Raw genomic sequence first — 103,709 nt, 5'->3', positions numbered from 1 at the left:
TCCACCAACCATGACACAAGCCCGGATCAGTCTGATTCTTAAAAAGATCCAAGCGAGTGTAAGAGTTACCATCCAATTTCCCTGATCCAACTAGATGTTAAAATATTGTCAAAAATTCTGGCTAACCGATTAAGTAAAGTTATTACATATCTTATACATATAAATCAGGTGGGCGTTCGGTCGCTGCCATCTCACTTGACGCCAAAAAGGCGTTTGATATGGTAGAATGGGATTATCTTTTTAAGATTTTAGAATAAATATGGGTTCGGGAATACTTTTATTGGATGGATTAAGTTACTTTATAGACACCCAGTAGTGGCAGTACAAACGAATGGATTAATTTCAGATTATTTTACTCTGGATAGGGGCACCCGGCAGGGTTGCCCTCTTTCCCCATTATTGTTCTGTCTTGCCCTGGAGCCATTAGCAGCTGCGATAAGAAAGGAAGATGATTTTCCAGGGGTGATGGCGGGAGGTCTGGCGCATAAGCTTTTGCTCTACGCAGATGATATTTTATTATTAGTCTCCGACCCCACTAGATCTATGCCTTGCCTTCACAGAATTATCAATTCCTTTTCTAAATTCTCGGGATACAGAGTTAATTGGTCTAAATCCGAAGCTTTGGCTCTGACAACGTACTGCCCGGTAACGGTTTTTCAGCCGGGCACCTTTCGGTGGCCCAAACAGGGCATTAAGTATTTGGGTATTTTATTCCCAGCAAATTTATATGATTTAGTCAAAGTTAATTTTGACCCTTTAATAAAAAAGTTTTCGAGTGATGTGGTCAGGTGGGCTTCATTACATTTATCTGTGATTAGGAAGGTTAATGTTATAAAAATGAATTGTATTCCAAAATTTTACTACCTATTACAGTCTCTCCCCATTGAAGTTCCCCTCTTTTATTTTAAACAATTTGATATTATAGCTAAATCCTTTACCTGGAATGGATATGTTTATGTTCCTGTTCACGGTTTTTGGATTTCACGTTTATGAATATGAACGGCACTCGGGTTCTTCACATCACCATCATCTTTGTCTGCCTGTCATTGCCAGCACTCATTACAAGTACACAGCCCCCTAAAGCTGCAGACACTCTTGAGATGGTGCTTGCGGCTTTTGGAAAGGGTCATGCTTCAGCTTATTATTCCTGGCTAATTCAGAGTCTAGGGGACAAGGTTTTGACATCTCTTAAGAAGTTATGGGAGAGAGACTTGAATTTAGTACTAGAGGATGAAAAATGGGGTAGGATTTTTAAAAATGTCAAGTCTATGTCTAGGGATGCAAGGGTGCACCTAATTCAATTTAAGATTCTGCATAGTTTTTACTGGACTCTAGATTGCATAGGCTTGGTCTTAAAGACACACCCACCTGCTGGCGATGCCAATCAGATGATGGGGACATAGCCCATGTTTTTTGGTATTGTCCTAAGATTCAAGAGTTTTGGTCGAGGGTTCAGAGTTATTTCTGTGAGATCCTGAGCACTCAGATTTCACTCTGCCCTCAGACCAGTATTTTGGGTAATGGGGCGGTGTTAACATAGGGAATAAACACATAAAAAACTGGGTCCTTACCAGTGTGATGATCGGCAGGAAAGTGATTCTTGGGGGATGGAAGTCGGCTGGTGCACCACTCGAATTGGGAAGAGTTGCAGCCTTTGAAAAGATGACACATAGACGGCTGGACAGCTTGGGTGCCTTTGACGAGAAATGGGGCACTTATTTGGCCTTCTTAGAGGGTTGCCAGGGAGGAACAGTGGAGAGGAACAGTTTAAATGGTGTGTATGTAATTGATTGATGTGTGGAACCCTTTTTCTTTTTTTGCTGGGCAATTCTTAGTTTTTTTATGTCAGTGAGTATTTTCTTTGGACTGTCTGCTTGTATGTGTGTCTGTTATTATTCGGTGTCTGACCACTGGGATGTGTGTTGGGGGGCATATTTTGATGAAAGTTGATTCCGTGTTTTCATGTACTGTTTGTGTTGATTTGAGTTTGGAATCAATAAAAACTGCTAATGACCAAAAAATAAAATAAAGTATTATCACTGTATTTAGAAACCCAGTGAGCAAGCCAAAGGTGACTGTGGCAAGGAACACAAAACTCCATAAGATGTTGGTTAATGGAGAAAAATTACCTTGGAAGAAACCAGGCTCACTGTGGAGGCCAGTTCCCTTCTGGCTAATAACATGAATATAATGCCAATATTACTTATTTATGTGCAGTGCAAGTCATGGTTTAAAATGATTAAACTAAGTAAGTGTCAAGGGCCAGTGTTTAAACAAAGATTTTGTATGAACTATAAGATTAATGTCTAATGTCTTTAAAGTTCATCCTGGATTAACTGCAGAAGTTCATATAGATGCATTGTCCTTTGTTAGTTGGCTGATGAAGTTTTTTGTTGGCAATTTATTGATAGTCTATGTATTCCATTTTAAGAGTGTTGTCCATCATTAGACCAAGGTAATTCAGGCCAAGATCAGTGAGGTGCTTCACAGTTCAACCAGCCGGTAATTTCGGTGAGGTCTATCCTAAGTCCAAGGTTCAGGCAATGGCATATGAAATATCCCATGTCTTATGGTTGGAGTTGGCATCAGTTCATCCTCTGAGGTCCATCGTAATAGACTGAAGTGTTGTCTGGCTGGCACCGGCTGCATTTTGTCATCATCACTCAGTGACATGTAGCAGTGGAGTCCGATACCAAGTAGGAATGGAGCTGGATCCAGCCGGTTCTGGTGACCTCAGAATAGGAGTCCTGAGGTTGAGACATGGAAACAAATAGAATAATATTAGTGCAGATGCCATTACATTTTTTGCAGAGTTATAGATCATGATCAATGTTTCAGGTTCTGGCAGATCAAACTAAAGCAGCCTAATTGTGTGGTGAAGGATAAATTAGGTGAATGCCTGGCTAAATAGATGGCTAAATAGATCCGCAAAGCCGTGGGCCCAGACGGCATTCCGGGCCGCGTCATCAGAGCGTGCGCGAACCAGCTGGCTGGTGTTTTTACGGACATTTTCAACCTTTCCCTCTCTTTGTCTGTAGTCCCCACATGCTTTAAAACATCCACCATTGTGCCTGTTCCAAAACAATCAAAAATAACTTGTTTAAATGACTGGCGTCCTGTTGCTCTGACCCCCATCATCAGCAAATGCTTTGAGAGACTAATCAGAGATTACATCTGCTCTGTATTGCCACTCTCTCTTGACCCGCTGCAGTTTGCTTACCGCAACAACCGCTCCACTGATGATGCCATTGCATCTACAATACACACTGCTCTCTCCCACCTGGAAAAAAGGAACACTTATGTGAGAATGCTGTTTGTAGACTACAGCTCAGCATTCAACACCATAGTGCCCTCCAAGCTAGATGAGAAACTCTGGGCTCTGGGCTTAAACAGCTCGCTGTGCAGCTGGATCCTGGACTTCCTGTCAAGCAGACGCCAGGTGGTTAGAATAGGCAACAAAATCTCCTCATCACTGACCCTCAACACTGGAGCCCCACAGGGCTGTGTTCTCAGCCCACTACTGTATTCCTTGTACACACATGACTGTGTGGCAACACATAGCTCCAATGCCATCATTAAGTTTGCTGATGATACGACGGTGGTAGGTCTGATCACTGACAATGATGAAACAGCCTACAGAGAGGAGGTGCACACTCTGACACACTGGTGTCAGGAGCACAACCTCTCCCTCAACGTCAGTAAGACAAAGGAGCTTGTGGTGGACTTCAGAAGAAAAGACAGAGAACACAGTCCCATCACCATCAATGGCGCACCAGTGGAGAGAGTCAGCAGCTTCAAGGTCCTGGGTGTCCACATCACTGAGGAACTCACATGGTCCATCCACACTGAAGTTGTTGTGAAGAAGGCTCATCAGCGCCTCTTCTTCCTGAGACGGCTGAGGAAGTTTGGAATGAACCGCCACATCCTCACACGGTTCTACACCTGCACTGTAGAGAGCATCCTGACTGGCTGCATCTCCGCCTGGTACGGCAATAGCACCGCCCACAACCACAAAGCACTGCAAAGGGTGGTGGAAACTGCCAGACACATCATCGGAGGTGAGCTTCCCTCCCTCCAGGAAATATATACCAGGCGGTGTGTGAAAAAAGCTCGGAGGATCATCAGAGACTCCAGCCACCCGAGCCATGGGCTGTTCTCACTGCTACCATCAGGTAGGCGGTATCGCAGCATCAGGACCCGCACCAGCCGACTCCATGATAGCTTCTTCCCCCAAGCAATCAGACTTTTGAACTCTTGATCTCCCATGATCAAAATACATCAGCACTGCACTTTATTACCCTTACTCTTATATCTCACACCGGACTGTCATAAATTATATTATTATTATATTATGTTCTCTCTTAACAACTGACTATCAACCGACAGCCTGAATGTCAATACAGTACAATACTGTACATTCTATATATATATATATATATATACTTTTTTATATATTTTTATTTTTTATTTGTATTGAATAATGTGTATCTATATAGTGCGTATTATATACTGTACAGTGTATGTTATTATTTGTATACTGTTGAGTGTAATTATGTGTATAACAGATGTTTAAATTGTGTTGTGTTAATTTGATGTTATTGTAAATTGGTATATGTCTCATCACTGTCACGACTGCTATGTTGATCGGAACTGCACCCAAATAGTGTGGTAGAAGGTCACTTAAGTATTGTGGAGCTAGACCATCTTTGTATGTAGTTAACAGAATTTAAAAACTAATACAAAATTTAACAGATAGCCAATGTAACGACAATAAAAAGGGACTAATATGATCATATTTCTTGGTTCTAATCAGCACTCTGGCTGCTGCATTTTGAACCAATTGAAGTTTATTAATTGAACTTGCTGGACATCCTCCTAGTGATGCATTACAATAAACTAGTCTTGAAGTCATGAACGCATGAATTAGTTTTTCGGCATCAGCAACAAAGAGCATGTGTTGTAACTTAGCACTATTTCTTAGGTGGAAGAATGCTGTTCTACAAACACTGGAAATTTGATTTTCAAATGACATTGGTATCGAAAATAACACCTAAGTACTTCGCTGTTGAAGACGATGTAACAGTAGTTGTGAGTAGTTGTGTGTCAAACAGTTCAAGTTGTCAATAAAAATGGTTTGACATGAGTGTTAAAAATGTTCAGTTCAGGCCGGGACGAGGATGTCCACCACCATTAACCTTCTCTGGTTCAATTGAGCACATTGCCAGCATAATATGTGAAACTTCTCGGGTAGGGCCTAAATCATGATGGTAACAGTGAAATACTTGCAACAAGAAGAATCTTCAGAGAAATTAATAGAATGCGTGAAGAAGATCTTTGACCAAAACACTGTAAGATATTACAGTTTTGCATGCTATATGACAGTGTGCAGGCTTTTTCAATTTTTTTCCCATTGTATTGTGTACGCACCTGCCCGCGATGTGTTTATTTATGGTTTAACAGCATTAGCACTGACCATAAGTTATCAACTGAATGCGATGTACTGATACCTATACTAAATTATGAAACCTAAATTATAGAGCTCATATTAAAAAACAAAACAAAAACAAAAAACGGTCCAACCAGTCATGTTAGAAGGTATTAATTTCTTCGAGAAAATCAATCACTTCTGCTGGAAAAACGAGAAACAGAGTTATACTTTGAAAAAATAAATTCAAGCAGTAAAGAAACACTTCTAAATAAGTAGGCCTATAGGCTATGGTTTAAAAAGTAAACAAAGCTTTTTGTCTTCTTCTTTTTTTAGTTATTTTTTTTTCATTACTTATTTAATTTCACTTCTATCAAAATGTACTCATGACAGTTTACCTGAACACAATTGGATGTCTTACACATGATTTATACGTGGTCGGGAGCAGGTTTAAATTTCACTGGTACCAACTAACATTTTGAAAATACAAAAATGCTCATGAATCTGAGAACATAAATCAGAGCGATTTATACAAAAACAATTTCTGCTCATGTTTCATGAATGAGGCCCACTGTTTAAAAGGTTAACAGAACATTTGTATTTCTGAACCTTCGACCAGAATTTCTGGATCTCGACACACCACCAAAAACATGGGCATGTCTCCATCCTCCGACTGGCATCTCCAGCAGGTGGGTGTGTCTTTAAGACCAAGCCTATACAGTCTAGAGGGGGTCCAATAAAATCTACGCAAAATTTTGAATTGTATAAGATGCACCCTTGCATCTCTAGATGCAGACTTAACGTTTTTAAGAATCTTAGCCCACACTCCTTCCTCCAATGCCAAGTTGAAATCTTTCTCCCATACTCTCTTGAAAGAAGTTAAGGCTCCATCCCCCAGACTCTGAATTAACAGGGAGTAGTACACTGATGCCTCATGACCTTTTCCAAAAGCTGTAATCACCTCTCCCAAAGCACCTGCCTCCTTAGGGGGGTGTGTGCTACTCCCAAAAATAGTACAAAGCAGGTGGCGCAGTTGTAAATACCTATAAAACTGAGGTCTGGGGATCCCAAAATGTTGGACCAAGTTTTCTCAACACTCCACTTTCATATAGGTCACCGAGTGTAGCACCCCCCCCCCCCCAATGGGTTCTGCCATATGCTCGAGGCAACATTTAAATAAGTGTCCAATTTAAACAATCTGGACACTTTAGTCCATACTGAGTGTAAATGCGAAATACCGGGGTGTAACTTAACTTTTCCGATTAGTTTGATAGAGATGCGTTGTAATGGCAAAATAGGGGCAAGAACTGCCAGTTCAATAACAAACCAGGGAGGGGTTCTCTCAGGTGGAAGTGACCAATGAGCCAAATGTCTGAGACTGAACGCATAGTAATAAAAAAAATTCTTGGGTAGGCCTAGCCCACCTTTGTCTGTCGGCCTATGTAACTTATTAAAATGCAATCTGGGACATTTACCATTCCAAATGAAGGATTTCGCTATGCTATCAAATTGCTTGAAATAAGAGAGGGGGACATCTACAGGGAGAGACTGTAGCAGGTAGTTAATTTTGGAATACAATTCATTTTAATAACATTAACCTTCCCAATCATCGATAAATGTAATGAAGCCCACCAGCCCACATCGCTCGAAAACCTTTTATTAAAGTGTCAAAATTAACACTAACTAAATCAGACAAATATGCTGGGAATAAAATCCCCAAATACTTAATGCCCTGTTTGGGCCACTGGAAGGCGCCCGGCTGGAAAGCTGTTACTGAACAGTACGCTGTCAGTGCCAAAGCTTCGGAGTTAGACCAATTGACTTTGTATCCTGAGAATTTGGAAAAGGAATTAATAATTCTGTGGAGGCAAGGCATAGATCTAGTAGGTTCAGAGACAAATAATAAAATATCATCTGTGTAAAGCAGAAGCTTATATGCCACACCTCCTGCCACCACCCCTGGAAAATCATCCTCCTTTCTTATCGCAGCTGCTAATGGTTCCAGGGCAAGACAGAACAATAATGGGGAAAGAGGGCAACCCTACCGAGTGCCCCTATCCAGAGTAAAATAATCTGAAATTAATCCATTTGTTTGTACCGCTGCTACAGGGTGTCTATAAAGTACCTTAATCCAACCAATAAATGTACTCCCGAACCCATATATTTCCAAAATCTTAAAAAGATAATCCCATTCTACCATATCAAACGCCTTTTCGGCGTCAAGTGAGATGGCAGCGGCCAGAGACTGATCATTCGCTACTGACCACATGATATTGATGAGACGCCTGATGTTATCAGAAGAGCTGCGGCCCCGAATAAACCCCACCTGATCTATATGTATAAGAGATGTCATAACCTTACTTAATCGGTTAGCCAAAATTTTTGACCAAATGTTTTACATCTAGTTGGATCAGGGAGATTGGACGGTAACTTTTACACTCGCTTGGATCTTTGTCCTTTTTAAGAATCAGACTGATCCGGGATTGTGTCATGGTTGGAGGAAGCTTTCCATTCTTTAATGATTCAGTATAAACTTCTAACAAAAGTGGAGCCAGTTCTGTAGCATAGGATCTAAAAAATTCTGCGGCAAAACCATCTGGCCCCGGAGCCTTGCCAGTAGGTAGGGACTTAATTACCTCGTCAAGCTCCTCCAAGGTTATCTCAGAATCAAGAGAGTTTTTTTGCTCAGTCTTCAGTTTAGGAAGATCTAATGGTTCCACAAAGTTTCTAATATCTTCATCAGTAGATGAAGATGTGGAACTATAAAGATCAACATAGAACTCTTTAAAGGCATTATTAATATCAATGGCTGAGGTAAAAATTTCACCACCAGAAGATTTCACTGAGGGAATGATAGAAAGAGACTCTCTCTGCTTTATATATCTAGCCAAAAGCTTCCCTGCTTTGTCCCCTGACTCAAAGTATGACTGTCTTGCCCTGAATAACCAAAACTCCACTTTCTGCAACAAAATAGTATTATATCTATATTTCAATCGGGTCAATTCTCTGAGGCCATCAGATGACATACGGCACTTCAGCTCTGCCTCTGCATTTTTAATATTTCCTTCCAACTCTACGAGTTCTCGTGCTTTGGATTTTTTGATGAATGAGGCATATTGTATGATCCGACCCCTAAGAACCGCCTTAAGTGCCTACCAAGCCACGCCCACAGAAGATACCGAGGACCAGTTGGTCTCCATATAAACATTGATTTCAGTCTTTAACATTTGTTGGAAATCAGGATTTTGCAAAAGTGATACATTAAGGCAGCAACTATAAGATTTCTTTTTCTCTATATGTGGCAACACCTCTAAACTCACAAGGGTGTGATCCGAGACTAAGATATTTCCAATTGAGCAATCAACATCAGATGAAATGAGGGATTTGGATATCAAAAAAATCTATTCGAGAATAAATCTTATGGACTGATGAAAAAAATGTATAGTCTCTACCAGATGGGTTCAAAAGTCTCCAAATATCTGTAAGACCAAGATTTTTACACATCCTGTGAAGCATCAGTGTTGCTCTAGGGGGCTTACACACTTTTGCTTCACTATGATTAAGGATCGAGTCCATCAAAAGATTAAAGTCTCCCCCCAAAATTATATCATGAGGGGTGCCAGCGGCTTGCAACATCCCTTCAAGATCTATAAAAAAGCCCTGATCATCAGCGTTAGGTGCGTAAATATTAGCCAAAATCAGATTTGCCCCGAATTTCTGCTAAAACAATAATGACTCTTCCTAATTTATCATTAAACTGTTTGAGACATTTGAATTGTAAATGTTTATTTACTAATATAATGACTCCCTTGCTCTTACTTGAGCCAACACTAAAGAAAACATGTCCACCCCATATCTTCCCAAATTTTTCAGCTTCCTGCGGGGAAAGATGTGTTTCTTGAAGAAACATTATATCATATTTCTTACGTTTAAGAAAATAAATAACTTCCTTCTTTTTATGGGGTGCCTCAACCCATTCACATTCCATGTGGAGATAGATAGTACACTCATATTAACATTTTTGTGTGCCAAAGACAAAATTATGAAGACCACATTTCAACATTAATGCAACAATAAAACCCCAAACTTCCCCCCGAACAAAACAAACAGAAAAAAGAAAAATGTGCGCATTAACCCTGCACGAAAGCGCCAATCTCTTTAAACTCAAAGAGTCCATGTACGCCTACGAGAGCCCCCGCGACAACTTTGCTATCAGATTGCTCAATTTTGCTTCACAAATTTGTAAGGCAAATTTACATAACATTAAATATTTGGTAAAACAAACCCCAGCCAATAGGCAGAATAAACACAAAGAACGTGTAGACTCATTCACAGGACTGTCTCAAAGGTGTGATCTTCCACAAAACAAATTCCAGCCAATATAAAGCCGTTCAGATTCCTCGGACAGACAAACGAATCTTCAGTGAGCCAGCTGATGAGTGCAGCAGGTGACATAATCATTCCAATGTCCCACGAAAATACTCCACAAATCATACTCCAGCCAACAGGAGGCATAAGCACAAGGAACTGACAGATTCATCCATAACTGTCCCGAAGTAGTGTTATTTAACAAAACAAGCTCCAACCGCTAGGTGGGACCAGCACAAAAGGAAACGAAACACACATCCCGGTTCCACGATTAGTCAAGAGTCAATTCACTCGGAGGCCACATAAAAGTATACCCCATGATTTACACAGTCCGCCAACTTTATAAAAGACATCATTTGTGTGGGCATGTAGATATTTTGCGGTCATCCGTAGTGTCTATTCTCAATTTGCCCGGGAACTTCATTGTAAAAGTGATCTTCCGTCAATGCAAAAGTTTCTTTAAGGAAAAGTGTTAATCCACAAAACAAAACAAACTCCAACCACTCGGCGGAGCCAACGCAAAAAGAAACAAAAATGGCGCCCAGCTTCCTCCGAAAGCCAGAGTATGTACAGTGAGTCAATCCACTCACAAGAAAAACACCCAGTGGTTACTCACCCATTGTTTCAATAAAAGACATTGCCTGATTGGGACATGTAAATACTTTGCTGCCGTCCTTGGTGTTTATTCTCAGTCTGACCGGAAACATCAGAGCAAAAGTGATCTTCTGCTGATGTAAGAATTTCTTGCATTCCTTAAACCAATCGCGTTTCTCTCTTGTCGAGTTCGCAAAGTCCAGGAACAAGAAAATATTGTAATTCTTCCAAGAAAGCTTTCCTTTGCTCCTCGCCTGGTGCAACACGAGATCTTTATCGGATGATTTCAAAAATTTGGCCTTAATCGATCAGGGCCTGTCTCCCTCAGCAGATCTGCGAGCCGGAACTCTGTGAGCTCGCTTGATTTCCAGCTTTTGGCCTGTTATGTCGAGCAGACTCGGGAAAAGCTCGTCTAGGAATTTCACCATATCTCTGCCCTCCTCATGCTCAGGAATTCCAACAATTCGAATGTTATTCCTGCGGCTTCTGTTCTCAAGATCTTCAAACTTTTCAAGAACACGTTCCAAATCAACTTTGGTCGCGGGCAGATCAGCGGCTAATTCCCTCACTGATACCTCCAAATAATCGATTAGTTTTTCAACATCTGTCACTCTTGTGACTAGCTCAGATCAATTTTTTTCCATCGCCGTAATCGATCGATGTATTACAGCGAGATCTGTAATACTGTAATAAAGATCTGTATTATACCTTCGTCAACATCACCGACATGTTGGACAGTTGACGCTGGATTCCTTCTCCCGCCGCGCCATCCAAATTGAGTCCCCAGTCCACAGGCCTGTCTGAGCTTTCATCTTGAACCCGTAAGTATCTTTTAATGTCTCCAGAGCCTGAGGATTTTGACTTCTTTGCCATGTTTACCTCATACAGTAAATGTGTAACTGGGTGTATCGAATTTCACCGGATTATATCATGAAAATAATAAAAAAAAATTAGCAAAGTGTGCAGAGCTGTCTCTCACACGTCTGCCCTTCTCATGGCATCACGTGGCTCCCGAACATTTGTATTTCTAATGAATAACACTGAACTGGACTGCCATAACAACACACGAGTGTTAAAGAAATTCATACACATCTGGGATGCCAGGAGGGTGAGTAAATCATGAGAGAATTTTCATTTTTGGGTGAACTATAACTTTTAAGAAATGCTTTTTAAATTCATATTTATAGCCTTATTGTAAAATCGTTTTTATGAAATACATTTACATAACATGAAAACCAATTTTTACATCAGCAGACGTTGTATAATTCATAATGTAAAGTATGTGCTCTCTTTAACTAATCATCTGTAATCGTGATTTATGTTTAATGCATCCACTTGTAGCTGTGCTGCTGTTCTTCTGCATTGATGTCTTATATGAGACCAAGAACAGCTTCTGACACTGAATCCTGAGAAATTATTTAACAGTATAATAAGAGATGGTCTGCATACTGAAAATATTTTTAAAAGAGTCTTTCATTATTTAGCAGGAAGGGATTTAAAAACAAGCCGTCCTCAATGTGTCAACTCGCATCTTATTTGGTGTTCTTATAGGTAACCTGTGAGTGTTATCGGGCGTCCATAATTAACTGATCAGTCTTCTCTTATTTTTGTGATAGTTCCTTGACCTCTGCACCTGTTTGGATACAACGTTAAGAACTTTCCTTGTGCTTTGACAACACAAACAGATTCGTGAAATATTCTTAAGAACAAAATTCTTCTGAACTACCATTTTCTTCTTAAGAATGTTTCGTGAATCTGGCACTTGTTTGTTGTAGATTGACACTGCTGTAGGACCTTTGTGCAACTGGTAAGGCATAACAAGGCTTCATGGCAACAAACTTGTTTCATTGTGTAACATTTTAAACAGGTTTTGTGTAGTTATTAATTATTTTAAATGTATTCGTCCAGATTGCTCTTGCCCTGGCTAGAGGTATCTATCGGTCCCAGACAGCTGACATGACACCATGCAGTAGCAATGAGGAAGTGTAACCTCAATTAAAATGCCACAGAGCTGTGACGTTCTATTCCATTGTTTGTGTGTACAGTATATAAAATGTGTAGAAAAAAGGGAGAAAAATAATGGCACACTATTGACATTCCAATTTAATGAAATTATTTTGACCCAAACAGAACAAACAAAATGTTTCATTTTGTTTGACCTGATGAAGACCCATTCAGTGCCGAAATGTTGTCAGTAAACTGTAAAATCAGTATGCAAGTATTTTTCTCCCCTTTTCTATGGATTTTAATTTGTAGATGTACACATGCATTTATTAGCTGTGTGTAAACTATCCTTCAGTGTTTTTTTTTTTTTAAATTGTACCCAAATTTGGTTGTTTTGTAGTAACATAAATTGCTATTTGAAACCTAGATTATCGTCCCTTATTTTTCCCCTAAAGATGTACCACATTCCTTAGTTGCACTATGAAATTATGTAAAAGACATATGTTAATTAACACTCTCCTTCTGTTCAAGAGATCCGTCTGTCCCATGTCTCCGCATCTACGCTACAAGACTGTTTTGATCACGGGGACTGGGACATGTTCCGGTCCGCCTCTGATGACGATTTTTCATCAGAAAGTGTGTAGAGGACATTGTTCCGACCAGAACAATACGGATCTACCCGAACCAGAACCCTTGGATTAATAGCGATGTTCGCGCAGCACTTGATGTGTGGACCTCCGCTTTTAATTCCGGGAATTCAGAACAGCAAAACTGGTTCCGGGAAATCAGAACAGCAAAACATCAGTACAGGAACATGATTGAAGGACAGTTCAACACCACCAACTCTAGAAGCATGTGGCAGGGAATTAATATCATCACGGACTTTAAAGGGAATAAAAACTCCGCCGTTAACACCGTTGCCTCTCTCCCGGATGAGCTAAATACTTTTTATGCTCGTTTCGAGGGAAATAACACCGCCCACAAGGAGAGAGCTCTCGCGGCCGAAGCTACAGAGGTTAGTTCACTCTCCGTCTCTGTAGCGGATGTAACCCGATCCTTCCAACGGGTGAATATCCGCAAAGTCCAGACGGCATTCCGGGCCGCTTCATCAAAGCATGCGCGAACCAACTGGCTGGTGTTTTTACGGACATTTTCAACCTTTCCCTCTCTTTGTCTGTAGTCCCCACATGCTTAAAACATCCACCATTGTGCCTGTTCCAAAGCAATCCAAAATCACTTGCTTAAATGACTGGCGTCCTGTTGCTCTGACCCCCGTAATCAGCAAATGCTTTGAGAGACTAATCAGAGATTACATCTGCTCTGTGCTGCCTCCATTACTAGACCCATTGTAGTTTGCTTACCGCAACAACCGCTCCACTGATGATGCCATTGCATCTACAATACACACTGCTCTCTCCCACCTGGAAAAAAAGAACACTTATGTGAGAATGTTGTTTGTAGACTACAGCTCAGCATTCAACACCATAGTGCCCTCCAAGCTTGATGTGAAACTCCAGGCTCTGGGCTTAAACAGCTCACTGTGCAGCTGGATCCTGGACTTCCTGTCAAGCAGAAGCCAGGTGGTTAGAATGGGCAGCAACATCTCCTCATCACTGACCCTCAACACTGGAGCCCCACAGGGCTGTGTTCTCAGCCCACTCCTGTATTCCCTGTACACACGTGACTGTGTGGCAACACACAGCTCCAATGCCATCATTAAGTTTGCTGATGATACGACGGTGGTAGGTTTGATCACTGACAATGATGAAACAGCCTACAGAGAGGAGGTGCACACTCTGACACACTGGTGTCAGGAGCACAACCTCTCCCTCAGTGTCAGTAAGACAAAGGAGCTTGTGGTGGACTTCAGGAGAAGAGATAGAGAACACAGTCCCATCACCATCAATGGAGCACCAGTGGAGAGAGTCAGCAGCTTCAAGTTCCTCGGTGTCCACATCACTGAGGAACTCACATGGTCCATCCACACTGAAGCCATTGTGAAGAAGGCTCATCAGCGCCTCTTGTTCCTGAGACGGCTGAGGAAGTTTGGAATGAACCGCCACATCCTCACACGGTTCTACACCAACACTGTAGAGAGCATCCTGACTGGCTGCATCTCCGCCTGGTACGGCAATAGCACCACCCACAACCACAAAGCCCTGCAAAGGGTGGTGCAAACTGCCAGACACATCATCGGAGGTGAGCTTCCCTCCCTCCAGGACATATATACCAGGCGGTGTGTGAAAAAAGCTCGGAGGATCATCAGAGACTCCAGCCACCCGAACCATGGGCTGTTCTCACTGCTACCATCAGGCAGGCGGTATTGCAGCATCAGGACCCGCACCAGCCGACTTCATGACAGCTTCTTCCCCCAAGCAATCAGACTTTTGAACTCTTGATCTCCCACGATAAAAATACATCTGCACTGCACTGTATTACTCTTATATCTCACACCGGACTGTCATAAATTATATTATTATTATATTATATTCTCTCTTAACAACACACTGGCAACTTACTATCAACCGACAGCCTGAATGTCAATACAGTACAATACAACCTACTGTACATTTTATATATACTATATATACTTTTTTATTGTATAATGTGTATTCTAAATTGTGTGTATTGTATACTGTACATTGTATGTTATTATTTGTATATTGTGTTATGTGTAATTATGTGTATATTAGATTTTAAATTGTGTTGTGTTAATCTGAAGTTTATTGTAAATTGGTATATGTCTCATCAATGTCACGACTGCTATGTTGCTCGGAACTGCACCCAAGAATTTCACACACTATTGCACTTGTGTATATGGTTGTGTGACAATAAAAATGATTTAATTTGATTTGATATGATAAACAATGGGGAAGCGCGTAATCGCACTGCCAACAAGATGAGCCATAATAGCAAATGTAACCGTGATTATTTTTAAACATAATATGATATTATCCATGGTTATACACTATATGGCTAAAAGTTTGTGGACACCCCTTTCTAATTAACGAATGTGGTTACTCCATTAAATCCAGTAAAGAAAAACATTAATGGTTCTTTATGTAATGGCTTGGGCTTTGTGTGCTTCCAAATTTGTGGCAACTGTTTGGGGATAGCCCTTTTCTGTTCCATTATGACAATACCCCTGTGAACAAAGTGAGGTCCATAAAGAAATGGTTTACTGTGTCTGGTGTGGAAGAAATTGACTGGCCTGCACAAAGCCCAGACCTGAACCCAAATTATCACTTTTGGGGTGAACTGGAACAGCAACTGTAAGTCAGGCCCCATCGACCAACATCAGTTCCTGACCTCACTGATAGCCTTGTGTCTGAATGAGAGCAAATCCCTGCAGCCATGTTACTACATACAGTATAGTGGAAAGCCTTCCCAAAAGAGTGGAAGCTGTTATTACAGCAAAGAGGGAAATTGATGCCTAAGGTTTTGAAATCAAAAGTTCATCAAGCACATATGGTGTCCACAAACTTTTGGCCATATAGTGTATATGAGAGAAATTAAGACAAACCTCTGATCCTTTCTGCTGATGTCAGCCTCTATTTGCTTGAAGTGTGGAGCACTTGCTCACTGACCATGTGAATAAACCACACCCCACCTTGTGGTATTCCTGTAAAATGAGACTGCCATCTAGTGGTAGCTTCTTTGCTCACACAAAGTTACGTGTGGATAGTGCAAGGCAAAACCAGCGGCAAGAAAGTCTCAAATTCAAATGAATCAAAGGGAATCAACACAAATAGATGTCAATGAATGTGTTTGTATCTCTTGTTCCACAAATGCACATTCAATGCTTCACAAGAACATGTGTTTGTGTTTGTACAAAAAGGAACACTTTCACAGATACAAGTTGAAATGCATTTTTTTGATGGTTGAAATACACATTTAAGTTTTTTTCAAATTAATGGGTAGATATGCACACATTTATGAATAAATGTAGGACTTATCAATTGGTAGTCATTTGTGTGTGATTCGGTCATGGTAAAAACAGTGAAACAAAAGTCTCAAAATTCAAATGAATCAAACAGGTTCAACACAAATAGACATCAATGAATGCATGCGTGTCACTTGATCCACAAATGTACATTCAATACTTCACAAGACCATTTTGTGTTTGATTTGGAACATCTTATGTTGGTTGCACACACAAATTGTGATACATTTATACAAAAGGGAACATTTGTGTTCACAAATATGTCTCTATTTGTACAAATCCCAGCACATTCATTTAATTTTGAATTTCGCAGACACAAGTTAAAAGGCATATAGTACATTTAGATTGTAAGATACATTTGCAACATTTATCAAATTGAAGTATGCACGCATTTGTTAATCATTTTGAGTCTAATTCCATCCCATACAGCAACCACAAAATACTGTCACCAAGAGGCAAAAATGCAGTGTTTCTTGTCTTTTCAAACATATTATTACTGCTATTAAAGGTGCACTCAGTAATATTTTTCCCATGTCGTCTTGGACTTAAGAGCGTTGATGCAAAATCATTTAAATGCAAAAGTTTTCAGTAACCAATGCCATTAAACTGATCAAAGAAATTCACTATTCATATTCAGCAATGATTGATTAATCCATGTGTAAAAGCATCTAATAACAAGGCAGTTACTGATATTAAGCAAGTAGTATTCGGCTGGTCATGTGATCGTAACATGGCAGCCCCCATGTGGGGACCCACTCCATGTAAAATATATCAGCATTTAAGGTTACTGATATGACTGGAGTCTTCATCTCATGTGAGTGCTCATGATTTTATACACATGTTTCAAAATTACAATTTATTTCTTAAGGAGTTCAACTTTTTTAAATGAGGGACAAAATACTGAGTGCACCTTTAAAATATTATTTATTTATTTAACGAGATGGTGCTCACGGTCAGATAATGCTTTCAAGATTGGACTACAAACAAATTGTAATTTCGCAAATAAATACATGGTCAACAATTGAAAACAGTACATTTTAAAAAGTATTTGTTCAGGAAACATGCAGGATATCTAAGTGAATACTTTAAATGGGCCATCACATGAGGAATACATTTTTTCTTGATCTTTTAACATATAAGTGGTCATTGTAAAAACATACTGTAAGTTTCAGAACTAAAAACTCACTGCAAAAAGAGCATTTGTTGAAATCATGCTGCCAAAACGACTCGTTCATTACTTCCTCCACATTTTGATGTCACACTGTGGTACACACTTGCATCTGATCGCATCCACAACAACACATCAGTGCCTACTTTACCTTATCACTTCTGTAGCCTGCCCAGTACTGTTGAGCAGTGAGATGTTAATGAGAGAGCAGATCAGTCAAAAGCAGAGCCAATCATAACAGTGGGCGTTTACTGTCAAGCCTTAAAGGAGAAGCAGCACCAAAATGAAGTGTTGCTGACAAAGGGTCAGAATGAGGGTGGAAAATCTTATTTTTACAAATTAACAGCATGATTGTTTTTGTGAAAAAAAAAAACAACAAAAAAAACTTAAGATTATAAGTGAACCTCAAGGAACATATTAAAATAATAAAAAAGTTATGTCATGACCCCTTTAAGCAGGTTCTATCATCTTTACAAAAAATATTGTGGCAGTAACATGGTACAGTGATGATAACAGAAGGTATAACATGGTATTTTGGTATTTAATATATTTCATATCATATTTATATGGAACTCCAAGATACTTTAAAGAATACCGTCTGTGATGCTATACATATATACAGGTGCATCTCAATAAATTAGAATGGCGTGGAAAAGTTAATTTATTTCAGTAATTCATCTCAGATTGTGAAACTCGTGTATTAAATAAATTCAATGCACACAGACTGAAGTAGTTTAAGTCTTTGGTTCTTTTAATTGTGATGATTTTGGCTCACATTTAACAAAAACCCACCAATTCACTATCTCAACAAATTAGAATACATCATAAGACCAATAAAAAAAACATTTTTAGTGAATTGTTGGCCTTCTGGAAAGTATGTTCATTTACTGTATATGTACTCAATACTTGGTAGGGGCTCCTTTTGCTTTAATTACTGCCTCAATTCGGCGTGGCATGGAGGTGATCAGTTTGTGGAACTGCTGAGGTGGTATGGAAGCCCAGGTTTCTTTGACAGTGGCCTTCAGCTCATCTGCATTTTTTGGTCTCTTGTTTCTCATTTTCCTCTTGACAATACCCCATAGATTCTCTATGGGGTTCAGGTCTGGTGAGTTTGTTGGCCAGTCAAGCACACCAACACCATGGTCATTTAACCAACTTTTGGTGCTTTTGGCAGTGTGGGCAGGTGCCAAATCCTGCTGGAAAATGAAATCAGCATCTTTCAGCAGAAGGAAGCATGAAGTGCTCCAAAATTTCTTGGTAAACGAGTGCAGTGACTTTGGTTTTCAAAAAACACAATGGACCAACACCAGCAGATGACATTGAACCCCAAATCATCACAGACTGTGGAAACTTAACACTGGACTTCAAGCAACTTGGGCTATGAGCTTCTCCACCCTTCCTCCAGACTCTAGGACCTTGGTTTCCAAATGAAATACAAAACTTGCTCTCATCTGAAAAGAGGACTTTGGACCACTGGGCAACAGTCCAGTTCTTCTTCTCCTTAGCCCAGGTAAGACGCCTCTGACGTTGTCTGAGGTTCAGGAGTGGCTTAACAAGAGGAATACGACAACTGTAGCCAAATTCCTTGACACGTCTGTGTGTGGTGGCTCTTGATGCCTTGACCCCAGCCTCAGTCCATTCCTTGTGAAGTTCACCCAAATTCTTGAATCGATTTTGCTTGACAATCCTCATAAGGCTGCAGTTCTCTCGGTTGGTTGTGCATCTTTTTCTTCCACACTTTTTCCTTCCACTCAACTTTCTGTTAACATGCTTGGATACAGCACTCTGTGAACAGCCAGCTTCTTTGGCAATGAATGTTTGTGGCTTACCCTCCTTGTGAAGGGTGTCAATGATTATCTTCTGGACAACTGTCAGATCAGCAGTCTTCCCCATAATTGTGTAGCCTAGTGAACCAAACTGAGAGACCATTTTGAAGGCTCAGGAAACTTTGCAGGTGTTTTGAGTTGATTAGCTGATTGGCATGTCACCATATTCTAATTTTTTGAGATAGTGAATTGGTGGGTTTTTGTTAATTGTGAGCCAAAATCATCACAATTAAAAGAACCAAAGACTTAAACTACTTCAGTCTGTGTGCATTGAATTTATTTAATACACGAGTTTCACAATCTGAGTTGAATTACTGAAATAAATGAACTTTTCCACGACATTCTAATTTATTGAGATGCACCTGTATACATATACCCAAAAACTTGGGACACTATTGTTTGTATAGCTGCTGTTAGAATAAAAGCTTATGTCTTGTTTATGACAAAGTCATAAATTTTTTGCTTTTAGTGCAGTATATACACCACATTTTATACCTAAAACAGCTTCAAATTTTCAAAACTTTATTTATTACAAATTCATGAATAAATGTAATTATAACAACTGTATAATGATACCAATAAAAGCTAACTGCTAATGCAGTTAGCAGCAATGACATACAGCCTTGAAAATGACTTTTGCTAATTCTAATTTCCCATCTAATTCTCTTGTTAGATTTGTATCACACATCACAAAGACAAATTTTGAGATGCAGTTCTCTCCACTGGAGCAAAATTGTTGTATTCACTGTATGCAATGTCACAATTTTAAAAGCTGGGTACTGATCATAGCAGTGACTGTCTTCAGAAAATGTAAATAGTTTTTGTGTTCTCAGTGTTTCCTGTTTGATAAACCAAATGAAAGAACATTTTTTTAATCATTTGAAGAATTTAATAAAAACACAATTGATGGGCACATTGAACAGTCCAGCACAACTGTAGTATGGAAAACTTTCAGGGCATACCAAAGGTATACATATAAACCTCTGGCACCCATTCGTTTATAATCCAACATCTTAATTTAAACTTCTTCAGTGAATATATTTTCACACATAAACCACACAATAAAATCACTTTAATAATACACACAAAGTATGCAAGTCCTTGGAGGTAAAGCAGTGAAGACCATTCAGTACACCGCACCACTACGGAGTTCCTGAGAGCAGTCCCATTAACGTACGCACCAAGACATGGTACTATCGAGTTGCCTTCCACTTTAACATAGTACTTTATAGTCCAAACTCAACATGTCTTTTTGTAGGTCTTAGGCCTGGGTGCCTCTTTCCTGTCGCCGTTGTTTGTAAGCATTGTAAATATCAAGAAACATGTTCCGGCAAGAAATGCGGGCCTTTAGCTTGGAACATATGAGGAATGAGCCAGCCATTTTGCGGTGTAAAGAGTAAGACTCCTCTGGAGGGGGGGTAAGACGGTGTTGAAGCATAACGGGGATCAGGCTCTGGATGCGCTGTGTTGTACTCTGAGTGCCAAAGTCAAACGCATCGGCTGAAGCAAATGCTTCGCCAAGGATCATAACCGCCTCCACATGTGCATCTTCGAATGCCTGAAAAGAATATAACGCTTGTTAAAAGGGAACAGTGATGAAGAAAATAAGTTTTGATTCTGGAGGGAAATCACAAATAGTGGATAGAAAGTATGCAGACAGAAAAACTGTGGGGGATAAATATTATACAGTACACCATGCAAAGCCTCAAACCTTGGCTTCAAAACCAGTAAGGAACTTCAGGTCCTTAGATTTCTGCAGGACAGTAGCTCTGTCTCCAACTGAGGCTGCATGAACCACCTTGAATGACAAAAAAACACATTTCATTACACTGTTTTATTTACATTTACAGAAACAGAAATTTGTCCAACAAAAGTCAACAAAATCTGCAGTATCGCACTGCCAAGTTTCTAGAGTAGTATAGAAGCTAGCACAGAAGAAAGAGACAGACAAAGAAAGTTTTATTTTTATTAAATAAATAATAGATAGGAAGTGCCATTAGTGACGGAAGAGAGTCCACACCTGAAGTTTATGGTTCCATCCAGAATTTTACTAAACTATCTATATACAGTGCTGTGACAATGTATTTGCCCCCATCCTGATTTCTTCTATTTCTGTGTATTTTTCATACTAAATTGTTTAGATCTTCAAACGAGATATAATATAAAACAAAGGCAACTTGAGTAAACACAAAATATTTTATATATATATATATATATATATATATATATATTTATTTATTTTATTTTTTATTGAAGCAAAAAAGTTATTCAACACCTATATCACCCATATGAAAAACGAACTGCCCCCTTAAACTTAATAGCTGGTTGTACCACCTTTAGCAGCAACAACTGCAACCAAACGCTTCCAATAACTGGAGATCAGTCTTTCACAACACTGTGGTGGAATTTTGGCAGAACTGCTTTAGTTCAGCCACACTGGAGAGTTTGAGCATTAACTGCCCGTTTAAGGTCCTGCCACAGCATCTCAATCGGGTTCATGTCAGGACAAGGCCACTCCAAAACTTTAATTTTGCTTCTTTTGAGCCATTCAGAGGTGAACTTACTCCTATGCTTTGGATCATTGTCTTGCTGCATAATCCAGTTGCGCTTGAGCTTCAACTCACGGACTGATGACCAGATGTTCTCCTTTAGGATTTTCTGGTAGAGAGTAGGATTCATGTTTCCCTCAATTATTGCCAGTTGTCCTGGCACTGAAGCAGCAAAGCATTCCCACACCTTCACACTACCACCACCATGCTTGACCGCAGGTATGATGTTTTTTTTTTTTATTCTGTGTTTGATTTACACCAGCTGTAACAGGACCCCAGTCTTCCAAACAGTTCCAATTTCGACTCATCAGTCCACAGAACATTCTCACAAAGAGTTTGAGGATCATCAAGGTGTTTTTGCAAAATTCAGACGAGCCTTAATGTTCTTCTGGGTAAGCAGTGGTTTTCCCCTCACCACTCTTCCATGGATGGCATTTTTGACCAGTGTCTTTCTGATAGTGGGGTCATGAACAGTGACCTTTATTGATGAGAGAGAGAGGCCTGCAGTTCCATAGATGTTGTCCTTGGCTTTTTTGTGACTTCCTGGATAAGTCGTCGCTGTGCTCTTGAGAAAATTTTTGGAAGGTCGGCCACTTCTGGGAAGGTTCTCTACTGTGCCAAGTTTTCTCCATTTGGAGATAATGGCTCTCACTGTGGTTATTTGGAGTCCCAGAGTGTTTGAAATAGCTTTGTAACCCTTCCCAGGCTGATGTATTTCAATCACCTTTTTCCTCATCATATCTGGAACTTCTTTCGACCTTGGCATAGTGTGCTACTGGGTGAGACCTTTTAGCCAATGTTTTGATTGAACAGGGCTGGCAGTAATCAGGCCTGGGTGTGCTTCATAGATTTGGGGATTTAGTAACTAAGGGGGCAAATACTTTTTCAAACAGGCCCAGTTGGTACTGGATAACTTTTTTGCTTCAATAAATAACATTATCATTTAAAAAGTGCATTTTGTGTTTACTCAGACTGCCTTTGTTTTATTTTAGATTTTATTTGAATTTTTGAAGCAATTTAGTATGAGATATACACATAAACAGAAGAAATCAGAAAAAAACTTTCACAGCACTGTAGTTATACTGTACCCATATACCCATATACTGTATTTGCCAATCAAATTTTCCTTTACAGATAGGAATAGAGAGTATAACATAAATAGCAAAACTCTAAAGGCTATTTTTCTCCTTTTCTCTCTTTACTACCCACTACTATAAGGTATAATGCAAAAACAAATATTACGCACCTCTATATAGTCATCTGTGAATGACTCTGGATAATCTCGACAGGCTCCAAAGTCCAACAGAAATATCTGGTATAATGAAGAACAAATGACAAAGGTGTGTAATTTGTCTGGATCCACCAGACTACAGGTATTTATACCTGGGTTCAAATAAACACTCCGATAAGGAAAGGTGAAAAAATCTGTTCAAATACATCAGAATCTACATTTTCAACACACAAAAGAATAATAAGATTCACGTATTTCAATTTCATAACAAAATTCCATCACACTCAATTGAGTAATCTTATAAAATAAAATACATTTAATTTTGTTAAACATTACAAAATTCAATTTGACAGAATTTTGCTACAAAATTGAAATGTGTACATCTTAATAAAAGGCAAAAATATTTTGAGTGAAACGTCTGTTATCATTGGCTTGGTGGTTGCTCACCTTGTTCTGTTCACTATTATAGAAGAAGTTGGCCCAGTTAGGATCTGTCTGCATGAAACGGAACTCAAACAGCTCTCTCAGGCACAACTGCAGGATGTTATAACATATCTAAAGAATGAAGGGGAGGAAGAACAAATTATTGAGAATTGTAATTGTCCTGTAATCAAAATGAAAGATAAATAAATGCCTATACACTTCCAAGCCAGGAAAAATACTATAGAGAGTGGCCCAAAAAAAAAAAAAACCGGAGCCACTGTGTTTGATTGCTCATATCTTAAAAATGCATAAAGGCGTTTCCCTGATTTTTGGCATATTTCTACGACTTTTTGTAAACAAAATGACATCTCTGTGACGTCATTGTGAGCAACAACTTGCTACAAATAAATAAATAAGTAAATTGTTTGTATTGAATGGACCTAAAGAGTTGAAATATTCTTCTAAAAATCTTTGTGTTCTGCAAAAAATTAATTAATTAATTTTATTTATCACACATTATACATTTGCACATATACAGTGAAATTCTTTTTTTCACATATCCCAGCTAAGCTGGGGTCAGCCATGTTATGGCGCCCCTGGAGCAGATAGGGTCAAGGGCCTTGCTCAAGGGCCCAACAGTGTCATCTTGGTGGTGCTGGGCTTGAACCCCTGACCTTCTGATCAGTAACCCAGAGCCTTAACCGCTGAGCCACCACTGCCCCCAAATATGAATCAGATGTGAAATTAGCAAGTCAAACACATCTGGGATGGCATAAGGGTAAGTAAATGATGAGAGAGTTTTCATTTTTGGGTGAACTATCCCTTTAATAAGTCAACTATTAGGTACCACAGTAAGCCAACCACAAAATAATGAGATGTGTATATATAAAAGTAATTTTTCACATTCTAGGTGCAAAATAACTACACAAAACGGTCATGGATTGAACAAACATAACACAAACATGTCTAGCACTTGACTGTTCAACCCACCTCATTTCTAGTTTCCTCATCCAAATCAACACAGCGGTCCAATGGAACTCCATTAACTAGTTCCATGGAAATCACCCGACGACACGACAGCTCATCAAAGACCTCAGGGACTTCAAACACTGGATCTCCTTTAAGCATGTTCCTATAAAAGACAATCAATACCTTATGGTGCACGATTCAAAAGTTAACAGGACAGTTCACCCAAAAATGAAAATGCTGTCATAATTTATGTTGTTTCAAACCCAAATGACCTTTTTTTTTCTGTGGTAAACAAAAGGAGACTTTAGATAGAATATTAACGTCTCTCACCATTCACTTTCATAACATGGAAAAAAAGGTGCAACAAAAGTGAATGAGGCTAACATTCGGTCTAACATCTCCTCTTGTGTAATGACACAAGGGTCAGTAAATGACAGAATTTTAATTTGGGGGAATTCTTTGCAATATCTTTTTTAATTTCAGTTTAATAAATTTTTAATATCAAAACATGCTGTCATTTACAGTATTTACATTTGAACAGTCAACCAATAAAACTGACTAGATTAAATTTGATACGTTCAAGTAACATACCAGTCAAAACTTTCACTAACTGCATGTACCTAAAGCGTTTTGCACACTCTGCCTCTCTCTTGTAGTCACACTCCCATGCAAGCTCCCTCTGCAGAACCTCGAGACTACTGTCAGCAAATAAACCTGTTAAAAAAAACAGAAAAAACAGCAACTACTGACATTCCAAATATCCCAATTAATGTGCATGATTGAAATAAATATGCATACTTATGCATTTTGTGCTTTTTAAACTCCCATATCAAAATGCTCACCATCAGGTAGCATAACACTCATCTTCAGAACAGACATGAGATTGTTGATGTCACTATGAATGCTTTCAGCAACACCAGGATACTATGAGAGACAATAACCAAAAAAGACTAAATAATTGTCATTTTGTTGAAACACATCAAAAAGACATTAATTAGCCACTGGCAAAGCAGGTGCCTGCCACCTGATCCTGAACCAAGATTTTATTAACATTAAATAATCTCTTCCTTAATTAAAAAGATCACTTGAATACCTGTATCTTCATAGCAATTTCCCTTCCATCCAGCAGAACTCCATGATGCACTTGGCCAATGGAGGCAGCAGCAAAAGGCTTCTCCTCAAATGATGAGAGCTTCTCATTCCATCCAGATCCTAACTCCTCCTCAAGGACTTTCTGCACAAGAGCCATCAAGACAGATATCATCCACTGAGATATCAAAGTGAACACCATCTGGTAACTTCCAGTTATAGTGTGGCTGTCTGACAATTTAGCAGCTGTATGCAGCACACTGGTGCCCCATTGTGGCTCAAAGACGAAACAGTCCATGATCATTTCTCTCTTTTATCTTTCAAGCTCATTGCAGAATGGCTCTTATAAAAATTGAAATAGCTTGTTAGCAAAAGGAAACTTTCAGCATGGTGCTCATTTGTCAAGATAGTTAAGGCCATTTTATTAGTTCAGTAAATCAACATTTTAGTTACAGTTTGCTAAAAAATCAAGTAAGAAAATGCTCTTCATAGACAATCAGTGTTAATCTTGTCAACGAAATTAGTGACAAATGTTCGCTGATTAAGTTTTTTTTTTTTGTCAAAGATAACGAGAACAAGAAAATAAATATGCATCATGACAATAATGAAAAGGTTTTAATTAAAACGAACAGTTGCCAAAATTATGACGAGTAAAAATAATACTGCAAGATATTAACAATGCACTAACACTCTCTTTCTTTCTTTAATTTATAAGAAAGAAAAATCAAGAAACAAATTATTCAAATAATCCAGTTGAATGCCTGTACAATGGACTTTACTACAGGGTTAATTACCTAATTCAAACACAACAGATTGCAGATTTAAGTTGCAATTTTATGTTTATGTTGTAGATGTAGCTGATTAATCTCATTTATGGGTTGTGTTTGAATTAGGTAATTAACCCTGTAGTAAAGTCCATTGTACAGGCATTCAACTGGATTATTTGAATAATTTGTTTCTTGATTTTTCTTTCTTATAAATTAAAGAAAGAAAGAGAGTGTTAGTGCATTGTTAATATCTTGCAGTATTATTTTTACTCGTCATAATTTTGGCAACTGTTCGTTTTAATTAAAACCTTTTCATTATTGTCATGATGCATATTTATTTTCTTGTTCTCGTTATCTTTGACAAAAAAAAAAAACTTAATCAGCGAACATTTGTCACTAATTTCGTTGACAAGATTAACACTGATTGTTGTCTATGAAGAGCATTTTCTTACTTGATTTTTTAGCAAACTGTAACTAAAATGTTGATTTACTGAACTAATAAAATGGCCTTAACTATCTTGACAAATGAGCACCATGCTGAAAGTTTCCTTTGACATTGACAATGAAGCGAATGAACAAGTGAGCTTGAACTAAGTTACGTGCTAGTCAGAATACGCAACTTGCATTATGAATACACCTTTTCCTTAAATACTCCCTACAAGTAACGGAGTATCCTAAACTGTCTAAATATGAGAAATTCACAGAGGAAGTTCTAAAAAGTAGCCAATACTTCAGTATATATTCATTACTACAATTTCAGGAGCTCGGGTTTTCAGGACAGTTTTCTCATGTTATTTAGACTTACATAATAATCTTTCATGTTTGAAACATGTTTAAATAATTGTAGGTAGTTTATACAATTTCAAAATATTTGAGTATTTAGTTAAAGTTTGGTCTGTTACAGTTTGATACATGTTTTTGACTGTGACGAGGAGGAGGGCGTGGCCGGGCCGTGATGGAGCACGGCCGGCGCTGAATCAGCTGATCAGCGGGAGAGCAAGATAAGGGGCAGCTGGAGATGCCGGTTTGAGAGAGACGCACACGGCCGCATTGCATGTGTTTGTTTATGTTTGTTTTGAGTTCATTTATATCATAGTTTATGTTGACTGTTCAGCCGGTTCCCGCCTCATCCTTGCCCATCCTTTATCTGTTTCATTGACATTTTGCACATTATTGTGAACTAAATATGTTATTTTTGTCAACTAAAATGATATGCCATTTTAGTCAGAATAAAACAGATTAAAATGAATGAATATGACATGATGAAATATTGACTAAATTTAAAAGGTCAAAAGACAAACATTATGACTTAAGTAAAAAGAAGCAAGCATAGTAACTTACATGCATTTGCCAGGCTGGCATGAAGTCTGCACTTTGTCGAACCCTCTCAAATATTTTCTGCAGTTGTGGGCTAATGAAGCTATTATCTATAATGGACATAAGACACATTACGTAATTAGCAACATTACAGATTTTCCTACTCAATCTTTTGCCTTAAAAATACTCTAAATAATAGTGTGTGTCACATACAAAAAGTCAGGGAACATCTGGTTAGCCCTGAATGAATTATTATTAAAAAAAAAATTGAATTCTGTACCCTGAATACTTAGCATCTGTCCAATCTTGAGAGCCGCTCCTCTAACCTTACACAAGGTGTTCACTATTCTCTCTGCATTGGCCTCAGACAGGAGGGGAGAGTCTAAAAGAGCCCCCATATCTGAAAGAGAAAAAGAGCAGAACTTTGACTAACAGAGTATGCTCAGAGAGAGAATGGCCTAATAGCTATTCATTTTGGGTACGACAAAAAGTGGGTTCAGATGTACCACACATTACCTGAGCGTTTTCCTCCAAAAGACTGTTTTGCCACTTCAGCAATGGCTCCAATGCCAAGTCCAACAGCTAATCCTACAAAAGAATACAGCAGTGTTATTACAGTTATGGAAATTCAAAACATTATTATGTTGTACAGCAGCAGTCCTAAAACATTTGCAGTAAAGAGAAACGATGCAATTCAAAAACTGACCTAAAATTGAAGCTGAAAATCACTGACCTCCAAAACTGACAAGTCGACTAATCCGTGTAGCGGGAACCTTCTGTTCTTTGGCTCTCTCGCTAAGCTGCAAAAAATCAATATCATACTCATCATGAAAATGAAAAAGAACTGCTAAGATTCTATTTCCACAGGAGGCCTTAGAGGACAGGTAGGGAATTTATTTTCCGAAACAGGTTTGCACTCTCTCACAAAATGTTTTACATTCCCTTGAAATAAGTTTTACGTTCCCTCGCAATACCTTTATTCATACTTTACTAAAATTAACCATGGTTTTCCTACAGTAACCATAGTTGAACTATGGTTAAAATAATAAAACCAAAGTAATAATACAGGAACCAAAACTATGTTAGAAAATAAAAATAATTAATTCATCATTACAGTGCATCCGGAAAGTATTCACAGCGCTTCACTTTTTCCACATTTTGTTATGTTACAGCCATATTCCAAAATGAATTAAATTCATTAAATTCATTTAAAAAAAATGAAAAAAAAATGAAAAAAAAAAAAAAAAATCACATGTACATAAGTATTCACAGCCTTTGCTCAATACTTTGTTGAAGCACCTTTGGCACGAATTACAGCCTCAAGTCTTTTTGAGTATGATGCTACAAGCTTGGCACACCTATTTTTGGGCAGTTTCTCCCATTCTTCTTTGCAGGACCTCTCAAGCTCCATCAGGTTGGATGGGGAGCGTCGGTGCACAGACATTTTCAGATCTCTCCAGAGATGTTCAATCGGGTTCAAGTCTGGGCTCTGAGTGTGCCACTCAAGGACATTCACAGAGCTGTCCCAGAGCCACTCCTTTGTTATCTTGGCTGTGTGCTTAGGGTCGTTGTCCTGTTGGAAGATGAATCTTTGCCTCATTCTGAGGTCCAGAGCGCTCTGGAGCAGGTTTTCATCAAGGATGTCTCTGTACATTGCTGCATTCATCTTTCCCTCGATCCTGACAAGTCTCCCAGTTCCTGCCGCTGAAAAACATCCCCACAGCATGTTGCTGCCACCACCATGCTTCACTGTTGGGATGGTATTGGCCAGGTGATGAGCGGTGCCTGGTTTCCTCCAGACATGACGCTTGCCATTCAGGCCAAAGAGTTCAATCTTTGTTTCATCAGACCAGAGAATTTTGTTTCACATGGTCTGAGAGTCCTTCAGGTGCCTTTTGGCAAACTCCAGGTGGGCTGTCATGTGCCTTTTACTGAGGAGTGGCTTCCGTCTGGCCACTCTACCATACAGGCCTGATTTGTAGAGTGCTGCAGAGATGGTTGTTCTTCTGGAAGTTTCTCCTCTCTCCACAGAGAAACGCTGGAGCTCTGTCAGAGTGACCATCGGGTTCTTGGTCACCTCCCTGACTAAGGCCCTTCTCCCCCGATTGCTCAGTTTGGCCGGGTGGCCAGCTCTAGGAAGAGTCCTGGTGGTTCCAAACTTCTTCCATTTACGGATGATGGAGGCCACTGTGCTCATTGGGACCTTCAATGCTGCAGAAATGTTTCTGTACCCTTCCCCAGATCTGTGCCTCAATACAATCCTGTCTCGGAGGTCTACAGACAATTCCTTGGACTTCATGGCTTGGTTTGTGCTCTGACATGCACTGTTAACTGTGGGACCTTATATAGACAGGTGTGTGCCTTTCCAAATCATGTCCAATCAACTGAATTTACCACAGGTGGACTCCAATCAAGTTGTAGAAACATCTCAAGGATGATCAGTGGAAACAGGATGCACCTGAGCTCAATTTTGAGTGTCATGTCAAAGGCTGTGAATACTTATGTACATGTTGAATACTTATGTACATGTGTACATGTGATTTTTTTCGTTTTTTATTTTTAATAAATTTGCAAAGATTTCAAACAAACTTCCTTCACATTGTCATTATGGGGTATTGTTTGTAGAATTTTGAGGAAAATAATGAATTTAATCCATTTTGAAAATAAGGCTGTAACATAACAAAATGTGGAAAAAGTGAAGCGCTGTGAATACTTTCCGGATGCACTGTATATACATATATATATATATATATATATATATATATATTAAATGGTTAGTTTTATTGAAGTACTAGTATAGTGCTTGTCTTTATTCTTTGTATGCCTTTTATAATAACATGCTTGTCTTTTGTCATAAAACACCTTAAGGAGCTACATTTAAAGGCACTATAAAAAAAAATATATAATGTTTATTATTATTATTATATTATTATTTAATAATTTATTATTATTATAGTTTATTATTATTATACACCATTGTTAATTTGTGGTTTTTAAAACCATCGTTCTTACCACAACATTTCTTTTACATGGTTACTGTAGGTTTACTATAGTGAAAACATAGTTCATGTACCACAAATTAGCCATGGTGTTACTATCATAATACTGAAGTTACCATGTGTTTTAGGCAGAATGATTACGAATTTTTTTTACCATAGATTTGGTTTAACTCTATGATTACTATGCTTTTACTACAATATCATGGTTAAAGTTTGGTTACTGTAGTAAAACCATGGTTAATTTTCATACGGGATGGATAAAGGCGTTGCGAGGGAATGCAAAACTTATTGCGAGGGAATAGGGCTGGGTACTGATACAGATTTCCCAATTCGATTCGATTCTGATTAACATGCTCTCGATTCGATTCCGATTTTGATTAAATTAAATTCAATATCGATTTATATGGGTATATTTCAGTTATAATGTCCCTTTTGTTTACATATGAAAGAAATTATGTCCTAGCTAATGCTGTTAGTTATGCAGGGGACTCTCTACCTAGGTACATTACAAAAATATTTTATTTTACTAATAATGTTTTATTCGTTTTTCATATTAGTTTTTGTTACATGTTTATTGCTTAAATTGCTAAATTTTTACTATTTACAAGTATTTACACTGATTTGTTGGACATGTTATAGAAACCGGTACTGTCTCTTTAAGAAAACCGGCATTTCTGTAAAGAGTACCTGTAAATGAGCGCATGTTAACGAGAGAGACTCGAACGGCTTTTTCTCATCTATTCTATGCAAGATTAGAATTAAATGTTTATTTTTTATTGTTTTTGATCAACAACTGACTGTAGAGAACAGAAAGGTTATTAAAAGAGACAGTATTCAATGACAAATTGGTTGCATGGATCTCGTCTTGGACACACATTACACAAAACAACTTTTACTCTCAACACGCAGCGAAGGGATCTTGCTGCTTAAGACTTCACCACTAAACTACACCATCACCTGTGAGTGAAATCTGAACATTTACCAGCTAATTGCCACATATATACATTTTTGTCACATAGCATGAATTTTGGTTGCAAACGCGAGTGATTTCCTATCATTGTAGTGGAGGATTGCGCATAGGTTAAAAGATTGATCTTGGGATTTAAGAATGGATATCAAGATCGTTCAAATGAAGATCGCGATGAATTGGAAAATAGATATTTTTACCCAACATCTTATTAATCGTTATTTATGTAATTCTTTTATGTTAAAATATTTACTCATTTTCTGGTTTAATATGTAGAAAAGCAGATTAACAGTTATACAAATTAAATCGACAAATACATTTCATAATGCCAGTAGAGATTTTTCTGAACATATATTATCTGTCAAAATTGCTATAATACACAAACAAAATTATCTGTTGAAGTAAGTCTCTCTATCATTAACATACTTTAATTCACCTCACCTTCTGTCGAACAGGTCTGGCAATGATCTGTTTCGCCTCCCTTGCCTTTTTAATGTCCTCGGGACTTAGCCTTGCCACCACAGAATCATGAACAAGCCTATTGTTGTGAAAAGGGACTGATACATGCAAAAATCGAGTGCTTTGACCAGGCCATCCTGCTCTTTTAACCGTGCCATTAGATGCACCAGCAGGCGTCTCTGACATCCCTGCAACATTATTGCCATCAGTGCTGGAAATGTCTGGGGGAAGTTCAGAGCCCACTGCCCACTTTGCTGCTTCATCCGATTCCATCTCCTCCCATTTCTCAATGTCAGGAAACTCCTCAGTCTTGGGTATCTGATAATGTCAATTCAAATAAAACATAATTAGTAAAGTAAATACACTACATGGCCAACACAAAGGGGACACCCCTTTCTTTTTTGTGATTAACATTTTATTAATTTTCAAAACAAAGAAAAACAAAACATATATACAGTGAATCGACATTAACACCCACTACTTCCCCTCCCCAATCAAGAACCCCACCCCAAACGAACATCCCAGTGGTCTTACATAAGTACACACATTTACAGAGAATAAAATAATAAATAAATATATACATGTGTATATATATATATATATATATATATATATATACACACACACACACACACACACACACACACATACATAAACATACACACACACATATATATATATATACACACACACACACATATATATATATATATATATATATACATATATATATATATATATATATATATATATATATATATATATATATATATATATATATACACACACACACACACACATACACACACACACACACATACATACACCTATAATAAACATACAACTCTAAACTATACCTCTCTCTCCACAGACCCACTGCGAGAACCCCCCAAAAATGTCAAATATCTACCCCATTTCCCAATAAAAGAATCCCATATCCCCAGCCTTCTACATGATACCTCTTCGAAGGCTGACACCCTTCCCATCTCTTCGCACCACTCCTGAATTGAGGGTGCTCCCACCGACTTCCAACCCCTTAAAACAATCTGCCTGCCTAGCATCGTACTAGTGAGGATCCAATTGTTTATGTATTTATCACCTACGTCAATGACCGCCCCATCACCCAAAACACAGAGTCTGGGGCAAAACGAAATCCGAATGCCCAACACGTCACACAGAACACTCTATACCTTCAACCAAAATTCCTGAATCTCAGCGCACCACCAAAAAACATGGGCCATGTCTCCTTCCTCTGATTGGCATCGCCAGCAGGTGGGTGTGTCTTTAAGACCAAGCCTATACAATTTAGAGGGGGTCCAATAGAACCGATGTAAAATCTTGAATTGTATAAGGCGCACCCTTGCATCTCTCGATGCAGTTTTTATGTTTTTTAAAATCCTAGCCCATTCTCTCTCCTCCAATTCCAGTTTAAATCTTTCTCCCATAATCTCTTGAGAGTGGTTGAGACTCCGTCCCCCAGACTCTGAATTAATAAGGAGTAATACACTGATGCCTCATGGCCCTTTCCAAAAGCAGAAATCACCACTCCTAGAGTATCTGCTGCTTTAGGGGGGTGTATGCTACTCCCAAAAATAGTACAGAGCAAATGGCGTAATTGAATATACCTAAAAAACTGAGATCTGGGGATCCTAAAATATTGAACCAGATTTTCAAAGGATCTCATCACACCGCTCTCGTAAAGATCACAGAGTGAATTAACCCCCCTCGCAATCCACTCTGACCAACAAAAAGGGGACTTATTAATGCATAGTTTGGGGTTTAGCCATAGGCTCGAGGCAACATTTAGATAAATATCTGAATTAAACACTCTGGACACTTTTGTCCATACTGAGTGTAAATGTGAAATAATGGGGTGTGATTTAACTTCTCTATTTAGTTTTATGGAAAGGCTGTGCAATGGCAAAATAGGGGCAAGGAGTTCTTGTTCAATGCAGAACCAGGGAGGGGCTCTTTCAGGTGGAAGCGACCAATGAGCCAAATGTCTGAGACCGAATGCATAATAATAAAACAAAATCTTGGGTAGGCCTAGCCCACCTTTGTCAATCGGCCTATGTAATTTATTGAAATGTAGTCTGGGGCACTTACCACTCCAAATGAAAGACTTCGCTATGCTATCAAATTGCTTGAAATAAGAGAGGGGGACATCTACAGGGAGAGACTGTAGCAAGTAGTTACATTTTGGAATACAGTTCATTTTAATAACATTAACCTTCCCAATCTTCGATAAATGTAATGAAGCCCACCTGCTCACATCGCTCGAAAACCTTTTTATTAAAGGGTCAAAATTAACTCGGACTAAATCAGACAAATTTGTTGGGAATAAAATGCCCAAATACTTAATGCCCTGTTTGGGCCACTAGAAGGCGCCTGGCTGGAAGGCCGTTACTGGACAGTATGCTGTCAAAGCCAAAGCTTCGGATTTAGACCAGTTGATTTTGTATCCTGAGAACTTGGAAAAGGAATTAATAATTCTGTGGAGGCAAGGCATAGATCTAGTAAGGTCGGAGACGAATAATAAAATATCATCTGCATAAAGCAGAAGCTTATGCGCCATACCTCCCTCCATCACCCCTGGAAAATTATCATCTTTTCTTATCGCGGCTGCTAATGGTTCCAGGGCAAGACAGAACAATAATGGGGAAAGAGGGCAACCCTGACGGGTGCCCCTATCCAGAGTAAAATAATATGAAATTAATCCATTTGTTTGTACTGCTGCTACAGGGTGTTTACAAAGTAACTTAATCCAACCAATAAACGTACTCCCGAACCCATATATTTCCAAAATCTTAAAAAGATAATCCCATTCTACCATATCAAATGCCTTTTCGGCGTCAAGTGAGATGGCAGCGACCGGAGTCTGATCATTCGCCACTGACCACATGATGTTGATGAGACACCTAATGTTGTCAGAAGAGCTGCAGCCCCGAATAAACCCCACCTGATCTATATGTATAAGAGATGTCATAACCTTACTTAATCGGTTAGCCAAAATTTTAGCCAGAATTTTTACATCTAGCTGGATCAGGGAAATTGGATGGTAACTTTTACACTCGTTTGGATCTTTGTCTTTTTTAAGAATCAGACTGATCCGGGCTTGTGTCATGGTTGGTGGAAGCTTTCCATTCTTTAATGATTCAGTATAAACTTCTAACAAAAGTGGAGCCAGTTCTGTAGCATAAGATCTAAAAAATTCAGCGGCAAAACCATCTGGCCCCGGAGCCTTACCAGTAGGTAGGGACTTGATTACCTCGTCAAGTTCCTCCAAGGTTATCTCAGAATCAAGAGAGTTTTTTTGCTCATTCGTCAGTTTAGAAAGATATAATGGTTCCACAAAGTTTCTAATATCTTCATCAGTAGACGAAGACGTGGAACTATAGAGATCAAGATAGAATTCTTTAAAAGCATTAAAGATTGAGAGCCACCAGCAAATTTCATCACCAGCAGATTTCACTGAGGGAATAGTAGAAAAAAACTCTCTCTGCTTAATATATCTAGCCAAAAGCTTCCCTGCTTTGTCCCCTGACTCAAAGTATGACTGTCTTGCCCTGAACAACCAAAACTCCACTTTCTGAGACAAAATAGTATTATATCTATATTTCAATCGGGTCAATTCTCTGAGGCCATCAGATGACATACAGCGCTTCAGCTCTGCCCCGGCACTTTTAATATTTCCTTCCAACTCCACAAGTTCTCGTGCTTTGGATTTTTTAATGAATGAGGCATACTGTATGATCCGACCCCTAAGAACTGCCTTAAGTGCCTACCAAGCCACGCCCACAGAGGATACTGAGGACCAGTTGGTCTCCATATAAACACTGATTTCAGTCTTTAACATTTGTTGGAAATCAGGATTTTGCAAAAGGGACACATTAAGGCGCCAACTATATGATTTCTTTTTCTCTGTATATGGCAACACCTTTAAACTCACCAGAGCATGATCTGAGACTAAGATATTTCCAATTGAGCAAACAACAACAGATGAAATGAGGGATTTGGATATAAAAAAAAAAATCTATTCTAGAATAAATCTTATGGACTGATGAAAAACCTTTGAAATCAACCTTTGCCCCTGAATTTCAGCTAAAACAATAATGACTCTTCCTAATTTATCCTTAATCTGTTTGAGACATTTGAATTGTAGATGTTTATTTACCAATATAATGACTCCCTTGCTCTTACTTGAGCCAGCACTAGAAAAAACATGTCCACCCCATATCTTCCCAAATTTTTCAGCTTCCTGCAGGGAGAGATGCGTTTCTTGAAGAAACACTATATCATATTTCTTACGTTTAAGAAAAGTAATAACCTTCCTTCTTTTTATGGGGTGCCCCAACCCATTCACATTCCATGTGGAGAGAGAAAGTACACTCATATTAACATTTGACATTTTGATATAGTAGAAAAAATAAATTGTGTCAAAAACAAAATTATACAGACCACATTCTCCATTAGTGAAACAATCAAACCCTGAACTTCCCCCGAACTTCCCCCGAACAAAACAAACATAAAAAAGAAAAACGTGCGCTTCAACCCCACGCACGACAGTGCCAACCGGCGACAATCCCTCTAAACTCAAAAGGTCCATGAACGCCCATGAGTCCCCATGACAACTTTGCCATCGGGTTACTCAATTTTGCCTTACAAATTTGTGAGGCACAATTACATAACAGAAAATACTTTGTAAAATAAGCCCAGTCAATAGGAAAAATGAACACAAAGAATGTGTAGATTCATTCACAGAACTGTCTCAAAGGTGTGATCTTCCACAAAACAAATTCTTGCTGATATAAAACTGTTCAGATTCCTCGGACAGACAAACGAATGTTCAGTGAGCCGGCTGTTATGAGTTCAATGGATGAAGTAATCATTCCATTGTCTCGTAAAAATACTCAACAAAACAAACCACAGCCAGCAGAAGGAATAAGCACAAAGAACGAACAGATTAATCCACAGCTGTTCCAAATGAGTGTTATTCAATAAAACAAGCTCCAGCCGCTAGGCGGAACCAACACAAAAAGAAACAAAACCGGCATCCCGGTTCCCCGGATGGTTGAGTCAATTCACTCAGAGGCCGCATAAAAGTATATACCATGATTACACAATCCGTCAACTCCATAAAAGACATCCTTTGTGTGAGCATGTAGATATTTTGCGGTCATCCGCAGTGTCCACCCCCAAACCGGCCTGGAACTTCAATGCAAAAGTAATCTTTCATCAATGCAAAAGTCTCTTCAAGGAAAAGTGTTACTCACAAAACAAGCTCCAGTCGCTTGGTGGAGCCAACGCAGTTTACTCAGCCAATGATTCAATAAAAGACATTGCCTGATTTGGAAATGTAAATACTTTGCGACCGACCTTCGTTTCTATTCTCAATTTGGCCGGGAACATCAGAGCAAACGAGATATTTTTCTGGAACCGATCGCGTTTCTCTCTTGTCGAGTTCGCAAAGTCCGGGAACAAGAAAATATTATGGTTCTTCCAAGAAAGCTTCCCTTTGCTCCTCGCCCGGCGCAACACCAGATCTTTATCAGATGATCTCAGAAATCTGGCCAGAATCGATCGGGGCCTGTCTCCCTCAGCAGATCTGTGAGCAGGGACTCTGTGAGCTCGCTCGATTTCCAGCTTGTGGCCTGTTATGTCGAGCAGACTCAGGAAAAGCTCGTCTAGGAATTTCACCATATCTCTGCCCTCCTCATGCTCAGGAATTCCAACAATTCGAACATTATTCCTGCGGCTTCTATTCTCAAGATCTTCAAGCTTTTCAAGAATACGTTCCAGATCAACTTTGGTCGCGGGTGGATTAGCGGTTAATTCCCTCTCCGAAGATTCCAGAAAATCGATTCGTTTCTCAGCATCCAACACTCTAGTAACTATCTCAGAGAATTTTATTTCCATCGCCGTAATCGATCAATGTATTACAACGAGATCCTCCAAGTCAGCAAGAACCTTCATCAACATCACGGACATGTTGGACAACTGACGCTGGATCTCCTCTCCTGCCGCGCCATCCAAATCGAGTCCCCTGTTGGGGCTTTCATCCTGAACACGTAAGTGTCTTTTAATGTCTCCAGAGCCCGAGGATTTTGACTTCTTTGCCATGTTTTGCCTCAAAGAGCAAATGTGTAACTGGGTGTATCAAATTTCACCAAATTATAACATGAAAATAATAAAACATTTTGGAAAGTGCGCAGAGCTCGTCGCTAACACGTCTGCTTCTTGCATGGTGTCACGTGACCCTCATGAAATTGCATTTTTAATTATTTTACAAGCTGTTGTCACTGTTTGAAATTTCATACACATTTTTAACAAAATATTCACAAGGTTTGAACCCAGTAATGAAAATTAGGGCTGTCACGATTATGAACTTTTTCTGACGATTAACTGTCAAACAAATAATTGCGCTAATGACGATTATTTGTCTGTTTTAGGGTTATGACGAATAATTGTCATACAAACTGTCACTACGTGTGCTTCTTGCACACAAAGCCATTTATACAAACTTAGCTTGTGTCATATGATAAAATAAGGGTATAAGATCTCTTTTTCAGGCTTCAAAAATGTATGAATGTCAATCAAATATAAAATATAAAGGTAAACATTTAAAAAATTAATTATATTTTAAGTATCAAAATATTTCTTAACTCAAATATATCTCTCTTTTTTGTCAGATTTAGTCTTCGTCCATTTTTTGTTTTCACAATTTTTTATTTTTTTTTGGAACCCAGCCAAACTGAATAGCTATCATATAATATAATATTATATTATGCAATAGTAAAATACAGTATTTCTGCCTTAAATTCTTCATACTTTTACACATTATTTTAAGGCTCTCTGATTAAATCACAAGCCCTCTTATGAAGGAGGACTTTGAGATTCTTTTTCTTGCATTTTATCATCTTCACAGAAATAAAGTGGGCATCTCCTCCTCTGTGTCACTGTGTGTCATTAACACTGCATGAATGAACCCACAATTACAAGGAATATTTGCCATTACACGGTAGTTATATTGAAGTGAAACTGGAGCGCTCTGCGTTCACTATTAAATTAATATGTTTATACCTCGTTAACATTTTCGCAGTTTGGCACGAGCCTCTGTAGACGGTGCGCACATCAGATTGCTCGAGAAGCGGTTCATCTTTACGTGCTCTCAAGAGAGCTGCTCGTGTCGTCCGTGGTGTGGTTTCACGAGATGCACGGACTCCAACTGAATGAGACACAAATGCGTTTTCCTGAACGCTCTTGAGACACAGCATCCAGGGAAAGACGAGGCTGAGGCCTTGTTTGGTCCTCAGATTTAACAAAAGTATAATTACTGCGTTGTACCTTTGCAGGTCAGTATAAATGTACAGTGTAGTAAATCTTTCAGGGTTTACTTACCACGTCTCCTCCCATCACAGTGCCCATCACACCCTCGACTGTCTCCTGGGCGGCTTTGACCCCTGCACCAAAGGTCGAGTTGCAGGCCATCAATCTGAGCTGTTCACCCTGAGTGGTGGCAAAAGCAGTGCCCACCTTGCCAGCCCCCCTCAACACCTGGAGTACTTCTGCCAATGTCACTGAAAATCACAGGAGCAGAGGTCAATACAAACCATCACATCATTACATTACTGCAAAAAATAAAAACGACAACACAGCCAGCTCAACTGACAAATTTCAATTATATAACTGGATTTAGACATTTATCTAATTTTCATTTTGCTTCCCATTATGAGTTTACACTTTACATTACAATTTTTCTAGGACAGGATGTCCAATTAGTTTTGGTGTACACACAGTTAAAGGAATAGTTCACTCTAAAATGAAAATTCTCATCATTTACTCACCCTCGTGCCATCCCAGATGTGTATGACCTTCTTTCTTCTGCAGAACACAAATAAAGATTTTTATAAGAATATCTGAGCTCTGTAGATCCACATAATGCCAGTGAATGGTGACCAAATCTGTGAAGCTCCAAAAAGCACATAAAAGGAGCATAAAAGTAATCCATACGATTCCAGTGGTTTAAACCATTTCCTATGAAGCGATCTGATCGTTTTTGGGTGGGAACAGACCAAAATATACCTCTTTTTCGTATAAATCTTGACATCAGCATTCTCCTTGGCAATCGTGATTTCAAGCTTGATTACACTTCCTAGCGACATCTAGTGCTCTGTGCAGGTGTCATGCACTAGGAAGTAATCAATCTTGAATCATGATCCTGCCTAGAGACTGCAAAGGCAAGATGTACAGTCAAAAAGGAGTTATATTTTGGTCTGTTCTCACCCAAAACATATTAGATTGCAGTAGACATAGATTAAAACACTGGAGTCGTATGGATTACTTTTATGCTCCTTGTATGTGCTTTTTGGAGCTTCAAAATTTTGGTCACCGTTCACTTACTTTGTATGGACCAACAGAGCCGACACATTCTTCTAAAAATCTTTGTTTGTGTTCAGCAAAACAAAGAAAGTCATACACATCTGGGATGGCATGAGGGTGAGTAAACGATGAGAGAATTTTCATTTTTGAGTGTTTCCTCAGTCCCATTTTATTGACATGATAAGTATTAATGGATCATTCTCATATTAAAAACTCTATCATGTTGGTCAGATCGACATGATATAACTCATTATGATAATACACTTGTGTTATAAGCATATCGATGTTTCATTCAACTGCACTGTTAATAATACAAATAATAATAATAATAATAATAATAACAGCTACTTCTAGCTTGTCTTTAAGAATGCGTTCAGCAGTTTTTATCCTCGGTGTATCTAATAGCAATATACTTACTCGTGTTGAGAGATTGGATCCTTCTGAGCGTTTGTGCGTTACTGTCCTTTCCACCCTACACAACACCACTAACTGTTTTGCAACCACTACCGGACACGGAAAGGCTCCGGTGATTGACAACCCCCACAGCCAACCAAATTCACAAATAACAAAACCAGGTGGGCCGCATCTGCTTACAACCAATCATGAACGGATACCAAACACGTTTAACCTGGTAGCCATAGTATCAGTTTGACAGACACAGAATCTTTTCCATTCAGGTCAGTCAGGGGGCGTGTCTGATGTAGCTCATTGGCCAATCAGCAAGAGGAAGGTAACGCTGTACTGGCATGGTTTTAAAACCACATGCTTATGCAAGGTTATAAAACGAGAATGCTGAGTGTTTTGACCGAAGCACAGCTACTGCTACAGGCAGAACAAAGTGACTTTTATTTGACATTACAGATAGATTAGTAGCCTAGTATCAAAAGACTTCAAAGTATATGGGTGATTCCTTATCGATGAACTTTTCTGTCCCTGATGATTTTAAAGAGAATTTGTGTCTTTCTTTCTTTCTTTCTTTTTTTTTCTGATTGGATAGATTTTATGCTTTTGTCTTATTCAGACTTTTTTATTTATTTAGGAAATATTTTTGTATTATCCTCTATAATAGTCCCCCTAAAGTCTTAAATGATTGATTATAATAACTTTGAAACTTTAACTGTGTCTAGTTATTTTACCTGTAAAGTAAAATATTTACCTAAAGTATTTACCTATTTACTTTTGTGTAAAAGTTTGTCTATTTAGGGCTTGACCCCAACCCAGACTTTATCATTTAGCCAGTTTATTTAATTATTTATTTCTAATCCTCCATTATACATTTATAAAATGTAAAAATCACAAAGAAATTTGTACTCTGCACTTTTTTCTTTAGAAACTAAGAAATTATATTTTAAATATGTTTGGCAGCCTTTATTGTACAATTACCAAATACTGAAATCCAACTGAAGATTAATAAAGGTCCAGATCAGAACTTTATTTCAGGACATTTTGAAGTTGACCCTCTAATTGAAGAATCACCCACATACACAGAAGTATCTTTAGTTAAAGAGATAACTTCGTAATTAACAAACCATGTGTAACACAGATCATTAATTCTGTGTCCTATATAGGCTATATGATTGAAGATGATTGAAAATATATGAATCAATATGTACATTAAATGATCTGCAATTCATTAAATAATGCAATAATGTTTATTAAAGTTGTTAATGACAGTTTTATAAAAATGTTACCCACTGTTCATTAACTCACACTGTCTTTTTATCAATTTTATTTCACAGTTCCCCTCTTCACCTATGACATTTTTCATACACATACAAACAGCCAATGTCAACATTAGAGGGCTTGTACTGTATTCTATTCATTCTACATATTTTACTGTAATAACTAGTTGAGTGGTTATTGCAATTTAATTACAATGTAATTTAAGAGTACCAACTACCAAATGTGTGTTGGTTCCTTATGATGAAGATGGCTGCAATTATTTTCCTGTACCTGAACAAGCTGTGATGCATTAAAAATTCTCTGGAAAGAACAAGCTTTCGCATCTCTTTCAGTATATGTCAATCAATTGCACTACACCTAATCTAAATGGAACCTTACAATAAGACAATACTACTTCATTTCATAAATGGGCTCTGCATTTTCAACCATTTCAATTTTAAATATTCCTTCTATTTTTCCTTTTACTATTATTCTTTCTTTCTACTGTATTTTTACTCTACCCTTATAAATATGTTTAAAACTTGTCTAAAAACACACTTGTTCTCTGCAGCCTTTGCAACCTCATAACGGTCACTGTGTGCTGTACAGACCCTATTATGAGTTTCTCTTTTGAGTTCTTATGTGTTTTAAGTATATATAAAAAAATGTCTTGTAAGTTTGCTTTTAATGTACAACACTTTGGTCTACTGTAGTTTTTAAAGTGCTTTATAAATACATTTTAATGGAATTTATTTAATTGAATATTTATTTATTTATTTTTTGGCAGTCTAAAATAATTTTCCAGATTATTCTTGAGAAACCGTAACAAGGCTTATGCTTTTTCAAGCACTGTCTCTGCCATCCAAAAGTTTGTTAAACCATTAAGCTTCAAAGACTCACATCACAAATCTTTTCCATGACTTATAATGCATTTCTGTCAAACATGAGCATTTTTCAGTATGGTGTGGAATCTGTGGATAGTAATACAGGATGTGGTACTCAACTTCCCAGCAACGCACCGTCCGGAGCATTAATAAATGTTGTGAATATTGAGGTCTATTTGTCTGTAAACAACATAAATGATGAATTCAATTAATAGTGCCTGCTTTCACATTGTGATGCATCAACATTAATCAGCATTTATTTAAGAGTAGATCCAAACTGATTATGACTCATTGTGCTGTTCGATTCATGTCAAGAGGAAGATATATGTATTCACGTAGAACCGTTTCTGTCTGATGTGTTTATGGAAATTTTAAGTGTACATTTTAAGGCTTTCACATGTCACTGGTAATCTCATATAAATGACAACATAAGCAAATAATTTTAATGGTGTATTAGTATTAATTGTAATTGTTTTATTATTAATGGACCACAGAGGTTTAGTGCAGATAATTGAGGATCAAAGATGAAAGAAATGTAACATTTTACAGCAAATATGGACAACACAGTTTAGAGTTAAACACATTTAATGTGCAAAGTAGAAAATCAAAATGAGTAAAAGAAATAACTTTTACCATATTTTTCACACAATGTAACACTGAAAAAATGTGTTTAGAATTACACAATACTAACTGCACTTAACCAGTTGTGTAGTTTTAAATGAAAAGGTGTGTACAGTAGCCTACAGCCACTCCCTATATGCCAACCCGTTCTCATTCCCTGCAGAAGCCATCCGCGTCTGCATAATGACGCCAAATATGCCCCGGCGTCCTCTCATTGAAGCGGTGAGAAACTCTGTTGTTTTCAACGAGAGTTGAATATTATTTTGTGTGCTTAACCTCAATGTTTTATAATACTAATAAATATATTAGTGTGATATTACATTATACAACCATATATAATATTTTAGATCCCTAACCCAACCCCATTTCTAAACCTAACCGATAATCAACAATATAAAATGTGAAAGAGACACTTAGATATTCATAATTTGATATACATTACACTATTTATAGATATTTATAAGCACCCAACCACACATTTATGCCTAAACTCATCCAGTTCTCAGCAACAGAGAAGACGTAACAAGCAGATAAAATTACAATCACGATCACTATAATAATATTCCAAACCATACGATGGCATTGTGTGTGTAGCAGAGTGAAACTGAAGGTTTTAATCGGTAAAAATATTCCCCTTCCGTGAAGGCATCCTGATCCTGTGTCATCCTGATTCTACCGGCTCGTCTCATTAAAATAATTCAAGTACAACCGAACTTGAGGTCGTTGTAATCGATCAGAGCCAATGGTCAATACTTGAGCTCGTGACAAACGGTCACAAGATGCACGAGAGCCAATGGTATAATCAATGAGTCTCTGATGTCAAACCTGTGTCATTATGCTTGAGGCAGCAAACTTTGAATGTGTTATAATGAAACTTGTGCAGGATGTGTACAGAGAGATTAAACAGACAGATAAACAACAGATCAAATATTAACCACTGTGAATACATGTTGCTGATTTCAAATTAAATGAAAATCATACCCCCAATATATCACGATGACAAAGTTGAACCCCAAAGTATAATTAAACGATGCTAAAATTCTGGTGCCCATTGCGTCGGTCAGTTGACGTCAAAGGTCTCTCGTTGAAAAGAACCCACTTGCTGGATGATTTGTAAAACTGACGCCAGAGGGCGCTTTTGGCGTCTGTGGATTGACGTGCTGGGCTCTTGCACAAGCATCAGTCTTTGACACCTTGGGTGAGAACATGTTGTATATGCATATTACACAGTGTGCATAGGGCACAACTTCCTAGGGGACCACCATCTTAACCTAGGGGGACACCAGAAACTCCACCGGCTGCTCTTACTCACAAGTTATATGTTATTCAAGGCCTTGCGCTCGCACTTTCACCTTGCGCTTGCACCGCGCCTCACAACTTTTGCACCTCGCCTTGCACCCCCCCAGTGCCCCCCAAAGAATAATCTCTAATATTCTGGGTGGGCCTGGGTCTACTTTGGGTGGGCCCAGGCCCACAGCCCACCTTTGGCTACACCACTGCTACCAACAATAATCTTCTAAGAACAACAACAAAAACCGCACGTGTTTTATGGGACAGAACAGGCCCAATGTCCCCTGATGAGTGGTGATGAGATGGAGGAGACAGGACATTCCTGACAAGCAAAGAGGGGTAACTGCATGAGGCAGTCAGTAACAATAAATTAGCACATATATAGCATACAATACATACATACATACATACATATATATATATATATATATATATATATATATATATATATATATATATATATATATATATATAATAACTTAAAACAAATATCTGAAGTGTTATGGTCAAAATATTTATCCAATAATTTTGTAATGTTGTACTGTATGGCATGTGAACAAAACACCCATCCATCCAAGATATATGACTTCTAGCATGTGAGGAGGCTATATTTTCCTGGGCAGACTGTCGGATGGGAGAAAAGTTATTTAAACAATGAAGCAACTGCGCAAAACTGTTTTTCATCAGTTTAAACATTTAAATGCATCCCAACACAAGGAATCTAATTTAATATCATGTTTCATATCTGTTTCATTCATTTGTTCATTTATTTATTTCCCCTCAAAAATTTCACTTTCTAAATGTCACAAAATGTTTTCATCAATGTACACCGATCAGCCACAACATTAAAACCACCTGCCTAATATTATGTAGGTCTCCCTCGTGCCACCAAAACAGCGTCAACCCGCATCTCATAATAGCATTCTGAGATGATATTCTTCTCACCACAATTGTACAGAGCGGTTATCTGAGTTACCATAGACTTTATCAGTTCGAACCAGTCTGGTCATTCTCCGTTGACCTTTCTCATCAACAAGGCATTTCCGTCCACAGAACTGCCGCTCACTGGATGTTTTTTGTTTTTGGCACCATTCTGAGAAAATTCTAGAGACTGTTGTGTGTGAAAATCCCAGGAGATCAGCAGTTACAGAAATACTCAAACCAGCCCATCTGGCACCAACAATCATCCATGTGATTATCTAATCAGCCAATCATGTGGCTGCAGTGCATAAAATCATGCAGATACGGGTCAGGAGCTTCAGTTAATGTTCACATCAACCATCAGAATGGGGAAAGAATGTGATCTCAGTGATTTGGACCGTGGTATGATTGTTGGTGCCAGATGGGCTGGTTTGAGTATTTCTGTAACTGCTGATCTCCTGGGATTTTCACACACTGTCTCTAGAATTTACTCCGAATGGTGGTGGTACGAGGGGGACCTACACAATATTAGGCAGGTGGTTTTAATGTTGTGGCTGATCGGTGTATAGCAGTAATTATTTGCTGTATGTGCATTAACTGTTTTATGTTTATCTGTAAATCTCTTTACAAGTATGTGCATTATTAGACTTTAAAATTCTAATGTAAGCAGGGTCTATTTTCTGTGCATAAGAGTAAACAGGACCTAATTCTACATCTAAAATAACACCGCATCAACATGCATTGGGTTCATATAGACCTAATGAAAACAAAACGCAGTCCCACCATGATTTATGTCTACTGCTCAGATTTGACTTTTATGGGTGTAGAGACAGAGGGGGAGTCTGAACATCCATATATGGGCATACCATCAACTTTTGCTCCCCATTGGCTACAAGCGTTTTGCAGCTGCTTGTCAACAAAATGGCCTTCCTCAATTGCTATTCGAGGAACTATCAACTATTTTTATTGTGATGAAATGGCATTGAAACTCTAGTTAAAGAATAGGGACGACAATGTTAGCATAGTATTTATCAACATACCAGTGTTGATAAAGCAAGACGAATATTGGGATTTTTTGCTCCAATCTCGAGTTAGCTGACAAATGCTAGCAGCCTACCTGCAAAACCTCTGCGACCTCAGCTTTCATTTCTGTTTTTAAAGACACACAAAGACATCTGGAGGATTGTTTGTTTAAATTCAACTATATAACCACATATTGGATATAACAGTAAAGCTGTCGGAACGAAATCAGCGGAGTTCTTGTCCCAAAAGGAGGTAAGAGAAGACATAAATCTAGCAGTCCAGTTAGTGTTGTAGCTTGGCTAATTAGTTATTGTTGATGATCACAACAAGTTGTAAGGTTTGAAAACATTTATTACAGTCGAGTTACTGGAAACTTGTAGTGTGTGATTAAAATCATATGAACGTCAGCAAGCTGAGCTTTACATTTAATGTAGACAGCTTAGCTAAACAACATGTAACAACATGAGCGTTCAATACTGTAACTTTAGTGCAAAATATAACAGTATAAATGATCTCACTACCGATCATTAGGGCTGACAGGATTGTTAATTGAAACTGAAGCAGAGAAGTTAGTTAATTTCAGCTGTTAAAGCTGACTAGTAGCTAGCTGCTAATCAGTACTGTCAGATTAACTGCACTAAGTCAAACAAACCCAAAGGCGCTTTTTTTTTTTTTTTGTCTCTTTGGTGTTTTAAGATAACGATTTAATTTAAGTCATCAAAGTAAAACACTAACGATGTCTTTGTGTTTGCGAGTAGACAGGTCATGGTTCAACTCGACGAGCAGCAGGCCAAATGAACCGGACGAGAGCTGGAAAAAAAACAAACACTTTTTACAGATGCTATACATTTCAAAATAATTCACTTTTTATGTTTATTTTTGTTTTTTCTCTTTTCTTTTATGGTTCTGAAATGTAAAAATAGAACCATTTATAGGATCTGACTTTCTGGATATTTGCTGCAGTAGGGTTAATGAGACCTGTATCACCCATAGTGGGAAGATGTGCTACACTTTTATTCTGTTATTTGCTGTTTCTGAACGTTGGATCCGGTTTTAATTGCACCATTTTTTTTTCTTCCCAAAATGAACTGAATAATGTATTGTCATATTGACATTAAACATTGGCATAGTAATAGAAAACTAATAATTTATCTGTTTTGTCATTTATTAAAACTGCTATTCCGAAAATATTGGATATAGTCACGAGTGAATCATCTCTTCGACTTGCTTGTTCTGATTAGCTTTAGGTGTTGTCCAGTCCAGGGTCAGAAATTAAGGGGTGCTTGTGGCATAAATGCCCCAGAAATTCAAAATGTGGGGGCAAAAAAAAAAAAAAAAGCCCCAGTTTCTGATTTTTTATTTATTTATTCATAACATCTCATATATTTCTTAATATACTATTCTAAGCCTAGTTCTACACATTATCACATAAAATATGATTTGATGTTGATTTATCCAGTTTTATGGGTATGAGGTACTTCAGATTGAGAATTTATGTATGAATGAAATAAATTGATTAAAGTATTTGAATGAAAGTACAGAATATTATTTAATATGTTTAGAAAGAAATGCCCTTGTAAATGTAAACAGTCCCCCTGAAAATTAAATCCATGGGGAAATTATTGCCCCTTTATCGAAAAGGTCATTTCTGACACTAGTCCAGTCATCAAATCTTTGTATACTAAATACATTTTTGCCCATTGCCACGAAAATAACATTATCCTTGTTCGGCATAGGATTTTTTTCTTTATAGTACTTATAATGAACCAGTTTAATGTGTCATCAATTAAAGGAAATTTATTGAAAACCGCTCACGTCCTTGATATATTATTCTGGAAGTTTACTGTTATTACTGTTTTTTTTTTCTTCTTGTTTTATCAAATTACTTTCTGTTTCTCTATGCATCGGTTATATATGTTGTGTCATCTTTCAAAAAAAAAAAAAAAAAAAGCTTTTAGAATGTTGTGGGCTTAAAATAGCAACTTGAATTTTAAAAAGCATTGCCCATTGGAAACACTGGAACATTGAAACACTTGATGTAAGGAGCTAGTTTGTATTTTTTACCTCTGATTATCAGTAGAGAGGAAAGAGCAGTGTGCAGGTGTTATTTGATTATGGTAAAGGCTTGAAAGCTCATTTGCTTCAGATGTGAAATAAAGTCAACTGTACTTACCATATGTGTTGCATGCAATGGGATTTGCCAGATGTGGTGTTTTACATAACCACATTCAACAAAGGCTAAGATAACACTTGTGGAGAAGATTACAGCTTTGCCAGCACCTAGTTACATGCTCACGTCTGTTCATATTAGCTGGAATAATTAGTCAATTTAGTGGACTATTAAAATCCATTGACATTTCAGTCATTTCATTAATATAATTGATTGTAGCCTGTCAGCGCAACCTTATGCTTTGTCTTCCTGGCCCTGTGCCAAAGTGCAGTAGAACGGCAATATTGTTTCTGATGAGTCTTCAGATCTGTAAAAAATGGCTTGAATCTTCAAGTAGCAGTTCTGTACATGAAACGTATGCACATATTTTAAAGTTAGCAAACAATTCTGTACAACACTTTTTGGAGTGTGAGTTGGAGCTGGCATGCTATATAAACTATTTCAACAACATTTGAAATCTGAAGTTGGTGTTTTTTACCCTCTTAAATTAGCTTTTTTAATTTTTACATTTAACTTAAACCTTTGAATTCTTCTTTTCATTAACATATTCTAATCTGAAGCAATGTGCTGGTTGTAAAATTCTGTGGCACAGAAACACTACATACAGGAAAAAGCTACATATACGTTACTAAGAGACATCCTTTTCATCGACAGACCCTTGTATCTTAATATAATTACCTACATTTTTTTAAATAAATATCAAGCTGAACAGGTATAATATAATATGAATTATTTATTCTGAATTCTCTCTCTCTTTTTTTTTAGTCCTCAGATGGAGTGATATGTCCAGCTGGAACCTGCAGACCTAAACCGAGAGAATGAGTGGTGAAGTGCAAAGTAGCTGCCCAGCATAAAGGCAGGTATGCTCCCTGTGGGCTTACAATGAACCGTGACACCTTTTCCCACATCCGGCTGTGGTGCCCACGCCCCTTTGGCACCTACTCCCAGAATAAGCCATACAGCAATGGTACAATCCACAGCGGAACAACTACCACCCACTGCAAGGCAGACGATGCTGGGTTCACAACCATAGAGGCCAGTGGAGTCAGTGATGAGCAAGATGAGGATGTTGGCACTGAAAACACCCCACCAGCTTCATCTTCTACCCTGCTGGCTCCACCACTACCTGCATCCCCATCTCCCAGTGCACAGATGGAGGATGGCAGGGTACTGCTTGATACCTGGTATGTCATCAAACCAGGTAACACCAAGGAAAAAATTGCCTTCTTTGTAGCTCACCAGTGTAATGGGGCTGGAATTCCCAGGCCTAATGCCATGAAAGTGAAGGGAAACTGGGCTACGGATTGTACCAAGGCCAAGCGCCGTCGTCGCTGTTCCTCATATGACCCTCCCATTAGAGCTCAAAATGTTGCTATTGATGTACCTGCAGAATCCAACTTGGCAGAAGATGGTGTTGGAGTTAGTGAAACAGATCTGCTCTCTGTGGCTGAAATGGTGGCCCTTGTAGAACAGCGTACAGCTTTGGCTCTACAAGGTATGGTAGCTCATGGACAGACAAGTCCTTATACAGTCCATCAAAAACCGGTGGTAATACTCTCAGAACCCCATTCATCTGCACCAACTTCTCAGAGTGACTTTAATCAGCAGCAGCAGCAACAGCAGGAATCCAGACGGGTTGCTCAGGCTGTAGCACAGTTTGAGTCTCGGCAGCAAAATCTCGACAGTACAACTCTGCGGCCTGAGCTTAATGGTTCAGGAAGAGAACACATTCACACTGGAGAGTCTGTGGGTGGTGCTCCAAGCCATGGACGAGGGGAAGTACGGATTGCTTTTCGGGTGTCGAGTCTGGACCCTCGCACCCAATCTGAGCCTGTTGGCCGCCCCAAATGCATGTTTATGAGTTGTGGGGTCAGAGGGGGGCAAGCAGGAGCCAGGGGAAAAGAAAAGATCACTTGTGACCTCTACCAGCTGGTTAGTCCTTCATCTCGAGATCCAGGTGCCCTGCTGGCTGGCTCACCAAAGGCTGATCCCCTTGGTGAAGGCAACAGCGACAGGCCTCCCACCACAACGTCAGATCCTAACCAAGACCCTGCCATAGGAGAGAAGGCAGCAGGGGCTCGAGAACGGGTGACCGGCTTCCATGTCGAGGTTGTGGTCACCGGTGCTGTGGACCAATGTGTCTTCTATGGGAAAGACAGCACAGAGAATGTTCAAGAAGAGACTGTATGTTTTGCTTTGCCCAGTGGGGCCAATTCAACCGATGCCTCAGAGGACCCGCCACCTGGCCAGCTGTTCTTTCTACAGTCACCAGCTACTGAAGATGAAAGTTGCTCAGGGGTAAATAGTGGGATGCGGTCTTTAGACTGTGCAAACAACAACGGGCCTTTGGGGTCTACAGTTGAGAGGCCGGACTCTCCACTGGCTATTGTGGATGATTGTTCTGATCCTCCGTTGTGCCGCCTCTACCGTCATGTCTCCCATGACTTCCTTGAGATTCGCTTTCAGATCCAGCGGCTTCTGGAACCAAGGCAATATATGCTTTTGCTTCCAGACCACATAATGGTCAATATCTTCAGCTGCTTGCCCACCCGATCGCTAGCAGCTCTCAAGTGCACCTGCCATGATTTCAAGACCCTGATTGAGACCTATGGTGTACGCGCTACTGACTCTCGCTGGAACCAGGACCCGCTGTACCGTGATGACCCCTGCAAGCAGTGCAAGCGGCAGTATGAGAGGGGAGATGTGTCGCTTTGCCGCTGGCACCCTAAACCTTACCACCATGACTTGCCTTATGGACGCTCCTATTGGATGTGTTGTCGGCGCACAGACAAGGACACGCCTGGCTGTCGAGTTGGACTACATGATAACAACTGGGTACAGCCATGTGAGCTGGTTCAAGCCCGTGCCAAAAGAGACGATGGGAAGTAAAGGATTGAGTCGGGGGATTCTCATTTCTCTCCCTGCTCTCACTCTACTGAAACCTCAAGCCACTGTACTATTTATGGTTGAGCTCGCCTCTTCTATCTTAGCTTGTTAACCTTGCTATTATTGTCAGTATCAGTTTTTATCAGTGCACCATCCTTAATTCTCAGTACAACCTTGTGCAGACCAGTGTTCTCAAATATGAAAACGTGCTGGTTAAATGAGGTAGTCTGCTGCATGGGACTGATCTTTACATATACTTGTGAATTGGGTAGAAATTCGTATGGCTTGGCAATCTTCCAAGACCAGCTCTAAAGCTGACCCCAACCTTGCAAAGAAACTGCAGGCTAGACAGGAATTGTTGTGAGTATAATTTCAGGGGTTCTTGTCGTTTAATTTGCTGTCCCTTTGGTTGAAAGCATGCAAAATGATGTCACTTTACAAATACCTGATGTCACTTTGTAATCAACAGTTTGACTGCTTGTTAGTTTTTTGTGTGTGTGTGTGTGTGTGTGTGTGTGTGTGAGAATGTGAGTGAATAATATTTTTTTTTGTTTGACAACATTTTTTCCTCTCCCTCAAAATGATTTATGAAATCAACATTTATTTCTTGACCAAACATTTTCTCTTACCTATCTCTTTGCCTGCCAGGCTGTCTGTGTGCTTGTTGGTGGAGGCAGCCTTTGCCAAAGCAGTAATTAGCTTCATTTGGCTGTGAGATCAACAAGGAACAGGACAACTCAACACCTGATTCTAGCCTTAACCCTGTTTGTTCTGCTCATTCCATCAATCTGTGAAATCTTTCAAACAAAAACTTTGATGCTGATCCTTCTAATTTGGGAGACCGTTATAGGTTTCACTGTCAATCTGCTATTGGGAATCTTTGCCTCTAAAGTAAATAAAAGTTATTTAAAACTGGCATCTGTGTCTTCCCCATTTAAGTATTCAGAGTATTTCAAATCAACAGTCAAACATTTTTAATTAGATTTATTTTCATGAGTAATCCTGTTAAAACTTTTGTATTGAACAAAATCTACTTTGTGTATAGAGAAATGTACTTGAAATAGATGTCCTGGCTTTTAGCAAATTTGTATTTCCAGTGAGCCACTAAACACTCACATGTGGATAATAGGGATATGATTGGATAAAAAGATTCTGTAGTAGGCAGTATGTGAAGATTTCAAGGAGTTTACAAAGATATTATATGATACAGACACTGGATTCTCTCATGCATAGAAACCCCAACAATAAACCACTACAGACATCATTATTAGAGCATTAGCATTGACTAAGTTCTTCCACACTGTGTGTTTACTTATGTCAGGCAATTGTTTTGATGCCTCAGTCACTTCCTCTGTAGGCTCTGGAGCTTGAGTGTCATTTATGCCACAAAACCAGCCAATAATCTTCATAGTTATGGATTTGTCACCATGTTCATCTTGGGCAGAAAGCAAAGTATCAAATTATTTATCAGTTTGAGTATCTCAGAATACACTGAGAAAAAAGGTACTGTTTAAGGTAAAAGGGCCATCACTATGGTGGTACCTCTAGTTAAAATATATAACTTGTTTTGGGTACATACATTTGTGCTCAAAGGTTTGCATACCCTTGCAGAAATTGTGAAATTTTGGCATTGATTTTGAAAATATGACTGATCAAAACAAAACTGTCTTTTATGTAAGGATAGTGATCATATGAAGCCATTTATCATCACATAGTTGTTTGGCTCCTTTTTAAATCATAATGATAACAGAAATCACCCAAATGGCCCTGATCAAAAGTTTACATACCCTTGAATGTTTGGCCCACACACAGGTTTAAATGGCAATTAAAGGTTAATTTCCCACACCTGTGGCTTTTTAAATTGCAATTAGTGTCTGTTTATAAATAGTCAATGAGTTTGTTAGCGTTCACGTGGATGCACTGAGCAGGCTAGATACTGAGCCATGGGGAGCAGAAAAGAACTGTCAAAAGACCTGCGTAACAAGGTAATGGAACTTTATAAAGATGGAAAAGGATATAAAAAGATATCCAAAGCCTTGAAAATGCCAGTCAGTACTGTTCAATCACTTATTAAGAAGTGGAAAATTCGGGGATCTCTTGATACCAAGCCAAGGTCAGGTAGACCAAGAAAGATTTCAGCCACAACTGCCAGAAGAATTGTTCGGGATACAAAGAAAAACCCACAGGTAACCTCAGGAGAAATACAGGCTGCTCTGGAAAAAGACGGTGTGGTTGTTTCAAGAAGCACAATATGATGATACTTGAACAAAAATGAGCTACATGGTTGAGTTGCCAGACAGAAGCCTTTACTGCGCCAATGCCACAAAAAAGCGCGGTTACAATATGCCCGACAACACCTTGACACGCCTCACAACTTCTGGCACACTGTAATTTGGAGTGACGCGACCGAAATAGAGCTTTATGGTCACAACCATAAGCGCTATGTTTGGAGAGGGGTCAACAAGGCCTATAGTGAAAAGAATACATCCCCACTGTGAAGCATGGTGGTGGCTCACTGATGTTTTGGGGGTGTATGAGCTCTAAAATTGATGGCAAGATGAATGCAGCATGTTATCAGAAAATACTGGCAGACAATTTGCATTCTTCTGCATGAAAGCTGCACATGGGACGCTCTTGGACTTTCCAGTACGACAATGACCCTAAGCACAAGGCCAAGTTGACCCTCCAGTGGTTAAAGCAGAAAAAGGTGAAGGTTCTGGAGTGGCCATCACAGTCTCCTGACCTTAATATCATCGAGCCACTCTGGGGAGATCTCAAACGTGCGATTCATGCAAGACGACCAAAGACTTTGCATGACCTGGAGGCATTTTGCCAAGACGAATGGGCAGATATACCACCTGCAAGAATTTCGGGCCTCATAGACAACTATTACAAAAGATGCACTCTGTCATTTATCTAAAGGGGTTAATAAACAGTATTAAAAACTAAGGGTATGCAGACTTTTGAACAGGGGTCATTTAATTTTTTTCTTTGTTGCCATGTTTTGTTTTATGATTGTGCCATTCTGTTATAACCTACAGTTGAATCTGAATCCCATAAGAAATAAAAGAAATGTGTTTTGCCTGCTCACTCATGTTTTCTTTAAAAAGGGTACATATATTACTAATTCTCCAAGGGTGTGCAAACTTTTGAGCACAACTGTAATTGTACCTTAAAGGTGCTGTAAGTGATTTTATTCATGGAAAGGTATGCAAAAAAATTTGCCTAGTTTCTGAGAGATATTAATGATATAAGCATCCTGAGCTATCTCACCGTTCTCTGTGACAGCTCTAGACTCTCTAAACAGCAAACAAAAAAGTGTCCGCAGGCCCTGACGATTTCTGCCTGTCAATCATTTTGCGCATTCTCATAGTGTTGTAGTTGTAGTGAAATATTGAGGCTTCATGCCATTTTTATGCCATGTTTTTCATAACTGTTGTCAGTCGAGGGTGCCATTTTGCTTCTGTTGTGTTTGACAACCCTGGGGTGACGCTTTTTTGTTTGCTGTTGGTGACAACGATGTCTTTGATGTGAGGGGTTTTGGAGAGAGTGGGGGCATGGCTAATTCAACGGCACAGCTCATGAAAGTTCCAGAATGGCAGAAAACAGTTACAGCACCTTTAAGGACCTATTGAGTACCTTTAAAGTTAGATATGTATGTTTTGTTCCTCTGTCTCCTTAAAGGTGCTGTAAGCGATTTTAGCATTCTGAAGCATTCATGTGACTGTTTAATTAGCCATGCCCCCTCATTCCAAAACCCCACACTCCAAAGATAATTTTGAGAGCAAAAGAGCAGCATTGTTTGTTCCTATGGCTGTCAAATTCAACAGTGGCACAATAGCGCCCTCAACTGACAAACATTGTGAATCATGGCATCAATGATCCACTTCAAATACAACACCATGAGCACAAGCAAAATGATTGTCAATGTCCCTGGTCACATTTTTGTTTGCTGTTTACAAAGTCTACAGCCATCACAGCTGTGAGATATCGCAGGACACTTATTTCATTTATATCTTTAAGGGAGTTGGAACTTTTTTTGCATACTTTTCCATGAAAAAATCGTTTATAGTACCTTAAAAGATCACAAATACTGTATGTACCCAAAACAAGGGTACCACCCCAGTGATGACCTTGTACCTTAAACTGTACCTTTTATGAGTGTATCAGTAAAAAAAATAAAAAATTTGCCCAAAAATATCCTTTTTATTTACTGATTATATTATTGGCATCCAGAAATGTTACTCTCAAAAGTACACTTTCATACAGAAGATAATTTCCTGCAATAAAGGATAATTGAGCATGATATCTTACTTTCATCCTCATATATTACGACCTTTTCTTTTTCATCTGCCTCTCTTTGAGCTTGTCTTCCTCGTTCTTGCTCTTCCCAGTCCAGATCGATCCTTCTTTTGAATAGCATAAGCTGAAGACAAGGCGATGAAGCTTGACAAAGAGAATGAGGTGAATGTAATTAGTAAAGAGGGGGCCTCATAAGCAGTTTTTGCAGCTGTTAAAAAAACTTACGTGTTTGTCTTCTATGGGTGGAATGTTGTAGCTTATGATTAGCACCAGAATAGCAGTGCAGAAGAAGAGCAGCACTGCAAAGTAAAGGTAATGAACTCCACAAGTTTTGGGCAGTTGGAGGGAAAGAGGCAGCTTCCCGAGCATATGCAACTCTGGTACCATGTGACACAGACCCATAACGAGTCCTCCCATTAGGTCCCAGAAAGCCCCCTGAGGAACAAAAGTGAGGATGAAGGATCTTAACTCTTAATTCAAGGAACATAACAATATGACCTCTTATTAAAGGCAATTCTATGTAGAACAAAATTAAATGTTCTCAACTGAGATGACGGTTGGAGATGTGGTGGCTAATGTATGTGTTCATGTGTTTTTTATTTTTATTTTTTTATACCTGTGACAGTATAGAGTGCTGTTATGCAAAGCAAGGCAATCACTGCAACATAGATGTTCCATCCAAGAGCTTGCTGTATAAAAACGGCTCCTGAGAACATATTAACTTAAATTCAGTAAAAAGGAGAACATATACAGAGGGTGTATGTAGGTACATTTTCTTTTGTAGAGTACAAAATCAGCACATTACAATTCTTCAGTAAGGTTCATAGTGATGTTTTTGATATGGATATGTGTTTATACTTACAGAAATCTTTGTAAAGGAAAAGTGAAATGACAGAGAGGTACAAACTAATTCTAGTACCTCCAGATCTTTTTTTGAGGTACTGTGGCATTGTAATCACCTTTCGGGAAAACAGAGATAGGGAATTATAAATAATAATTCTCCTTTCAAACACATACAGTAAAAGCCTTACTATTCAAACAAACTTTCATCGAACATTATGGTAATGAACATACCCCTGCTGTTAAATAAGCAGGGACAAACATGCAGCCCAACAGCAGAACAATAAATAAGGCCTGTAAATCAGAGCAGGTGTTAAGAACATCAGCATCCATAAATGACTTGGATCAAGATCTCACTGAAATGACACAATGATGAAGGATATATTTTATACGATTATTCAAGGTCTTGTCCGAGAGCATGATCCGGCTTACATTCCATTCAAACCTGCCAACAGCAATTCCACTTGCAGCTGCTGTAACGGCAAGGCCAACAAATGGCCACTGCCAATGTTGCTCGCAAAAAGAGATGGTCCCACCTGTGTGTGTAGTGTGGGTGAAATATGAAAGTTAGCAGATATTATACTATTTTTTTAATAGTATTACAAAATAAGACAATGACCATTCAAATCTTTATATCATGTTGATAAAATTGACTCTTTCCCAGTTTAAGGAAGGAACAAATATGACCAAGCAAGATATATGAAGGGTATTGGGTGACCCTACACTGTAAAAAAAAAAAAATAAATCTGTTAAATTTATGGTAAAATATCGGCAGTTGTGTTTGCCAGAAATTTACGGTAAAAATACCGTGACATTGTTTCATGCTTTACGGGATGTAATTTTGATATATTTTACTGTTTACTACCGCTTATATTATTTAATAATACGTATACTAACCTTCTTGAACTATGAAATCTGCTTTTCACATGATGACAAAGTTCATCAAGAGTGACCCTTTCAGGAGCAATAATTAATACACATGTAGAGACAGTATTACTCAAGCAAACACAAAACACCATCAGGATAGTGACACTAAAATAATGCAATTAACATTAACTAAACTACATAAATAACACAAAACATCCAAATGCACATAAATGATATTAAATATAAGAAATATAACTAGCACCATAAAATAAATTGAAATGAGATGGGTCAAGCAGGGACTTCTGGAAACACCCGTTTGTTGTTTTTCACCGTAACAATAGTTTAGCATAAAAAGTACACATATTCTCTTCTTAAACATAATATACTTTTTTTTTTTTACTGTTAATTATACTGTAAAATCTTACTTTGAATTCCTAAAAAAACATTTTTACTGTTAAATTACATGTATTGTCTTGTTAAATATATTGCCTTTTTTTTTTTTTTTTTTTACTATATATGTTAAGGTAACTCCCCGTTAGCCAATTCATGTTTTTTTTTTTTTTCTGTAGCATTTTTACATTCTTTTACCATTAAAATTATGGTAATTTTTACAGTGTATACAGTATTTAAAGAGATAGTTCACCCAAAATGGAAATTCTGTCATTTACTTAAAGTGATTTGGAAAATCATGAGTGACTTACTTTCTTCCGTGGAACAAAAGGTGATATTTGGCAGAATGATAGCCTTGTTGCCATTCATTGTCATTACATATTTTTTTCCATACAATAAAATTGCCTGACATCTCTTTTCATGTTCCACAGAAGAAAGGAAGGTTTGCAACAATGTGAAAATGAGTTAATGATGCAGAATTTCCATTTTGGAGTGAACTATCCCTTTAAATGACAAACAAACCTAAAAAAAAAAACAGAATGAAAAATTCAAGACTCACAGGCCACCACAACATGGTCCGACCTGCAAGGAAGTAACCCACTGTGCCACGATTTGTCCTAAACGTTGACTAAGACAAAGTGAAAAGATGTAAAGCTTCTATTGAAATTGAAATCAGTTTTACCATTGTCAGCATCCAAATTTTGTTTTACATTCATTAAACCATTCATAAACAGCTATACATCACTTCAATAGAGACACAAAAACATTTTCACTAACCCAAATTCCTACTGCAATAACCACCACAAAATAGCAAACGATCACACTGATGTCAGCTGGATTGTTGGTTACATGTCTCTCTGTAGAGTTTTCCATTTTTCAAGACAGGCTGACACAATGCTGATTGTGACAGGACTTGTTTGCAACACCAGGGCTGAAGAACTTTTGGAGGATATTTTTCTCCTTACAGGACTTGAGGGTAAAATCCTTGATCTTTGCCGATATGAAAAAAGGCTGATGAAGGACAATTACTAACAACAATAATTAACTTATTACTTATAACTTATTGCCATTCAAGGAAGACTTTAACAATTTGATCATTAAATGTCATAATTTATCATTTACTCTCATATAGTTCCACAACTGTATAACTTACTTTTTGACCTGTTTGACTGATTTTACAAAACGAGATGTTAGGCAGAATGTACCATTTACATTCATTTTATGGAAAAAAAAGATGCAATAAAAGTTAAGATGCTAACAGGTGCTAACATTTTGCCAAACATCCCCACAGAAGACAGAAAATCATATGGGTTTGTAATGATATGAGGGTGCTGTTATGCTGTACTTGATAAAAGAATGGTCATTTTTGGGTGACCCATCCCTTTAAATGAGCTTGATAGGTTTGTGTTTGCCACCAATGTTGAAAATTGAAAAGCATGTTTAGTATTTATGGGTACAAAATATATAATTCATAAAGAGTCCTTGCTTTTACTTATCCCTGTAGCACAAAAAAGTTCAAAGTAGTTCAGTTCTAACCTTGTATAAAAAGTCACAATTGAAATGGAAAAACTAAAAAGAGGAGGAATAAACTCTACTATGGATGATCAGGTCATGAATGCATGGGTGAATTAAAGAGGCCAGTTGAGTCCCTAAGTTCTGGGTAATAATTTTGCATGGGTATGTAACAGTATCACTACTTTTAATGTAAAAGTATCTTACAAAAACAAACAAACATCAAACTTCTGCTTGCAATTTATTGTAATGCAAACCAGAGCACAGATCATTTTCCATTCAAATAGCTTTCAATATTTGACAATTTTAGGTCTTTTAAAACAAACAGACCTGTTTGACCTCGGATGAAAATTCGAGAGTCCTTTTGTCTCTGAGAAAATCATTTTGCTGTATGATAGAAATACAATAATTTAGAGAAAAAAAAAAAAACAAAACAATGAAAGCATACAAAAAGCAGTCATTTGGTTTCTTTTATAATCATTTGTTAAAAACTTTCAGATGAGATGACCAGCAAAAGTAAGATGTCATTAAACCACTACAGATATATTTACTGACCAGTATCACTGAGGGCAGGCTGAACAAGGCGTGTTATAGGGATGACTGCAGATAAATCATCAATAACTATGTTAGGAAACATAACCTGACCCTACAACAGGTAAATGCAAGCCACACAATACTGCTGTGGTCACTACTACCTTAAGGCAAGGCTATTGCTCCTGGATGGCCACCGTCCGATGGCCAACAAAAGTCTGCAGTGGACCTCCTGGAGTTGAGCTGAAGGAATATTCTGACCGTCACACTTGGAGTACCTTTGAGATATGCTGGATCACACAATCTAATGACCTTCTGTCTCCAAGTGGCCAGCAACTTTGTTGGGCCCTTCTGCATGAATTAATAACATCCCACAACTAAAGATTCAGAGCCAAAAATTAAAATAGATGCTCCGAAAGCATCCAACGGTGGACACTACAAAATGCAGTCATACAAAACAAGGATTGCAGCATAAGTTATTTGTAGCTATTATGTTGTTTGTATTCATTTATTTTTTCATTGTTAGTTCAGAAATTAAGGCTGAAATTTCAGTCCAAGAGCAAGTGTTGTAAGTCCTGTTTTGAACAGTATATATTTATATCTATAAAAAACAATGTGTGAGTGAGATATTCCAGCATCAAATTAGGGTGGTATTGTAATTGTGTTTCATAATTAGTTCATCTTGTTAACAAGAGTTCCGAAAATTTCGGGTTACAGAAGAGTTTGCAACATAGTATATCTGATCAGAAATCATCCAAATGACCCACATGATAACTGCTGTTAAGCAACATTATAAGAACATGGTAAGATGTTACCAAGGTAGCCATGGTTTCCACAAAAAAACAAAAACAAAAACAAAAAAACCACTTTACAGTGCTATTACAATAATACTGTGGTAACTTCCATTTTTAATTAAAATGGCAGAGAGATTCTGAAATCTGAATCTGAATTTATTATGATTATAAAGAAGTAACACTGTAGTAACTATAGTATTTTGGTGGGAACTATGGTTTCCATGGTAAATTTTTGTAAGTAGCATTCTATATCTACAGTTGAAGTCGGAAATGTACATACAGTTAGGTTGAAGTCATTAAAACTCATTTTTTAACCACTCCACAGATTTAATGATAGCAAACTATAGATTTGGCAAGTAGTTTAGGACATCTACTTTGTGCATGACATCAGTAATCTTTCCAACAATTGTTTACAGACAGACTGTTTCACTTTTAATTGACTATATCACAATTCCAGTGGGTCAGAAGTTTACATACACTAAGTTAACTGTGCCTTTAAGCAGCTTGGAAAATTCCAGAAAATGATGTCAAGCCTTTAGACAATTAGCTTCTGATAGGAGGTGTACTGAACTGGAGGTGTACCTGTGGATGTATTTTAAGGCCTACCTTCAAACTCAGTGCCTCTTTGCTTGAAATCATGGGAAAATCAAAAGAAATCAGCCAAGACCACATAAAAAAAATTGTGGCCCACTACAAGTCTGGTTCATCCTTGGGAGCAATTTCCAAATGCCTGAAGGTGCCACGTTCATCTGTACAAACAATAGTACGCAAGTATAAACACCATGGGACCACGCAGCCATCATACCGCTCAGGAAGGAGATGCATTCTGTCTCCTAGAGATGAACGTAGTTTGGTGCAAAAAGTGCAAATCAATCCCAGAACAATGGCAAAGGACCTTGTGAAGATGCTGGAGGAAACAGGTAGACAAGTATCTATATCCACAGTAAAACAAGTTTAATATCGACATAACCTGAAAGGCTGCTCAGCAAGGAAGAAGCCAATGCTCCAAAACCACCATAAAAAAGCCAGACAACAGTTTGCAAGTGCTCATGGGGACAAAGATCTTACTTTTTGGAGAAATGTCCTCTGGTCTAATGAAACAATATTTTTACTGTTTGGCCATAATGACCATCGTTATGTTTGGAGGTAAAAGGGTGAGGCTTGCAAGCCGAAGAACACCATCCCAACCGTGAACGATGGGGGTGGCAGCATCATGTTGTGGGGGTGCTTTGCTGCATGAGGGACTGGTGCACTTCACAAAATAGATGGCATCATTAGGAAGGAATATTATGTGGATATATTGAAGCAAAATATCAAGACATCAGCCAGGAAGTTAAAGCTTGGTCGCAAACGGGTGTTCTAAATGGACAATGACTCCAAACATACCTCCAAAGTTGTGGCACAATGGCTTAAGGGCAACAAAGTCAAGGTATTGGAGTGGCCATCACAAAGCCCTGACCTCAATCCGATAGAACATTTGTGGGCAGAACTGAAAAAGCGTGTGTGAGCAAGGAGGCCTACAAACCTGACACAGTTACACCAGTTCTGTCTGGAGGAATGGGCCAAAATTCCAGCAACTTACTGTGAGAAGCTTGTGGAAGGCTACCCAAACAGTTTGACCCAAGTTAAACAATTTAAAGGCAATGCTACAAAATACTAACAAAGTGTATGTAAACTTCTGACCCACTGGGAATGTGATGAAATAAATAAAAGCTGAAATAAATAATTCTCTCTACTATTATTCTGACATTTCACATTCTTAAAATAAAGTAGTGATCCTAACTGACCTAAGACAGGGAATGTTTTCCACAAATAAATGTCAGGAATTGTGAAAAACTGAGTTTAAATGTATTTGGCTAAGGTGTATGTAAACTTTCGAATTCAACTGTATATTCAGCATCACAGTGATAACATAAAGAGATAACAAAGCACAAAAAAAAAAAAAAAAAAATGAATTGCCTTTTTCTAGTAATCTTCCTTTATCTATTTCATATACAATTTAAGCTAGTTTACTGAGAGAGAGAGAGAGAGAGAGAGAGAGAGAGAGAGAGAGAAAAGGATTTTTGTTGTGGTTCAAGAACAAATTCTTAATGATGAGACATTTTCAAGCAGAAATTTGGGCATCTGTGTAGAATTTTTATCAATGCTCTTGAACCTCAGAAAGTCTTTGAATCACAGCAATGCACTGAAAATCTTGCAACTTATCTCTCTTGGCATCTTTACGAGATAAACATTCTGAGATCTTACAAATATCCTATGTTTTTGTTAATATTTAGAAATGAAAACATATGTTCAGCTTGCAATAATGAAATAAAGGATTCCAGAGCATCAAGACATCAACCAAGATTGAAGATGTAAAATTAGGTGCAAAAACATGTCTAGGTGAGAGAAATGCCAATTTGTCTCTAAAAATTACACTTCCTGACCTGTCCTATCGATACGCATGATTCTGCACGACCGGATCGGTCTTTTTTCCTTCCCCTGTTTCTGTTGAGCAGCCCGAAGACGCGTCAAAATGTGCTTTTTGGGGAACTTTAGAGTGGTGCATCCAAACTGGCTAACTCCTCCTGTATCTCCAGGTAATTTCTCCCTTCTTTGGACCCAGCTACGCCAGCCAGGTTTCCAGCAGTATACACTATCATAAAATCTTGATCCGTTCTCACCACCCAATACATAAATCCTGCGCTTCCATCTAGCCACACCTCCGGCAGCAATGCGCCTTGGCAAGCCTGGAAAAACCACAGGACTGGGGGCACGGTCGCTACCACCCCCTCGGTCTGCTGGGACAGGCACCTCCCGCTCCATCGCCGATCCTCGTCCTTCTCGAAAGAACAACACACGTCCTGTAGCATCTAGTGGTTCAGCCTGGGTGTAGTTGCCATCTAGGAACTTAGCTGCATCACGCAAGTAACCCCCGATAGCACAAACACCACCACGTACTGCTACTCCTCCAGCCAGGCAGGTGGCGCCAGAGTCTAGAGCAACACGGCTCCAGGTCCGTGTAACAGTGTGGTATATAAGCACGCCTGCATGCACCACAGCCCTACTCTGCTCCAAAGTGGTACCCCCAAGCAAGTAGAGGCGACCACGGAGGGCAGCGCAAGCAAAAGAGCGCAACGGCAATGGCAAACGAGGTCCTGATGCCCAGGTGAGTGTGTTAAGGTCAAATCTTTCACATGTGTCTAGAAACGCTGATCGGTTACAGCCACCCAGAGCATATAAGAAACCTCCGCAGCCAAGCAGCCCCAACATTGCACGTGGTTCAGCCAGCAATGGCCGTGCAATCCAGCGGTTTAGCACGACATCGTACTCATGCAGTGATGATGACACTTGGCCTGACCGCAGAATTCCACCCGCCACAAACAAGCGACCTCCAACAGCAGTGCAGCCGGGGCAAAGCAATGAGCCCAAGGCTGACAACTTCTCCCACATTCCTGTACGTGGGTCAAAGCAATCTACTGTGAAGTCTTTTTTCTGTAAAGACTCATCTTCCCTTGGTTTAAGATCCACACAAACTATTTTCTTCTCGAACATGCCTTCTCGCGGCCTCAGTGGTCCTCCCATGCCTTCAGTACTGGCCCGAGGCCCAAGTTCTTGGTTCAGACGGTGGCTTTCTTTAGGGCCCAAAAGACCAGGGCGTAAATGGCGTAACAATTTGGGCATGTGAATGTAGCGATCAGCAGGCTGGTATTCTGCCCAGCGTCTTGCTGCATCGTAAACTTCCGTCTCTGATTCCACACCTAATCGGTCAGACTCTAACAAGCTGCCAAGAGTGCCTGGGTCCAACAGGAGGAAATCCCTCTGCCGGGCCACTCGAGGGAAATGCTGGCCAACAAGTCGCAAAGAAGCCCGAAGAAGTAGCTGATCATGATGTGAACGAGCCAGAGAGTACATACCCAGGCAATTCTCCACAGAGAGGTGTTCAAAAAGGAATCTAACAAACAGGGGAAGAAAGATATGATTATTAGTAAAATAAGCTTTAACAAATATGTTGTTGGTACATAGGGCTGGGCGATATGATGGTATAAACTTGCTATACTGTTTATAACGTGGCAGGTTTATGTGGCAGTGGGCTAGGGACATGGCTTCCATATAAGCAGGGTAAGCAGTGCTTACCTAACAGAAGAGTGAAAAGAAAAATGACACTATGAATTATTTAAATACAATTGTTATTATAAACTACTGTTTTCATTCAAATTCATCATCTTTCATCTCAGTTGAGCAGCACAGACAGTTATTCATTTATTCGCTTTGGCGCCACCCTCAGGTATAAGCACTTTATGTTATGCTTTCTGACTTGGATTCAAAGCATTGTTTACCGCCCTTTCATTCAACATTATATGTTCATTCAAACTGAATCACGCCCGCTACTACAAATGACCAAGGTAAGCATGTTTACCAAAACAAGTTAGCCAATCAGAAGCAACATCCTTCAGTCACAATATCTGATAGGCTAGATTTTTGTTTTGCGTCAACCCTTCAAGTTCACGTAACTAATGTGTTTTTAAGCACTAAAATGGCTATAGTGTAAGCATCGAAGACCTACGCGGATTTGGCAAAGTTAAATCCAATTAAAAATTTTGAAAGAGAGGCTATTGAAACTTAAACAAGTGGGTGACTTTTCAACAAAGTGACAGAGATATTCATTCGCAAGGAGAGACGCATGGATTTTGTATTCCAATAAAGGTAAGTTAATATGTTTGTTAAAAATCGGTGTTATTGATACTAGTCATAGATACTAGGTCACCGTTTCTGGTTAGTCTTAGGCTATGAAGTGGTGATCTGGCAATCATATCCTTCTTGTGTTATGCTCTGTCTGTTTTATAGTTATAACGTTAGGGCACAGTGTCTGTTTAAAAAAATATATTAAGGGATGACTGCTGTGTTTACATTACATTTGCCTTGTGCATTCAGGTTAAGATTGTTGTCTTTGGTGGTCAGATTAGTTAATTGCTGCTGTCCATTCCAGTGTTTCTGAACTGTGGGAAGAGTGATGTATTGAAACTAGTAACTTGCAGTCTTTTTAATTGTATGTCAAAACACACTATTCTGGCACTATGGTTCATTGTATGATTTAATGGACATAAACATGCTCGGCTCAATATATGACAATCTTTTATTTGTGTGATATGAGCATTATTACTGTCTTGAATTTAAAACAATTTGGTCATAAAATTTGCCACTGTGACATAATTGTTTCCATCGACTGGTGGGTTCTAAGACAACAATTTATGTCTATATCATTTCCGCCACATTACACTCACCCACATAATGTGTTTTGGGCACAGCGTTTTATAATGTGTATTAAAAATCTTTGATGCTTGCCCAGTCTCAAAGCCCATGGCACATGCCTTCAGTGGTCATGACTGCTTCACGTTATTTACATGTGAAAGGAACAAGGAAATATTGAGTAATGTACAGAGCGGGATGTGTCCCAAACAAGTCAATACAAGGAAGAACTCATTGAGGGGTATTGTTACATTTTGGCCATACCACCCACCCCTTTTGTACATTGCAAAGATCACAATAAAGCTGCATTTAAATACCTGGAGCAAAGGTCCTGCAAGGGCATCACTTGTAGACGATTGGCTGCCACAAATAAATCTTCTGCGGTGTCAAGACTAAGATCTGCTTCCCCAGTATAAACAAAGTGAATAACTGTCTCCATAACAGAGGGTGTCACTTCCTCCAATCGGATCTCAGCGAGACGAGACTCTACAAGAGGGCTGGTAAACATGGCGCGAAAATATGGACTGACTGCTGCTAAAAGAACCCTGAAAAAGAAAAACAGTGCACACATGACAGAACAAAACAAAGTACAGTTTGACATTTACATAATTATTAGGACTGTCACTAACGATTATTTTTGTAATCGAGTAATATAACAATTGTTCTGACGATTAATCAAGTAATCTGAAAAATAATGTAATAACACAGATTGCATAATGTTGTCAAGGTAAAGTCATGTTTGGCTAAAATGTGTTCATTAGCCTAAGTTTTGATGTACTCTATGATCGAATGACAACAAAACTATAAACAATATCTAAAGCCAACAGACACCCAAAGCAGATTTATATAATTATTATTATTTTTTTATATATAATTCATGCTGACAGACATTGGCTACTCCAGGTGTGCCCAACTTTCTTTTATTGCAAGTCAAGATCTACTTTTTTCATTAAATATTTCAACACGTTCTAGCCATTTCAGTTTAGAACTCAAATATGGGAAAACAGGCCATGGAAATTAAATATTTTAACTTTTCGGAAACAATGTCTGACCACCAGTCTTGTTTATTGAGGATGAGTTGCATTCATGGTTCAACTATTTTATGGAGATATAAAAGCCATTTTATTTATTTATTTTTAACTATAACTTACATGCAACATGGAGTACAGTTTTTACTGTAATCGTGCCATTGAGAGAGGTTTCACTCTCTTGCATTGAGCTGCAGCAGTTGTGGGCATTGTCGTGCTTGTGCTACATACAGCCCAGATCGCAAAAGCTTGTCACTTGCCATGTACCATGTAAAATGCCCTTTTTGAGTAAACACTGTTAATAATTTCACATACAAAGCCGAAGACTAGTTGTTACTCCCTCAGGTTAGCCTGTTTCATATTGCTTCTGCGGGGCATGAGAGTCCTGCACAGCAACAAAGGGCTCAACTACTCTCCCACATCTGGACGCAGCACCGCAAATCGCATGAAGTCTACTAGTGTCCGGTGGCTCTGTGAAAACTGGATGTCTGCTTTCAAGCGCAGTTGCATTGCTGAAGTGATGTTATGGTTTTTCAGGTCTACACACAACTAAATTGTTTTTCAAAATCTAAAGTGAAGTGCTCTTGCCCACCTCTTGTCATTATGTGTTCGGACCCACGTCCGTGGACTGTGTCACTTCCGCCTTATTTTTCGATTTGTCTATTCAGTAATTTTGTAATACAGGAATTTAATTTAATTGAAGTAATTGTGAAAGCGCTAATCATTATAAACATACTTAAAATGATTTCACCAATGGAAATAAAAGCTAATTTATGCATAACATGTCAATCAGACAACTTTCAATGCTAAAAACATAAAACCTACCTGTGACACATGAACTTCTTTCCCTCCACCAATAGTGTGACATCACACAGCTGCTGAGCATCAAGTAGCTGCTTTAACCCTGAATGAGATGACACAGAGGAAAGCAATAAAAGGAGTGAGATTCATGGTTGCATAAAAATCCTTAATGGTACACAAGTCAGATTCATATGGCCTCCACTATGCTCTTATAAATGACACATTTGGTGCATTTCTTTTGCAGCTTTGGTGATTCATGTTAGAGTTTGGGAATTATTAACCCATAATGACAAAACAGGATGTGAGAATTTAAAGGTGCACTCAATAACTTCTTTTGTTTGAGTTATCTTGTATTTACAGTGACATCTAGTGGTGTGGATCCAGCATCATTCAAAATCAATAGTTTTCAGTTTCAAATGTCTTTGTAGACTGAATTCACTATTCACAATCAGCAATGATTAATAATCCACGAGTGAAAGTGTCAAATAACAGAGTGGTCAATGAGATAAAGAGTAGTATTAGGCTGATCATGTGATCCTAACATGGCAGCCCCCATGAGCAGAATAATACAGCTTTTATAAGGTTACTGGTATGACTGGAGTCCCCACCTCATGTGAGTGCTCATGATTGTATACATATATTTAAAAATAACTTTTAATTTCTTTAGGAGTAAAAACATTTTTAATGAGGAAAAAATGACTGAGTGCACTTTTAAGCTGGAATTGAAGTTGAAGAATGCAAGTTGAGGTTATGTACAAAATCTATAGTAAATTCTATATGTTCTATTCTTAATCTAATATTGCCACATACTGAGTTCAAATGGAATTATTTTGGGTGGTTACCAAAATACGATTAGGTTTCCTGAGGTATTTAGCTCATTACTAGGTATTCCTGTAAGTTATTACTGGCACAAATAGTCACCTCCTCCAAGTCTCTAAAAATTCTCATAGCTTAGAAAAGTAGTAGCACAGATCTCCTCATTAAGCAATTCAATTTAAGGTATTGTTCATGTCCGTAGCACAAATGATATGGGACTACACACTTAAGTTTTATACTTAGTATTAATACTATTACAAAGAAGTAATAGTTATGCTTGCCTTTGCAAGCACCATTAATGAGGGTTTTGCTTTTTATGTGTGCTTGCTTTCTCAGTAAATGTTAAAGCAAGCACAAGAAAACTGTATTGAAGTGTAAGACATACTGTATTCGAACAAAAATACAGGAGAAATGGAAGACAGATTGTCAAGTGCTGCTCTTTAAAATCAAAAATAGTAAAAAGGAAACAAGAAATAATATCCTAGAATCTGTGTGTCAACTATTCCACCTTTTTCTCACCCTGAGTCACATACTCCCCCAAAGGAGTCGAGTGGTCATCTGGAAAATCTTCTTCCTCCGAGTCGCTATCCGAGAGAGGCTCTCCACCCCCTCTGTCTGCATCCTGCCACGGCTGTGGTCGCCAGGTAACTGTACCACCTCTGACTGTATTCATCTGTAAAAATAGATTGTGTGTTTAGAGAGTTGATATTTAGCAGATGCTCTTCAAAGCATCTTACAGTACAATAATTGCAGGGACAGTTTTAGAACAACAAAGTTAGGCACTACATTTAAAAGCACTTTCATGACAGAGCAGGACAGTGATTTCAACAGGTCTCCAGCCTCTGGGATTGAACTTGCAACCTGTTATTAGCTTCCCTAAAATGTTCAGCTCCTATCACTGCTTTACTAATGATCTCAAAGATATTAAAGATATACTGCCTTAAAATATTTGCTGACAGCGAGCGAATAGTGTTTAATCAATTTAGTAAACATCAGTAATACTAACATGACAATATACACTAGCTATGCAATATGAGTTTTTTTTTATCAACACTTCGATGTTTACGCAACAATAATACGAACTCAGCCGGAGCATAAAACACCCTTGCTTAATGCACACCGTGTGATTTTTATTTTATTTTATTTTATTTTTTTACCATGACGGGAGAAGATTTAAATCTGAGATTGAGTTGACCCCAGCAGTACAGGTCTAAGTGGTGGATATTTTCTTAATTGTTGTTGTGTCTTGAGTTCTACTTTGTGCATCAAGGCTGTAAGGGTGCCACCACAGTACAGATTGCCAGACACCCTTCGGCCCACTCGCAACGCCTTGACCTTCCTGGGTAGTTTCAGCGCAAACTGGCCGGCTCATCACGGTTTGTTGTCCATCTTTAGCAGATCAGCACACATAAACACAAATGCACGCCTGCTATATCCACCTTGTTGACCACGACTCCATGTACATTATTAACGGGTTGTGATCCGGAATGGCGTTGAAACTGTAGAACCAGTGGGAAAAAATTAATTATTGTTTGTAAGTATTATAAACTATTGCTCATAGCTGTCAGCATTGCTCAACTGGAGGCGAGGCAAGTAAGCGGAGGGGTTCTGACTTGCCGGAACAACACATATTACTTCCGCTTTGCTCATTGCGCACGAATTACCGGATGTGACGCTTTATTTGCGTGCTTCGGAAACTACTATAACTCTTTTAATAATTGTTTTTATTTCGCCTTTTTATTTATTTTTAACATATTTGTTCTGTGTATTGTTATTTTGCATAGTTTGATCATTGATCAAATAAAATAAATATAAAAAAGGATTTACTTGCGTTTCCGTGTTATATTAGGCATAAAATGTGAGGTTTATAAGCAAAACCCTAGATTAAAAAAAAATTAAAAAAATAAAATAAAATACAAAATAAATTAAAAAAACCCCAACAACAACAACAACGTAAGTTTCGCCAAAATATTACAACAATGATTGCTACTTCTGTAAAACCACAATAATTTATATGGAATCTCCTGCAAACACTGTAATAAGCTGTCAGAGATGTTGCATATTTTGTTTTATTTTAGTTTATTTGTATGACAGTTGTGGCTAATAGCCAACCAAATTCCTTATGAAAATGTACAACGATTGTATTTTAATGATAATAAGAACAACCGAATTAACTACGGATTTTTAGTCACATTTTTTTTTTTTTTAAATTATTGGTGGTTACCTTCGTGAGGAAAAAAAAAACAAGAAACTTAAATGAACTTTATTAAAAAAAGAAGAAAAAAAAGAACTAGGCCTACATGAAACAACATCTATCAAACTCGTATATAATAATCATAATAATTATAATAATAATAATAAAATATTAAAGTAATACATGTATTAAAATATGTTTATTTTCAAGTCTGAAAATATATATTTTTATTTTCAAATTGACTTTGTAGGATAAATCCTCTCGGCTTCCGTACAGTTAAACTGTCTCAGCATGGCGTCCTCTGTGAGGGCAGCAACACGCTTTTCTTCCCTTTTTCTGCTCACGTCTATTAGACAAAATGTTAGCAGTGAATTTAGGTGGTCCTGTCGATCCTGCCGATCCTGCTCTACTCGACCGATCAGGAGCAGTCTCTACGAACATATACGGGAAGGATACAGCCACAAACCTGAGCTGGACATGCAGCGTGTGTGCGAGGACACGGATGCAGTGGTTGCGGAGGTGGAGAATCGGAAAGGAGATCTGCGGGCCGCTGATGTCGGGATTATAGTAAGATTCAACTTGTCGTGACATTCCATGTGACAGTAAAGCTTGCGGCAATATGAATTGCATTGAGAACTGAGATTGTAAATCGTTGCCAACTGATGCAATGTCTGTCCAGGTCTCCGTCTGGAAGAAACTTCAGAAGCTGCAGAGAGAAATATCAGAACTGGAAGAAAGAAAGGATGTAATCAGTGCCAAAGTCCGCGCTCTTGTGGTAAGTGTATTGAGCACTATAAAATAAGGATAATTGACAAATAACAAATAAGGTTGTCCGAGGTGATAAAAAGGAGAAATCTGAGGAAAAACAAATCTAGTTTCAAACACTAGTGTCAAGTTCACAGAAATGTCCAGAATAAATATAAAAATGTAAAAAAAATATATATATATAAAATTAATTGTAAAATGTAATGATGTAACCATAGTAAACCAAGTAAAGGGCGTTATAATACTTTCTTGCACCTTGCATGAGACTTAAGGTTTATAAAAATAAAGTTTTCAGACATATAAAGGTAAAAAAGAAAATATTTACAAATATACAAGTTGTCTCAGGATTACTGCATATGACCTAAATAAAATATGCCTTTTCATAAAAATTTAAAAATTGCTATATATATATATATATATATATATATATATATATATATATATATATATATATATATATATAATATAAACACTGCACAGTCTTGAGGGTCTAAAGGGATCAAAATGGCAAACTACATTTTGATGGCACCAAATGACTTTGGTTTGGTGGACAAAAGTTTTTCAAATATTAAATAAAAATGTTTTGAAACAAAATTTGTTTCACTGCTTAAAGTAATAATAATAAAGATAATAAAAAGAAATGCATACTAAGAAAAGGTTGTTATTCAGTACTCACGCAAAAAAAAAAAAAGAAAATCCCGTATAATTTTAGCTTTTTTGTACTGTCTCCGAATGATTACACCACGTGATATTTTTTACTTTAAGCCCCAGAAAAAAATATCAAAAGGACTTTGAACTTAGTAATTGAAAACATGTTAATCATAGAAGAGGAATATTAATGTAATTGTTTTGTGTGAATTGTATTTTAATAGATCCAGAAAAAAATTAGCATCCCATAATTTATTTTTTTCTGATTTTCTCCCCAATTTGGAATGCCCAATTCCCAATGCACTCTTAAGTCCTCGTGGTGGCGTAGTGACTCGCCTCAATCCGGCTGGCGGAGGACGAATCTCAGTTGCCTCCACGTCTGAGACCGTCAATCCGCGCATCTTATCACGTGGCTTGTTGAGCGCTTTACTGCGGAGACATAGCGTGTCTGGAGGCTTCACACTATTCTCCGCGGCATCCACGCACAACTTGCCACGCGCCCCACCAAGAGCGAACCACATTATAGCAACCGCGAGGAGGTTACCCCACGTGACTCTACCCTCCCTAGCAACCGGGCCAATTTGGTTGCTTAGGAGACCTGGCTGGAGTCACTCAGCACACCCTGGGATTCGAACTCGCGAACTCCTGGGGTGGTAGTAGCACCCCATCATTGGCCCGTAACACATATTTACATATTGAGGAATAATACTGGAGTCAAGACTACATGTGGATAGTTGACATAGTGACACTGACAACACTGTCCTGCAATGCGACATGCTACACTTAATCTAAAACCATTTAAAACATTTTCTGCTTCTTGCTTAATTATTATACATGTTGTTACGGCCTAATCTTATTTAAAAGCTTAAAGGTGAGTAACAAATATGAAAAACTTGGTGACCACTTACAGCACCTGAAAAATATTCTTCAATTATACATGCAGTATACGTATAAATTGTAAACCTTGATGTTAGGCTTGATGTTAGAAGGAAAAGTTAAAGATGCGCATGTTATTTGACAACTACTCGTGTGCCAAACAAAATTGCGCTAGAATTTGTCAGTTGTTTTCTGCATGAAACTCTGGTGTAGTATATTTTTTCACACTTTTTTTCTTACAGGATGAACATGACAAATCGACTTTATCTAGTGTAAGTTTTAGCTTTCTTCGATTTGAGTAATCTGCTCATTTTTTTGAAGAAATTAGTTATTTAAAATTAAATTACAATGAATGAAACAATCTAAAGAATAACTGTACAGTTGAATCATTATTGTGAATATTTATATGATCTCCTTTCTTTCCCTGCTTGGTGCTTGACAGCTTGTTGAGTACAAGACTGCTAGAGAGGAAGGTAGAGCACTCAGAGAGAAGCTGAGTCAGTTGTATCTGCAAGAGAGTGAGCTGGAGAAAGAACATTATTGTCGTGCTTTAAGGCTGCCCAACAGAACGCATCCAAGTGTGGTAAGTGAACACTCACATTTTAAAATATACTGAAATTTCAAAAATCATGGGAAAAGGGTTCACCCAAAAATGAAAATTCTCTCATAATTTACTCACCCTCATGCCATCCCAGATGTGTATGACTTTTTTCTTTTGCAGAACACGAAGATTTTTAGTAGAATTTCTCTGCTTTGCAGGTCCATACAATGCGAGTGAATGGTGACCAAAACTTTGAAGCTCCAAAAAGGACATAAAAGTAATCCATATGCCTCCAGTGGTTAAATCCATATCTTCACATTCTTCATCTTTTGTTTTTGGCGATTCACGTTTTTCATATTGCCACTTACTGGGCAGGGAGGATTATTTATAGTAAAAAAGGACTTTAATATTGATCTGTTTCTCACCCACACCTATCATATCACTTCAGAAGACATGGATTTAACCACTATGGTCGTATGGATTACTTTTATGCTGCCATTATGTGCTTTTTGGAGCTTTAAAATTTTGGTCACCATTCACTTGCATTGTATGGACATACAGAGCTGAAATATTCTTCTAAATATCTTAGTTTGTACTCGGCAGAAAAAAGTAAATCATACACATTTGGGATGGCATAAGGGTGAGAAAATGATGAGAGAATTTTCATTTTTCATCAACTATCCGTTTAATATTCACAATGATACTATGTATTATTTCTAGTAAATAATTGAACAATATCACCTCTCATAAGAAATGGCAATCCATTACTTCTAACTGGACATTAAATCCAAAAAAAAAACCCTGCATCAGATGTGTTCTGAAAACATGCAGGATCAGGAGATAGATGTGGCTGCTTTTTAAATAACAATTCATTATCAGAGTTCTTGGCAGTTTATTATAATGCTTTTATATGCATTAATGTACACCAAGTGTACGCTGCAATGCATTGGCTTATTAAAATCTTAATAGACTCTCAATGTTTTAATCTTTGTAAAATCAGGAAAACCAAAATGTGCTTATTACACAGGGATGTCATATTTCTTTCTCTTTTCTCAAAGCCCATAGGAGATGAGAGCCAGGCAAAGGTGGTTGAATTGGTTGGACAGAAACGAGGTAAATTAAATTTAATAAAACCAAAAGATGTTTTAGAGTCTCCTTTAATCTGGTTGGTTAAAAATAAATTTTGAAGCTTTGTTAGAATCAGCAATCACTACTTGCTCTGTACCTTAGGAGTCCTCATTTAATAAAGTTTGCAGCAACTTTGTCCAATAAGTGGTGTAATTTATTTATTTTAAAACTAGATGAAAATGTATTGCAAATTTGCCATTGAAGTGATGTGTTGCCTGAGATTTGTAATATGGTGTTATGTGTCCACTATAGAATTTGATTTCAAACCTAAAGGCCACCTGGAAATTGGAGAGGGTCTTGACATCATAAGACAAAGGTAAGATGTTTTCTTTCTCTCTTTTGTTTAAATTCTTTATTTCATCATATTTGTGTTTTCATTTTTGTCTTTTCCCTCTTAGACGGCTTGCCCATGTGTCAGGGCACAGATCATATTATTTGAGAGGGGCAGGGGCCAGACTTCAGTTAGCCTTGCAAAATTTTGTTATGGATCTTCTTCAGAGAAGGGTTCGTATGTTTTTCTATTCATCCATCTGCTTAAAACAAATCACTTTTACTGTTTCTTCCTGAAAGTTTGGTGCACTGATGCTTCATTCTGAATTCGTATAATTCTACAGGGCTTTATTCCCATGGTTGTCCCTGATATATTAAAAGGAGTGGTTTTTGTGAGTACCTTTAAAACTGCTATAAATTTTGATAATGTCATGTAACTTGCACTTTAAGTTCCAGTATGTATATACATATTTATGTAATGCTATTTCCATTGCACTTTTTACCGAGATCTGCACTCAGTGAACATTCCTTGGACATCTTTACTTGCTCTCTATCACTATTGCTCATTTTTTAGAAGCTCATTTGTTACCTGTTTTTAATTTGGAATGGCTTTCTTCTTTAGAGTGTTAAACTTTTATAACTGTGCAAAAGTGGGCATAATTCAACCAAATTAATAATGGTACTAATTATATCAACATCAGTGCTCTGTCAAAAAGTGGTTAGTTGTGTAATCTAAAATCATTTATTCTGGATGTTGCTGATACAGTAGTTTATTAAGATTCTTAAAGGAATAGTTTACATAAAAATGAAAATGCTCTTATCATTTACTCACCCTCATGCCATCCCAGATGTGTATGACTTTTTCTTCTGCTGAACTCAAATTAAGATTTTTAGAAAATTATCTCAGCTCTGTAAGTCTATTCAATGCAAATTTGAATCTCCAAAAGCTCATAAAGGCAGTGTAACGGGAGCCAGCTGATAGATAGCTGTGCAGTGTGTATAAACCTCACTCTCCTGACCTCAAGAGGTGCATTAGCGACTGACGCTAGGGGCTGTAGACTTTAGCGCACCCACCTCCCATGCCGGAGATGCCGGTTCGAGTCCCGTACGGAGCAGGTAGAACAGGAGCGTCACAGCAGCATAAAAGAGTGAGAAACAGATCAATACTTAAGTCCTTTTTTATTATAAATGTCAACTTTCATCATCCCTCCTATGCTCTCTTATCTCCTAAGAGTTCTCTTTTTGTTTTCGGTGATACACATTCTTCGTGCATATCGCCACCTACTGGGCAGAGAGGAGAATTTATTGTAAAAAGGACTTAAATGTTGATCCGTTTCTCTCCCACACCCATCATATCTCTTCTGAAGACATGGATTTAACCATCATATAGATTACTTTTATGCTGACTTTATTGGCTTTTTGGAACTTCAAAGGCATAATGTTAGAGACTGACAGCCACAGTCACCATTCACTTCAAATGTATGAAAAACAAAATGCAAGGAAAGTGAATAGTGATTGTAAATAGTGACAGAATGTTACATCCCGTAACATTCTGCCTGACATCCTCTTTGTGTTTCAGTACAGATAAAAAGTCATATGTATTTGGAAATTACATAAGAGTAAACCATGACATCATTTTCATTTTTTGGTGAACTGTCCCTTTAATAGAAAGATGTCTTATAAAAATCTTACAAAACTATCTTATTTAATGACTGTATAACAACCGAATATCAAACGTTGTGTAGTACCCTGTGAAGACTCTCTATGATATGGTGGTATTTTTGCATCTTTTGTTCAGGAGGGTTGTGGGATGCAGCCTCATGCTCATAAATCACAGGTGTATTCTCTGGACCCTACCCGCTTTCCTGACCTTAATCTTGCTGGTACAGGAGAAGTGGGAGTGGCAGGTGAGAAACGACATGGACTTCTGATCCCATGTTAATTAAAAAAGGTATATAATACTGCCATAAGCGCTGTATTTATAAAAAGAAAAAGATTATTTAATTGATTTTACAAGAAGTAGTACTTGTAAATTATAAGGTGTGCTATAAATTATATAGCACATTTTTTTACACTTGTTTTGAGCAGTATAATCCAATTGTAATTAAGTTAATGCTGTTTAATTTCAAATTTAGTACAAAAAAATTATACTTCTAGTCTAACATATATAAAAGGTAAATCATTTAAATTTAGGGCTTTTCAAAAACAACAATCAAACAAACAAACAAAATTCATGAAAAACAACCAATATATTGATGATGAGTAAAGAACTTTTTCTTCTTGAATTTTCCCCTCCAGGTTATTTCATGGATCATGCTGTACATTTGAAGGATGTACCTGTCAGGTATGAAAAGTCCCTAAATTAATGTTTGTTGGTTTGGTTGGTTGGTTGATTAATTGTTTGAATGATTGATACATTCATAAAATGTTATTCAATGTAAGAAACTTTTTTTTATTTAACATTTTAGGACAGTGTGTAGTAGCACATGCTATCGAGCAGAAACGGATACTGGCAGAGAGCCCTGGGGGCTTTACAGAGTTCACCATTTTAACAAGGTAATCAGAAAACAGGTGGCAACATCGGTGTAAATACTTATACATACAGTACATGAAAATAATGCATGAAGAATAAGAAAAACAAAAGTTTTTTTTATGCTCTGAATCACTGTAATAAATATAATTGTGCTTTGAACATATATGTCTTGTACCCTTTTATTTACTTTGTTTACATTCATGCAGGTCGAAATGTTTGGTGTAACTTCAAATGAGACGGGAGAGGAGAGTTCCATGTTGTTGGATGAATTTGTCACATTACAGAAGGAGATTTTCTCTTCCCTGAAGCTTCATTACAGGTATGTCTAGCCATTTTATTTTATTTTTTTAAGCACCATGTGACACATTTATAATATTGAAAAAAAAGTTGCCTAACATTAAAACCTCAATATAAGGACGTCTTTCAACAGAATATGTTTTGTTTTGGTCATCAACATTATATGTTATATTTGTCATGTTAACTTTTTTTTTTTTTTTTTTTTTTTTTTAATAGAAACTTTTTTAATAGTAGACTCTCTTACAATTTTGTAATGAAATTAAGTAGATTAGCATCCGTTTTTATTTAACTGGTTTTTGAACTAACAGTGGTTCATAAGGCCTACTCGCACCAAGACCTTGAATTGAAACACTGCATTCCCATGGACCTATTTACACCTGGGGTGAAAATTTGTTCTGGTGAATAAAAAAAAAAAGGAAAAAAAAAAATTTTTTTTTTTTTTTTTTCAAAAGACATTTCAGATTACAATAGACAGAGTAAGCAGACAAGCTGTCCCGGAAGATTTATTTCTGCGTATTTTTCCCCCCCAAATTTTTTTTGAATGCTTTCCTTACTCTTTAGTTAATGTGTCATTTATTCTGGTCAGATCATCTGTCCTTGATTAATTTTTGCATATGTTTATCTTTATTACTGGTTTTTCTGCACTGCTACTTTGTTTTCTGTAGCGTGCTTCGTTTCTGCCTTTGTCCAGCATTGCTACTTTTGTTTTCCATAGCATGCTTTGTTTCTGGCTTTGGCATGCATTGCTACTTTGTGTCTTATAGGATGACTTGGTTCTGCCATTGGCATGTATTGCTACTTTGTTGTAGAATGCTTTGCTTCTGTTGCATTTTGCTTATTGACATGGCAGTTTTAAATGGTGGTTTTTATTGACTACTGTTTTACTGTTTTTTTGGAAATCGCTTTTGTCTGAGAAGACCCTGTGTTACAGCCACACTTCATTATCTTTCGTACATTATCCCAGGTGGTTAAGCGTCTTAACATTAAGCATAACATCCAGTTATGCTCGAGTGCTTATCATCCTGAAAGCCAGGGAGCACTGGATCGCTTACTGCCTTGAACTTGAACGACAATTGGGGAATTCCCTGGTTAATTTTTGCTTCTCGGGAAGTGGTACAAGAGTTGCTTGGATTAGATTCCACACACTGTGAAGTCCATTGACAATGTTAAAAGAGCAATGGCTGTGTGAACCAAAACATGGTACAATCCTAGATTATATCACAAAATTGCCCCACTCAAAATTGAACTATAATCCCCTAGTCTTCAGTGGCGTTAGGAAGGTGTTACATGCCCAGTTGTGTTCTCAATTGTCATTGTGTTCTCCTATATTGGAATGGTTGTGCTGCCCTCTAGTGGCTAGCAGGCGTTTTCCTTTTTCAAGGAAAACTCAACATAAGTCTGATTTGGCAGTTTTAGGAATGTGCATTTTCAGACATTTTCATAATCGATCGCCGTGGAAATTAACAATCAATTAATCGTTAACATTAATATTGCAAAATGCACGTGGAGGACTCCAAATAGTATGTGCATGTTGCCTATTGTTTAAATATAATTGAAATGAATACACTTAAGAAATGCAAGTATTGGCATTTTCCTCAGCAATATTCTTAGTTCAGTGTATTTAAATACATTTAGGCTATGTTTAGTTCGAATTTGGGAATTGTTTAAATACTGTTATGAAGTACTGTTAGTAGTAACTTCTATCTTAAGATACATAATTTGTGTTTGAGTTCATTAAAACATCACATTGTGGATCATGGGATATTTAGGATCTTTGGGCTTAATTTTTTTTATTAGAAATTAAGTCAAATTATTACACGCTGCATAAACGCAGTACATGAGCTACTGCTTCTCTGGTTCTCTGATCTGTGCGTTGGCTCTTCTGTGAACTGGATAATGACATGCAGAGTGCAGGCGCCCTCTAGCTATGGATGACTGCATAGAGCCTTATCAACGTCTGCTGTCATGATTACTGAACGCATTTGTCCTGAAATTAATCGACGATCAATAAGCTTAATCGATTAAATTATTAATGAAAATTAATACATTTTCGATTAATCATTAACATCCCTACATCACACAGTTCGAGTAGTCATGAGTTATAACATTTGAAATGTCTCAATTCGTAAAATACACAAGCACATTCATTTCATACACAAACTATAGTGTCTTTTGCCACATCGCTCTGTGAGGATTATTTCAAGATCTATTTACCGTGATACATTGTGTTTGGGCTTTTTTTTTATTGCGATGCTGTGCTGTAAGTAATAGGGCTGGGGAAAAAAATTGATTGTTACAAATTGCTATTCTTGGGGGGCCTGGGTAGCTCAGCAAGTAAAGATGCTGACTACCACACCTGGAGTCGCAAGTTCGAATCCAGGGCGTGCTGAGTGACTCCAGTCAGGCTTACTAAGCAACCAATTGGCCCGGTTGCTAGGGTGGGTAGAGTCACGTTGGGTTAACCTCCTCGTGGTCGCTATAATGTGGTTCTCGCTCTCGGTGGGGCACATGGTGAGTTGTGCGTGGATGCCGCAGAGAATAGCATGAGCCTCCACACGCACTAGGTCTCCTCGGTAAAGCGCTCAACAAGCCACGTGATGAGATGTGCGGATTGACGGTCTCAGACGCAGAGGCAACTGAGATTCGTCCTCTGCCACCTGGATTGAGGTGAGTCACTACGCCACCACGAGGACTTAGAGCGCATTGGGAATTGGGCATGCCAAATTCGGGGAGAAAAGGGGAGGAAAAACAACAAAAAACAACAAAAAAACAAATTGCGATTTTTGAGCTGAACAATTTTAAAATCATCTCCCTGATGAAAAAAAAAATATTTTATTTAAAGGAGACCTATTATGCCCCTTTTTACAAGATGTAATATAAGTCTCAGGTGTCCCCAGAATGTGTCTGTTAAGTTTCAGCTCAAAATACCCCACGGATCATTTATTATACCATGTTGTAAATGCCTCTTTTTGGACTATAACCCCCTAGTCTATTTGTTTCATGAAGTAAGCGAAAATAGTCTTCAAATAACATGCATACATATTTTTGACACATTTCTTTTATTGCTTCGTGAAACATAAACTCAATATGGGAAATGGCATGTTGCATGGAGCTTGGCTCTCACTGTCAGACATGCTGTGTGTGCACGAACACTGTAGCTTAAGACTGCCCAAGTCCCTGCCTGAAAGAGAAGCCCCAGGCAGTCAGAGATTCTTAGCCGCAAGCAAATAAACCATAAATTATCTGTGAAAATATCGGCAGAATTTCCATTATTGGCTCAATAATAATATTTTGATTTTCCCGGTTTTCGACCAGTAATAAAATGGCCGCGGATATATTGGCATCCCTAATGATTTTCATTTAATACATTTTTCGTCCATACATTCATTTTTATCCCAAATACTTAAAATTCTTTGGAATTACACTTTTATAATCAATTCCTTTTCCAGGACTGGATTCCATTTGTGGATTTATTTTGATTCTGTCTGCATCATGAAAATCATAGGGCTCTACATTTAGCGACAGTGCTGAACTGGCATGATGGGGAAAGGGATAGTTCCATCAACTGGCCTGAAACCGTCTTACATTAGCCCTGGGCCAGCAGTCCATCCTTATTGTTTAGCCCTGAAATCTACAGGTATATTGACAGATAGGTTGTATCTTGCATTGAAGATTGTGAATGACTGGAGTGTTGTTGTTTTTTCATTCTTGATGTGAATAGACCTTGGACAGCAATTTGTGTAGCTTTTTTGTTTCTTGTTGTGAACAGGTCTGTAGTCTTGAGAAACATGAATGTTGCAATACTGTACTCAAACAACCATTTCCACCATAGAGTCTTGGATATGCCCACTCAAGAACTGGGGCCTCCTGCCTTTCGAAAGTATGATATTGAAGCATGGATGCCAGGCCGTGGCAGCTTTGGAGAGGTTGGAACTATTTTAAAACAAAAAGTCAAGGGTCAGCATAAATAATTGTATTCATTGTTAATTATTATTATTGTATATTGTATTTATTGTTATAAATTCTATTTATCTATATACTTTATACTTGTATATTATATGAATTTACTATTTTAATTTGTTTTAAATGATGACAAGGGAAATAAGGGTCTACATTTAAGTCCATGTGTTTAATATGCTCTATATCAGATTTCCAGTGCCTCAAACTGCACAGACTACCAGAGCCGGCGCCTTAACATTCTCTATGAAGGAAATGATGGAAACCTGATGTATGCACATACAGTAAGTGGCTAATACGCTAGTTTCTCAATAAACAGTATGGTGATCCACATGTTAACAAGTTGTAAACATGCTTGCAAAAGATACCGGCAATATTTCTGCTCTTTGACATTTTTTTCAAATAGAGTATAAGATTATTTTTAAATTATAAAAAAGTCTACTTAAGATAATGAAGAACAGAAGCATTGTTGTGTAGAAATCTGTAGAAATGCCCGTAGAAGTCTATAACACATTTTTCTTATTTAAGGTAAATGCAACAGCTTGTGCTATTCCCCGTACCATTATTGCCATTTTGGAGACACACCAAAATAAGGTAGAATTTAATCTGAACTACTCACTGCTTGCATTATGAAAATCTATAATCAACACACTCAACGTCAAATTACAATGTAATTAAAACTTTGTTTTAGTCACAGCTTGCATCAAACACTTCTGAAACCTTTTAAAATAAAACAAATCTATTTAAAACTAAATTTCTTTACTCTGGCAGTAGTGTTAATTAGTAAGAGCAGACCTTTGTTTTGCAATTCTTGCATATTTTTTCCACAGGCATATTAATTTAATCATTGTTCTTTTTATTTCACTAGGAGGGGACAGTTTGGATTCCTGAAGTCCTGCAGACCTACCTCGGGTTGGAAGTGATAGAAAAACCTAAATACACTCCTCTTAAATATATTGGACCAAACCAACCCAAGCGCCATACCTCAAAATAAACTTTTAAATAGTATATCAGACTTCAGTGAAGTACTATTTTAGCTGTATTCTCAACACTGAGTGCAATGTAAATGTGTGTTTGTTATAAAGTGTCTCAGTCCAAATGATCGAGATTAATTTAATTCTAATTTGGCATGTACGAAATTTTCAGTAAAATGTCATCAGTGACACCTCTGAATTCCCTGTGACTTCATGGACTAAACCTCTGCCTTTTTGGGGTTCCTGTCTGTGTGTAATTTATAACAAGGTGTTGTCATTGCTTCTGCCACAAAAAACAACTGAATTTAAAAAAACAGAAAACTGGAATTTAAATTGAAGTTCTACGTAATATTTATCATAATAAAAAATGTAATGATGATGATGTTTTTCCTGTAGCAGTGTAAGGTCAGGAAGTTTGATTCCCAGGGAATACACAAACTGATTAAATAAATGTATAAAACCATCTGCCAAATGCATAAATGTAAATTATGTTGAGTAAAAAAATTAAATGTAATCAAAAAGGTAAGTATTTAAGATGACTTTATTTGCTCTCTTTACTAAATGTGTGCAAAGCTGAAATGCTTCTAGAGATGCCTGTCCGTATATGCATGATTTTAAGCATTTAGTACCAGGCCAGCTGTAAAAGACTACTTAAAATGTTTGTCAGACACCATAGAATGGACTCCTGAGAGTGAAAGTGGGCTACTAAGTAACAAATATAAATCATCTTGCCAATTCTTAGGTTTGATAGATTATTGCAGGGTGTTTCATTTCTTTGTTTTTGAGAAGGGTGGGGTCAGCAGTACTAATACAGACACAAGTGATTCTCTGCTTGAGAGCTGCATCAACTGCCACTGATATGTTTTTTTCCTGTGCCAATATTTTGTCCATGTGCATGTAAAAAGACCTCGGTTTACTTGCATAACTGTAAGTACTGTAACGATTACTGCAACAATCAGGAACTTGCTGTTGAAGATGATAGAGCATTGCACAAAGACTTAAAGGATTGCCTCCCTGCGAATCCACACTAACATCAGATCTGTTAACCTTACCAGTGCAGTAGGAACTCTAAAAATTTAAATTCTCTCATCATTTTCTCACCCTTATGCCATCCCAGATGTTTGTGCCTTTCTTCAGCAGAACACAAGTGAAGATTTTTAGAAGTATTTCTCAGCTCTTTTGGTCCATACAATGCAAGTGAATGGGTGCCAAAATTTTGAAGCTCCAAAAACTACACAAGTCAGCATAAAAGTAATCCATTTGACTCCAGGGGTTAAATCAATGTCTCTAGTAGCGATTTGGTAGGTGTGGGTGAGAAACAGATAAATATTTAAGTCCATTTTTACTATAAATTATCCTCTGTGTTCAGTCAGTTTCCATTTTAACTTTCACATTCTTCCTCTTGTGTTTTTGTTGAGTCACATTCTTCATGCATATGCCCCCTACTTGGCAGGGAGAAGAATTTCTAGCAAAAATGGACTTAAATATTGATCTGTTTCTCACCCACACCTATCGTATCACTTATGAACATTTGGATTTAACCACTGGACTCATGGATAACTTTTATGCTGCCTTTATGTGAGTTTTGGAGCATCCATTCACATGTATGGAATTTTAAAAAATCTTAATTTGTCTTCTGCAGAAGAAAGAAAGTCATAAACATCTGGGGTGGCTTGAGGGTGAGTAAACAATGAGAGAATTGTCATTTTTGGGTGAACTATTCCTTTAATGTGGAAGTAAAACTTAAAATTCTCACACGAGACAAATTTGCAAAATCACAGCGAGGTGGCGCAAAGGGACACTTGGCATCATAGTTTAGAGTAACGAAAGTGATAAAAAGTAATATTATTATTTGTATTGTATTTTTTGCATTTCGATGTGTTGAAGGCGTTTTAACAATGCAAAATTACGACAGCATTAAAGTTTTAGCTTAGGTAGCTCATGAATTTGTATATAGAAAAAAAATGCTAGAATGTCAGCTTTTTTCAATAAATTAAAGCTTGATTCATAGATATTTATTTAATTATCTTCCTCTGCTTAACCTGCATGGAAGGGCAACTCAGAGGAGCAAAACACCCAGAAGAGATGTTATAGGATCGTGGAAAGGGCCATGCCATTAAGACCATTAAAGTGTTGTTTGAGAAAAGAGTGTTGGTGGTCAGATAGCCTTGACATTTGTTGGGCAAGTGTGCTTAGCAAAATGACAAAAGCTGCAACTCTGGTGGGACTCAAACCCACAACATTTGAATGGCCACCTTTTGCAATCTAGATGTCCAATGTGCTATCCATTTTGCCACAGAGCCCACATTTCTCATGTGGCAATGAAAACCAATTCCTCAGGTCTCTGTAGAATTGAAAACAGTTTCAGAAGATGCTGTTATTACCTCCTGCCCTCACAAGAGGGCAGAGAACATAGTCACTGCCAGACAAGTTCTGGTGGGATTTGAAACCAGGGTCTCCTGTTTAGGGAGCAGGCACCTTCCTCAGCTAAGCCACAGCACCCTGCAGGACAAGAGTGTTAGCATGTCAAAGAAGCCTTAGAATACAGCTGAGGGAAGGTTTGTTAATGGGTTAACTTATACCTTGATAAGTGCAGCATTTTTACCTGGGTGACTGACTGCTGTCTACTCTTAGAAAACCACACATTTCAAAATGTGCAAGTTGTTGAGGTGCCTGTCACACTGCAATGGATCAGCTGAGATTTGAACCCAGGATCTCCTGCTTATTAGAAAGGCACTTTAACCAGCTAAGCCACAGCACCTTCCGCTGGTTTGTCTGCATGGAAGGGTGACTCAGAGGTACAAAATATCCAGAAGAGAGGTCACTGGGTCGTGGAACAGGCCATGCTATTGAGAGCATGAAGGGGTTTGTTGGAGTAAAGAGTTTTGGTGATCAGATAGCCTTGTCATTTGTTGGCCAAGTGTGCTTAACAAAATGACAAAAGCTGTGACTCTGGTGGGACTTGTACCCACAACTTTTGAATAGCCACATTTTGCAATTTAGAAGCACCACATTGTGTCTCCAAAACTGTGAGGTTACACGCTCTGTGGCAAAGAAATCACCTTGCCCAAGTCTCTGTAGAATTGAATGCAGTTTCAAAGCAAGCTGTAAGGAACTCTTGTCCTCTGGAGAGGGCAAAGAGCACAGTCACTGCCAACATAGCACCACTAAGATTTGAAACCAGGATCATCTGTTTACAGGAGAGGTGTCTTGACCAGCTAAGCTACAGTACACTGTTGGTCAAGAGTGTTAGCATGCCAAAGTAGCCTTAGCATGCAGCCGAGGAAAGATTTGTGAACGGGATTGACTTCTACCCTTGATCAGTGCAGCATTTTTACTTTTGTATCCGTTTGCTGTCAGCTTTTAGAAAAGCACACATTTTAAAATGTTTCGGAGGTACACATCACACTTCAAAGGCACTGCTGGGAACTGAATACATAATGTCCTGTTTTCAAGGCAGACACTTTAACCAACTAAGCCATAGCAACTTCCTCTACAAAAACCTGCATGGAAGGGTGACTCAGAGGAGAAAAATATCAGTCATCAGAGCTGATGACTCTGGAGGTACTTAAACCCACAACCTCTGAATGGCTATATTTAGTCAAACTAGAAGACCAAAACTCTATCCATTGCACCACAGAGCCCATGCCAATCTTTTTGTTGTGTCCCCAAAATTGTAAGGTTAAAGAACCTGTGGCAAGGAAATCACCTTCCCTGGGTCTCTGTAGAATCGATTGCCGTTTCAAAATGCACTGTCAGGACCTCCTGTCCTCAGGAAAGGCCAGAGAGCACAGTCAATGCCAGATAAGCACAGTTAAGATTTGAAAACAAGATCTCCTGTGTACAACACAGGCACCTTGACCAGATTAGCCACAGCACCCTGTTGGAAAAAAGTGTTAGCATGTCAAAGTAGCCTTAGAATGCAGCCGAGGAAAGATTTGTGAGTGGTTTTGAATTCTACCCTTAATCAGTGCAGCATTTTTACCTGGGTAACCGATTGCTGTCTGCTCTTAGAAAAGCACTCATTTCAAAATATGTAATTGATGAGGTGCATATCACACAGCAGTGATTTGAAACCCAAGACCTCCTGTTTACAAGACAGGTGCTTTAATCAACTAAACCACAGCACCGACCCATAATAAGCATGCATGGTAGGGTGACTCAGAGGAGAAAAACATCCAAGAAAGGTCATAGGATCATGGAATAGGAGAAAAGAGTTTTGGTGCTCAGTTAGCCTTGTCGTTTTTTGGCCAGGTGTGCTTGGCAAAATTACAAAAGCTGTGACTCAAACCAACAACCTTTGTATGGCCACATTTTGCAAATTAGAAGTCCAAAGCTCAATACTTTGCGCCACAGAGCCCACCCCAAGCACCATAATGTGTCTCCAAAACTGAGATTATAGAGTCTATGGCAAGGAAATCTTCCCCGTGTGTCTGTAGAATTGAACGCATTTTCAAAAGGAGCTGTGAGGACCTCAGTTTGTCAGTTGGCTAAGCACACTCTGTGGAGCAATGGATAGTGTGTTGGACTTTTAGACTGCAATATGTGGCCATTCAAAGGTTGTGGGTTCAAATCCCACCAGCGTTGCAACATTTGCCATTTTGCTAAGCACACTTGGCCAACGAACGACAAGGCTATCTGACCACCAAAACTCTTTTCTCAAACAAACTCTTTCATGCTCTCAATAGCATGGCCTATTCCTCAATCCTATGACCTCACTTCTGGGTGTTTTGCTCCTCTGAGTCATCCTTCCATGCAGTCTTTGCAGAAGATGGCACTGTGGCTCACTTGGATAAAGTGCCTCCCTTGTGAACAGGAGATCTGGTGTTCAAATCCCAGCTGTGCCTTTACAGTGTGCTGTGCTTCTCAGATGTTTGTAGATTTGTAGTTTGTGCTTTTCTAAAAGCCTTCAGCAAACTGTTACTCAGGTAAAAATGATGCATTGTTCAAGGGTAGATGTCAATACTGTTCACAAATCTTTCATAAGGCTATATTGACATGCTAACACTCTTTTCCAATAGGGTCCTGTGGCTTAGGTGTTCAAGGTACCTTTCTTGTACACAGGAGATCCTGGTTTCAAAACTTGGCAGTGTTTATCTGACAGTGACTGTCTTCTCTGGCCTCTACTGAGGACAGGATGTCCTGACAGCTGTTTTTGAAACTGCGTTCAATTCTACAGAGACTTGGGGAAGTAGATTTCCTTGCCACAAACTGTATAATCTCACAGTTATGGAGACACAAGGGTGCACTTCATGTGGGTTCTGTGGTGCAATGGATAGCACATTGGACTTTTAGATTGCAAAATGTGGCCATTCAAAGGTTGTGGTTTCAAATCCCACCAGAGTCGCAGCATTTTCCATTTTGCTAATCACACCTGGCCAATGAATGACAAGGCTATCTGACCACCAAAACTCTTTTCTCAAACAAACACTTTCATGGTCTCAATAGCATGGACTATTCCTCAAACTTATGACCTCTCTTCCGGATGTTTTGCTCCTCTGAGTCATCTTTAGTCTTTAATCATTAGTCAGCAATGCTGCGACTAATGCTGCGAACCTACTTTGTTTGAGAAAAGAGTTTTGGTGGTCAGATAGCCTTGTCGTTCGTTGGCCAAGTGTGATTAGCAAAATGATAAATGCTGTGAACCCACAACCTTAGAACAGCCACATTTTGCAATCTAGAAGTCCAGTGCAATATCCATTGCACCACAGAGTCCACCTCAAGCATCTCCAAAACTGTGAGATTATACAGTCTGTGGCAAGGAAATCTACTTCCCCGAGTCTCTGTAGAATTGAACGCAGTTTCAAAAATAGCTGTCAGGATATCCTGTCCTTAGGAGGGGCCAGAGAGCACAGTCACTGCCAGATAAACACTGCTAATATTTGAAAGCAGGATCTCCTGTTTACAAGAAAGTTACCTTGACCAGCTAAGCCACAGGACCCTGTTGGAAAAGAGTGTTAGCATGTCAGAGTAGCATTAAAATACAGCCAAGAAAATATTTGTGAATGGGATTGACTTCTACCCTTGATCAGTGCAGCATTTTTACTTGGGTGACCATTTCTGTTGGCTTTTAGAAAACCACACATTTTAAAACATGTTAGAAAACCACACATTTTAAAACAAGTTACTCAGGTGCACAACACACTGCAAAGGGACTGTTGGGATTTGAACCCAGGATTTTCTGTTTATAAGGCAAGCACTTTAACCAACTAAGCCACAGTGCCATCTTCTGCAATTTCTGAATGGAAGGATGACTCAGAAGAGCAAAACATCCAGAAAAGCAGTCATAGGACTGAGGTATAGGCCATGCTATTGAGAGCATGAAAGAATTTGTTTGAGAAAAGAATTTTGGTGGTCAGACAGCCATGTTGTTTTTTGGCCAAGCGTGCTTAGCAAAATGACAAAAGCTGCAACTTGAAACCACAACCTTTGAATGGCCATATTTTGCAAACTAGAAATCCAACACTCTATCAATTGCACCACAGAACCCACCCAAAACACTTCTTTGTGTCTCCAAAACTGTGTTTACACACTCTGTGGCAAGGAAATCACCTTCCCTGAGACTCTGTAGAATTGATTGGCATTTCAAAATGCACTGTCAGGACTTTCTGTCCTCAGGAAAGACCAGAGAGCACAGTCACTGCCAGATAAGCACTGCAAAATTTGAAACCAGCATTTCCTATGTACAATACAAAGGTCTTGGCCAGCATAGCCACAGCACCCTGTTGGAAATGAGTGTTAGCATATCAAAGTAGACTTAGAATGCAGCCAATGAAAGATTTGTGCACAGGATTTACTTTTGCCCTTAATAATACATCATGATGGCGCAGCAGATGGCCGCCTCGGTGTACCGCTTCTATTGTTCTATTGTTATTTTTGTTTGTCCTGTGTTTAGTAATCTTTTTTCAGTCAGTTTTACCAGAGACGAACTGCTGAACATTCGACAGCATACAGCAGTCAATATTTTCCCGGATTTTGAATATTCGGACGTTTTGTTTGACATTTTAGTCGGCGGCGCAGCTGTGTTGTTTAAACGTGCTAGGAGACACAGGCGTGGAAGATGAGCAGGCGCGCTGGTCAGGCTCCGTCGGCGCAGCTTTCGAACAACGCTGCCGAGCATTCATCTAGCAAATCTCCGCTCTCTCCCTAACAAAATGGACAAACTACATCTCCTCACCCGCACAAACAAGGACTTCTCAAACTCTGCTGCCTTGTGCTTCACAGAAACCTGGCTGAATGAAGCCATTCCAGACAGCGCGTTACATCTGCCGGGCTTCCAGCTGTTCAGAGCGGATCGCATCGCGGAGTTAATGAGGAAAACAAGAGGCGGTGGAACATACTTTTACATCAATGAATGTTGGTTTACAGATGTAACAACGTTAAAGAGGATGTGCTGTCCTGATTTGGAAGTGCTCTTTATTAACTGTAAGCCTTTCTACTCGCCGCGGGAGTTTTCCTCATTTATTCTGGTGAGTGTGTATATCACACCAAACGCGTGTTTGAACACAGCGCTGCAACAGCTGGCTGATCAAATCACAGACACGGAACAACAATACCCGGACTCAGTTATTATTATTCTTGGGGATTTTAACAAAGCAAACCTCACACGTGAACTGCCCAAATACAAACAGCACATTACATGCCCAACCAGAGACAGAAATATACTGGATCACTGCTACACAACAATAAAGTATGCATATCACTCTGTCCCTAGAGCAGCTTTGGGACTCTCTAATCACTGTCTGGTTCATCTTCTTCCAACCTACAGACAGAAATTAAAATCTGCTAAGCCTGTATTAAGGACTGTAAAGAGATGGACCAACGAAGCAGAGCTGGAACTACAAGCCTGCTTTGACTGCACTGATTGGAGTGTTTTTGAGGCTGCAGACAACAATCTGGATGAGCTCACAGATACTGTTACATCATATAGCAGTTTTTGTGAGGATATGTGCATTCCTACTAGGACTTATTTAACATTTAACAACGACAAACCATGGTTTACAGTGGACCTCAGGCAGCTTCGTCAGGCCAAAGAGAATGCTTACAGAGTTGGGGATAAAGTCTTGTACAATCAGGCCAGGAACACACTGAATAAGGGAATCAGAATGGCTAAAAAAAGATACTCTGAGAAGCTGAAAAACACGTTTTCAGCTAAAGACCCTGCATCAGTGTGGAGTGGCATGAAACATCTTACGAATTACAGGACTCCTGCCCCCAACACTGTGGTGGACCAACAACTGGCTGATGACCAGAATGTGTTCTACTGTAGATTTGAAAGGCCCAATCTCACACCCCACACCCACTCTGACCTTCACTTCACACAAACACTAACACCTCCTGCAACCCCCGTCCTCCCCCCTCCTGCTACTCAACCTGCACTTAAGATCTGTGAAGATGATGTGAGCCACGGCTTTTGACTACAAAGGATAAGGAAAGCACAGGGCCCAGATGGCGTTTCACCTGCATGTCTTAGATCCTGTGCTAACCAACTGGGCCCCATCTTCACACATACTGTATCTTCAATAGATCACTGGAGCAGTGTGAAGTCCCATGCTGCTTCAAACGTTCCACTATCATCCCCATCCCAAAGAAACCAAAAATCACAGGACTTAATGACTACAGACCTGTCGCCCTGACGTCTGTGGTCATGAAATCATTTGAGAGACTGGTGTTGGCCCACCTGAAGAACATCACTGGACCCTTTCTAGATCCCCTTCAATTTGCTTATTGAGCAAACAGGTCTGTGGATGATGCAGTCAACATGGGATTGCATCATATCCTGCAACATCTGGACAGACCAGGGACATATGCAAGAATCCTTTTTGTGGACTTCAGTTCGGCTTTCAACACCATCATCCCAGCTATACTCCAGAATAAATTACACCAACTCTCTGTTCCCACGTCTATCTGTCAGTGGATTACCAGCTTTCTGACGGACAGGCAGCAGCTTGTGAGACAGGGGAAACTCACTTCCAGCACCTGTACAATCAGCACTGGTGCCCCCCAGGGATGTGTGCTCTCCCCACTACTCTTCACCCTCTACACCAATGACTGCATCGCCAAGGACCCCTCTGTCAAGCTCCTGAAGTTTGCAGATGACAACACTGTCCTCGGCCTCATCCGAGATAACGATGAGTCTGCATACAGAAGGGAGGTTGAACAGCTGGCTGTCTGGTGCAGTCAAAACAACCTTGAGCTGAACACGCTCAAAACGGTGGAGATGATTGTGGACTTTAGGAGGAACACCCCAACACTGATCCCCCTCACCATTCTAAACAGCACTGTGGCAGCAGTGGAGTCATTCAGGTTCCTGGGCACTACCATCTCACAGGACATGAAGTGGGAGACACACATTGACTCCACTGTGAAAAAGGCCCAGCAGAGGTTGTACTTCCTTTGCCAGTTGAGGAAATTCAACCTGCCACAGGAGCTGCTGATACAGTTCTACTCAGCAGTCATTGAGTCTTTCCTCTGCACTTCAATAACTGTCTGGTTTGGTTCAGCTATGAAATCAGATATCAGAAGACTACAAAGGACAGTTCGGACTGCTGAGAGGATTATTGGTTGCCCCCTGCCCCCCTTCAAGAACTCTACACTTCCAGAGTGAGGAAAAAGGCTGGAAAAATCACTCTGGACCCCACTCACCCTGCCCACTACTTTTTTGAACTGTTGCCTTCTGGAGAAGGCAGAGCTCTGAGCACCAGAACCATCAGGCACAGGAACAGTTTTTTCCCTCAGGCTATCCATCTCATGAACAGTTAAATTGCCCCATTGAGCAATAACTATGTGCAATACACAGTTTAGTCTTTCTTATATTATTCCAACACATCCAACCTCTTCTGCCATTTCATTCCTCTGAAAAAACAACAAAAAAAACATTTGCACTCTACATAACAGATTTGTATTTACACTGTACATAACAGATTGTATTAGATTTGCACTACCCATGGGTATGTATGTATGTACGTATGTGTATAATTATTTTTTATTAGTATCTATGTCTTGCTGCTGTTTTTGTATGGTTGTACACTGGAAGCTCCTGTCACCAAGACAAATTCCTTGTATGTGTAAGCATACTTGGCAATAAAGCTCATTCTGTTTCTGATAATTGCAGCACTTTTACCTTGGTAATTGATTGCTGTCTGATCTTAGAAATAGACACATTTCTATATGTGTACCTTGATGAGGTGCACAACACACAGCAAGAGCCCTGCTGGCATTTGAACACTGGCCTTCATGTTACTAATCTGACACTTTAACCAACTAAGCCACAGTGCCATCCTCTGCAAAGCTTGCATGGAAAGATGACTCAGAGGAGCAAAACATCCAGAAGAGAGGTCATAAATTCGAGGAATAGGCCATACTATTGAGAGCAGGAAAGTGTTTGTTTGAGAAAAGAGTTTTGGTGGTCAGATAGCCTTGTTGTTCGTTGGCCAAGTGTGATTAGCAAAATGGCAAATGCCACAACTCTGGTGGGATTTGAACCCACCATGTGCTATCCATTGTGCCACAGAGCCCACCTCGAGTCTTGACAAAACTGTGAGATTATACAGTCTGTGGCAAAGAAATCTACTACCCCAAATCTCTGTAGAATTGAATGCAGTTTCAAAAATAGCTGTCAGGACATCCTGTCCTTAGGAGGGTCAGAGAGCACAGTCACTGCCAGATAAGCACTGCTAATTTTTGAAAGCAGGATCTCCTGTTTACAAGAAAGTTACCTTGACCAGCTATGCCACAGTAAACTATTGGAAAAGAGTGTTAGCATGTCAATATAGCCTTAGAATTTGGCAGAGGAAAGATTTGTGAACTGTATTGACTTCTACCCTTGATCAGTGCAGCATTTTTACTTTTGTAACCATTTGCTTTCTGCTTTTAGAAAATCACACATTTCAAGATGTGTACATTGATGAGGTGCACATCACACAGCAAAGGCACTGCTGGCATTTGCACACTGGACCTCCTGTTTATAAGTCAGGTACCTTTACAAACTAAGCCACAGTGCCATCTCCTGCAAAGCTTGCATGGAAAGGTGACTCAGAGGAGCAAAACATCCAGAAGAGCTGTCATACATTCGAGGAATAGGCTAGGCCATTGAGAGTATGAAAGATTTTTTTGAGAAAAGAGTTTTCGTGGTCAAATAGCCATGTTGTTTTTTGGCTAAGTGTGCTTAGCAAAATGACAAAAGCTGCAACTCCCAAGGGACTTGAACCTACAATCTTTGAACAGTCACATTTTGCCATTTAAAAGACCAATATGCCATCCAGTATGCCACAGAGCCCACTCAAAGCACTGCATTGTGTCTCCAACAATGTGGAGTTACACACTCTGTGGCAAGGAAATCACCTTCATGAAACTGAAGAATTGAACGCATTTTCAAAAGGAGCTGTGAGGACCTCCTGTTCTCTGGAGGGACCAGAGAGCACAGTCACTGCCTGATAAGCACTGCTAGGATTTGAAACCATGATCTCCTGTTTACAAGAAAGGTGCCTTGACCAGCTAAGTCACAGGACCCTATTGAGAAAGAGTGTTAGCATTTCAAAGTAGCCTTAGAATTTAGCAGAGGAAAGATTTGTGAATGGTATTGACTTCTACCCTTGTACAATGCATCATTTTTACCTGGGTAACAGTTTGCTGATGGCTTTTAGAAAAGCACAAATTACAAAATGTGCAATCTTCTGAGGTGCACATAACACTGCAAAGGCACTGCTGGGATTTGAACTTGGATCTCCTGATTACAAGGCAAGCATTTTAGCCAACTAGGCTACAGTGCCATCTTTTGTAAACCCTGAATGGAAGGATGACTCAGAGGAGCAAAACATCCAGAAGAGAGGTCATAGGATCGAGGAATAGGCCATGCTATTGAGAGCATGAAAGAGTTTGTTTGAGAAAAGAGTTTTGGTGGTCAGACAGCCTTGTCGTTTTTTGGCCAAGTCTGCTTAGCAAAATGACAGAAGCTTCATTCCTGGTGGAATTTAAACCCACAGCCTTTAAACAGCTGCATTTTGCATTCTAGAAGTCCCATGCAATATCCATTGCGCCACTGAGCCCAGCTGAAGTTAGCATTGTGTCTCCTACATTGTGATGTTACAACTCTGTGGTAAGGAAATCAACTTCTTGAGAATGAAGAATTGAGCGCAATTTCAAAAGGAGCTGTCAGGACCTCCTTTCCTTAGGATGGGCCAGAGAGCACAGTCACTGCCAGATAAGCACTGCTAAGATTTGAAAGCCGGATATCCCGTTTAAAAGAAAGGGACCTTGACCAGCTAAGCCACAGGACCCTATTGGAAAAGAGTGTTAGCATGTCAGAGTAGCCTTAAAATACAGCCAAGGAAAGATCTGTGAACAAGATTGACTTGTACTCTTGATCAGTGCAGCATTTTTACTTGGTTAACTGTTTTATGTCAGTTAGTCAAGTGAACATCACACTATAAAGGCACTGCTGGGATTTGAACCCAGGATCTCCTGTTTACGAGACAGGCACTTTAACCATCTAAGCCACAGCACCTTCTGCTGCAAAAATGTCATGGAAAGATGAGGAGGAGCAAAACATCCAGAAGAGAGATCATAGGTTTGAGGAATAGGCCATGCTATTTTGAGCATGAAAGTTTTTGTTTGAGAAAAGAGTTTTGGTGGTCTAACAGACTTGTCGTTCCTTGGCCTAGTGTGCTTAGCAAAATGACAAAAGCTGTGACCCTGGTGGGATTTCAACCCACAACCTTTGAATAGCCACATTTTGCACTCTAGAAGTCCAATATGCTGCCCATTGAGCCACAGAGCCCACACGATGCACCATGTTGTGTCTCCATCACTGTGAGGTTACACAATCTGTGGCAAGGAAATCACTTTCCCGAGACTCTGGAGAATTGAACGCAGTTTCAAAAAGAGCAGTTAGGACATCCTGTCCTCAGGAGAGGCCAGAGAGCACAGTCACTGCCAGATAAGCACTGCTAAGATTTGAAACCAGAATCTCTTGTGTATAAGACATGCACCTTGACCAGCTTAGCCACAGCACTCTATTGGAAAAGAGTGTTAGCATGTCAAATTAGCCTTAGAATTTAGCAGAGGAAAGATCTGTGAACAGTATTGACTTCTACCCTTAAACAATGCATCATTTTTACCTGGGTAACGGTTTGCTGACAGTTTTTAAAAAAGCACAAATTACAAAATGTGTATTTTTCTGAGGTCCACATCACACAGCAAAGGCAATGCTGGGATTTGAACCCAAGATCTCCTATTTACAAGACAGGCACTTTTTTCTAATAACACATTTTTATTGATTCATGCAGCAAATCACACAGACATAATAGAAAATACAACCTCAAACCACATGAAATCAAAAAAAACATTTTTTTCCTCCCCGAGCAATAATCCCTCCACACCACCCGACACAAACAAGCACTCTAGTGATTGGAAGTCAACTGACAAAGACACACAAATAGACAATAAAACAGGAAATATTTAGACATATAAAAAATAAAAAATAAAAACTTCCACTTCCCCTCCCCGAGAACCCTCCAGAAATGTCAGATAACCGGCCCACTTCCTAATAAAAATATCCATGTTATCCAGCCTTCTGTACACCATCTCCTCAAATGCCGCCACCCTACCCAGCTCAACGCACCACTCTTGAAACGAAGGCGCATCAGAAGACTTCCATCCCTTGAGAATTAACCGCCTGCCAATCATCATGCCTGTCAGGACCCAACTCTCCACGTATTTATCACCCACATGCAGGACCGCTCCATCCTCCAAAACACACAATCTGGGGCAAAACGAAAACTGTGTGTTGACCAATTCACATACGAACCTCTGTACTTTCAACCAAAACTCTTGTATCCTAACACATCCCCAAAAAACATGGGATGTGTCCCCGTCTTCCGATTGACATCTCCAGCAGGTGGGTGTGTCTTTAAGACCAAGCCTATACATTCTAGAGGGGGTCCAATAAAATCAATGCAAAATCTTAAATTGCATAAGGCACACCCTTGCATCTCTAGATGCAGACTTGATGTTTTTTAAAATCCCAGCCCACACCCCATCCTCCAACACCAAATTAAAATCTTTCTCCCATAATCTCTTAATAGAAGTTAAAGCTCCATCCCCCAAACTCTGAATTAGCAAAGTGTAATACACTGATGCCTCATGTCCTTTACTAAAAGCAGCAAGCACCTCTCCCAAAGTATCTGCCACTCTAGGGGGGTGTACGCTACTCCCAAAAATAGTACAGAGCAGGTGGCGCAACTGTAAATACCTATAAAACTGAGATCTGGGAATTTCAAAATGTTGAGTCAAATTATCAAAGGATCTCAACACTCCGTTCTCATATAGATCACCGAGTGCAACCCCCCTGACAATCCACTCTGACCAGCAGAAGGGGGACTTATCAATACATAATTTTGGGTTCAACCATATGCTTGAAGCAGCATTCAAATAAATGTCCGAATTAAACACTCTGGACAATTTTGTCCATACCGAGTTCAAATGTGAGATGACTGGGTGTAACTTAATTTCACTGGTTAATTTGATAGACAGGCCCTGCAGTGGCGAAATAGGGGCAAGAACTTCTTGTTCAATAAAAAACCAAGGAGGGGCCCTTTCAGGTGGAAGCGACCAATGAGCCAAATGTCTGAGACTGAAAGCATAATAATAAAACAAAATTTTGGGTAGGCATAGTCCACCTTTGTCAATCGGCCTATGTAATTTGTTGAAGTGCAATCTGGGACACTTACCATTCCAAATGAAGGGGGACATCTATAGGGAGTGACTGTAGCAGGTAGTTGAATTTTGGAATACAATTCATTTTAATTACATTGACCTTCCCAATCATCGATAAATGTAGCCCACCTGTCCACATCGCTCGAAAATCTTTTTATTAGAGGGTCAAAATGAACTCTAACTATGTCAGACAAATTTGGTTGAAATAAAATACCTAAATATTTAATGCCCCGTTTGGGCCACTGTAAAGCGCCCAGCTGGAAAGCCACTGGACAGTATGCTGTCAGAACCAAAGCTTCGGATTTAGACAAATTGACTATGTATCCTGAGAACTTGGAGAATGAATTAATAATTTTGTGGAGGCAAGGCATAGATCTAGAAGGGTCGGAGACAAATAATAAAATATCATTTTCATAAAGCAAAAGCTTATGCGCCACACCTCCCGCAATCACTCCTGGAAAATCATCCTCTTTTCTTATCGTGGCTGCTAATGGTTCCAGGGCAAGACAGAACAATAATGGGGAAAGTGGGCAGCCCTGCCAGGTGCCCCTATTCAGAGTAAAATAATCTGAAATTAATCTGTTTATTTGTACTGCTGCTACAGGGTGTCTATAAAGTAACTTAATCCAACCAATAAATGTACTCCCGAACCCATACATTTCCAAAATATTAAAAAGATAATCCCAGTCAACCATCTCAAATGCCTTTTCAGCGTTGAGTGAGATGGCAGCGACCGGACTCTGATCATTCTCTACTGACCACATGATATTGATGAAACGCTTAAGATTATCAGAAGAGCTACGGCCCCGAATAAACTCCACCTGATCTATATGTATAAGAGATGTCATAATTTTACTTAATTTGTTAGCCAGAATTTTTGACAAAATTTTTACATCTAACTGGATCAGGGAAATTGGGCGGTAACTTTTACACTCGCTTGGATCTTTTTCCTTTTTAAGAATCAGACTGATCCGGGCAGGCTTGTGTCATGGTTGGGGAAGCTTTCCATTCTTTAATGCTTCTGTATAAACTTCTAGCAAAAGTGGAGCCAATTCTGTTGCACAAGATATAAAAAATTCAGCGGCAAATCCATCTGGCCCCGGAGCTTTGCTTGTAGGCAGGGACTTAATTACCTTGTCAAGCTCCTCCAAGGTTATCTCAGAATCAAGAGAGTTTTTTTGCTCGGTCGTCAGTTTAGGGAGTTCTAATGGAGCCACAAATTTTCCAATATCTTCATCAGTAGACGAAGACGTGGAACTATAGAGATCAAAATAGAACTCCCTAAAAGCATTATTAATATCACTGGTCAAGGTAAATATTTCACCAGCAGAAGATTTTATTGAGAGAATGGTAGAAAAAGACTCTCTCTGTTTTATATATCTACCTAAAAGCTTCCCTGATTTGTCCCCCGACTCAAAGTATGTCTGTCTTGCCCTGAATAACCAAAACTCCACTTTCCGTGACAAAATAGCATTATATCTATATTTCAATCGGGTCAATTCTCTGAGACCATCAGACGACATATGACATTTCTGTGCTGCCTCTGCCCTTTTAATATTCCCTTCCAATTCCACAAGTTCTCTTGCTTTGGATTTTTTGAGGAATGAGGCATACTGTATGATCCGACCCCTAAGAACCACCTTAAGTGCCTCCCAAGCCACGCCCACAGAGGATATTGAGAACCAGTTGGTCTCCATATAAACACCGATTTCAGCCTTTAACATTTGTTGGAAATCAGGATTTTGCAAAAGGGACACATTTAAGAGCCAACTATATGATTTCTTTTTCTCCGTATATGGCAACATCTCTAAACTCACCAGGGCGTGATCTGAGACTAAGATGTTTCCAACTGAGCAATCGACTGCAGATGAAATGAGGGACTTAGATATAATAAAAAAAATCTATTCTAGAATAGATTTTATGAACTGATGAAAAAAATGTATAGTCCCTACCAGACGGGTTCAAAAGTCGCCAGATATCTGCAAGACCAAGATTTTTACACATCCTGTGAAGTGTCAATGTTGCTCTAGGGGGCTTACACACTTTCGCTTCACTATGATCAAGAACTGAGTCCATCAAAAGATTAAAGTCTCCTCCCAATATTATATCATAAGGGGTGCCAGCGGTTTGCAACATCCCTTTAAGATCTATAAAAAAGCCCTGATCATCAGCGTTAGGTGCATAAATATTAACCAAAATCAGTCTTTGTCCCTGAATTTCAACTAAAACAATAATGACTCTTCCTAATTTATCCTTAATCTGTTTGAGATATTTGAATTGTAGATGTTTATTTATCAATATAATCACTCCCCTGCTCTTACTTGAGCCAGAACTAAAAAAAACATGTCCACCCCATATCTTCCCAAATTTTTCAGCTTCCTGTGGAGAAAGATGTGTTTCTTGAAGAGAGAAACACTATATCATATTTCTTAAGCTTAAGAAAAGTAACAACCTTTCTTCTTTTTATGGGGTTCCCCAACCCATTCACATTCCATGTGGAGAGGGATAATCCATTCATATTAACGATTGACATCTTGATATAATAGAAAGAAATAAAATGTGTGTCAAAAACAAGATTATACAGACCACAATCCCCATTAGTGCAACATTCAAACCCCGAACTCCGCTCTGAACCAAAAAAAAAGAAAAAAAGAAAACATGCGCATTAACCCCGCGCAAGAGAGCGCCATCCGTCATCAATCCCTCCAAACTCAAAAGATCCATGCACGCCTGCAAGAGCCCCTGCGACAACTTTGCCATCGTATTGCTCAATTTTGCCTGCAGAAAAACTCCGCAAATCAAACCCCAGCCAACAGGAGGCATAAGAACAAAGAACATGCAGGTTCATCCACAAAACTGTCCCAAAGCAGTGTTACTCCACAAAGCAAACTCCAGCCGCTAGGCGGAACCATCATAAAGAGCAGCAAAACAGGAATCCCGGTTCCTCGGGTGATCAAGAGTCAAGTTCACTCAGAGTGTACATGAAAAGAATACACCATCCTTTGTGTGGGCATGTAAACATTTTGCGGTCATCCATATTGTCTAATCTCAATCTGGCCGGGAACTTCAAATCACTTTTATTGTCACACAGCCATATACACAAGTGCAATGGTGTGTGAAATTCTTGGGTGCAGTTCCGATCAACATAGCAGTCGTGACAGTGATGAGACATATACCAATTTACAATAACATCAAATTAACACAGCACAATTTAAAGTCTAGTATACACATAATTACACACAACAATATACAAATAATAACATTCACTGTACAGTATACAATACACACAATATAGATACACATTATTCAATAAAAAATAAAAAAGTATATATAGTAGTATATATAGAATGTACAGTAGATTGTATTGTACTGTATTGACGTTCAGGCTGTCGGTTGATAGTAAGTTGTTAAGAGAGAATATAATATAATAATAATAATATAATTTATGACAGTCCGGTGTGAGATATAAGAGTAAGAGTAATAAAGTGCAGTGCTGATGTATTTTGATCGTGGGAGATCAAGAGTTCAAAAGTCTGATTGCTTGGGGGAAGAAGCTATCATGGAGTCGGCTGGTACGGGTCCTGATGCTGCGATACCGCCTGCCTGATGGTAGCAGTGAGAACAGCCCATGGCTCGGGTGGCTGGAGTCTCTGATGATCCTCCGAGCTTTTTTCACACACCGCCTTGTATATATTTCCTGGAGGGAGGGAAGCTCACCTCCGATGATGTGTCTGGCAATTCGCACCACCCTTTGCAGTGCTTTGTGGTTGTGGGCTGTGCTATTGCCGTACCAGGCGGAGATGCAGCCAGTCAGGATGCTCTCTACAGTGCAGGTGTAGAACCGTGTGAGGATGTGGCGGTTCATTCCAAACTTCCTCAGCCGTCTCAGGAAGAAGAGGCGCTGATGAGCCTTCTTCACAATGACTTCAGTGTGGATGGACCATGTGAGTTCCTCAGTGATGTGGACACCCAGGAACTTGAAGCTGCTGACTCTCTCCACTGGTGCTCCATTGATGGTGATGGGACTGTGTTCTCTGTCTTTTCTTCTGAAGTCCACCACAAGCTCCTTTGTCTTACTGACATTGAGGGAGAGGTTGTGCTCCTGACACCAGTGTGTCAGAGTGTGCACCTCCTCTCTGTAAGCTGTTTCATCATTGTCAGTGATCAGACCTACCACCGTTGTGTCATCAGCAAACTTAATGATGGCATTGGAGCTGTGTGTTGCCACACAGTCATGTGTTTACAGGGAATACAAGAGTGGGCTGAGAACACAGCCCTGTGGGGCTCCAGTGTTGAGGGTCAGTGATGAGGAGATGTTGCTGCCTATTCTAACCACCTGGTGTCTGCTTGACAGGAAGTCCAGGATCCAGCTGCACAGCGAGCTGTTTAAGCCCAGAGCCCGGAGTTTCTCATCTAACTTGGAAGGCACTATGGTGTTGAATGCTGAGCTGTAGACTACAAACAGCATTCTCATATAAGTGTTCTTTTTTCCAGGTGGGAGAGAGCAGTGTGTAGTGTAGATGCAATGGCATCATCAGTGGAGCGGTTGTTGCGGTAAGCAAATTGCAATGGGTCTAGAGAGAGAGGCAGCACAGAGCAGATGTAATCTCTGATTAGTCTCTCAAAGCATTTGCTGATGATGGGGGTCAGAGCAACAGGACGCCAGTCATTTATGTAAGTTATTTTTGATTGCTTTGGAACAGGCACAATGGTGGATGTTTTAAAGCATGTGGGGACAACAGACAAAGAGATGGAAAGGTTGAAAATGTCTGTAAAAACACCAGCCAGCTGGTTCACGCACGCTCTGATGACGCGGCCCGGAATGCCGTCTGGGCCCGCGGCTTTGCGGATATTCACCCGTCGGAAGGATCAGGTTACATCCGCTACAGAGGCGGAGAGTGAACTAACCTCTGTAGCTTCGGCCGCGAGAGCTCTCTCCATGAGGGTGGTATTATTTCCCTCAAAACGAGCATAAAAAGTATTTAGCTCATCCGGGAGAGACGCAGCAGTGTTCATGGTGGAGTTTTTATTCACTTTAAAGTCTGTGATGATGTTAATTCCCTGCCACATGCTTCTAGAGTTGGTGGTGTTAAACTGTCCTTCAATCTTGTTCCTGTACTGGTGTTTTGCTGTTCTGTTCTTTTTTGGAGGGCATAACTGGCTTGTTTATGCTCCTCCGCATTCCCGGAATTGAAAGCGGAGGTCCGCACAGTAAGTGCCGCGCGAACATCGCTATTTATCCATGGCTTCTGGTTCGGATAGAGCCGTGTTGTTCTGGTCGGAACTATGTCCTCCACACACTTTTTGATTAAACACATTACGCTATCAGCGTAAAGCTCGATGTCGTCATCAGAGGCGGACCGGAACATCTCCTAGTCCGTGTGATCAAAACAGTCCTGTAGCGTAGAGTCTGATTGGTCCGACCAGCACTGGATCGTTCTGAGGGTGGGTGCTTCCTGTTTCAGTTTCTGCCTGTAAGCGGGCAGAAGCAGAATGGAAGAGTGATCCGATTTGCCAAATGGTGGGCGGGGGAGGGATTTGTAGCCATCCCAGAAGGGAGAGTAGCTATGATCCAAAACCCGGTCCCCTCGTGTGTTGAAACTAATGTGCTGGTGGTATTTTGGTGCGACTGATTTGAAACTGGCTTTATTAAAGTCCCTGGTCACAATGAACGTGGCCTCAGGGTGCGCGGTTTCCTTGAGTGCCCGGTCTGTGTCGGCTCGTGGGGGGATGTACACAGCTGTGATAATGACCACTGTGAATTCCCTCGGTAGCCAGAATGGTCGACACAGAAGCATGAGAAATTCCAGATCAGGAGAGCAGACAA

General features: G+C 39.0%; 5 protein-coding genes and 1 non-coding gene across 13 annotated transcripts; 2 read left to right on the top strand and 4 right to left on the bottom strand.

The window, feature by feature from the left end:
• Positions 1–19,773: 19,773 nt before the first annotated feature.
• Positions 19,774–40,936, bottom strand: coq8b (coenzyme Q8B). Its single transcript, XM_051678669.1, has 15 exons — positions 40,835–40,936; positions 39,437–39,615; positions 32,021–32,356; positions 28,347–28,413; positions 28,130–28,201; positions 27,894–28,013; positions 27,638–27,723; positions 25,534–25,674; positions 25,283–25,364; positions 25,061–25,154; positions 24,462–24,603; positions 23,496–23,603; positions 23,064–23,129; positions 20,980–21,066; positions 19,774–20,826 (listed from the first exon to the last, which is right to left on the bottom strand). Coding segments are annotated over exons 1-15 (1,878 nt in total). The 5' UTR covers positions 40,836–40,936; the 3' UTR covers positions 19,774–20,529.
• Positions 40,937–46,694: 5,758 nt separating this feature from the next.
• LOC127429548 (F-box only protein 46-like) lies at positions 46,695–52,789 on the top strand. 2 transcript variants are annotated; one of them, XR_007895307.1, is made up of 3 exons: positions 46,695–47,070; positions 49,754–52,234; positions 52,523–52,789. XR_007895307.1 is itself a non-coding variant. In XM_051678661.1 (2 exons), exon 2 carries the CDS (start codon positions 49,871–49,873, stop codon positions 51,875–51,877), a length of 2,007 nt encoding a protein of 668 aa, XP_051534621.1. In that variant the 5' UTR covers positions 46,695–47,070; positions 49,754–49,870; the 3' UTR covers positions 51,878–52,789. The 2 variants fall into 2 exon arrangements, 1 of the variants encoding a protein (XP_051534621.1); XM_051678661.1 differs by having other exon boundaries at positions 49,754–52,789.
• A 129-nt stretch (positions 52,790–52,918) lies between these two features.
• On the bottom strand, positions 52,919–57,269 carry LOC127429582 (sodium/glucose cotransporter 2-like). The gene is made up of 5 exons (XM_051678705.1): positions 57,251–57,269; positions 56,793–57,135; positions 56,402–56,611; positions 56,189–56,320; positions 52,919–53,309 (listed from the first exon to the last, which is right to left on the bottom strand). Exons 2-5 carry the CDS (start codon positions 56,890–56,892, stop codon positions 53,098–53,100), a joined length of 654 nt encoding a protein of 217 aa, XP_051534665.1. The 5' UTR covers positions 56,893–57,135; positions 57,251–57,269; the 3' UTR covers positions 52,919–53,097.
• Positions 57,270–57,939: 670 nt separating this feature from the next.
• LOC127429549 (kelch-like protein diablo) lies at positions 57,940–70,606 on the bottom strand. Of its 2 annotated transcripts, none has more exons than XM_051678662.1 (5): positions 70,142–70,606; positions 69,504–69,657; positions 68,193–68,271; positions 66,657–66,884; positions 57,940–65,044 (listed from the first exon to the last, which is right to left on the bottom strand). In XM_051678662.1, the coding sequence occupies exons 1-5, from the start codon at positions 70,142–70,144 to the stop codon at positions 63,523–63,525; spliced, it is 1,986 nt and encodes a 661-aa protein (XP_051534622.1). In that variant the 5' UTR covers positions 70,145–70,606; the 3' UTR covers positions 57,940–63,522. The 2 variants fall into 2 exon arrangements, with proteins under 2 accessions (XP_051534622.1, XP_051534623.1); XM_051678663.1 differs by having other exon boundaries at positions 58,037–65,044; positions 70,424–70,606.
• An 848-nt stretch (positions 70,607–71,454) lies between these two features.
• sars2 (seryl-tRNA synthetase 2, mitochondrial) lies at positions 71,455–83,699 on the top strand. 6 transcript variants are annotated; one of them, XR_007895309.1, is made up of 16 exons: positions 71,455–71,745; positions 71,858–71,953; positions 73,710–73,739; positions 73,910–74,050; positions 75,067–75,121; positions 75,389–75,452; positions 75,535–75,640; positions 75,751–75,798; positions 77,205–77,313; positions 77,705–77,750; positions 77,875–77,962; positions 78,146–78,258; positions 82,069–82,193; positions 82,385–82,477; positions 82,722–82,787; positions 83,062–83,140. XR_007895309.1 is itself a non-coding variant. In XM_051678677.1 (16 exons), exons 1-16 carry the CDS (start codon positions 71,470–71,472, stop codon positions 83,185–83,187), a joined length of 1,551 nt encoding a protein of 516 aa, XP_051534637.1. In that variant the 5' UTR covers positions 71,455–71,469; the 3' UTR covers positions 83,188–83,699. The 6 variants fall into 6 exon arrangements, 1 of the variants encoding a protein (XP_051534637.1); XM_051678677.1 differs by having other exon boundaries at positions 82,069–82,162; positions 83,062–83,699; XR_007895312.1 differs by lacking the exons at positions 82,722–82,787; positions 83,062–83,140 and adding an exon at positions 81,742–81,873 and having other exon boundaries at positions 82,006–82,193; positions 82,385–82,399.
• Positions 83,700–95,598: 11,899 nt separating this feature from the next.
• On the bottom strand, positions 95,599–95,672 carry trnat-cgu (transfer RNA threonine (anticodon CGU)). The gene has a single exon. It is a non-coding gene; the product is annotated as a tRNA-Thr (tRNA).
• Positions 95,673–103,709: the final 8,037 nt, after the last annotated feature.

The sequence above is a fragment of the Myxocyprinus asiaticus genome, chromosome 39, assembly GCF_019703515.2.
Source record: "Myxocyprinus asiaticus isolate MX2 ecotype Aquarium Trade chromosome 39, UBuf_Myxa_2, whole genome shotgun sequence".
NCBI lineage: Eukaryota > Metazoa > Chordata > Actinopteri > Cypriniformes > Catostomidae > Myxocyprinus > Myxocyprinus asiaticus.
The sequence above is the reverse complement of the archived record's forward strand: the minus strand, read 5'-3'. Positions and strand labels throughout refer to the sequence as shown.

Coding starts and splice junctions, on each gene's coding strand:
- sars2 (XM_051678677.1), top strand. CDS start 71,470: ATGGCGTCCTCTGTGAGGGCAGCAACACGCTTTTCTTCCCTTTTTCTG. Junction 77,314..77,704: donor AGGAGAAGTGGGAGTGGCAG/GTGAGAAACGAC, acceptor TTTCCCCTCCAG/GTTATTTCATGGATCATGCT. Junction 82,163..82,384: donor GCCGTGGCAGCTTTGGAGAG/GTTGGAACTATT, acceptor GCTCTATATCAG/ATTTCCAGTGCCTCAAACTG.
- LOC127429549 (XM_051678662.1), bottom strand. Junction 68,272..69,503: donor GGGGGAGTATGTGACTCAGG/GTGAGAAAAAGG, acceptor CATCTCATTCAG/GGTTAAAGCAGCTACTTGAT. Junction 65,045..66,656: donor TTGCAGGACCTTTGCTCCAG/GTATTTAAATGC, acceptor CCTGTTTGTTAG/ATTCCTTTTTGAACACCTCT.
- LOC127429582 (XM_051678705.1), bottom strand. CDS start 56,892: ATGTTCTCAGGAGCCGTTTTTATACAGCAAGCTCTTGGATGGAACATC. Junction 56,612..56,792: donor AGCACTCTATACTGTCACAG/GTATAAAAAAAT, acceptor TTTGTTCCTCAG/GGGGCTTTCTGGGACCTAAT. Junction 53,310..56,188: donor CGTAATATATGAGGATGAAA/GTAAGATATCAT, acceptor TTTCTGCCCAAG/ATGAACATGGTGACAAATCC.
- coq8b (XM_051678669.1), bottom strand. Junction 28,414..32,020: donor CCAGACCTGTTCGACAGAAG/GTGAGGTGAATT, acceptor GATTTTTTGCAG/CTTAGCGAGAGAGCCAAAGA. Junction 23,604..24,461: donor ATGAGGAAACTAGAAATGAG/GTGGGTTGAACA, acceptor TTCATTCTTTAG/ATATGTTATAACATCCTGCA.
- LOC127429548 (XM_051678661.1), top strand. CDS start 49,871: ATGAACCGTGACACCTTTTCCCACATCCGGCTGTGGTGCCCACGCCCC.